Source organism: Ovis canadensis, chromosome X (genome assembly GCF_042477335.2).
Source record: "Ovis canadensis isolate MfBH-ARS-UI-01 breed Bighorn chromosome X, ARS-UI_OviCan_v2, whole genome shotgun sequence".
In the NCBI taxonomy this organism is placed as follows: domain Eukaryota; kingdom Metazoa; phylum Chordata; class Mammalia; order Artiodactyla; family Bovidae; genus Ovis; species Ovis canadensis.
The window spans coordinates 87674999-87817416 of NC_091727.1; the positions used below are offsets into that span (position 1 = coordinate 87674999).

The 142418-nt window shown below is 49.0% G+C and overlaps 2 protein-coding genes and 8 pseudogenes across 2 annotated transcripts; 7 read left to right on the forward strand and 3 right to left on the reverse strand.

The window, feature by feature from the left end:
* Positions 1 to 15382: 15382 nt before the first annotated feature.
* Positions 15383 to 16200, forward strand: LOC138930413 (melanoma-associated antigen 10-like; annotated as a pseudogene).
* A 1681-nt stretch (positions 16201 to 17881) lies between these two features.
* On the forward strand, positions 17882 to 18542 carry LOC138929992 (melanoma-associated antigen 9-like; annotated as a pseudogene).
* A 3955-nt stretch (positions 18543 to 22497) lies between these two features.
* Positions 22498 to 23944, reverse strand: LOC138930803 (protein EOLA1-like; annotated as a pseudogene).
* A 17178-nt stretch (positions 23945 to 41122) lies between these two features.
* On the reverse strand, positions 41123 to 42584 carry LOC138929993 (heat shock transcription factor, X-linked member 3-like; annotated as a pseudogene).
* Positions 42585 to 47945: 5361 nt separating this feature from the next.
* On the reverse strand, positions 47946 to 48723 carry LOC138929994 (melanoma-associated antigen 9-like; annotated as a pseudogene).
* Positions 48724 to 49347: 624 nt separating this feature from the next.
* On the forward strand, positions 49348 to 50141 carry LOC138929995 (melanoma-associated antigen 10-like; annotated as a pseudogene).
* A 14082-nt stretch (positions 50142 to 64223) lies between these two features.
* On the forward strand, positions 64224 to 107680 carry TMEM185A (transmembrane protein 185A). Its single transcript, XM_070290606.1, has 7 exons — positions 64224 to 65242; positions 93811 to 93987; positions 96583 to 96790; positions 100824 to 100907; positions 104126 to 104302; positions 104786 to 104909; positions 106078 to 107680. Exons 1-7 carry the CDS (start codon positions 65016 to 65018, stop codon positions 106320 to 106322), a joined length of 1242 nt encoding a protein of 413 aa, XP_070146707.1. The 5' UTR covers positions 64224 to 65015; the 3' UTR covers positions 106323 to 107680.
* An 8646-nt stretch (positions 107681 to 116326) lies between these two features.
* Positions 116327 to 117596, forward strand: LOC138930415 (melanoma-associated antigen 1-like; annotated as a pseudogene).
* Positions 117597 to 120369: 2773 nt separating this feature from the next.
* On the forward strand, positions 120370 to 122448 carry LOC138930417 (melanoma-associated antigen 10-like). The gene is made up of 3 exons (XM_070290607.1): positions 120370 to 120410; positions 120801 to 120886; positions 121202 to 122448. The coding sequence occupies exon 3, from the start codon at positions 121222 to 121224 to the stop codon at positions 122011 to 122013; it is 792 nt and encodes a 263-aa protein (XP_070146708.1). The 5' UTR covers positions 120370 to 120410; positions 120801 to 120886; positions 121202 to 121221; the 3' UTR covers positions 122014 to 122448.
* A 6753-nt stretch (positions 122449 to 129201) lies between these two features.
* On the forward strand, positions 129202 to 130002 carry LOC138930416 (melanoma-associated antigen 9-like; annotated as a pseudogene).
* The last annotated feature ends 12416 nt before the right edge of the window (positions 130003 to 142418 follow it).

The window sequence follows — 142418 nt, forward strand, 5'->3', positions numbered from 1 at the left end:
ACCATCCAGTCTGTAAAATATTAGGCACCTACTGTGTACCAGGTATCTAAAGGGTAAGGCAGTCAAGGCAACAATCAGTAAGACAGAAACCAGGATGAAAGTCTAGTGCAAGCCCTAGAACAGCATGCAGATACCTAGGGCAGAGGTAGGTGTAGAGTTTGCCTACTCAGATCTGAGCAAGGTTCAGAAGAGAGACTGAAGAGTGAAATCAGATATGAATGGCGGAATGGGAGGAGGCTTCACGGAAAAGCTAACAATAGGAGAGAGGGGAAGGTCACTGCCTGCACCACTAACCCAGAAGTGTGAAGTGCAGTCCTATGTGAGATGTCCCAATAGGGTCATTCTGTGGCCAGAACAGAAGGTTGTGGCACAGGGCAAGACAAAAGGAACACAAATGCAGATGCTCGTGGGGTCTCGGTGGCTGTTAAAAATGAATGAAGCTGCCCAGCTGCAGGAGAAACACCAGCCCGGCACAGGGGCCAAGTGTTGTCAGTGCTTCCTCTCTTTTTCTAATTGAGCTGTAAATCCAGATTTTGATGTTGCCTCTCCGAATTTTAAATGGTTGGCAACCACTATGGAAATACTTAAAGCATCCTCTCTCATACTGACATGTCTCCCAGCCCCGTTCCCCCACATATGACTCCCTCTGGTTTTCTCTGCTCTCCTTTCCCAGGGTCACACAGCCCCCAGCCAAGATGGTACCTTTGGGTAATAGGCAGTGGGTGGGAAAGGGTGAAGGGAAGAGAAAGGGCCATGGTGATGGAAGCTACCTAGTTCAGTTACTGTCCAGAGAGGCAAGCCATAAGTTCCTGGTAGGTGCTCATTCTCTCTACCAGTCAGAAATAGCACTCAGGAGACCAACATGAACAACTGATCTACCAATTGTATTGACATATATTTTACATGCCAGAAAATTTACTCTTCACTCATTTTCAGTGTATCATTGAATGCATCTTAGTGTTCAGTATGGTGTTTGCTGTGAGTTTTTCTTTATATATACCCTAATCAGGTTGAGGAATTATGCTTTTATTCTTAGCTCATTGAATGAATGAGTGAGTGAGTGAAGTCACTGAGTCATGTCTGACTCTTTGCAACCCTGTGGATTGTAGCCCACCAGGCTCCTCTGTCCATGGGATTCTCCAGGCAAGAATACTGGAGTGGGTTGCCATTTCCTTCTCCAGGGGATCTTCCCAACCCAGGGATTGAACCCAGGTGTATCGCGTTGTAGGCAGACGCTTTAACCTCTGAGCCACCAGGGAAGCCTATAGTTTTCATTTAAAAAGGCTGCTGGATTTCACCAAATGCTTTTCCTGTATATATTCAGGTAATCCTGTGGTTTTTGTCCTTTCTTCTATTAATATTATACATGACATTAATTGACTTTCACATGTTAAAACAGCTGCATATCTGGGATAAAACCAACTTGACTATGGTGTATCAACCCTCTTATGTGGTGTGGGATCCAGTTGATCAGCATATTGTTGAGCGTTTGTACATTTGTCATGGTCTATTGTTGTCTTTCCTTGTGATGACTTTATTCACTTTGGCATGTAATACTGGCTGTGTAAAGTGTTTCCTCTCTCTTTAACATTTTGGTACAGTGTGTGAGGATCAGTGTTCATTCTTTTAATGTTTGGTAGAATTCAAAATTAAAGCCATCTGAACTGGGGCTTTTCTTTGTGGAAAGAATTTTTATATAATAATTCAAAATCCTTACTTTAAAAAAAAGTTATTTCTTTTGTTTGTGGCCGTGCTCGGTCTTTGTTGCAGCCCACAGGCTTTCTGTAGTAGCAGCTAGTGGAGACCACTCTCTTGTTGTGGAGCACGGGCTCTAGGGTGCACGGGCTTCAGTAGTTGTGGCACATGGGCCCAGTTGCTCCATGGCATGTGGAATCTTCCCAGACCAGAGATCTAACCGGTGTTCCCCACTGTGGCAGGCAGATTCCTAACCATTGGACCACCAGGGAAGTCCCCCAAATCCCGATTTTTAAGTTTTATTTAGATATTCTGCTTCTTTTTAAATATTCTTTGAAATATGTCTATTGATACAAATTCCTATAGCTCACAATTCGTCCATTTAAAGTGTAAAATGCAGTCATTGTTAGTGTGTTTGGAGAGTCAGCCAAGCATAACCGCAATCCGTTTGAGAAAATACCCAGCACACCAGTAAGAACCCAAGTGGACGAGCATTCACAGACACTGTCTCCACCACCACCTCCCCCGGCCCGCCCCAGCCTGGTGTGTGTGTGTTCAGGGGCTCAGTCATGTCTGACTCTGCAGCCCCATGCGCTGCAGCCTGCCAGGCCCTTCTGCCCATGGGATTTCCCAGGCAAGAATACTGGAGTGGGTAGCCATTTCCTTCTCCAGGGGATCATCCCAAGCCAGGGATCGAACCCGTGTCTCCCACTGTGCCACGTGGGAAGCCCCCAGCCTTAGGTAACTGTTAATTCTCTTTTCTTGTCTGTAGATTTCCCTATTCTGGATATTTCATATAAATGAAATCATAATATGTGGTCTTTGGTGGCTGGCTTCCTTTACCTAGCATGATGTTTTCGAGGTTCACCTACATTGTCTTTTTTCATTTTGCTTTTCATGCATTTGGTGTCACATCTAAGAATCCATTTCTGAAATCCAACGTCATAAAAATGCACCTCTGCATTTTCTTCTGAGAGTTTTAATGGCTCAAGTCTGGGAATTGATCAAAGGGCTGCGACTCTCTGTTTTTGTGATTCAGAGTAGACTTTTGATCATTTGACCGGTGACATCCCTGCTTATACAGACCAAGCAAGAACTTACTGGGATTCCTAACTCTTTTACTTCTAGGAAGATCATGAGCAACTGAATAAAACCATAGAGCTGCCCAAGTCAGACTGTTCAACTTGGTGCTTTGACTCTTCTCTCCATTACTGTGACCTGGCCCACCTGGCCCTTGGTGGTTGTGTGCTCCCACTTGGCTCCTGCCATCTGGGGATCTAAATACCCCACTGCATTTAGGATTCCCACTTCAGTTGACTGCAGTTCCTACTGTTGAGTTCTGGCCTGCAGAGAAAAACAATCACAGAGTTCTTCAAGGGTGCTGGGGCTCCCCTCACAGTCTTGGGAAATGTATGTTTTCGGGATTCTCCCAGTATGAATGAGTAGGTCTTCAATGCCAAATCCACACTAACAGTCAAATCTCTGTAAACCTCTGAATGCCTTCCTCTGTATTAAACCAAGGCAGGGCTGAGATTTCCAACTCACTCACTGTGGGCCAAATTTTGGTCCATAGTTCAGCCTACCAAACTAATAAAAGCCCTTTCTCACTCCCTGAGTTGCAATACTAAATGCAGAATGTATGCTTAGTGAATCATTTTGGCCTGATCTAGCTTTATGTGGGGAGGCTGATCCCACTGGGGGTCAGGAGGCTGCTTCCAACTGAGAGTGGGGGGGATACTTCTCCTGGCGAGGATGACTCACCAGACTTGACGGGCTCAGTGTCCGCAGCTTCATCAGGGTCTCCCTACACAGCTCTATCACAGTGTACAGAATCCCATTCTTTCCAAGTCAGTGCCCTCATTTGAAAGGAAACACCTTAGTGGCGGAATTTAACTTCTAATCTAATTCAACCAGTTGCAGGATGAGCATTTGCATATGATCATTAGCAATCTCAACCCTGTATCTACAGGAGATAAGTGTCTCCTTGTGGGTACACATAGAATCTTTTACGTCTCTAACTGTAACCTGAGCTACTCCTTTTCTTTCACCACTCTTTCCAACTACATTGGGAGCAACCAGAAAGCTCATTATACCTACCAGTGTTCTAAAAATGTTCAAAAGTATCACATACACAGTCACAGAACACCTTGCACCCAGCACTTCTTTTAAGTGGTTCATCAGGCATATCCAAGGGAGATATTTTCCATATCTCTATTGCCATAGACTATCGATGCTGTCTTTACTACAGAGTCATTAGCACCTTTAACCCTAATCAGATTACAGAGCTAATTCTAGAAACAACAGAACCAATTGAGAAAACTCATTTTTTAAATCGAAGTATAGTGGCTACACCAGAGAAGGCAATGGCACCCCACTCCAGTACTCTTGCCTGGAAAATCCCATGGACAGAGGAGACTGGTGGGCTGCCATCTATGGGGTTGCACAGAGTCAGACACGACTGAGTGACTTCACTTTCACTTTTCACTTTCATGCATTGGAGAAGGAAATGGCAACCCACTCCAGTGTTCTTGCCTGGAGAATCCCAGGGATGGGGGAGCCTGGTGGGCTGCCATTTATGGGGTCACACAGAGTCGGACATGACTCAAGCGACTTAGCAGCAGCAGCAGCAGCAGTGGCTATACAGAACTATATGTTACAGATGTACAATATAGTGATTTACAGTTTTAAAGATTATATTCCATTTATAGCTATTACAAAATATTGGATATATTCCCCCATGTTTTGCAATATATCCTTGGAGCTTATTTTATACATAATCATTTGTACCTCTTATTCCCCTATTCCTATCTTGCCTCTTCCTCCTTCCCTCTCCCAACTAGTAACCGTTAGTTTGTTCTCTCTGTCTGTGAGTCAGCTACTTATCTGTTAATATTCAGTTGTTGTTCAGTTGCTCAGTCCTGTCTGACTCTTTGTGACTGACCCCATGGACTGCAGAACAGCAGGCTTTCCAGTCCTTCACCATCTCCCGGAACTTGCTCAAACTCATGTCTATTGAGTTGGTGATGCCATCCAACCATCTCACCTTTTGTCCTCCTCTTCTTTTCCTGCCTTCAATCTTTTCCAAAATCAGGGTCTTTTCTAATGAGTCAGTTCTTTGCATCAGTGGGCAACATACTGGAGTTTCAGCTTTAGCATCAGTCCTTCCAATGAATATTCAGGACTGATTTCCTTTAGGATGAATTAGTTGGATTTCCTTGCAGTCCAAGGGACTCTCAGGAATCTTCTCCAACACCACGGTTCAAAAGCGTCAATTCTTCAGTGCTCAGCCTTCTTTACAGTCCAACTCTCACATCCATATAGGACTACTTGAAAAACCATAGCTTTGACTAGTCGGACCTTTGTCAGCAAAGCAATGTCTCTGCTTTTTAATATGCTGTCTAGGTTGGTCATAGTTTTTCTTCCAAGGAGCAAGTGTCTTTTAATTTCATGGCTGCAGTCACCATCTGCAGTGATTTTGGAGCCCAAGAAAATAAAGTCTGTCACTGTTTCGAGTGTTTCCCCATCTATTTGCCATGAAGTGATAAGACCAGATGCCATGATCTTCATTTTTTGAATGTTAAATTTTAAGCCAGCTTTTTCACACTCCTCTTTTACCTTCATCAAGAGGCTCTTTAGTTCTCATTCACTTTCTGCCATAAGGGTGCTGTCACCTGCATATTTGAGGTTATTAGTCTGTTTTATTTTTTAAATTCAACATCTAAGTGAGACCATACGGTATTTGTCTTTCTCTGTATGACTCATTTAACTTAGCTTATTGCCCTCCAAGTCCATCCATGTTGCTGCAAATGGCAAAATGTCATTCATTTTTATGGCTGTGTAGTATTCCATTATGTATAAATATGTCTCTGTGTGTGTGTGCCACGCCTTATTTATCCATTCATCCATTGATGGACACTTAGATTGCTTCCATATCTTGACAATTGCAAATAATTCTACCATGAACGTTGGGGTGCATGTATCTTTTCTAATTAATGTTTTTGTTTTTATCAGATATATACCCAGGAATGGAATTGCTGGGTCACATAGCTCAATTTTATTTTTCTGAGAAACGTCCCTACTATTTTCCACAGTGACTGCACCAATTTACATTCCCACTAACAGTGCACAAAGATTCCCTTTTTGCCACATCCTTGCTTCTGCTGCTGCTAATCACTTCAGTCATGTCCAACTCTGTGCGACCCCAGAGATGGCAGCCCACCAGGCTCCCCTGTCCCTGGGATTCTCCAGGCAAGAACACTGGAGTGGGTTGCCATTTCCTTCTCCAATGCATGAAAGCTATTGTTTGTTATTTGTGGTCTTTTTGATGATAGCCATTATCATAGGTATGAGGTGACATCTCATTGTGATTTTGATTTGCATTTCTCTGATGGGTTAGTGATGTTGAGCATCTTTTCATGTGCCTGTTAGCCATCTGTATATCTACTTTGGAAAAGTGCCTATTCAGTTGTTCTCCCCATTTTTAAAGTGATTTGCTTTTCTGACATTGTGTTTTTGAGCTGCTTATATATGTTGGATATTAACCCCAAATCAGTCATTTGAAATGTTTTCTCTCATTCAGTAGTTTATTTCATTTTTCAATGGTTTCTTTTGCTATGCAAGAGCTTTTAGGTTTAATTAGGTCCCTGTGCTATGCTAAGTCGCTTCAGTCATGTCTGACTCTTTGCAACCCAATGAAATGTAGCCCGCCAAGTTCCATGGAATTCTCCAGGCGAGAATGCTGGAGGGGGTTGCTGTGCCCTTCTCCAGGGTATCTTCCTGACCCAGGGGTTGAACCTTCATCTCTTATGCCTTCTGCATTGGCAGGAAAATTCTTTACCTGTAGTGCCACCTGGGAAGCCCATTTGTTTATTTTTGCTTTTATTTCCTCGACTTTAAGAGATGGATCCAAAAACAATGCTATTGTGATTTATGTTAAAGAGTGTTCTCCCCATGTTTTCATCCAGCAAGTTTTACGTATTCAATCTTACATGTAGGTCTTCAATCCATTTTGAGTTTGTTTTTGTATATACTGTTAGATAATGTTCTAATTTCATTCTTTTACATGCAGCTGTCCAGTTTTCCCACACCGCTTACTGGAGAGACTCTCTTTTATCCACTGCATACTGTATTCTTGCCTGTTGTAGATTAATTGGCCATAGGTTCATAAGCATGTTTCTATGATTTCTATCCTATTTCCTTGATCTGTATGTCTGTTTTTCTGCCAGTACCATACTGTTTTGATTACTATAGCTTTGTAGTATAGTCTAAGGTCAAGAAGCTTGATTCCTCCAGCTCCACTCTATTTCTCTTTTTCCTTTATGTGACAGTGTCTGGTCTTTGTTCCAGCACATGGAACCTATGATATTCATTGAGGCATGTGGGATCCTCAGGTGTGGCATTCAGAATCCTCAGTTTCAACACGTGGGGTCTCTTTAGATACAACATGCAGGGTCTTTAGCTGCAGTACATGAACTCTAAGTTGTGGCATGTGAATCTCAGTTGCAGCATGGTAACCCTTAGTTGCTGCATGTGGGGTCTAGTTCTCTGATCAGGGACCAAACCTGGTGCCCCTACATTGAGAGCATGGAGTCTTAGCCACTGGACCACCAGGGAAGTCCCTCCAGCTCTGTTTCCCTGCCCCCCAAGATGGTTTTGGCTATTTGGGGTCTTTTGAGTCCATACAAATTTCTAGTTCTGTGAAAAAATGCCATTGGTAATCTGATAGAGATTACATTTAATCTGTAGATTGCCTTGAGTAGTATCGTCATCTTACAAAATTGATTCCTGCAGTCCAAGAACATGGTATAGTTTTCTATCATATTGTGCTGTCTTCAATTACTCTCATCAATGTCTTGCAGCTTTCTAAGTACAGGTCTTTTGCCTCCTTAGGTAGGTTTATTTCTAGGTAGTTTTTTCTTTTTGATGCAGTTAAATGGAATTATTTAATGGCAAATGGGATAATATCCTGAAGTTCTCTTTCTTCTGGTTGCTGTTAGGGTACAGAAATGTGAATAGATTTTTATATATTAATTTTTTATATTGCAGCTTCACTGAATTCATTGATGAACTCTAGTAGTTTTCTGGACCAGGATGCTGGGAGTTATCTCGGCCAGAACAAAAGGGAACCTCAAGCTGCCATGGACAGCCAAAGGGAGCAGGGGTGGGTGAGCATCTAGCAGAAGTATGCAAGGGCAACCAGAACATACAGAGAGGAAAGGGCGGAGGGATTCAGCCATTGGCAGGGAGTGCCCTGCCACAATCCTGAAAGCTGAGGAGGTAGCCAAGAGTGTTTGCAGGGTCCCAGACAGTCTAAAATGGAACTCACATTTTCAGGGGTCTGAGCCATCCCTGGGTCACATGGGAAGGCACTGAGTAGGGCTTCTGGCTACAGGAAACACTGGGCAAAGCTATCTAGCTCGCCCGAGCTGTGTCTAGAAACATCTAATTCAGGTGGTGTTTCAGCCCCCGGGTTGCAAGAACTGACAAGGAAGCCCACCCCCTCACTGGTGACAGGAGGCTTCCAGCATGGAGCCAAGGTCCACTGGGAGATCAATGCTTAAGCACCTTAGATGCAGACTTGCTGTGAGACATAGCATGCTTCCCCATAACCACATGGCAGACTTAAGTGTCAGGAACCTTGCCACCTCCTGTACCTCCCCTGAGTCTTCGGGACCCCATGAGGCAGGCGCCCCTAGGATTACCTGTGTGGGGAAGCAGAGGCTCAGAGTGAGTGAGCCAGGCAGCTGGGTAGCAGCTGGGGATCAGCAGGGCAGCAGTGCCCACCTTGGCATCTCCTCACACAAGCCCTGTCTCTCACCCACTGGGCCAGGCTCCTGGGCCCTAGCTGGCTGACTCCTCAAGATCAGAGGCATTTCTGATTCTGGAAATCTCAGGAAGATCCTCAACCCCAGGACCAGAGTTGGGGTGAGGGGCATTAGTGGGGTGGGCCACCAATGTGGGCTGCCCTGCATGGCCGCCTCTTTGATGCTAGACCACCAGGCCCCAGAGCAGAATGGCAGCTCTCATGGCCTGGACACAGAGCCAGACAGAGGTCCCATGGATGGCAGTCATAGGAAAGGGAGCCACACTGTTCATGAAGGCCCAGGGAGACCACCCCCTCCCGCATGCCTGGGACCATGATGTGCACAGCAAGGCCTACCTGGTATGGACAGGGCAGGTTGCGGACCCCAGAGGACGGCAGCCTGTCCTCCTTCTGTGCCCCCATGACTCCCTCGTGGCTCAGACCGGAAAGAATCCACATGCAGTATGGGAGACCTGGGGTCAATTCCCGTGTTGGGAAGATCTCCTGGAGGCGGGCATGGCAACCCACTCCAGCATTCTTGCCAGGACAATCCCCATGGACAGAGGAGCCTGACAGACTATTATCCATGGGGTTGCAAAGAGTTGGACATGACTGACTAAGCACATGACTCCCATAGCTGTGGAGCAGAAGTTTAGTGCAGGGAAGCACAGCTTCTTTCCTGGGAAGTGTCCTGCTCAGCCAAGGAAGTGCAGGCCAGGGGTTGACACCTGCATAGAAAGCAGAAAAGCTTCTGCAGTCTGCCCGCTGCAAATGCCAAGTCCCCTCTCTGGGACTTGTACGGATACTCTTGAGCCACTCTGCGTCATTTTCCAAGGGCGAGAGACCATGGTGAGTTAGTGAGTCCCGAGGATGGGCAAGCTGGGGCACTGCCTCCTGTGGGACAGGGTCCTGCTTTCTCCAAAGTGGCCTGGAGATGGCTGGGTGAGGGCACCCAGGGGCCTAGCCAGGAGGGTGCTGGTTTCAGTAAGCCTTTTGAGGCTCGGACTTTGCTATTCTCTCTCTCTCAGTGAAGCCAGGTTACAGTTCTGCTGCAGTCCTCTGTTTAAAAGAGACAGCCCACACCTCCTGGAGAAGATGAAGAGTAGAGGGGACGTTAAGTCAGTGTCTCGACAGGAGAAGGGCAGGCCAGCAGCCCTGGGCGTCCCTCCTGCACCCAGAACCGCACAGCCACAGTGCGGCCTGTCACCCTGCCCTGAGGGTGCCCAGGGGACCGCAAGCCATCTGGAACTCGCCTCCGTCACCGCCCTGGCCAGGACCTATGCTCCCTTGCTGCTGGTCCAGAGAAAGCGGGCCCACCCCACTTGATGGGTCCTGACACCTGGCAGCCCAAGGGCACAGAGGCTCCAGTCTCTCTAATCCCTGTCCTGACTTGGTGGCCCTGCCCTGATGTGGTGGCCCTGCCCATCGAGGGCCTAAGGCTCTGCTTCACCTGGCCTCCGGGTGAAGGTGAGGTGAAGATGGTTCCCTCCATGCTGGTGGTGGGCCCCACCACTGTGCCCACCCAAATCTTCAGCCTACCTTCTGGGCAGCTCCCAGTGGCCATGCTGGTGCCTCTGTGCACCACGTGGATGCCAGTCATGGCTGCTGGGCCAGACCCCAACCTAACCTTGACTGCTCAGGCCCAGAACCCCTTCTGCTACTGCTCAGGCAGCCCCTCTTTCCCATACTCTCCAGCCATTCTTTCCCATAATCCCCAAACCCCTCCAGGTCTGCCCCCAGAAGACCCCAAACATGCACCCTATTCAGACAGATAGAGGTGGCCCTGTGGTCAGAACACTGCAGGGCAATAAAGAGGCTGAAAACATGAGGGATTTCCCACCCAGCACACATCTGCAGTACCTCCATCCTGGGCCTGGCTGAGCATTTGAGTCCCTTCAGGTAGCTGCTCCCTTGCAAAGGCAAGACAGATGGCCACTCACCCCAGCACAATGCGGGCACCTCATACACAGCTGGGGAAGTCTCACAAATGCCCTATACCCACTCATTGAAAAGACCTGTCAAAGGCTGGACAAGAGCCTGGCAGAGTGGCTTCATGGGCACAGGGACAGTGTCCAGCAGGCTCCTCACTTGACAGATGAGGAGAAATCAAGCCTCCCTTTGTCAGGGGCCCCAACAGAGCCCTTACTGCCCTGAGACCCACAGGGCTGGAGCCTGTGGTCCCTGCTCGAGGTCTGCAGGTGTTTGGTCTGGGGGCTCTCTGGTGTCTGGACACCAGGCCCGAGGTTTGGCTTCATTGCAAGGCCTGCATCTGGTGACATTTTCTTGTTTCTCTTTTCTTTTCCTTTTTCAGCTGAGCACTTCGAGGGTGTCACACCTCAGCACCCTCTGATCACTGGGGTGTCCAGTTTACAACATGCTTTCTCTTAAAAGAGTGTTTGTCCTGAGGAGCATAGTAACTAGCCCTCCAGGGTCATGCTGCAGAGACAATGGCTCTGAGGTCAGGTGAGGGAAGAGCGCCAGTCCACTGGAAGCGGAAAGCTGGGTCTCCCTTGTTGGCAATCTGGCGCAGGCAGAGGAGGCCCTGAGAAAGGTCACGGGGCGGTGCAGGCCAGGGCTCGGTCAGCCCCAGCACTGAGCTGCCATAACACCCGACCAGGCTGCTCACTTCCAAGCCAAAACGCTGCCCCTTATGAAGGTTCGCTGCCTGGGGAACACCTTACCTTTTGAGAAGTTTTCATTTGTCTTTTTGCCTTGACTTCCATATGCCTCTTGACCTGGAATCATACACAGATGCTGCTATTTTAAAACCACGTTCCCAGAAGCCTCAGCATGTGTAGCACCCGCTTACCTGTAAATCTATAGAGAAAGCAGAGAGAGGCAGATTTCAATCTCAAGTCATCTGCTTGTCACAAAAGGCACCTTTTATTGACAAAGTCAAGGCTGCCCGACATCAAAAAAGAGACCCATGTGGTACATTGCTCAGTCCTCGGTAGATTTTGAATGATGTCTGTGGAATAAAGTGGCTAAGCATGTGTCCTCCTGGGCCAGGCAGAGGCGGCAGCCTAAGGTCACACAGGAGTATAGGGAGGGAGCATGGCCTTGATGGGCTGGCCCTGGACAGTGAAACTGTCTTGAGCCCCATGCATGCCCGGGTCACCAGAGGAGAGGCCAGGCGGCTCCAGAGGCACAGAATTAGTTCTGTCCCCAGGGCCACACAAGCAACAGTGTCTAGGAGAGTGGAAATGCAATTCAACCAGACAGGGTGTCACAGAGAGGGGCCCTGCCTCACAAGTGCTCCAGCTAAGAAAGGGTGACCCCGGAGGCCCAACTGGGCAGACCCCGGGGAGCCAGTGATCCATGGGCAACTCACTTCCCCCAGCCCTGCCCGAGCCTCCCTTAGCCCAGTGCTCATCTTGGGTCCTCAGTGGCCCCTGGGCTCCCTTGCTCTGTCTCTTCACAAAGGGAGGCGCCATGGCCAAACAGGGATGAGGTGGGGAGGCTGAAAAAGGCTGATTTCTGGAGGATGGAAACAAGGTGAGCAGAGCTGGCAGTGCTCTGGAGTGCCAGCTCTCTGCAGGAGGAATTGCCTGGGACTCCATGGGAACCGTCATCAGGAAAGGCACTGGATTGGATCGAGCTACAGATCTGCAGGGGAGGCTGATGAGACACCACAGCCTGGGTCTTGTTCATGCCCGACCCCACAAGCAAGGCCTGTGACTGGGCAGTGAGGTGCTCAGCCATCTGCTGAGCCTCTGGAAAGAGAGGAATGGTCCCCATCTCCAGGGTCTGCGGTCCCGGCCAGGGGACCTGCCAAGGCCCCATGCAACCCCCCAGGTGACAAGCTCTGCACGCCCCCACCCTCAGCAAACCTGGGGATGCCCAAGCCTCGCTCAGGTAGCACCTCCAGCCTCCAAGCAGTGCTATGGGGGGTTGTGGGGGGGGGGGCTGGGGGTGGCCAGGCCATCATGGGGGCTGGGCTGGGCTGGACTGCAGTGAGGCTGAGCCCTTGGCCTTCAGGGGCCCCAGGCGCAGGGCGGGTCAGCCACCCACCCTCCCCCCGAATGTTTCTGGGAGAAGAGTCTAAATTTGTCTGACCAGTGGGGACTTAGAACACACAACTCACAAGTTCTTGAACCCTGAGAGCCCCTCTGCCCACCATGCCCATGAAGGGCCCATGGGAGAGGGCATCCATGCAGACCAGTGGAAGAGAGCCACCAGGAAATGACCCTGGGGATACCCCAGAGAGGAGGCATGTGAAGTTACTGTGAGCAGCCAAGGCCATCTACAGGCTGCTGAGTTCTTGCTAACTCACCTGCCACTCCTCACCGTCTTCAGCTAAAACAACATTATTTATACAAAAGTTTATGAAGTCTGGTGATGCTGAGGGGCCCCCATGGGAAGGCGAGTGGCTCCCTGTGCTCCCCCATGGTCATGGACACAGCAGCCCCCATCCAGCATCTGAGCTAGGACTGCAGCCTTCTCTCAAGGCTTAAGGAGGCCCCCTCCTGAGAGAGGACGAGGGGGTCCAGTCACCCTGGAACAGAGGATCCTATAGAATACAACTCCACCCTGACTGGGACTCCTGGGGGCCCCAGTTTGGGCTGTCAGACTGAGACCCCACACCCCCTCACTTCCTCAGTGAACTTGGGGAATCAGAGGCTTGCTCTTTGGGATGCAGTCTCAGGTGGGCAGAGGGAAGGGCCCACGTTCTGCTAAGACTCAAGGTGAGGACCAAAGGAGGCTGATGGTCCCCAGGGGATGCATGTGCGGCCCTCCTGACAGCCCTGGGGGACCCTGGGGCATGGCGTCCAGATGTAATGTCACTGATCCCGATGGGAGTGAAGTGAGGGCCTGGGTCAGGTGCCCGGGTTCAGGTCAGCAGAGTGAAGGAACCCAGCTGTGCTAGGAGTCAAGCTAGAACCCTGAGGGGGGCTCTGGGGCCCCAGGACAATCCAGGTCATCACTGCTCTCAGCCTTGGCAGGGTTGTGGGAATGAGCCCCCCACTCCCACTTGCTTCTCGGGCTCCTGGCTGGGGAGGCCTGGTTCTAAGGGGAGCAAGGTCAGGGACAGAGGGTGGTGCTCAGACCTGCTGAGAGTCAAAGTGAAGAGCAGGAGGAGGCTTGAGGAGTGCCCAGGACATCATCTCAGCTTGGGAAGCCCTGGGCTTGGAGCCCTGATGTCGTGCCCACAGACCTCCCTTTGGGGTTTCAGTGAAGTGATGGCTTGGTGTGAGGGCCCTGCCTCCAGTCAACGCAAGGGGCATCCCCGGACCTGCCAGGGCTCAAGATGAGGACCTTGAGGGAGGACACAGGGAATCGCACAGGTCCCGGCACCTGCTGTCAGTCGGGGGCGACTCTCGTGGGGGCATGAGCTCGGGGTCTCAGAGACACTGGAGACGTGACATAAGGGGCGGGGCCTCAGAGATTGGAGGGGAGACTCTTAGGCTTTGAAGGCGTTTAGGTGAGGACCCCGAGGGAGGACTGCGAGGACCCTGGACCCCAGTCAGAGGAGACCTCCGAGAGCCTGTCTGCGTTGTCAGTCCAGGGCGACAGTGGAGTAGAGTGAGTGCAGCAGGCGTGGCCTGACTCCCTGACGCGCGCGTCTGCGAGAGATGGGGCCCTGGTGTAAGGCGCGGGGCTTCAGCTGGGAGAGGCGGGAATCCAGGTCCTGCCCGGGGGCAAGGTGAGGTGCCTGAGGAGAGCTGAGGGGACCCGAGGGGGGACTGAGAGACCCCACAGTCCCCGCCCCTGAAGTCGGCTGTGGGGGCCCTTGGGGTGAGAAGCGCACACTGGGCCCGTCTGCCCTCCTCACGTGCGGGTCTCAGAGAGACTGGGAGCGGCAGGGCCTCAAAATGGAGGACGGGACAAACCCAGGTCCTGCCTGAGGCCCAGGCTCCATGAGAGGAAGGAATGAGGCAGTTAGATCCGAACATGGGGAGGGATCCTTGCCTCTGATGGGGGTCTTAGAGGCCACAGAGTGGGGTGAAGAGGGTGAGCAGTTTCTTGACCTCTGGCCTAGGGACCTCGAGACCTGAGGCGATCAGGCGCGGGCTGAGGCTTCAGGTCCACAGAGGGTGGACTTGCCAGATACCGATGGAGGACTGAGCAGACCCCTGCCCCTGTGGTCAGTGCTGGGAGGCCAGGCAGGATGTGAGGAGGAGCTGAGGACCAAGCATCTCCCTAGGCTAGGACCCGTCGGAGGTCCTTGGTAGGTGCGGCCACATGTGGGGCCACTTACCACTTTCTGTTGAGGCTTGCATCTTGTTCTAAGTTTCCATGGAGGCCCCCAGAGGGGACAGACAAGGTCGTGCCAGGGGAAAAGTGAACACTACAAGGGAACCCCAAGGGGACTTCCCACCACACAACTGGGGGGACCTCACAGAGTACACCCCTCCTACCATCAGAGAAGGCTCAGGGCTGTGCCACAGGATACCCCTGAGCTGCCCCCTCCATTTCTCTCACAGGAGCTGCAGGAACTGGGAGGCGAAGGCAGAGCTCTGAGGCCCGTGCCCTTTAGGTCAGAGAGCAGAGGAGCTCCAGGCAGTACCAGGAGTCAAGGTGAGGCGGGTGCTCTGAGTGTGCACCAGGGGCTCCCCATCCCAGAACAGAGGGGAACCCACAAGGGCCTAATTCCCACAACTTGTCACACTGGAAATCTCAAGCTGTATTGACTGCACCCTGATGAGCCACCTCACTTCCTCCTTCAGGTAGCCAGAGGACTGGCCACTCTGGAGGCATGCCCCTGTGAGGTCTGATAACACCCCTAAAGGGGAGACCTGTAAGTGGCCTGTATCAGACCGCCCAGGGTGCGTTTCTCAGCCGAGCCTGCTCACACCCCCTCTCTCTCCCAGGCGGGTGGTCCCCATGACCCCCTGCCTCACTTCTGTCTGTGGTTTGATCCCAGGCATCATGCTCATGGTCGAGATGAGTGAGCTGAGCAAGCCAAGCAAGCCCGAGGAAGACCTTCAGGACCCAGGCGAGGCCCAGGGCCCGGAAGAGGCGTAGCTCTTGGGGGCTGAGGCGGGGAGGGCTGCATCTGCCTCGGCCTCGTCCCCTCGATCTCCTGCTCCACCCTTGTGGAGGCCTTGCCCCAGGAAACTCTTAATGAGATGGTGACAGGAAACCTGGTGATGTTCCTGCTCCACAAGTATCAAGCCAAGGAGCTGACCTCCCAGGCGGAAATGCTGAAGAAGGTCCTCAGGGATAACCGGGAGCACTTCTCGGTGGTCTTCAGCCAAGCCTCGGAGAGCCTGCAGCTGGTCTGTGGCATGGAAGTGAAGGAGGTGGACCCCACGGAGCACATCTACATCATGGTCCCCACCCTGGGCCTCACCTGTGATGCAATGCCGAGTGGTGGGCAGAGCATGCCCAAGGCCGGCCTTCTGGTGCTGGTCCTCAGCCTAATCATGTGGAATGGAGACCATGCCCCTGAGGAGGAGGTCTGGGGAGCACTCAGCAAATGGGGATGTTTGTTGCGAGGGAGTACTGTGTCTTTCGCGATACGAGAGGGCTGCTGACCCAAGTGTGGGTGTGGGAGGGGTACCTGGAGTACTGACAGGTGCCTGACAACGACCCTGCTCGATACGAGTTCCTGTGGGGTCCCCAGGCCTATGCGGAGACCAACAAGTAGGAAGTCACGGAGTATCTGCTCAGAGACAACCAAAGGTTTTCCAGGGCCTTCCCACCCCCATCTGCAGAGGCTGTGAGGGAGGAGGAATAGGAGCCCTGACCCAGAAAAGTAGCCAAGCTGATCTTTCCCTCTGTGATTGAAGATGGAGCAGTCAGCCTTCTCAGTAGTGATGGCCTGGGCCACTTGGGGGAACCCGGTGTGTAGCATCTTTGTGTCCCTTTTCTCTGTGATGACATGCAAAATCATCTCTGTTTTTTAGGAATTTTTCAAATATGTTTTTTCAGCTTAAGCCTTAATAAACTTCAGTGTCTAACTTTGTGAATGACATTGATCCCACATGTATTTGTACTTAACCAGTTTAAGGACCAGAGTTTTGCTGTTTTGTAAAAGAGACTGGAAACTCTCCCATTTTATTTTGTGACCCTGAGCAAGATCATAAAAATTGGAATTACAACTATTTTGGATATGTGAACTTACTCAGCAGTATATAGTTTGGTGGAAAAATTGGAGTATAAAAAACGATTGTAGTGAATTCTCACTTCTTACAGGTTTTGACTGTCCTTTTCTACAGCTAATCTGCATCTGTTTACTTGGATTTTGCCAGGTTGTTATTTAAGAAACTAGGAGAAAATTGATGAGATTAATAAGCCCCCTTCTCACTGGTTCATTTATTCCACAGAACTTCAGGAGGTGAGGTGTTAGGGCAGAGGGTGGAAGCTTCAGATCCACAGAGGATGGACTCTCGAGACCCTCAAGCAGGATTGAGTAGACCTCCCACCTCTGTGGTCAGTGTTAGGAGGCCAGGCGGGATGTGAGGAGGAGGTGAGCACCGAGCATCTCCCCAGCCTAGGACTTGCGGGAGACCCTGGGCAGGTGATGCCACACGTGGGGGTCCTCAGTGCTTTCTGTTCAGACTCAGGTCTTGTTCTGAGTTTCCCTGCAGGCCCCCAAAGGGGAGGGACCAGGCCATGCCAGGAGAACAGTGGGCAATACAAGGGAGTCCTGAGGGGACCAGCCACCCCACAACTGGGGGACATCGCAGAGTTCATCCCTTCTACCAGCACAGAAGGCTCAAGTCTGTGCCATAGTTTACCCCCTAGGTGCCCCCTCCATTTTTGATACAGGAGCTCCAGGAACCAGGAGGTGAAGGTGGAGGTCTGTGGCCTGTGTCAGAGAGCAGAGGAGGTCCAGGCAGTGCCAGGAGTCAAGGTGAGGAGGGTGCCCTGAGTGTGCACCAGGGGCTCCCTATCCCAGCACAGAGGGGAACCCACAAGGCCCTAATCCCCACAGCGTGTCAGACCCAGAACCTCACACTGTGCTGACTGCAACCCGGGGAGCCAACGCCTGTCCTCCTTTGAGTAGACAGGGATCAGGCTGATCTGGAGGAGCTCCTCTATGAGGCCCGAGAGCACCCCTCAAGAGGAGACCTGTAAGTGGCCTGAGTCAGACCGCCCAGGGTGGTTTCTCAGCCAAGGCCAATCACAACCTCCCTCTCCTGCAGACCTGGGGTCCCCATATATCCCCCTGCCTCACTCCTTTCTGCAGTTTGACCCTGGTCAAATTGCCTGGGATGCATGAGTTCCACCAGCCTGAGAGAGTCTTTCAGGATCCAAGAGAGGATGAGGGTCTGATGGAGGCAAAGTTCATTTGGGGTGAGGAGGAGGAGGAGCAGATGAAGGAAGGAGACGCCGCTTCCTCCTCCTCCTGTCTCCCAGTCTGGGGCACCCTGGAGGAGGTGGCTGCTGCTGCAATAGCCAGTTTCCCCCAGAGCCCTTGGTGTCTGCCCCTCTCCCACTGCCATGGCTGCCAATCTTGGGAGCCAATCTGAAGACCATGGCCTCAGCAGGCAAGATGAAGTACCAGACACCTCACGTGACCAGGAAGATGCAAAGTCCTCACTCCCAGATGCACTACAGGTGAAGAAGAAAGAGCTGGTGCGATTCCTGCTCAGCAGGTATCTTGCCAAGGAGCTGATCACAAAGGCAGAAGTGCTGAATAGTGTCCTCAAAGATTACCAGGACCACTTCCTGGTGGTCCTCAGTCAAGCCTCAGAGTACCTGCAGCCGATCTTTGGTTTGGAGGTGAAGGAGGTGGACCAGAGTGAGCAGACCTATATCCTGGTCCCCACACTGGGCCTCACCCTCAAAGAGATGCTGAGGGATGGTCAGAGGTTGCCCAAGGCCGGCCTCCTGGTGGTGATCCTGTGCCTGATCACTGTGGAGGACAACCGTGCCCCTGAGGAGGAGATCTGGGAAGCACTCAGCAGGATGGGGGTGTCCTGGGAGGGAGCACTACACGTATGGGGATCCCAGGGAGCTGTTGACCCAAGTGTGGGTGTGGGAGGGGTACCTGGAGTACCGGTAGGTGCCTGACAGCGGCCCTGCTCACTACGAGTTCCTGTGGGCTTCCTGGGCCTATGCAGAGACCAGCAAGTTTTAAGTCCTGGAGTATCTGGACAGAGTTAGTTGAAGGGGCCCCAGCTCCTTCCAGTCCCTCTGCAGAGGCTGCGAGGGAGGAGGAAGGGGGACTCTGAGCCAGAGGAGCAGCCAGGCTCCTTCCAGGCCCACATCTAGCAGCTTGCCCTGGGTGGGGAGGGCAGGAAGGGACGTGATCCTTCCCTCTGTGATTGAAGAGGGAGCGGTTAGCCTTCTCAGCAGTAAGAGCCTAGGCCTGTTGGGGGAACCCAGTGTGTGGCATCTTCGTGTTCCTGTTCTCTACAATGACATGGAGACTCATTTTCTTTTCTTTAGGAAATTTTCAAATGTTATTCCTTTTTACAGAAGACGATGCATCCCAATATCTAACTATGTCAGTGACATTGATCACCGTGTGTTTGTACTTAGCCAGTTCATGAACAAGGGTTTTTCTCTTTTGTAAAAGAGATTGGGAACACTTCCATTTTGTTTCATGGTCCTGCACAAGATAACATGGAATTAGAATTAGAACGATTTTGGAAATGTGAATTTATTTAGCAGTGACATAATTGGTGGAAGAATTAGAAAATAAAAAGTGATAGTAGTGAATTCTTGCTTCTTATACTTGTTGTGTGTCAGTTTGTACAGCTAAGGGATCTCGGTTTATCTGAATTTGCCCGGGTTATCAAAAGTGGCAAGTAATCTGAGTCAAGCAGCCCCTGCTCACTGGCTCATTTATTCTGAAAACCTTTACAGAGTCTCTGCTCTGTGAAAGGCCCTGTGTTAGCAATGGGGACACTGGGAGAAGCAGGACACCCCCACACCTGGAGCGATGGTCTCAGCCACAGTCACATGAGGTGCATCGTGGGAATGAGGGGAAATGAGACATTGCTGTAAGGTGTCTCTTTGGGTCTTGGATAAACCTCAGAGAGATCTGTTTCTGGGGCAGGATGGAAGGGGTCCTGGCTCTTCTCGCATTGCTGCTGACCACAGGAATGGAGTAGGTGTTTTCTACCCTGTATCTGCTAGGCATCCTGCAGAACTCAGGTCATACTCCCTTGAAATGATGCCCAGAAATCCATGGGCTGACCCTCTCTTTCCTGGTCCCAGGGACCCAGATCTTAAGGTGTTAACTAGCTTTTAATTATCTTGATTTTCACTGGGCATTGTAATCAAAGACTCGACATTTATTGGCACTGCAACGATGAAAATAAGGGTTGGGATGGAAGACCAGCAGGGACACAGGCAAAGAGTGATTCTTGTTTCTATTTCCTGGACCAGCTTGGGTCCTGCTGGAACACTCCTCCATACCCAAATTTCACAGTTCCTCTAACTGGAAATGGGGTTACCAGGTAGCTCAAACAATGAAGAAACTGCTTGTATTGTGGGAGAGCTGGGTTCGATTCCTGGGTCAGGAAGATCCTCCTGGAGAAGGGCATGGCAACCCACTCCAGTATTCTTGCTTGGAGAATTCCATGGACAGAGGAGCCTGGCAAGCTACAGTCCATGGAGTTACAGAATCAGACATGACTGAGTGACTAACACTATGTTCCACTATGGTCTAAGTGGAAAAGTTTCTTAGTTTTATTTATGAAACATCCTATTGAGGTGTGTATCCTCTGACCTGTCCTGGACCACAAAGCAGCCAACTCCATCCAGTGGAGAGTGGAAGAGTGTCTGGGGGCAACAGCGTGAGAAATTCCTGCCCCGCCATCACAGGGCTAACAGCCGCCAGGCCTTGAGCTCTGTTCTGTCCCTCAGGGGCATCCTGCAGCCCAATACACGGGGCTCCTCACACCTGCTCGCCTCCCAGATGAAGAACTGAGGCTGCGGGGCTTGGGCATCTTCCCAGGACCACTTGCTAGTGAGGGCTGGGGTGGGCTCGGAGCCCTGGTCTCAATTCCTCTGGAGGCCCGCCACTCCCGCCCACTCCAGGCTGTGGCCCTACCTTCCAACTTCTCCTGCCTTCCTCTTCTCAGTGCTACACAATGCCTCTGAGGTGACAAAATCAGGCCTGTGGAAGGAAGGGGACAAGGAGAACCAGAAGCACTGTGGGGCTGCTCTGGGGTTTGCTGGGAACTGACTCTGCTGGGGGCTGGCATCTCTGTCCAGTCCCAGTGCTCCCTGCCTGAGGGTGGTGCCCTGTCCCTGCTGCTGCCATGGGGCCTCCTGCCCAACTGAACCTGCCAGGCTGACCAGCTCTTCACTGAACAGGAGAGATGGAGTGTTTGACTGAATGGCCCCAGTGCCCACTGGGATAAGGCCTCTACAGGAGCTTCCTCTGATATGGAAGGGCAGGTAACATGGGCAGAACCCCGAGGCTCTAGGTCTCCCCAGCCTTAGTGAGGGAGAGGAGCAGCTGGAAGGTCCCTGAGCTGGGGACACCAGAGCGGGGATGCCAAACACAGGGACAGGAAAGCAAGGCTGAGAAAGGCAGGCCTTAGACATCATGAGGGCTTGTGTGTGCACAACACAAGTGTCCCGAGCCACAGCTGACAAAGAGCCCTCAGCTCCCAGCCCCATCCCTGCCCATGCTCTGCAAATCCCCCATCTTAGCCTAGGGCTGTTGAGGGCAGATCTGTTGTAACCTGTCTGGCCTTGGCCCTGGGGCAACCCTGGACCAAGTAACCCACTAGGTTACTGTCACCTCATTCGACCACTGAGGAGGCACTGAGGGATAGATAGATAGCCCATGACTGCATGGGACCTGAGCACACACAGGTCCATCCTCAGTTTTTCCCTTGTATCTGGAGGAAGGGTCCCTGTTTACTGGAGGGGGGAGGGGAGGAGCAGAGCTGTAGGCCTGAACTTCAGCAGGGTCTCAGCACCTCGCAAGGAGGCTCCATTTCCACGTGGCTATGAGGATGGGGACAAAGTCCCAGAAGAATCAAGCCCAGGGCCTCCTGGGCCTTTCCTTCACCAAACACAACAGAGCCACAGCTCTCACAGGCCCACGAGGCACCTCTTGATCAGGCTCCTATCCTGATGGCCTGCTCTCCTCGCCCCTAGATTCCCCCCAGTAGACATGAAGGCCATCCTTCCATCCATGAAACATTCCAGTGTGTTCCTACCTCAGGACTTTTGTAGGGTGTGAGGAGTCACATCGTGTCCCTCAAGTCCTGGAGTCTTGATCCCAAGTATTTCGGTGGGACCTTACAAAGGAAAGGTCTTCACAGAGCTGATGGAGATCAAGTGAGCTGATTAGGATGGACCCTCCTCTAACACGATGGCTGTTCCCATACATAGGACACACTGAGAGATAGAGAGGCACACAGGAAAATTCACGATGAAGAGAAAAGAGGATCTCTCCAAGCCCAAACATGCCCACCATGGCCAGCAAAGCCCCGGAAGTGAGGAGGGGGAAAGATGGGACAGACTCACTCCATAGCCCTCACAAGAGCCAGTGTCCACTGACACCTTGACCTCAGCTGCCGCTCAGTAGACAGCCCAGCCAGGTTCCTGACCTTTGGGGTGTCACCTCCCATGAGTCATGCACCCTGAAGCAGAAGGGGCTCCTCAAGGGTCCCCCAGTGTTGCCACAAGTTTCAAATCAGCAGCTGAGAATCTCTAGCTACTGATTCAGGGGTCTCCCCAAGAGGCTCACCAGCATGCAGGGTCACTCCACCCACCAAGGGCCTTGAAAACACATGACCCCAAACCCAAAGACAAGCACAAAGTTTCCACAAGGTGAACACCAGCCCTTGTCGCTCTGCCTTCAGAGGTGTATCTAGGAGCCTGTCTTTGGATGTGAGGCTGCCAGGCACTGTGTCCAACACACATGCTTTGTGAGCCAAGGGACGCTTTACAGCAGGACAAGGGTCACCTGCAAGGACAGACTGCTGCCTGTTTCTGGGCCTGTGGGCCTCTCTGCCTGCCGACGCTCAGCCCAGCCCCCGGGCTCCCCCACCACCCTCTGGACACTGTTCCAAAACAGGGAATTTGGACCAGAACACAGAGGGAAAAACACTAACCAGTTTCCTAACAACACATTTCTCTCAAGCACCCAGACCCAGCAGGGCCAAAATGACTGGCAACGCCATCTTTTCATAAAGGTCAAAGTCCCCAAGAGTCTCCCTGAGTTGAGAGCAGAACCACACGAGAGGAGTACCGGACCCTGAACCCCCACCAAGTGGGCAGCACACCCTAGGGTGGGGCCGGATCACACCGAACCAGACGGGCACGTACAGGGCACAGCAGTGACTGGACGGTATCACCATGAGCTGGTCTCTCCATCACCCTCCCCTTGACAGCCCAGCCTGGACAGGCTTCCTGCCCAAAGAGGATCAGGTGCTTGAGGATGTCTACCTGGAAGACGTCTTTCCCGGCCCTCCCCAGGACGGGCTACAGCAGCCAGTGGGGGTCAGCGAGCACAGTCAGGTACTTCTGTTGCAGGTTGGGTAGCAGGGTTTGATTCTCCAGCTCTTCCACCTTGTCAGGACCTAGGTTTTCTGGGCACAGCAAAGTGTCCCCAACGTTCACAAGATCTGGGTGCAAAGACAGGACACAGAAGGAGAACAAGGTGATTCACAGTCATGCTTACTAGAGACTAAGACCTTATCACAGAGCAGACCCGAGGTGAACTGGGTCCTCTGTTTGAGCCTTTCAGATGGGCTCAGCTCAGCAAAGGGAATTTAGGACTAGGCCAATCGAGGGAGGGAGCGAAATGAAAGGGAGAGGCCTGGTGTTCCATGAACCCACCAGGCCATGGGCAGCTCTCAGTCTGCCCACTGCAGGCCGCAGGGACAGAGCAGGAGGGCCCCAGTGGGGAGCCTGCGGACATCAGGTCCCCAAGTGACTCACCAGCAGAGAGGTGTTGCTGTGGGGCCTCACCCCTGGGGACTCAGGGGACTTGCTCAGGCCCGGCTGCAGGTAGTGGGGGTGGGGAACCCAGGCTGGGTGCTGTGCTGCCTCTCAACACGCACACACACACAGACAAGTGCCATGTGCAGACCTGGACCCACCTTTGCCTCAGAGCACAACCAGGACTGAGGCCCAGAGTGGTGGTCACGTACCTCGTGCCACCATCTCCTAGCCCAGGTACCCTCGCTGCCCCTCTGAAGAAACCCTAGCCCACTCCACCAACTGGTTCAACAGAAAACAAACGAGCACAACCCAGCTGAGATCCAGGGCAGCACCTGGGGCCGTGCAGGCAGCGTGGGGCAGGGCGCTTGCTCCACGATCCTCGCTTGCCCTAGGTCACTCTGTGGCTGAACTGGTCCCCATCCCGCAGCAAGGCCCGGATCTGGGTGGGGCTCATCCCCAGCCTCTGCTCCAGCAGCTCCCGCCAGGACATGTCCTCTCATTGCAGGTGCCTGATATGGACGGCCAGGGTACATTGCTTGGTCTGCATAGCACAGGCCGGCACTGAGTTTCCAGGGTCTTGACACCATTTAAGACTAATTCCGTGAAAGGCTGTCAAAAGGACAGAGCGCCGAACTTCATCTCCCAGGGCTCCCAGGGCCTCACGTGGCTGCAGAAACAGAACCACAAAGACTAAGAGCCTGACAGAGGCCTCCAAGCTCACAGCCCTGGGCAGGATCTCAGCCCCATGTGCCCAAGCAACAGCCAAGCCTGCTGACACAGAGGGGAGGGTCACAGAGGGCTGGCTCTTTCCATCCATCTCCATGTGGTCTGCTGACAGGGGGTGGTGACCCAGAAGACCCAGCCATCACTTGCAGTGTGTGGGGAGGTCAGGAAGGAGGGCAGGACAGCGGAAGAGGGGCACGAGGTGAGTTCCAAGACAGAGGGACTCAAAGCCCTGGGAGCACCGAGGAGGGAGGGTGGGTTCCCTGGCTTCACAGCCCAGTGGCCAGGTTCTGGTCCTCTCCCAGCACAGACAGACACAGTCCCGGGTTTGGCTTCCCCCACCCCCGGCCCCCACTGCAGCCCTCAACTCCCCGGCCCCCATGCCTGCCCATGCTCTGCAGATCCCCCATCTTAGCCCAGGGCTTCTGAGGCTGATCTGTGATAACCAATCTAGCCTCGGCCCTGGGGCCACCCTGGACCTCAGATGGCCCTGCCAGGTGTCTTCCCCTCGCCTTTGGAAGCTGCCTTCCTCCCAGCCTTTCCCACACCATGGCCTCCACTGTCAGCAGATGCCCTGGCCCCTGCCCAGAACCTAGAGAAAAAAACGGAGAGCAGGAACTTCTGGGACAGGCATACTCCATGTCCTTGCCAGGGCCTGGGACAGTACCACGCAGGAATCACAGAATTCAAACCTCAAATAACCCACTAGGTTACTGTCATCTGACTCTACAGCTGAGGAGGTGGTGAGAGACAGAGATAACCCATGACTGCAGGAGACCTGACCACATACACATCCATTCTCATTTATTTTGTTGTACCTGGAAGTTGGGGGGGGGGGAGTCCCTGTTCACTGGATCGGGGTAGAGGCGGAGGAGCAGAGCTATGGGCCTGAACCTCAGCAGGATCTCAGCACCTTGCAGGGAGCCTCCATTTCCATGTGGCTGTGAGGACGGGAACAAGGTCCCAGAAGAACCCATCCTAGGGCCTCCGGGGCCTTCCCTTCCCCGAGCACAGCAGAGCCACAGTTCTCACAGGCCCACGAGGCCCCACGTGATCTGGCTCCTGCCCTGGCGGCCTGCTCTCCTCACCCTTGTATTCACCCCTGGTAGCTATGAAGGCCATTCTTCCATCCTTGGAACATTCCAGTGTGTTCCTACCTCAGAACCTTTGTAGGGTGTGAGGAGTCACATCGCATTCCCTCAAATCCAGGTGCTGGAGTCTCAATCCCAAGTACCTCAGTACAGACAAATGAAAGGTCTTCACAGAGCTGATGGAAGTCAGGTGAGCTGATTAGGATGGATCCTCCTCTAACAGGACAGCCGTTCCCATACAAAGGACACATTTAGAGACAGGCACACAGAAGAACTGGGGTGAAGAGGAAGGCAGAGATCTCCAAGCCCAAACACGACCAGCATGGCCAGCAATGCCCCAGAAGTGAGGGGGGGGGAGAGATGGGACAGACTCTCTCCACAGCCCTCATGAGCGCCAACATCAGCTGACACCTTGACCTCGGCTGCCGGCCTTCTGAACCAACACAGTTGGTAATGTGAGCCACCCAATGCAATCCTGATGTGACTGCCGGCAAATGAAGACAGAGGGTCAGCCCTGTATGTACATCTCTCCGCAGGGGCAAAGGAGGGGCGGTGTGGGGATGACTTCTCTACGCCCAGCATCTCAGGCACACTTCTCCATGTCTGCACATCTTCAAGTGTCTGTTTTCACCTCCCAGTATCGGGGGTCCCACAAGTTACTGACTTGAAGGGAAAACTCACTGTGCCAATACAACCACTTGACGTGACCACACACTCACTGACTGAAGGGCCATGCAGGAGGAGGCCCGGGGCACAGGGCGTAACCCAAGGTGCTGACACACACCAGCAAATGGCCTTCTGCAAAGGCTTCCCTGTGTCCACTCCCCCAACCACAGTTAAGCATGCCATGTCCTCACACACTGGCTGGCCCCAAACATCATCATCCTGCTGAACCTTTACCTGCTGAGTGACAAAGGGTCACCCTCTTCACTGGATGAACATATCACAATGTTTCCTCCAGCCTCACACCTCTTGTCTTGATACTGCACATAGGCACCATAAGTTCTAGTATTCCTGGAAGTTATTTCAATACAGTATGGCTAGGAATAATGTGCATGTGTGCAGAATTGGTCGTGAGCCCCTAAAATATGTTTCTCCAAATCCAAACTACATTCTCCTGATTTCATCTCCCCTTAGCCAGATTCCCAATATGCCCATGATCACTGTATAGCCACCCAATACAAGAGCAAGAGGGATGGAGGCAGCAGAATGGACACAGAGATGCCCTGAGCCAACTGTGGCTAAACCACCTTTAGCTGATTTTACAAACCAGACGACTGGCATATACCATAATTGTAGGGCCACTTCCTGTCCTGGAAATGTGAATGACTCTGAAGCTTAATCTTAAACTTCATTAGCTTCGCTGTTTATCTCTGGCTGGTCCAAAGAGTTACAGAAGGGAAACAAAATACTGAGAAAAGGTTTGGGACTCAGATAACAAGGCAGAAGGGAGGAAGTTACTTAACCAGAAACAAGGATAAGGCAATCAGGATGAATTCCAGATAACCAGAAGTACCTGGGAGTGGCACTTCCCTGGTGGTCCAGTGGTTAAAACTCCTCGCTTCCACTGCAGGGGACCTGGCTTCAATCCCTGGCCAGGAAACTAAGATTCCCCATGCCTCACATCAGGGCCAAAAGAAATAAATAAAAATTAAAAAATCATCTACATTTACTGAGGGCTCAAAAAATAAAAAGTACCTGGGAGTGAGTGAGTAGCATGTGACCTAAGGAATGGAAAGACAGCCCTAGCTGGGACACCACACAAGGACCCAAACTACAGAGCTGTCTTTCCTCCATGGCTGAGGTGAGAAGCCCGGCATGATGTTGGGTAGACACTGAGTGGTAGCAGGAGGAAGCAGTTCAGGGGAGGTGGGCTTCTTGAACCAGCATCAGAGAAGAACCATGCTGGGCCAGCACAGCATCGAGTCAAGTAACCCAGAAACCAAAAAGACAAAGACAACCCTCTGAGTCTGTCAACACTGAGTTCCAGGATGGTACGATCATAGAATCCAATGTGTGCAGAGCTTGAAAGGACCTTCTAGGTCCCATGTTCCACGCCACACCCTCTTTGGGGACAGGGAGCAGGTCACGAGTGCAGGGGTCAGGACTGGCCTCTTGAGGGTGGACTCCTGTCTTGTTACCATCCACACCCCACCCACTCGTGCAGTGTGCCACTCAGAGTCCACCTCCCTCTTCTCGCAGGGAGAGGCATTCTAGAACTTTAGATGTTTCTACAGAGAGTGGTCCTGCATTCCAATGAGATTACTGACATACTTGCCTTGCTTACTCTCCTTTCACACACTGACTCCTGGGTAGGGCCCATCTCATCACCTACCAAGTCCAGAGTGGTATAGCAGAGTTGATGAGTGCTAAGTGATTCAAAGCCAGCCGTCAGCACCTAGTGTCTCCTCTGGCAGACGCGGCTCTGGGGACAGTACCAAGGTAAGCAGGGTGGGGTCTTTATCCTCAGAGGGCTTGCAGTCTAGCTAGGGTAACAGTGCATACACGCACACACACACACACACACACACACATACAAACAGAACTTATTCAAGGTAACCTTGCACCTAAAGAATACTATAGAGAGAGTTCTGGAAGGTTCCATGTGAATGCGCGCATGCACACACACACACACATACACACATACGCACACACAGAAACCATCCAAGCCAACCTTGCACAAAAAGAGTACTATAAAGAAGATTCTGGAAGGTTGCATGCACACACACACACACACACACACACACACACCAGAAACCACCCAAAGTAATCTTGCACAAAAAGAGTACTATAGAGAGGGTTCTGGAAGGTTGCACACACATGCACACACACACACAAACATATACACACAGAAACCGCCCAAGGTATCCTTTCACAAAAAGGGTACTACAGAGAGGATTCTGGAAGTTGTGGGGAGGAAGGAACAGTCCTGAAGTCGGCCTCAGAGGCTTCAGGAGGACACAGGAAGTGAGGAGGGAGGGATCTGCTGTGAGCAGTAGTGTGGAGGGCTGGGCACGCTGGGAGTCAGGCTGCTGGAGTGGAGGCGAGTCCATGACCATCAGGGAGACAGGAGGAAGTGCTGCTGCGAGGAAGGGAGGAAGGCCCGTGGTGGGGGTCCGAGCCCTGAGAAGCATGGAGAGTGATGACTGATCCTGGGCCCAGAACTGTTTTCATTAACCTCATTAGACAGACGGACAAGATAAAGCCAGAGAGCTACAGGCACTCAAACACCAAGCTGTGGGAGTCAGGGGTTGCCTCGGGGAAAGCTGTGGTTTAAGATTTGTGCTTATGCTACTAGGGTGGCCTGGGTCGCAGGGACCAGAGAGCAATTAGTAGTCTGCCTGTATCATGTCAGCAAAGGCCCTGGGTTTAAGAGAGCTCAGGAAGTACTGGACAGACAGGGTATTCTTCCAGAAACTTCTTTAGGATTCTATCTGAGACTCCTCTACTCCTAACTGTTGATTTTATGCCAGGGGGAACTGAGGGGGAGAAGGGTGGCTGGGAAAAGAGACTCTCGTGGTTCGACGAAGGTGTGCAAGCAAGGCTCAGGCACAGGCCCTCCACGTGTACCTACGGTGACCCAAATGATCTCGGGATGTGACGGGAAGGCAATGCACTCTGGATTGGTATCCCAGACGTGCACTGAGCTCCATGGCCTCTGCACCAACATGCCTATCATCCCTCCTCAGAGATTCCAGATTAGGGGCTGCGCTTTTCTTAAGGCCCCTTGTGCTGTCAGCCAGTCTGGGGCTTGTCAGCAATTTCCCCCTCTTCTCCACCTTTGTAGTCCCTAGGCCAGGCACCAAGGAGGTGCTCACACACCAGAGAGGGAGGGGATTAATGAAGGAAAAAGGTGACCGGTGGCCATTGACAGAGCTATTGATGGGCCAGTGTCGCCAGACTGTCAGCGTCTTGAGGAGGGGGCGGTTGGGCACACTCCGCGTCTGGGCTTCCCAGGTGCCTGATGTTAAAGAAGCCCATTGACAAGTCCTGGGAACACAGGTCCCCTAGACTGTTCTCTTCACTGACTGACCACCAAAGGAACACCTCTGTGTTTGGATCCAGCCTCCCTGGTGTCCAGTCTCACCTCGCTTCCTCAGATGGTGCACATGCCACCTCCACCCCCATGGGAAAGTGGTCATCCTTCTGAATGAAGGGCTCGGGCAATGCCACCGAGCACACTGTTCTCCTGCCATATTCCACAAAGGATACCTGACATTTCAACACACTGGCTACTCTAGCGACTGGGCTTTTGTCCCCTTGCTAAATGGGTCCACTTTAGCCATGATGTTACTGAATTGAAATAGACAAAGACTGACAAGCAAAGCCCTATGGTCTGTCAAAGCAGCTGGTCTTCTGGACACACACCAGAGGAGTCCAAACAGAGTGCAGAAGACAGAACACTCTACCAACTCTGAACCTGGAGCACTCAACTCAGCAATGGACAGAAAGGGTGGAGGCCACTTACATGAAGGTATCTTTCTAGATGCCATGTCATTAAGATTATCAAAAAAGCACATGGATGCCAGACACACCAACAGCTGTCCACAATTCTGAACCTTCACTTAGACTTAGAATGTGGAGACAGGCCTCAGCCAGGGTCTGAAAGCAGGTCACTTGTTTCCATCAGAAATTCCCTTAGAAAAGTGTCCATTAGCTTACATTGTGGCTCAGATGGTAAAAATCTGCCTGCAATGCAGAAGACCCAGGTTCAATCCCTGGGTTGGAAAGATTCCCCTGGAGAAATGAATGGCTACCCACTCCAGTATTCTTGCCTGGGAAATTCCATAGACAGAGAAGCCAGGCAGATTACACTCAGTGGGGTCACCCAGAATTGGACACGACTCATCGACTAACACTTTCTGTATGATCCAGACTACAACCAAACCAAAATGCAACTCTTCTTAACAAAGTGCAATAGCTTCTTAACCCAAATTGTGTTCTTCAGAAAATATTGTACAGATGTTTCAGACACTCGCAGTTGAGAAACAAATACTTTCTGTCTCCTTCATGTCCCAGGTCAGTTTCCAGATCTGTATAGTTGAAGATGTTGCCCTTAACAGAAACATTCATTCAACAATTTTATGACACAATCAGAGTAACACTAAGAAGTCCGAAACAAAGGATGTGAAAGGTCAAAGGCAGTCTGTGATCAGACTTTTGCTTTTCAAAATGCTATCCATGGACCAGACACTTAGGCATCAGCTAGGGTCTGTTCAGAAGCACAGAACCTCAGGTCCACCTTGGAACATCTGAATCAGAAGCCACATTTGACAAGATCACTGAGGGATCTGAATGCACACCGAAATCTGAGATCTAGTTTTCAAACCGTGTTCTTTGGCACACTTTGGGGACCTTTATGAGGAGTGGGACAGGAACAGATTAAGAAGAGGGATGGGAAGCAGTCCTCGCTTCAGCTGAGCAGCCTGCCTCTCATCTGTTTGGGATGCTGAACCCCACCCCACCTGCCAGACAGATATCCCAGGGCACAAAGGTTGGAGAATCACTGTTCTGAACCAATCATCTCATTTTCTACATGCACAACTGACAACTTCCAAATAGTATAAGGGAATTTTACGGAGATCACATTATAGTCCCTTGAACACTGTTAGAGAATTCTGAAATTTACAAAGTCTGTGAATCAAGAAAAATCTTCATAGGCAGTGTTGCTGGAATAACCTCCCAACTGCAGAAGTAGAGGCAAAGACAGACCCTGAGCCCCAGTGGGAGACATCATGACATCCAAGGTTGTGCCCTGGAAAAGCCCTGTGACATGAGCGTCATCTTGTGCTACCTGGTTTTCAGCAGAGGAGAGACACACCCAGAGATAGCAAGTGCCAAGGCTACACAGCAGGAGAAGAGCTGATGTCCAAACCCGGGTCCCTGGATCCCAAAGCCCAGGTTCTGGATCACGTCATTCACATCATGAGCACAAATAGGCAGCTCCTCTGTGTGTTCTATGCATTGGCCAAGGCTATGAGCTACATGGACACACATCCACTCAAAAAACGAGCCATCCACCCTCACGGACCTGTGGGATACAATGGGCTTCTGTGTCAATGCCTGGGCTCCTGCTAGGCTCAAGGCACGGAACATGCAAATTCAGTTGCTATATCTTTGTGGTAAGGAGAGTTAAGAATCCATTTTAATGTCCATTGCTATGTATCTGACATCTCCATGCTTTGGGAAAGTTATAAAGATTAAGAAGGCAGAAATGGTCAGAGGAGGAAAAGGGAAAGAAATAATTTACAATGTATTACATATTAGGTTTAGCGCCTCATTTCTATATTCACACCCTCCAAGCACTGCATGGAGCTTTCTGCCATGGAAGCTCTTATCACCAACCACTTTTACTAAAACTGAAGCTGCAAAAAAAAAAAAAAGAAAAGACCATCCAATCAAAAAGTGGTCAGTACACCTGAATAGACATTTCTCCAAAGACACAAATGGCCAAAGGGCACATGAAAAGATGCTCAACGCTCTTAATTATCAGACAAATGCAAATAAAACTCCAATGAAGTATCATCTTACACTGGAAAGAATGGCCATCATCAAAAAACCTACAAAGACTAAATGCTGGAGAGGGTGCATAGAAATGGGAACCCTTGTACGCTGTTGATGGAAAAGTAAATTGGTACACTCAATATGAAGAACAGTATGGAGGTTCCCCAAACAACTACAAACACAACTGCCATATGATCCAGCAATCCCACTCCTGGATATATACCTGGAAAGGACAAAAACTCTAGTTTGAAAAGATACATGCAAATGTTCATTGCAGCACTATTTACAATAGCCAAGATATGGAAGCAGTGTAAAGGTCCATCACCAGATAAACGGACAAAGAATAAGTGGTACACACACACACACACACACACACACACACACACACACACACACAGAGGAATACTACCCAGCCATGAAAAATAATGAAGTAATACCATTTGCAGAAACATGGGTGGACCTAGAGATTATCATACTAAGTGGAGTATGTCAGAAAGAGAAAGACAAATGTCCTATGATATTAATTATATGTGGAATCTAAAAAGATGATACAAATGAAATTATTTGCAAAGCAGAAACAGGCTCAGAGAATTAACTTTTGGTTACCAAAGGGGAAAAGCAGGCGAAGGGATAAGTTAGGAGTTTGGGATTAACAGATACACACCACTATATATAAAATAGTAGTACTGTGGTGCTGGAGAAGAGTCTTGAGAGTCCCTTGGACAGCAAGGAGACCAAGTCAGTCAGTTCTAAAGAAATCGACCCTGAATATCCATTGGAAGGACTGATGCTAAAGCTGAAGCTCCAATATTTTGGCCACCTGATGTGAAGAGCCAGCTTACTGGAAAAGACCCTGATGCTGGGAAAGACTGAAGACAGAAGGAGAAGAGACTGCTAGAGGGTGAGATGATTGGATGGCATCACTGACTCAACGGACATGAGTTTGAGCAAACTCTGGGAGAGAGTCAAGGACAGGGAAGCCTGGTGTGCTGCAGCCCATGGGGTCACAAAGTCGAACATGACTGAGTGACTGAACAACAATGTATAAAATACATAATTAAGGTCCTACTGTATAGAACAGGGAACTATACTCAATATCTGCCATAACCTATAATGGAAAAGAATCTAAAAGTATTTATGTAGTGAATCACCTTGATGTACACCAGAAACGATGGACACAACATTGTTAACCAACTATGTGAAAGTGAGGGAGAGTCACTCAGTCATGTCCAACTCTGCCATCCCATGAACTCTACAGTATACAGTTCATGGAATTCTCCAGGCCAGAACAGAGGAGTGGGTAGCCTTTCCCTTCTCCAGGGGATCTTTTCATCCCAGGAATCAAACTGGGGTCTCTTGCATTGCAGGCTGATTCTTTACCAACTGAGTTATGAGGAAAGTCCTAACTATATTTCAATTAAAAAAAAAAAAAGGGTGAAGTTGGAAGAGCGGGCCAGCAGATGGCACAACGAGCAGGCAGCACATTACTGTCAAACTCTAGTTTCATTTCAGACACAAAGCTGGCCCCTTTCCTAAAGCCTCCTCCAAGTGTCATCTGGGGACTCTAGGTGGGCAATACAACAGGCCAAGGCCACCCTCCCCATATCATCTTGTCTTCACTGCCTGCACTACTTCTTCTAAGGCAGTAAGCGAGGGGCCCACACTGCTAAACTCCTGGCGCTTGAAGCTGCCACAGCTCAGGCCACTGGGGAGCTGGTCTGGGCAAAGGTGCACCACGTCTTCCTTCTCTGCACAATGCATCAGCAGCAGCCACTCTGCTCAGCCTGGGGGACACTGGGTGCCACAGGAGGCAAATCAACCTACTGCTGGGGGCCAGGAGAATCTGGGCCCAATGCCCTCACCTCTGTGTGTGTTCAGTCGCTAAGTCATGTCCTACTCTTTGTGACCCCATGGAATGCATGCAGCATGCCAGGCTTCCCTGTCCTCCGCCATCTCCCAGTTTGCTCAAATTCACGTCCATTGAGTTGGTAATGTTATCTAACCATCTCATCCAGTATCCAGGCAATAAATCTCAGGACATAAAGACCTAATGTCATCTCTCTAAACCTCTTTCTGGAGTCAGTAACAACAATTGGAGATGTCCACACAAGCCAGGGGAAGTCAGCCTGCAGAAGACGGTGCCCTTGTCCCATTCAGCGGGGACAGGCACCAGCTGCCAGAGCCACTCATCCTGGAAAGAGCCATGCCGGTCGCCTGACTCACCTGTGTGCCCTTCTTGTCTATCTGCTGCCTGACCCTGTCTATGGGAGGCACACAAAGCTTTGTCCAATCACTGTCTAACCAAATCACTGAAACAATGAATTCTCAGGGAGAGAAGCAATGGCTTGCCTTTTAAACTGCAAGTGAGGGCACTGATCAGCTGCACGCAGGGTACAGGCCAGATGCCTTAGAGTCTCCCCTCAGTTGGACCCAGTCTAGTATCCCAGCCCCTTTCCCATGACCTTGATCCAGCTACAGGCCTGAGCTCAGTTCCCTCCATGGGTCTGATCAATCAGGGGGCCCTTCCCCCATTTCCCATCCAAGGAGACCCTTTTTACTACAAGTCCCAGTCCAGACGGCCCTTCATCTAAAAAGCCCTCCATGGTCCTTTGACGTGAGTCAGTATTTGGTTCCCCACTCTACATGCTCCCCAACTTCTGCCTCATTTCAGGCTCTGAGCTTTACAGATCTGCCGGGAAGATGAGCTCCAGCCTCCCAATACCCCAGCCCTGAGTATCACAGGGGTGAGCGGAGACCTGGCGCCCTGCACAGTTGAGGAGCCTCTTGCAGGACGGGTGTCCTTGGACTTGAATGTGCTTTGCCTCGTGAGGTCTGGCACTCAGACCTGCCCTCTCCCATCAGGCTGTGCTTACACCGGGGCCAGCTGATGGCCAGGTGGCCAGCACACTGGAAGCAGCTCTCCTGCCCAACCCAGCAGTTGTCTCATGCGAAAGACGCCAAGAGCCCCTCCCACCAGGCTGAGAGCAGGGCAGAGCGTGGTGCCACCCAGCCAAAGGCACTTGGAATCCTGTGTGTACACACAGCCACCGCTCAGGCACCAATTCCTGGTTTTAGTTCTCCCGCTTGGTCAGTAGCGATCACGAGCCTCAGGCACTGTGAGGGCTCGACCACCGGGGCCCACCGTGGACACCTCCAATGCCTGTCTGTGCTCTGCACCTCCCGACAGGCTGGCAGGAACTGTCAGGTCAACATCGCAGGTGCAGGGATGCCCTGCCCACCCTGCCTGCTCCCTGTCCCCTTAGTGGTGAGTCCCCAGTCAGACTCTGGCGCCAACTGCCTCCCCCCACCACTCGTGGGAACAGCCTTATGAAGGACCCATCCCAAGAAGGCTGGCCCTGGACTGGTCCGAGGAGAGGTGGCAAGATGGGGCCTTGGTACGTGGTTGACATCCCATGCCCCACTGGTTATAAGATCCCATCCTGGGGATAGTTGGTGTGCACTCAGCCCTGAGCTCAAGGTAACAGCCCAGCTGCTAGAACTTTTGCTGGTCTGGTGGGGGAGAGGAATTTCCTGGCAGGTGAGAAGATCCAGGCATATAGATCATGGGAGGAATAGAGAAAAGTGACTTCTTTCCTTTGCTGTATGCTGGGCGATGATCAGCCTAGGGTGAAGAACAGTAAATACCAAGACGGGGTTGGGCAGGGGGGGGGGTGCCAGGGTCTTCCAAGTAGCTGACAAAGCTTCAGGCAGTGGACAAACGTCAGCCCAGGATTCAACAGGAGTGGCTGAACCTCAAAGACACTGAACGTTCCACCAAGGCAGGCCTGACCCGCTGGTATTGAAGGTCTTCTTGGGAAAACCTGCATCCCTGACATAAGGGCCAGGGAGACTGGGAGGCAGGCCCCTGAAAACCAAGATTCCACAGAGGTCTCTGAACTTCTGAGCCTGCGGCAACAGCCCGCCTCCCCCCTCAACCCTATAAAGAGCTGGTGCCCCCTCACCCCCGAGGGAGCAAACAGGACTGGCTTCCTTCATCACAGGTGCCCTCCATCCCAGGAAGCAGGGGAGCTGGCCGCCCCTGATCTGCTGCTACTGCTGCTGCTAAGTCGCTTCAGTCGTGTCCGACTCTGCGGCCTCAGAGACGGCAGCCCACCAGGCTCCCCCATCCCTGGGCTTCTCCAAGCAAGAACACTGGAGTGGGTTGCCATTTCAGAACCCAAATCACTACCAGCATGACACTCCAGGAACCACAGGAAGAGGTGGTCACCTACTGCCCTGCCGCCAAGGAGAGCAAAGACATTGTGTAACACAGGCCGGGCTCGCCGGGGCTGGTGATGGAGGAGATGGATGACACCCCCCTCCCTCCGTCTCCACTGCCCAGGAACTGCAGCAGAGCTCGTGGTGTTGCACTGAGAGGCCAGGAGCCAGGGGCCAAGATGAGGGCTGCCACCACCCAGGAGGCTGGACCTACAGAGCAGGACAGGTGGTCAATACAACGTGGCCTCCTGGGGGCTCAATGGATGGGCAACCAACCAAGGTAAAGTCCAAAATGACACTGAAGCCAAGGGCAACTGCCCCAGTAAAAAGGTCGTGGTCCCTCATCCAGGTTTGGCCCCAAAGCCAGTTCTCAGATCTGGAACCAAGGAACGGGGATGGGCGGGTCCCCGGGGGAAAGACCACAGCAAACAGACACCAGAATGACCCCAGCCCCTCCCAAAGAGACCTTGGGCTCTGTGATGGTGAACTCACGCAGGCAGGTGGGACCACCAGAGGGATGCAAGTTGCCACACCTAGGGTCAACTTGACACCTACGTGAGAGACCCAGTTTACTCTGACTTTGCAGCCCCTTCAGTAGGACCCCATGGGCTGGGGTTTCTGGGCACAGGGGGTCAAGGGGCAAGAGACATGGTGCCAGTCCTGAGGATTTGTCAGTCGGTCTTGAGCTGGGAGAGCCTAGAATGCACGAGAGTCCACTCGCTGAAGTCCTTCACCATGGGTATGGGATGGCAGTGCGCACTCCAGACTGTCCTCCCTTCTCCTCAGTCTCACAAACTAAATATCTGGACTCATTCAGTGGGCCTCAGCAGGGTGTCTGGATGCCTCCTCCAGTGGTGGGCTGCTGTGATACACTCCAACCTGGGTCTCACCGTGCAGGCTCAGTTGGTTGTCTGCAGTTCCCCTCCTGGTGGGGCCCAACCACGAGTCCATGGAGGGCAGCCCCACTGACTGTGGTGGCCCCTGGATCTTTCCAGAGCGGCAGTGTGAGAGGAGGAGTCATTTTCTCTTGTTCCTTGCAGAGTCTCCTGGGCTGTAAATCTCCATCACTCCTGGGGGATGGGTTTCTATGCTGCGGGCTGAGGCATCATGGGGTCCCTGTCCCAGCCATGTGAGGACAGGCCAGCTGCTGTGATAAGCAGAACCAACCCTGAGGGAACCTGCATGTGTGTTTCTCATCAGTTGGGCCCTCCTGGGTCCCCGTGGTCTGAGGCCCCTGCCAAGGAGAAAACCGTGGTGGCTTGGTGTCCAACACTGCTGTATTGTCACAGGTGGTTTTCTCCCTGTTCCTCTGGTCTTCGTGCAGGTGAAGATGCCCAGACAATCAGGAGGAAGAGGGCTTTCTCTTCTGGCCACCTAGCAGGCACCCTCTGCTTCGAGAGGTAGGAGCTCTTGAAGCCCCTTCTTGCTCAGTGATTCCACCCACACAGGTGAGATTTGGAGGCATCCAGGAGGAAGAGGTTGGGTTGGCTGAGACACTGACTGGTGGAAACTGGGCAAGCCAGGGATCCAGTCACATACCCCAGTAGAGGACATAGCAATGGCCATGCCCCAGGGGCCAGCCAGGCTGTATGGTAATTAACACAGACCCAGTGAAGAGAGTGACCCTTTGTGACCCAGCAGGTGGGCAAAGGTTCAGCGGGATGATGCTCAGGGCCAGCCAGTGTGTGAGGACATGGCATGCTTAACTGTGGTTGGGGGAGTGGACACAGGGGAGCCTTTGCAGAAGGCCATTTCCTGGCATGTGTCAGCACCTCGAGTGTGTGCCCTGTGCCCCAGGCCTCCTCCTCCATGGTTCTTCAGTCAGTGAGTGTGTGGTCACGTCAAGTGGTTGTATTGGCACAATGAGTTTTCCCTTCAAGTCAGTAACTTGTGGGACCCCCGATACTGGGAGGTGCAAACAGACACTTGAAGATGTGCAGACATGGAGGAGTGTGCCTGAGATGCTGGGAGTGGAGAAGTCATCCCCACACCGCCCCTCCTTTGCCCCTGCGGAGAGATGTACATACAGGGCTGACCCTCTGTCTTCATTTGCAGGCAGTCACATCAGGATTGCATTGGGTGGCTCACATTACCAACTGTGTTGGTTCAGAAGGCCGGCAGCCGAGGTCAAGGTGTCAGCTGATGTTGGCGCTCATGAGGGCTGTGGAGAGAGTCTGTCCCATCTCTCCCCCCCCCCCTCACTTCTGGGGCATTGCTGGCCATGGTGGTCGTGTCTGGGCTTGGAGATCTCTGCCTTCCTCTTCACCCCAGTTCTTCTGTGTGCCTGTCTGTCTCTAAATGTGTCCTTTGTATGGGAACGGCTGTCCTGTTAGAGGAGGATCCATCCTAATCAGCTCACCTGACTTCCATCAGCTCTGTGAAGACCTTTCATTTGTCTGTTTAAGGTCACACCGAGGTACTTGGGATTGAGACCCCAGCACCTGGATTTGAGGGAACGCGATGTGACTCCTCACACCCTACAACGGCTCTGAGGTAGGAACACACTGGAATGTTCCAGGGATGGAAGGATGGCCTTAATGGCTACTGGGGGTGAATCAGGTGCAAGGAGAGCAGGCTGCCGGGGCAGGAGCCAAATCACGTGGGGCCTCATGGGCCTGTGAGAACTGTGGCTCTTCTGTGCTTGGGGAAGGAAAGGCCCAGGAGGCCCTAGAATGGGTTCATCTGGGACCTTGTCCCCATCCTCATATCAATGTCGAAATGGAGGCTCTCTTGCAGGTGCTAAGACCCTGCTGAGGTTCAGGCCCGCTGCTCTGCTCTTCTGCAGTCACCCCGCTCCAGTGAACAGGGAGCCCCCTCCAGGTACAAGGAAAGAAGTGAGAATGGAGGTGTGTGGTCAGCTCCCCTGCTTCACGGTTTATCTCTCTGTCTGTTAGCACCTCCTCAGTTGTGGAACAGGGTGACAGTAACCTAGCGGGTTATTTGAGGTTTGAATTCTGTGATCCCTGTATAGTGCTGTCCCAGGCCCTGGCGAGGACACAGAGAATGCCCGTCCCAGTAGTTCCTGCTCTCCTTTGTTCTTTCTCTAGGTTCTGGGCAGGGGCTGGGGCATCTGCTGATAGTGGAGGCCATGGTGCAGGAAGGGCTGGGAGGAAGCTGGCTCCCAAAGGCATGGGGAAGACTCCTGGCAGGGCCATCTGAGGTCCAGGGTGGCCCCAGTGCCGAGGCCAGACAGGTTAGCATGGGTCTGCCCTCAGCAGCCCTTGGCTCAGATGTGGGATCTGCAGACCATGGGCAGAGATGGGAACCAGGAGCTGAAGAGTCTTTGTCAGCTGTGGCTCGGGACAGCCAGGGTCCCTGGGCTGGGAGATGGCAGCTGACGTGCCTGACCACCACTCTGGGCCTCAGTCCCAGTTGTGCTCTGAGGCAAAGGTGGGTCCAAGTCTGCACGTGGCACTTGTCTGTGTGTGCATGTGTCTACATGTGTGTGTGTGTGTCTGTGTGTGTGTGCCCAGTAGGGACCATGAGAGGCTGCACAGCACCTAGCCTGGGTTGCACAACCCCACTGCCTGCAGCCAGGCCTGAGCAAGTCCCCTGAGTCCCCAGGGGTGAGCAACACCTCTCTGCCGGTGAGTCGCTTGGGGACCTGATGTCCACAGGCTCCCCACCGGAGCCCTCCTACTCTGTCCCTGCGGCCTGCAGTGGGCAGACTGAGAGCTGCCCATGGCCTGGTGGGTTCGTGGAGCACCAGGCCTCTCCCTTTCATTTCAGTCCCTCCCTCGATTGGCCTCGCCCCAAATTCCCTTTGCTGAGCTGAGCCTATCTGAAAGGCTCAGACAGAGGACCCAGTTCACCTCGGGTCCCCTCTGTGATACAGTCTTAGTTTTAGCAGGAATGACTGTGAATCACCTTGCACGCCTTCTGTGTCCTGTCTGCACACAGATCTTGTGGACACTGGGGACACTTTGCTGTGCCCAGAAAACCTAGGACCCAGTGAAGCGGAGGAGCTAGAGAATCAAGCCCTGCTACCCAACCTGCAACAGAACTACCTGACTGCGCTCACCAACCCCCGCTGGCTGCTGCAGCCTGTCCCGGGGAGGGCCGGGAAAGACGTCTTTCAGGTAGACGTCTTCAAGCACCTGATCCCCTTTGGGCAAGAGGCCTGCCAGACTGAGCACTCGAGAATAAGGTGACGGAGAGACCAGCTCATGGTGACACCGCCCAGTCGCCACCACGCCCTAGGCATGCCCATCTGGTTCGGTCTGAATCAGTCCTGCCCTGGGGTGGGCTGGCCACTTGGTGCGAGGCCAGGGGCAGTGACTCCCCTCATGCAGTGCTGCTCTGGACTCAGCGAGAGTCTCTAGGACTTTGACCTTTATGAATATACGGCATTGCCACTCATTTCGGCCCTGCTGGGTCTGGGTGCTTGAGAGAAATGTGTTGTTAGGAAACTGGTTAGTGTTTTTCCCTCTGTGTTCCGGTCCAAACTGCTTGTTTTGGAACAGTGTCCAGAGGGTGGTGGGGGAGTCCGGGGGCTGGGCTGAGCGTCGGCAGGCAGAGAGGCCCACAGGCCCAGAAACAGGCAGCAGTCTGTCCTTGCAGGTGACCCTTGTCCTGCTGTAAAGCGTCCCTTGGCTCACAAAGCATGTGTGTTGGACACAGTGCCTGGCAGCCTCACATCCAAAGACAGGCTCCTAGATACTCATCTGAGGGCAGAGCGACAAGAGCTGGTGTTCACCTTGTGGAAACTTTGTACTTGTCTTTGGGTTTGGGGTCATGTGTTTTCAAGGCCCTTGGCCTTGGCATGACCCTGTTTTCTGGTGAACCTCTTGGGGAGGCCCCTGGATTAGGAGCTGGAGACACTCAGCTGCTAACCAGAAACTTGTGGCATCATTGAGGGACCCATAAGGAGCCCTTTTTGCTTTAGGGTGAATGACTCATGGGAGATGACGCCCTCAAGATCAGGAGCCCTGCTGGGCTGTCTGTTGAGTGGCAGGCAAAGCCCAGGGACCAGCCCATCCTGGGCTCACCTTAATGCTTGGCTTATGAGCCAGATCCTTGGCTGAGTGTGTGAAATGCTGCTGCTTCAGATGAAAAGGGACCACAGGGACTGGACCGAAGCCTGCCTGGGACGTGGGCTTCCAGCCTCTGGCTCACCCAGTGCCATGTGTGAATAGCATGGATAGATAGAAAGAACACAGACTTGCAGCTCTTGTTCGATTCTTTATTTAGTCCAGTGGAGTTTTGCTTTACTTTATTAGAGCCAGAAATCAATTTTTGATTACAAGATAGTGCTCCTGATTCTCTCTAGGAATCTGGGAGCTCAGGGATTGGGCTTGTCCTTGACCTGCTCACAGAGGACACACATAATCTGAGGACTCTCCCTGCTCCTCCTCTGCCTCAGGGGCCTTGTTTGGGGCCATGACGGAAAGGGCTGCTATCAGGATGGAGTAACAGGGGTTGTACAAAGCCATCACTGATCTGGGTACTCTGGGGGGCCTCAGGCAGTTCCCCTGGGCTGTCCTTTCCAGCAATAGCTGGGTGTACAGACATGGCACTGCTGGATGTACCCTCCCCACTGAGGCTTCCCTGCTCACTGCGGAGATGGTTCCCCCCGGCCCACCCGGCTACACTGCCCATAGACCAAAGGCGAGAGAGCACAAATGAGTGCCGGCTGGGGTTCTGTGAGCAGTTGGGGTTCTCTTCTGGACTTTCTTGCCCACCTCTTGGGTGCACTGGTTATGTTGGGAGTCAAGGAGAGTGTCTGGTTGCCACCGCTCGGTTCTTTCTCTTTGGGGTCGCTATTGAACCGGTGGTGGGCTGAGCAGTTGTTCTGGGGTCATCTTTCCTCTGGATGTTCTGCAGGAGGAGAGGCTTGTCTCTCTGAAAATTGGAGTTACAACATATCTGAAAGGAAATGAATCATTTTTGCCATGGTGGGGGAGAGGAGCCCTTCCTCCCCGCTCTCCTCCCCACCACTGTCCTGGCCTTGCCTAAGTATGGAGATAAGGTCTCTTCGTTCCTGGCATGTTATGAGGCTCTAGCATGTTGCTCCTCGCTTGAGGTGTTACTGGACCTCCCTGACATCAAGTGGCCCCTCAGGGTCTGGAGGCACCCCTGCAGGTCCCGGAGTCACCCCTGCAGGTTCCGTCTAAGGGGGTTCATGGAACACAACAGGCCCTGCTTTCTCCTCTTTCATTAGCCACCCTCTCACAAGAAAAATGTTTTCCTGGCAAATGAAACCCATCCAGCACTTGGCTCGCCTAGCCTAGTCTCCCTGGAATGGCTTTCTACGTTACCATCATCCTCTTCTTCCCTGCAGAGCAACCCGGAGGGCAGATTTTACTGAACCCATAGAGGTTCAGTTCATGGATGAAACTCTTCACACTGTTTGTCTCAAAGATCCTGTCTGTGCCTCTGTGCTAGAGGACCTCCGTCTGGAAGAGATCTGCCTCGATGACCACCATGTCTCCCTTGTTGTTCCAGTGCCCAGAGGTGAAGGCCGCATCCTTCATGATCCTCCAGAGCTTCCTGGGGAAGGAAAGCCCTAGGACAGCATTGTTCTCTTCCTCATTGGCCATTTCTGGGTTCGGGCCCTGTGGGGGCAGATTGTCATGGAAGCCTGGATCGGGGCTCTCGGAATGGTCACCCTGCTTCTCCAGAGCCTCCCTTGAATCCACGTTTGGATCTGGGGAGGAATCACAGGGACCCCCTGCTGTGGGCTCCTCATCAGTTGATGGGGCCAGCAGGGCTGCACGTGCCTCGTGGGAACTCTGACTAACCATGGAGCTGGTCTAGTTCAGGAGCATTCTCTACCCAAGCAGTGAATGCTCAGGGCAGAAGGGCCTCAGACTACGGTCGGGGTGCCACATAAATAATCTCCGGAGATTCTAGAATCTGTGTCTCGGGCCAGGCAGCCAATTAAGTGGTCAGCTCCCTTAACTGTTTCATGATGTCACAGAGGTGATGTGGAGAGGCAGCCCTGGCCTGGTGTGGGGGAGGAGGGGATGGAGACAGAGATGGGATCCCCAGCTTGTCTCTTGTCTGAAAGTACAGAAAAGTACATTTCGGGTTACCTGCAAAGGCTCCCATCTGTGGCCAGGCCCCTTGTTTCAGGGAACCAGGCCCTGGATGGGTTGACAAACGTGCCCCTGGCTCCACTCCCTCCCTACCGACGGGCAGGCTTCTGCTGAAGGGCCAGGCCCTGGTGAGTCCTCGCTCAGCTACCACTGAGAGACCCCAGGGGTCCGATGGGCCCCTGGCAAGTGTCCCTCTAGGAAGATGGGGTCCGTAATGGGCTGTTTTGGCCTAGCCTGAGTTGGTGGTCCCACCTCTCCATCCCCGACCCCAGCCTTGCCCCTCTTCTGGCTGGTGCTGCTGGTTGCTAGGTCCCGCTGAGATGGCCCCAAAGTCAGAGTCCTGTTGTCCTACTCCCCCACCGCCCAGGTCAAGCTCTCCCTAGAGTAGGGCTATGCTCGAGCACAGTGGGAGTGACCTCACAACCCACTTGACTGTTCCCCAAACACCTGAGATATAGACTACTCATGACGCCGTGTGGGAGGGCACAGCCAGGCGCTCTGCTGAGCTTGCAGCCTCGCCAAACTCTGCCCACACCAGACATCATCCTGCTGCAGATCACAGGCTGCTGTCTTCAGTTTCTACTTCTTCCCATAAAGACCACTCTCGTGGCCCTAGAGTGCTCACTTGGGAACACCTGTGTGTGTGTGCTTTTCTTGTCCCCCTCCCAGAGTCTTGGATTCAGCCTCCCTGAGGCTTCCTCAAAATTCCTGTTTCCTTTTGTCAATGGGTTGAATGGGCTTCTGCTACCCCTGTTCCTGGCCTGCCATGTCCAGCTTGGGTCTCCGTGGGTACCTGCCCTTAGAAGGACTTGATTGGGGGCTCAAGGTACAGCTTGTTCTGTTGAAAACAAGCATTTCACTGGTCTTCTATGAGGCCAGCTCTGGTCTTCTTTGCCCCTGCCCCTGCCCCCACCACCACTGTGGACCTGATCTCCCTTACCTAGACGGCAGGAACATAGAACGATTTTGTTGGCTCACAGATTAGGTGCTTTTCAAGGGGCTTCCTTTACACATACTCACTCCCAGGGACATGTCTAACTTGTTGAGGTGCTGCTGCTGCTGCTGCTGCTGCTGCTGCTGCTGCTGCGTCACTTCAGTCGTGTCCGACTCTGTGCGACCCCATAGACGGCAGCCCACCAGGCTCCCCCATCCCTGGGATTCTCCAGGCAAGAACACTGGAGTGGGTTGCCATTTTCTTCTCCAATGCACAAAAGTGAAAAGTCAAAGTGAAGTTGCTCAGTCATGTCAGACTCTTTAGCGACCCCATGGACTGCAGCCCACCAGGCTCCTCCGTCCATGGGATTTTCCAGGCAAGAGTACCGGAGTGGGGTGCCATTGCCTTCTCCAACTTGTTGAGCTAGATGTGACCAAAGGAAGTCCCCATCTGCCTGTATTTGAAAATGGATGAGAGTCCGTGTGTAGGACTGGACGAAACCCCAGTGAAAGTCACCTGTCTTCACCACACATGGGCAATAGGGCAGTGGGTTTGGAGATACGTGTTCTCTGACCTTGGGGCCACTGTTCTTCAACATCACCATGTAAGGGACAGACTGGCACCTTGGAAAGGCCCGTGTGTGAGGACCCTAGTGCCGGCGACGGAATGAAACACCAACACTGCAGAGTGGTTTAAATCTTTATATTTTAACACTTGCTTCTTACAGCTGCTTAATTTTATATCCCTTGCACAACAACCTACAGGGCAAGCTGCCAAGCACTGATTCAGAGACTATACAGTGCGCAGGCGCAGGGCGAGATAACCTTTACCTTGGCTTATTTACTGCAGCTAAGACTTTGTTTTGGGGAACTTCCTTATCAACTTAGAATCCGTTTTGTCCCAAGGTCTGTTCCTATTGAGGAATCAGAGAAACATCCTTGTGTGCAAGCAATGTTCTTTTCCCATGGGAACAAACAGGATTTTTAGCTGAACATCTCGTTTGCAAGAATGCTCAGCCCTGGTTGAGAGTCTCGTTTGCAAGCACTTCTCAACCTTCTTTATACCTTGTTCCCTACACCCTAGAGCTCTGTACCCCTAGGGAGAGTGTCCCCCTCATTCTGCCACTCAGCAGGGTCATTTGCCCTGTGTGAGGGGCATAGCCTAGTGTCTGAAAAGGGAGAGCTAAGAGGGTGTGGAAGAAGCTCGCCCAGAGGCCTTTCAGTCTGAGGCCTGGTGGCTAGAATGGAGCTTGCAGGCCTTGACCTGTGCTTGCTCCCTTGCCTTTGTGCTCCTAAAGAGGTTGACAAGGCATTTCTTCAGGTCAGTTCATCTGACTGGGACATGAACCTGGAGGCTATGATCATTGGTGGGGGCCACTGGTGGCTCCTCCAAAGGGGACCAAAGACTGTGATACCTGTGGCAGCCTGGCTAGGTGGCCTTTCCTGCTCCCATCCTCACCCCAGTTGGGGTCCCTCCTTGCCCCCTGGGTCCTGAGAGAGCTGCCTTTTCTGGTCCCCCTCCTCCAGGCACCAACCGGGACCTGGCACTGGGTTTGCGTGGCACCAAGGAGTCTTTGTCAGCTCTGGCTCAGGACACTTGCATTGTGCACACACAAGCTCTCACGACGTTCAATAACTGCCTTTCTCAGCCTCGCTCTCCTGCCCCTGCACTTGGCATCCCCGCCCCAGTGTTCCCAGCCCAGAGGCCCTCCAGCTGCCCCCACACTCAATGCAGCTGGGGAGACCTGGAGCCTCAGGGGTCTGCCCGTGTTACCTTCCCTCCCGTATTGGAGGAGGCTCCTGTAGGGGCCTTATCCCAGTGGGCACTGGGACCATACAGTCAGGCCCTCCTCCCTCCTGCTCAGCGAGGAGCTGGTCAGCCTGGCAGGTTCAGTTGGGCAGGAGGCCCCATGGCAGCAGCAAGGACAGGGCGCCGCCCTCACGCGTGAGGCGCTGGGACTGGACAGAGATGCTGGCCCCTGGCAGAGTCAGTTCTCAGCAAACCCCAGAGCAGCCCCACAGTGCTTCTGGTTCTCCTTGTCCCCTTCCTTCCCTGGGGCAGCTTTTGTCACCTCAGAGGCATCGTATAGCACTAAGAAGAGGAAGGCAAGAGAAGTCGGAAGGTTGGGCCGTGGCCTGGGGTGGGTGGGAAGGGTGGCGGCTTCAGAAGAATAGAGACCAGGGCTCTGAGCCCACCCCAACTCTCACTAACACATGGTCCTGCAAAGATACCCAAGGGCTGTGGCCTCAGTTCTTCATCTGGGAGGCAAGCGGGTGTGAGGAGCCCCATGTGTTGGGCTGCAGGATGCACCTGGGGGACAGGACAGAGCTAGCAGGGCCTGGCAGCTGTTTGCACTGTGATGGCAGAGCAGGAATCTCTCACATTGTTGCCCCCAGACACTATTCCACTCTCCACTGTGGGATGGGGTTGGCTGCTTTGTGGTCCAGACATGGCAGAGAATATGACCCTCAATAGGATGTGGAAAAGCGAATCAACCAAACAGGATGTTTCATAAATAAAACTAAGAAACTTTTCTACTTAGACCATAGAGGACCACAGTGTTAGTTGCTCAGTTGTGTCCGACTCTTTGCAAAACCATGGACTGTAGCCTGCCAGTCTCCTCTGTCCATGGAATTCTCCCAGGCAGGAATACTAGAGTGGGTTGCCATGCCCTTCTCCAGGCAATTTTCCTGACCCAGGAATCGAACCCAGGTCTCCCACAGTGTAAGAAGATTCTTCATCATTTGAGCTACCTGGTAATCCCCATTTCCAGTTAGAGGACCTGTTAAATTTGGGTGTGGAGGACTGTTCCAGCAGGACCCAAGCTGTTCTAGGAAATAGAACTAAGAACCACTCTTTACCTCTGCCTCAGCTGGTCTTCCATCCAAACCATTATTTTCCTTCATGGCAACCTCAACAAAGATCGAGTCCTTGATTACAGTCCTTGATTACAATGGCCAGTTATAATCAAGATAATTTAGAGCTAATTAACACCTTGGGTTCCAGATCCCATGGACCAGGAAAAAGAGGGTACTTCCATGGATTTCTTGGGTACCACTTCAAGGGAGTGCAAAGGAGTTCTGCAGGATTCCTAGCAGATATGGGGTATGAAAATACCTCCTTTGCCTCTATGATCAACAGCAATGCGACAAGAGCCGGGACCCCTTCCTTCCTGTCCCAGAAAGAGATCTCTCTGGGCTTTATCTATGATGAAAAAGGATACCTCACAGCAATGATCCATTTCAGAATTTCCCGTCACCCAAAGACACACTGTCTGCAAGTCTGAGGGCTGCCACCACCCAGCCTCAACACAGTCACCTCCCACAGAAGGAACCCAGCTTCCCAAAGCCCCAAACTGCCCTGGCTCAGCCACTGACACTCCAGTGCTCCTCCTGAAGCCCCACCACCCTGCCCTGTGTTGCCTTGTTCAGTGTGACTAGGGGACATCTTTCCACCTTCTTCGTGTGACTGTGGCTGCTAGACCATCGCTCAAGGTGTGGGGTGTCCTGCTTCTCTAGTGTCCCCACTGCTAACATGGCCTTTCACAGAGCAGAGGCTCTGTAAAGGTCTTCAGAATACATAAGCCAGTGAGCAGGAGGCTCAATTAATTATCTGCTACTTCCTTAAATAACCCAAACAAACCCAAATAAACAGAGACAATTTAGTTTTTGAAAATGACACACAAGGACAGAAGCACGAATTCACTATGATTACTTTTATCATCTAATTATTCTCCACCTATTACTGCTAAGTAAGCTCATGTTTCCAAAACAGTTCTAATTCCAATTCCATTGCATCCTGTTCAGGACCACAAAACACAATGGAAGAGTTTCCAATCTCTTTTACAAAACAGCAAAACTCTTGTTCTTGAACTGGGTAAGTACAAACACACTGTGATCAACATCATTCACAAAGCTAAGACATTGAAGTTTATTTAGCCTTCTGTGAAAACAATGAAAGCTTTAAAATTTTCTAAGGAAAACAGAGATGAATCTCCATGTCATTATAGAGAAGAGGAACCCCAAATTGCTATACACCAGTTTTCCCAACTGGCCCGGGTCCTCATTTCTGAGAAGGCTGAACACTCCCTCTTCAATCAGAGAGCAAAGGATCAGACTAGCTGCTGCTCTGGTTCAGGCTGCTGAGTCCTCCTCCCTTTGCAGCCTCTGCAGACAATGGAGGGAAGGCCCTCAAAACCCTTTGTTTGAGCAGAAATGCCATGACTTGCCACTTGCTGGTCTCTGTATAGTCCTGGGAACCCCACAGGAACTCGTAGTGGGCAGGTGGCTGTCAAGCACCTGCCGGTACTCCAAATACCCCTCCTGCACCCACACTTGGGTCAGCAGCTCCTTGGGCTCCCCAAAGACCCAGTGCTCACTCCCAACACACAGCCCTATTCTGCTGAGTGCTCCCCAGAATGCTTCCTCAGGGGCCCCGTCTCCATTCTGCATGATCAGGGTGAGGAGGCCGGCCTTGGGCAGGCCCTGCCCACCACTCGGCATTGCATCACAGGTGAGGCCCAGGGTGGGGACCATGATGTAGATGTGCTCCCTGGGGTTTACCTCCCTCACCTCCACACCACAGACCAGCTGCAGGCTCTCAGAGGCTTGGCTGAAGACCTCCGAGAAGTGCTCCTGGTTACCCCTGAGGACCTTCTTCAGCATTTCCGCCTGGGAGGTCAGCTCCTTGGCTTGATACTTGAGGAACAGGAACTTCACCAGGTTCCTGCCACCATCTCATTAAGAGCTTCCTGGGGCAAGGCTTCCACAAGGGCAGAGCAGGAGACTGAGGGGACAAGGCTGAGGGGGATGCAGCCTCTCTTGCCTCAGCCCCGAAGAGCTGCACCCCTACTGGGCCCTGGGACTCTCCTGGGTCCTGAAGGTCTTCCTCGGGCTTGCTCAGTTCACTCATCTCGACCACGAGCACGATGCCTGGGATCAAACCACAGACAGAAGTGAGGTTGGGGGACAGATGGGAACCATGGGCCTGGCTGAGGGAGAGAGGGACTGTGAACGGCCTTGACTGAGAACTGCACCCTGTGCGGTCTGACACAGGCCCCTTACAGGTCTCCTCTTGAGGGGTGCTCTCATACCTCACAGGGGTGTGCCTCCAGGGTGGTCAGTGCCCTGGCTACCTGAAGGAGGAAGTGAGGTGGCTCTCCAGGGTGCAGTAAGCACAGCCTGAGATTTCTGGGGCTAACTTAGCAGGGGGATTAGGCCCTCATGGGGCCCCCTATGTTCTGGGATGGGGAGCCCCTGGTGCACACTTAGGGCACACTCCTCACCCTGACTCCTAGTACTGCCTGGACCTCCTCTGCTCTCTGACCTTAGGCCATGGGCCTCAGACCTCTGCCTTCACCTCCTGGTTCCTGGAGCTCCCGTGAGAGAAATGGAGGGGGCACCTTGGGGGTATCTCATGCATTTCTCAGCCAAGGCTGCTCATACACCCTCTCGCCCTGAGGTGAGTGGTCTCCATCTGTACCCCTGCCTCACTTCTGTGTCTTGTTCAACCCCAGGAATCATGCTCGTGGTCAAGATGAGTGAGCTAAGCAAGCCCAAGGAAGACCTTCAGGACCCAGGCAAGGCTCAGGGCTGGGTGGAGGCGCAGCTCTTGGGGGCTGAGCAGGGGGAGGCCCCACCTGACTTGGCCTCCTACCCCTCAGCATCCTCCTCCTCCCCTGGGGAGGCCTTGCCCCAGGAAGCTCTGAATGAGATGATGGCTAACCTGATGAAGTTCCTGCTCCTCAAGTATTGAGCCAAGAAGCTGACCTCCCAGGCAGAAAAGCTGAATAAAGTCATCAGGGATAACCAGGAGCACTTCCTAGTAGTCTTCAGCCAAGTCTCAGAGTGTCTGCAGTTGGTCTGTGGTGTGGAGGTGAGAGAGGTAAACTCCAGGGAGTACATCTACTTCATGGTCTCTACCTTGGGCCTCACCTGCGATGCAATGCTGAGCAGTGGGCAGGGCCTGCCCAAGGCCGGCTTCCTGGTGCTGGTCCTCAGCCTGAACATGTGGAATGGAGACGGGGCCCCTGAAGAAGCATTCTGGGGAGCACTCAGCAGGATAGGGCTGTGTGTTGGGAGTGAGCATTGCGTCTTTGGGGAGCCCAGGGAGCTGCTGATCCAAGTGTGGGTGCAGGAGGGTACCTGGAGTACTGGCAGGTGCCTGACAGCCACCCTGCCCACAATGAGTTCCTATGGAGTCCCTGGGCCTATGTGGAGACCAGCAAGTGGCAAGTCATGGCGTTTCTGCTCAGGGTCAAACGGAGGGCTTTTAGGCCCTTCCCATTCCCTTCTGCAGAGGCTGCAAGGGAGGAGGACTCAGCAGCCTGAGCCAGAGCAGCAGCCAGGCTGATCCTTCTCTCTGTTATTGAAGAGGGATCAGTCAGCTTCTCAGAAATGAGGACCCAGGCCAGTTGGGGGAACTTGTGTGTTGCAATTTGGGGTTCCTGTTGTCTACAATGACATGGAGATTCATCTCCTTGTTTTCTTTAGAAAATTTTCAAACTTTGATTTCATAGAAGGGTAAATACACTTCAGTGTCTTAGCTTTGTGAGTGATGTTGATCCCAGTGTGTTTATGGTTACCCAGTTCGTGAACAAGAGTTTTGCTGTTTTTTAAAAGAGATTGGGAACACTTTCATTGTTTTGTGGTCCTGAACAAGATACAATGGAATAGGAATTAAAATTGTTTTGAAAATGTGAACTTATTTAGAAATAATATTAAATGAGAATAATTATATAATAAAAGTAATTATAGTGAATTCATGCTTCTGTCCTTCTTGTCTGTCATTCACAGTAACTAAGTTATCTCTATTTATTGAATTTTACTGGGTTATTAAAGAAAGTATCAGACAATCTGAGCCCCCTGCTCACTAGCTCATTTATTCTGAAGTCTTTTACGGAGCCTCTGCTCCATGAAAGGCTGTTAGCAGTGGGGACACTAGGAGAAACAGGACACCCCCACATTTACAGCGATGGTCTAGAAGTTGCAGTCACATGAGGTTTGTGTTGGGGGTGAGGGGAATCTCTGAAATGGATCATTGTTGTGAGGTGTCCTTTTGCTTCTTAGATAAACCCCAGGGAGATCTCTTTCTGGGGCAGGAAGGAAGGGGTCCTGGTTCTTGTCCCATAGCTGTTGACCACAGGGATGAAATAGGTGTTTTCCACCCACCATCTGCTAGGAATCCTAGATAAATGTGAATCTTGGTCTTTTATGTATGGCCCAGTATTCCCTGTGCTGGCCCTCCTGTCTCTGCTCTGGGAAGCTGATTACCAAGTACATTGAAATAACAGTTTATTTGGTTATCTAGTCTTTATTATTTTTACTTGTGAGCATGGTCTAGATTTCATTTGGATGAAACGAGTGGAGAGAAGCTACAAAAGTGGACAGGACCTGCTGTGTGACTAGAATCCTGGGATCTTTGAGTGAGCTGTGCCCAGCTGGAGACACTGCTCTCCACCCTGAAACACACACAAACACTGAAATTGAATAATATATCACCGGGGAGGAAAACACACAGAACAGCAATTCTGAGTGGTTTTCTATTCCATTTCCAATTAAGCTGCCAGTTCTCTGAGGTGTCTTAAAAGAAAACACTTCCAGAGGAGAGAGGGACAGAGTCTGAGATCCAAATCACACGAGAAATAAGCAGCAGCCAGGAGAGATGCAGCGTCTGCCAGCCCCCGGGTTCAGGCAGGGTGAGAAGTGTGGAGGCAGCAGAGACACAGGGTGAGGCTGCGCCTGGCATCAAAGGCAGGAGCGACTTCTGGGCCTAAGGAGGTGGTGAGGTCACTGCAGTGGGGGGTGCAGATGGGTGCGGGGGGCTGAGGGGGCAGCTCTGTGCTGAGTGCCAGAGAACAACGGGAACAGGAGACGTGATTCTGCCCACATATGTGCAGCTGCCAGAGAGTCAGTGGACTCTTGGAAAAGGGGGAGAATTTCAAGACCCATGTGCCCTGCTCAGACTCTCCTCCCCAAAACAAAGGAGATTTTTAACCGGTGCTCTTGATTGAGCATCTGCTAGGCAGTATACAATTGGAGAGATGTCAGGTGCTCGGCCACCTCTTGTCTTCCTCTCTCCCTGCACACATGGGGGACACCACCCTGCCAGGCCTCTTCACTTAGGAAGGGTCATGTGATGACCTGTGACCAGTGAATTTTGAGCAGAAGCATTTTTTGTCATGAGCATTTGTTTCGAAGGGACACAGGTGCCCAGGGCTTAATCCTCAAACCGGGACAACACACAGACACAGACTACTCCGAGTGTGGTTCCTCTTCCAGAGACTAAAGTCTTGTACTCTGACCCTTGAGAGAGGCTGCCCCACAGGAAGCTGGCTGCAGGGATTCCTCTCACCTCTCACACAGACACACACCCCCGCCCCTGCCCCCATGAGCTGCACTGTCAGCCCCCTCCGGGCTGTGCTCAGTCCCCATCAGGAGGCCAGCAGCCAGCTGCCAAAGGCCCCTGTTGGGGTTGGGGGCATCCTCCTCTTGGAGCCCAGCCCTGAGGGCCCCCACCCCTGCTGCCCACAGTGCCCCGTCTCCCCGGAACCTGGCCTTGGGATTTGTCCTGCCTGCCCCCCAACTGAGAGCGGCTTAGGCCCTGGTCCTGATGACCTCATGTTGTATCTTTATCTGGAAGTCCCAGGGCAGCATCCCCTTCCACTTTGCTTCAGCTGGAGCCGGCAGGACTTAATGCAGCCTGCAGGCGAGTCTCCTGGTGGTGGGTCAGTAGTATTCATTGCCATGGAAGTGCGGGGCACATCTCTATGATCCCGAGGTGTATCAGACCGTTCCCTGTGGAATTCCACATGTTGGAGTAAACTCAGGGTCTTGTGAATGTGACTGTGAGGTCCTGGCTTTTAAGCCTGAGTGTGAGAGGCAGAGGGGTGCCTGGTCAGCCACCTGCGCAGCCAGCTAGGACTGCGGTGTCCCTGTTATGGCTGTTTGAGCAGAGGATAGGCTCTAGCAGTTGGCAGGGTTGGTCCCCAGGACACTCTCTCAGGCACCAGAGGCCCCAGACTCCAATGAGGATTCAGAAAGGATCCAGGCAGGGGAGGACTGTGGGGTCCTGGGGGTACAGGCTGCAAAGAGGGTTGGCCGCCCCAGAGAGGTGGAAGCAGCAAGCCCCTGGAGATCTCATCAGACCTGCCCGGGGCTGGCCGGGAGAGGGAGGGGGGAGCAGATGCCACTGCAGGTGAGCTGCTGCCCCCCCTCCATGAGGGCATCTGTGCTCTGGGGCCAAGGCCGGGACCACAGCCCCAGGGGGCACTCCAGGATGTATATGTGACAGCTCTCATAACAGGTACTCCTCATGCCCCTCATTGGATATGACTGCTAGGTGTGGTTGGGTTCTTGCTCTGGGTATATAAGAACCTCAGGTCTTTGGCTGCTAGGAGGCGCAAACTGCCCCCCACCCCACCCCCATCCCCACCGACTTATCTGGAGGTCATTTCCAGGATCCAGCATCTTCTGAAGCAGTCTCTGTGTGGACACACACCACCCTGTTCCCCAGCTAATCTTGCCCAGGGCATCACAGATTGGACAGGCACCTCCCCTGGCTTAAGGAGTCTCAGTGAATGTTCTGCTCCTCTGAGAAGTCCCTGTGTTTCCTCATGGCTTCCCTGGAGGCTCAGTGTTAAATACTCTGCCTGCAATGTGGGAGATGCAAGTTCGATCCCTAGGTGGGGAGATACCCTGGAGGAAGAAATGACAGCTCACTCTAGTATTCTTGCCTGAGAATTCCCATGGACAGAGGAGCCCCGGGGGGCTACATTCCTGGGGTTGTAAAGAGTTGGACAGGACTGAGTGAATGAACACTCACATGTACGCACAGCTAAAGTTTTGCTCTGGACCCTTGTATCCTTGGCAACAATCTGAGTCCTGCCTGGATCTTGACAGACTTCTGTGGCAGATGTCTTAAAGTGGTTTTCTAGCAAATACAGGGTTCCAGGTCTATACCTGGCCTTGGTTGGGGGCTCTCCCCAGGGGGCTCTCCCAGGAAAAGCAGGTATTCTTTGTGTCTATTCATGAAATGAACTGACTGATGGGTGACAGTACTAGGCCAGGGGGAGTTCAGCAAGCATGACAATAGCAGCCATATCAAGAGCAACCCAGGGCATTCCGGAGGAGGGGCATTTCCCGGGGAGGGGGTGGGGAGGCACCATCTTCTCCAGTAGACGCTGCATAAGCACAAACCACCCAGGCACCCAGGTCATTCTCACCAAGGTGGGGCCAAGCACAAGGAGCTCCCTGCCCATTAGAGTGAAGCTCTCGCATTCTCTAAGTGCCCTGAGCCTGCCCCTTTAGGTGCTGGTGGGAGTTGTCTCAGCCACGGTTCTTTTCCGGAGAAGCCCCCATTCCCCAGCCACAGCTGATGTCTGTTCTGACCTCTAGCCTCCTTGGCAAAGGACTGACCTCCTGTCTGGCTCTCACCTACCCTCCTCTGTGGCAAATATCACTGGCTACTGCTTTAGGGACCTTCATGAGCAAGGAAGGAATCCCAGGCCTTTGCTTGTCTTGGATCCCTGAGCTAGGCCTGGGTACAGGGATAGGGCTGGGATGGTGGTGGGATGCTGGATGTGAAACCAAGGGATACTCACAGGATTACATCTGGGTGGAAAGCCACGTGTGCTCAAGCATCCAGAAGGAGGGGCATCTCAAAGACCCACATTCTCAGACACTCACCCTGCTTTGAATGAGAGTCCACCAGCCCTGCAATCACTGTCCTTTAAAGGACAGGCTTCCCCTTGCCTGACATTCAGTCTGCCCGGAGCAGTGAGCCTGCAGGAGAACATGGAACTCCACAGCAGCTGGGAGAGAAGGGAGGAGAGTGGGCATGGAATGAGAGAGCAGGACTGTAGCCTGAACATAAGAGCAGCCTTCAGTGGGCTGTGCCTCCAAGCCTCCATGTCCAGGAGCCTTCTCCATCCTGACACTCTCTGTGCTAGATCTCACCCGTCATCCAGGGTCTCATTTTCATTCCAGGGGAGATGGTGTCTTGAGGGGTTTAGGAGAGTTGCTGTGGGCAGGGTCCAATGTCAGGCTCTCTGTAGAATGGAGACTGTAACAGTACAACTTCTGAACCTTGATATGAGATTATATTAGGTTCCTAGAATCGTCCAACAAGGCACCACAAATTGGCGGGTGGGGGCAGGGAGGGGGGTTTGTGACTTCTCTCTCTTTCCTCAAGGCTCAAGTGATTTTCTGAAAATCACAGTGCTGGTAGGGCCATGCTCCCTCTGATGGCTCTGGAGGAGGATTTTTCTTGTTTCTTCCATCTTGTGATGTCTCCAAGTGTTCCCTGGTTTATGGCTGGATTACTCCAGGTGCTGCTTTCATGCTCTCATGGCTGTCTCCCCTCTGGATATGCCTATGTTCAATTTGCCCTCTTCCTATAAAGATAACAATCCTATGAGATAGAGTTCAGTTCAGTCTCTCAGTCATGTCCGACTCTGCGACCCCATGGATTACAGCATGCCAGGCCTCCCTGTCCATCATCAACTTCCAGAGTTTATTCAAACTCATGTCCATTGTGTCAGTGATGCCATCAAGCCATCTCATCCTCTGTCGTCCCCTTCTCCTCCCGCCTTCAATCTTTCCCAGCATCAGGGTCTTTTCAAATGAGTCAGTTCATTGCATCAGGTGGCCAAATTATTGGAGTTTCAGTTTCAACATCAGTCCTTCCAATAAATATTCAGGACTGATTTCCTTTAGGATTGACTGGTTGGATCTCCTTGCAGTCCAAGTCTTCTCCAACACCACAGTTCAAAAGCATCCATTCTTTGGCGCTCAGCTTTCTTTATAGTCCAGCTCTCACATCCACACATGACTGCTGGAAAACCATAGCCTTGACTAGATGGACCTTTGTTGGCAAAGTAATGTCTCTGCTTTTTAATATGCTGTCTAGGTTGCTCATAACTTTTCTTCCAAGGAGTAAGCGTCTTTTAATTTCATGGCTGCAGTCACCATCTGCAGTGATTTTGGAACCCCCCAAAATAAAGTCTGCCACCTTTTCCATTGTTTCCCCATCTATTTGCCATGAAGTGATGGGACCAGATGCCATGATCTTAGTTTTCTGAACATTTAAGCCAACTTTTTCACTTTCATCAAGAGGCTCTTTAGTTCTTCTTCACTTTCTGCCATAAGGGTGGTGTCATCTGCATATCTGAGGTTAATGATATTTATCCTGGCAATCTTGATTCCAGCTTGTACTTCACCCAGCCCGGCATTTCTCACAATGTACTCTGCATATAAGTTAAATAAGCAGGGTGACAGTATACATCCTTGACACACTCCTTTCCCAATTTGGAACCAGTCCATTTTTCCATGTTCAGATCTAACTGTTGTTTCTTGACCTGCATACAGGTTTCTCAGGAGGCAAGTAAGGTGGTCTGGTATTCCCATCTCTTTGAGAATTTTCCACAGTTTGTTGTGACCCACACAGTCAAAGGCATTGGCATAGTCAATAAAGCAGAAATAGATGTTTCTCTGGAACTCTCTTGCTTTTTCAATGATCCGCCTGTTGTTGACAGTTTGATCTCTGGTTCCTCTGCCTTTTCCAAACCCAGCGTGGACATCTGGAAGTTCACGGGTTAACGTACTGTTGAAGTCTGGCTTGGAGAATTTTGAGCATTACTTTACTAGCGTGTGAGATGACTGCAATTGTGTAGTAGTTTGAACATTCTTTGGCACTGCCTTTCTTTGGGATTGGAATGAAAACTATGGGATCAGGCCCAGTCTAACGACCTCATCTTAATGTGACTATATCTGCACAGACCCTATTTCCCCTTCCGTTCCCCTGGAAGCTATGGGGATGAAGATTTCAGCATACCTTTTGGGGATATAATTCAAACCCTAACAATTATGATACAAGGTGTTACCTGCATATGAAGTGGCTGATCCAGAGTTGCTGCTCAGTGACAAGGGGCTATTGTTACTGAGTATTCAAAATGTACCTTCCCCCACATTTTAATATTCCCATATCTATGTATGTCTAAGGATCCATTTATGCATTGCTTGATGCATATTTTTCTCTTTCCAGTTAAAATATTATCAAATGGATGACCTATCTCATGTATGTGCAAACATGGTTTAACTTGTTCTATAATAAGATTCAAAAAGCCTCAGCATGTCCATGCCCTGGGAGAAGGGGAGGGCAGCTGCCCACAGATAATGCCTGTAGCTACTGGAAACTTAGGAAGCAGAGATCATGGTTCTGACAGAGGTGGGGGACCCAGGGTGAGGTCTAGGGTGTGGGGAAACTGCTTGCTAGCGTGGCTCTTGTGTAGGTTGGACTCCCAAATTCATTTCCTGAACACCTATGATCTAAGGGGCTGCAGGGAGGCTCAGCTGTTAGGACACAGAGTTTGGGGAGAGCACTACCCCCTTACAATGCAGAGAGGTCAGGGCAGGGTGGAGCGCTGTGTGTGGGGCTGGAGAAAACATTTTAGGAGGTGGCAGGATCCCACTGTAGACGGGAGACTTTGACAGAGCAATCTATCCATCTGACAAATGTCTACAGCTGCTTGACTGTTCCAAATGGTGCTTCTCAGAAGCCCTGGGACACTTTCCTGGAGTCTCTGGTGGCAAGAGAGGTCCACAGCAGAAGCCACAGGGACATTCTGGTGGCTCTAGAGGCCCAGACACAGCCTCCCTGCTTGACCTTCTAACAGGAAATGGTCCCTGCTTGCTTTAGTGGGTAGCTTGCTCCAGGAGAGGTGTTCATCCACTGGCTCCCAGGGATAAGTGACAAGAGGGCCAGAGGGGCCTGGACACACCCCTCCCTCTTGTCCCAGCAGCAGCAGTATGCTAATCCTAAGGGATTCCTCCCAGCAAGGGGTGGCCTTTCTGATCTCTGGAGGAAGATGTAGTGGGGGAGGGGGGCGAAGTTCAAGCAGAATGGAAGCCCCTCCCTGAGCTCCTCAAGCCCCCAAACCTAGCCTCTGCCAGGGAGCTCTCAGGGCACAAAAGACTAGGCACTCATGGAGTCTAGCTAAAGGAGCCAGAAACAAAGGGTCCTCTCTGGAAGTGGGCATGGGCATGGGGGGTTGCATCATATAAGTGAAGTCTTGGGACTCCAGGGATTTTCTCATTGGTGGCATTCAGGATGAGCCCTTTCAGGAACTCAAGAGTGCAGAATTTCAGGTCGAGAGGGCCAGCGCAGTAATACAATTCACGCCCCAACCGCTCAAGCCAAAGAAGCTGAAGTCAACAGTTCTGTGAAGACCTACAAGACCTTCCAGAACTAACACCAAAAAAAAAGATGTCCTATTCATCATAGGGAATTGGAATGCAAAAGTAGGAAGTCAAGAGATGCCTGGAGTAACAGGCAAGTTTGGCCTTGGAGTACAAAATGAAGCAGGGCAAACATGAACAAAGCTTTGTCAGGAGAAAGCACTTGTCATAGCAGATACCCTCTTTCAACAACACAAAAGATGATTCTACACCTGAACATAACCAGATGATCAATATTGAAATCAGATTGATTATATTCTTTGCAGCTGAAGATGGAGCAGCTCTATACAGTCAGCAAAAGCAAAACATGGAGCTGACTGTGGCTCAGATCATGAACTCCTTATTGCCAAATTCAGACTTAAACTGAAGAAAGTAGGCAAAATCACTAGGTCATTCAGGTATGACCTAAATCAAATCCCTTATGATTATACAGTGCAGGTGACAAATAGATTCAAGTGACTAGGTCTGGTAGACAGTGTGCCTGAAGAACTACTGACAAAGGTTTGTTTGCATCACTGTACAGGAGGTGATGACTAAAATAATCCCAAAGAAAAAGAAATGTAAGAAGGCTGAATGGTTGTTTGAGGAGGCTTTACAAATAGCTGATAAAAGAAGACAAGTGAAAGGCAGAGGAGAAAGGGAAAGATATACCCAACTGAATGCAGAGTTCTCAAGAGTAGCAAGAAGAGATAAGAAAGACTTCTTAAGTGAACAGTGCAAAGAAATAGAGGAAAACAGTAGAATGGGAAAGACTAGAGATCTCTTCAAGAAAACTGGAGATATCAAGGGAAATTTTCATGCAAAGATGGGCACAACAAAGGACAGAAACAGAAAGGACCTAACAGAAACAAAAGAGAGTAAGAAGAGGTGGCAAGAATACACAGAAGACCTGTACAAAAAAGGTCTTAATGACCTGGATAACCAGGATGGTGTGACCACTCAGCTGGAGAAAGACATCTGGGATGTGAAGTCAAGTGGACTTTAGGCAGCATTACCATGGACAAAGATAGTAAGGGTGATGGAATTCCCGTTGTTGTTGTTCAGTCGATCAGTTGTATCTGACTCTTTGCCACCCCATGGACTGCAGCATGACAGGCTTCCCTGTCCTTCACTATCACCTGAAGCTTGCTCAAACTCATGTCCATTGAGTCTGTGATGCCAACCAACCATCTCCTCCTCTGTCATCCCCTTCTCCTCCTGCCTTCAATCTTGCCAAGCATCAAGGTCTTTTCCAATGAGTCAGCTCTTCACATCAGGTGGCCAAAGTATTGGCGCTTCAGCCTCAGTATCAGTCTTTACAATGAAAATTCAGGACTGATTTCCTTTAGGATTGACTGGTTTGATCTCTTTACAGTCCCAAGGACTTTCAGGAGTCTTCTCCAACCCAAAGTTCAAAAGCATAAATTTTTTGCCATTCAGCCTTCTTTATGGTTCAACTCACATCCATACATGGCTACTGGAAAAATCATAGATTTGACTATATGGATCTTTGTCAGCAAAGTAATGTCTCTGCTATTTTAATATGCTATCTAGGTTTATCATAGCTTTTCTTCAAAGGAACAAGTGTCTTTTAATTTCATGACTGCAGTCACAATCTGCCCTCCAAATTAAAGTCTGTCACTGTTTCCATTGTTTTCCCATCTATTTGCCATGAAGTTACGAGACTGGATGTCATGATCTTAGTTTTCTGTGGAGTTTTAAGCCAGCTTTTTCACTCTCCTCATTCACCTTCATCAAGAGGCTCTTTATTTCCTCTTCACCTTCTGCCATAAGCATGGTGGCATCTGCATATCTGAGCTTATTGATATTTCTCCCAGCAACCTTGATTCCAGCTTGTGATTCATCCAGACTGGCATTTCCCATGATGTACTCTGCATATAAGTTAAATAAGCAGGGTGACAATATACAGCCTTGAAACACTCCTTTCCCAATTTGGAACCAGTCCATTGTTCCATATTCAGATCTAACTGTTGCTTCTTGACCTGCATACAGGTTTCTCAGGAGGCATTTCATGTGGTCTGGTATTCCCATCTCTTTAAGAATTTTCCACAGTTTGTTGTGATCCACACAGTCAAAGTCTTTAATGTAGTCAATGAACCAGAATTACATATTTCTCTGAAATTCTCTTGCTTTTTCTATGACCCAATGGATGTTGGTAATTTGATATCTGATTCCTCTGCCTTTTCTAAATCCAGCTTGTACAGCTGGAAGTTCTCAGCTCACATACTGTTGAAGCCTAGCTTAGAAAATTTTGAACATTACTTTGCTGGTAGGTAAAATGAGTGCAATTGTGTGGTAGTGTGAACATGCTTTGCCACTGCCCTTCTTTGAGATTGGAATAAAAACTGATCTTTTCCAATCCTGTGGCCACTGATGAGTTTTCCAAATTTCCTGGCATATTGAGTGCAGCACTTTAGAGCATTATCTTTTAGGATTTAAAGTAGCTCAGCTGGAATCCCATCACATCCGCTAGCTTTGTTTGTAGTGATTCTCCCTAAGGCCCACTGGACTTTGTACTCCAGGATGTCTGGCTCTAAGTGAGTGATCACACCATAGTGATAATCTGGGTCATTAAGATCTTTTTTTAATAGATCTGTGTATTCTTGCCACCTCTTCTTAATCTCTTCTGCTTCTATTAGGCCCATACTGTTTCTGTCCTTTATTGTGCCTGTCTTTGCATGAAAAATCTCTAATTTTCTTGAAGAGATCTCTTATTTTTCCCATTCCAGCTGAGCTATTTCAAATCCAAAAAGATGATGCTGTGAAAGTGCTGGACTCAATATGGCAGCCAACTGGGAAAAATCAGCAGTGACCACAGGACTGGAAAAGACCAGTTTTCATTCCAATCCCAAAGAAGGGCAATGTCAAAGCATGTTCAAACTACCACACAATTGTACTCAATTCACATGCTAGCAATGTAATGCTCAAAATCCTTCAAGCTAGGCTTCAACAGTACGTGAACCAAGAACTTCCAGATGTTCAAGATGGACTGAGGAAAGGCAGAGAAATGAGAGGTCAAATTGCCAACTTCTGTTGGATTATGGAGAAAGCAAGATAATTCCAGAAAAACATGTACTTCTGGTTCATTGACTACACTAAAGCCTTTGACTGTGTGGATCACGACAAACTGTGGAAAATTCTTAAAGAGATGGGAATACCAGACCACATGAAATGCCTCCTGAGAAACCTGTATGCATGTCAAGAAGCAATAGTTAGAACCTAACATGGAACAACTGACTGGTTCCAAATTCGGAAAGGAGTATGTCAAGGCTGTGTACTGTCACCCTATTTATTTAACCTATATGGATAGTACATCATGGGAAATGCCAGGCTGGATGAAGCACAAGCTGGAATCAAGATTTGTGGGAGAAATAACAACCTCAGATAAGCAGATGATAACACTCTAATAGCAGAAAATGAAGAGGAACTAAAGAGCCTCTTGATGAAGGTAAAGAGGAGAGTGAAAAGCTGGCTTAAATCTCAACAGAAAACTGAGATCATGGCATCCGTTCCCATCACTTCATGGCAAATAGATGGGAAAACAATGGAAACAGTGAGACTTTATTTTTTCTGGGTTCTAAAATCACTGCAAATGGTGACCTCAGGCATGAAATTAAGACACTTGTTCCTTCAAAGAAAAGCTATGACAAACGTAGATAGCATATTAAAAAGCAGAGCCCTCACGTTGCCTAAAAAGGTCTGTCTAGTCAAATCTGTGATTTTTCCAGTACTCATATATGGATGTGAGAGTTGGACCATATAGAAGGCTGAATGCCAAAAAAAAAATGATGCTTTTGAACTGTGATGATGGAGAAGACTCTTGAGACTCACCTGGACAGCAAGGAGATCGAACCAGTCAATCCTAAAGGAAATCAACCCTGAATATTCCTTGGAAGGACTGATGCTGAAGCTCCAATACTTTGGCCACCTGATGCGAAGGGCCAACTCATTGGAAAAGACCCAGATTCTGGGAAAGATTGAGGGCAGGAGTAGAAGAGGGTGGTAGAGGATGAGATGGGGTTTGATGGCATCATCAACTCAATGGACATTAATCTGAGCAAACTCCGGGACATGAAGGACAGGGAAGTCTGGTGTTCTGCAGTCCATGGGTCACAAAGAGTCAGACACAGCTGAAGGACTGAACAACAACAAGGGCCAGCCTGGCTGAAGAAGCTCTAAAGCAGGTTCCCCAGGAACCCTGGGGCAGGCCCTGTCCCCCAGTAGGCCTGGCATTGGCTCCTAGCTATCCCTCTCTCCACTGGAGGGACAGTGACACTGGTCTGAGTCTTCTGTGTCCCCTTCATTCTGCTGCTGTGGTTGCCTGGGGGAGCAGCCCTGGTGGCAGGGACAGCTGGGCAACAACTATTTTGTTCCCTGACCCACGTCTTCCATGACCAGAGTGTCTGAAGGCAGCATTGGCTCCTTTTAGGGCCCTGCTCTTTAGAAGCCCACCTTCCACCCACCACATTGGAGTCAATGTGAATGTTGAATTGGAAAAGTCACCTACTTATCCGAAGCGTAGCATAAATCCAAGGTGGTCTTTAAAACCATGGTCCAGATATACATTGAAGTTTCTTGAACTCAGTAACACGTGTCCACTCCAAAGCCACATGGATATGCTTTCTGGTTTACTTGGAGTTCATGCCTTTTCGATCCAGAACCATTTCAGGCCTTTGTATGAAGATTATTGGCAGCCTCTAAGTAAGGTGGCCCTAAAATGTGGTAGCCAGTCCAGGTTGGCTAGAGATGATGAAGGTGTCATCCTTTGCACGGCTCAGGGGCTTTCCTCAATGCTTGGGTCACTCATGGATTTGTCCACACAGGCCATTGAAGCTTTGGGCTGCTGCAGATGGTCAGACACTGAATGAGGGGTCTGAGGTGGGCAGCAGATTGGCAGCAGAGTCTTTTGTACTTGGAGAGAGGACAAGAGGGTCACCTGGATGCTCTGAATCTTATTTCCATGGGAGCCCCAGAAAAATACATGGCAGGGCCACCAGTGAAGTTGAGGCAGTCCAGGTACCTCCACTTCTCAAAGGTTCAGGATGGGAGGCTTGGGTAGTCCAATTTTTCCTATATGTCCTCATGGACAGGCCTTTATGCTCCCTTGGCAACTTGGCTTGTCAGGGCAAAAGAATACAGTGACAGTTGTTTGTGCATTGGCATCCTGTTCCCCCAGGCTAGGCAGCCCCCACAGGTTGATCATCTTGGATGTTGGGGGTACTACCAGTCTACAGAGCAGTGGCTCAGCTCTGAGATCCTCTGGGACCTCACCAAAGTAGTGCCTGCTCTCAAGGCTCTGGAGTCTGAGCAGCCTGTTTGGTCTCTGTCCATGAATCTCTTGAAAGGGCAACAGTACCTGGTACTCAAGTGTCTTAACTGACCAACAATCTCAATCTTAATGCCTGTTTGGAGTGAGGCCACTAGTAAGGAAGTGGTGCTGGCCAATCTGGTCACTGGCAAGTGTCTCTTTTTTTGCAGAATGTGGGCTGCAAGTTTGTCAGGAACTCCAAGTCCTACCTCCTTAGTTGCTGGGCAGCTCAGGGCACATTATACAAGCTTTTCTGTGCCTCAGCTTTCCCTTCTGTATTTCTATGCTCATTGAGAACCTCCTCAGGGGCAGACAAAGGACTCCACTGGAAGGATGGGCTGGGGAGATAAGACTCAAACTCTAGGACAGTCCTCTGGTGTTTCAGCAGCTAACAAACTTGATTCAGGTCACTCATCCTTAAAAACAGCTCATATAATAGTACCCATTCCCTAGTGGGTTTGGGAAGCCTAATTACCACTTGTGAAATGTTTTTCAAGTTCTCAGAAGAAAGGTAATACATCATGGCAAAGTATGACTCTCATAATTGTGATATTCTCAAGCTGCCTCCAGGGCTAAATCCTATAAAACTGCCATTTGAGAAAATGCAATTGTAACAAAGTATAACTATTACCCATAATGATATGAGACTAATGTCTAAGGTATTCCTGTGCCCATGGAAAACTCGAATCAGCCCGGAAGTGAAGAAGGTAGACTAGGCCACCTGCTCGAGCTTGTTCTGCTAATTTCAAAAGTTAACAGACTCCTTGAATAGAGGCCCCTTTAGAAGCACCAGATAGCAACAGTGTTCTCTGAGCACCGAGTGTGCACCAGGCAGTGTGTTATGCACGCTATCTCACCAAATCTTGCGAAGTTTAGGAAGTAGGTTTTATTATCTCTGTTTTGCAGAGGAGAAGAAAATGAGACTCAAAGATGTTGACTTGCCCAAGGAAAATGAACCCGGCAGTTATAAATAGGATGGCTCATAGTGGAGGAAGAGCTGGGCCAGGTGGGACGCGACCACAGAGTCTAGGCAGGAGCCAAGGAGACTTTGAACTAGGTTAGCAAAGCCAAGATAACTTCCAGATATCCAGTTTGGGCACCCCACCTTGCAACCAAGCCGGTGACTAGGTCTGCTGCCAACGCAGAGAGGCAACCGAGGAGGGGGAAGGTCGTAGGGAGGGCGGATGACTTTGGAGCAGGGTGGCCTGAGTTTGGGACGGCCAGCATATCTCCACGCGCTGACGTGGGCCTTGGGAGGGAATTTGAGAAGCAGTCATTGACACGTTTGACAGGTGAAGCCTGGGAGGAGATCACCAAAATGCAACGTGATTCCCAGGGTCACTACCCTCAAGGCTCAGTTCTCGCTGAGGGAAACCTCCAGAAGGCAGCGCGGGCCAAGGTGTCAGGGGTCCGCGAAGACCTCCCCGCGGGACTCCCGGGCGGACGCTCCCTCCCCGTGGGCCTGCGCAGAGTCAGCAGCCCTGTTTGGTTCTCCGTGCCCTCCCTCGGGTCCTCTGTCCCTCCGGCCTCCGTCGTCCCCGCCACCTCCTTGGCCCGCTGCGGGGCCGAGGGCCGGGACCTTCGCGCACGGGGAGCTGAGACACCGGCGTCGCGCGTTGCCCACCGCGCTCCTCGGGCCGGCGGGGCGGGGCTCAGGGCGCATGCGCAGCGGCCTTACGGAAGCCCGGAAGGAGGGGAGGGAGGTGCAACTCAGGTTTCTCCGGGAGGCGGCGGCGGCGACGACGGTTACGCGGCCAGCGCTGGCACCATGTACCCGCTGTAACGCGCAGACCGCGCTGCGCGGGGGGGCGGGGGGAGGAGGAGGAGGACGCCGCGGTGAGTTCTCCGCCATGAACCTGAGGGGCCTCTTCCAGGACTTCAACCCGAGGTGAGGCGCCGCCCGCACGGCTTGGGGAGGCGCGGCGGCCGTGATGCCGCGGTGGGCGACGGGGCCTGCCCGAGCCTCCTCGGAAAACCGATCGGCCCCGGCGCCGACCCGCTGCTCCTCCCGCGTCCGCTACATTCAACCTCCGGCCTACCGTCCCTTCTAGAACCTCCCGGCCGCGGCCCCAGCCCTGCCGGAACTCCACGCCCCTCCGCTCGCCCTCCCTTGTCGATGTCCCAACTTCCCTCTCACCACTCCATCTTCTGGCACCCACTGCCTGCCTCCGTTCGCCGGGCCAGGGCCGCTTCACTTGACCCGACACCCCTACCCCCTACCCCAGCTGTTTCCTCCAGTTCCTCCCAGCCCTTGAGGTTTGCCTTGGACGTTTGCCCAAACCTCGCTTGTTTGCTTCTTTGTGGAACTGATATCTGAAATACTGTTCAATCCTTGGAGTCCGTGTCAGGGTATGGCGGGACCTTACGTAATGCTTTCTGGGGGGATAAACCTGACAATTTTCCGTGCGTGTTGTCTCATCAGTCTTGATTATATGTTTATTTGCAGGAAGTAGATATTGCCGTTCTGTTTCCCAGATGGGGACTAGCGAGTGGACAGAATGGAAGGCACTCAGGCTAAGGAATCGAGCGTCTCTCCTTGCACTTGCCCAAGTGTTCTGTAACTCTCTTATGTCCCCAGACTGTGAACTCCCTAAAGCAGAGATGGTCTCCTACTCAGTTCTCTATTCCCAACAGGCCCCGCTGTGTCTGACACACATAGGAGCCACTTGTAAAATATGGAACTAAACTGAACCCAAAGACCTGGGTTGGAGACCAGGCCATATGTAACTGGGGGATTTTCTGCTCATGTGAAAAATAAGGAGTTGGTCTAGCTGATCTCTTAAGTCCACTGCCCTGTGAAGGGAGTGCCCTGTCTCTCATATTTACTGTTTGGAAACCACTCACTTGATGAACCTTTCCTATGCTGGGTCCTGGGCTGGGGACTTCAGATGCTGGGAGGGCCCATGGGAATGGAAGAAGGGCAGGGAAATAGACGATTTATGGCAGTGTGCAGTGTTGTACTGTGTCAGCCCGGAGAGACCACTGTCCAGGCTGCTTGTAGGGGATGCAGGGAAGTCTTGAGGGAGAGATAGAGGATGAGTGTGTGTGTTGGGAGTACCGTCTCCTTAGGGATGGTGACGTTTTAAGCTGCGAGCCACTGTGACTTCCTGAGTGCTCTTACTCCTCTTTGAGCACTGTCCTGTTCATCTTCTGTCTAGTCTGAAGTGCCAGTGTGCCCATCCCAGTGCAGTCATTGTCACCGTTGGCCTTCAAGATGCTCTGCATAGAGGAGCTTGTTGAGAGCAAGTAGCAGAGAACTGGCTACATGCACCGCCTTCCTCTGCTGCTCCTAGGTAGGGGTTAGGGTTCATTTCCGGTATAGCAGAGTTGGATAGGCCTTGTGTAGCTACACTGTTTGGCGATGGTGATGAGAACGATAAGATCTGAATTCCTTTCTGTCCTTGGGTCACTCACTTATCTGTTTTATCGGTAGCAGAATAAGGAGGCCAATTTAATGATCGATTGCAAAGCGCTTTACAAATAGAAAGCTCCAGGACAATTTTGCAAGGTGACAAGAGCATTCTAAAGCTACAAAGAACTGCCTGAAGTGATGGAACTAACAGTTGCTGAAGCAAAACCGTGCTGCACAGATAACGTCCTTAACCACTTTTTTCGGTAGCTTCTCCCCTTGCCCCCCAAAATTTGCACATGAAAATTATAATCAAATACCAGCTATCTAAAGGCTTCCCAGGTGGCACTAGTGGTAAAGAACATGCCTGCCAATGCAGGAGACCTAAGAGACGTAGGTTCGAGCCCTGGGTTTGAAAGATCCCCTGGAGGAGGAAATGGCCACCTAGTCCAGTATTCTTGCCTGGACAATCCCCATGGACAGAGTCTGGCGGGCTACAGTCCATGGGGTCACAAAGAGTCAGACACAACTGAAGCGACTTAGCACACACACATGCACCAGCTATCTAAACAGCTTTATAGTAAACATCACCATATTTGTCAGCCCTTTAGTTCTCCCAGGATTGAGATGCACAACTCCCTGGGAAGTGTAAAGGTGTGGTGAGTCAATGGAAGTGAGCAGTGTTTCCTCACGGCAGAGACTGCTGAGACAGTGGCCAGCTCACGTTGGCAGCTGCCAGTTTTCAGCTGGTGGTGTGTTATGTCTCACAGGCACACCTTGTTTTTGACAGTGTTCTGTCATTTTTAGTCTTGCTTCATGCCAAGGAGGACCTGCCAGAGAGCTCACGAGCAAACTGAGGGCTTGTGGCAGGGCGTCCAGCTTTGCCCCCTGCCTGGGATTCAGAGCCCATTCCACACCTGCCTCCTAGCCCAGCACCTTGGCACACACTGTTCTCTTTGTTGGGAATGTTCCCCTCTCCTCCTGACCTAGTGAACTCCTGTTTCTCTTTGAGATCTCAGCTCACTTGTTGCTTGCTGAGGGCAGCTTTTCTGCGTTCCCCAACCAGCCCACTGAGCCCTGTTTGTGCCCCTGTGCATAGGGTGCTGTGCTCCTCCTCCATGCACTCATCTGGACCCTTGTGTTTGTCTGTGTGCTTGTTTGATTAATGCCTGTCTGCCCTGTGAAAAGGTAACTGTAGCTCTGTCGGGGCAGGGACTTGACTCTGTGTGTTATGGTCACCTGCCTACCTGGCTCAGAAGGTGTTTGTGGGAGGGATGGAAGAATGAATGAACGACTCACTCTGCAGAGTCACTGTCTTCCTCATGGTCTGCGGCCTGGTTCTCTTTCTTCTCACCCCCTTCCCTCCTTCAGAATGCAGCCCTTCCATCGGAGAGCTGGGAACACCATGACACCAAGCAGACTGTGGCTGCCTTGACTTTGCAGATTGTGTGTGTCACAGAAATAGTCACTGTCAATAGTCAAGGCAGGGGCCATGACTCCAAATCTCCTTTCCAGCCTTTTGATCTTGGTGAGTCTGAATCTGCTGCTGTATTGCCAATGCTCTGGGAAGTGGCACGGACAGAATGATTCACAGCTGTCAACACTCAGATGTGCACGACTGCCAGCTGACCTTCTGCCTAGTTCCATCTGGCTCAGAACTGGTTGATCATGAGCTTCTTTTTAGTTACAGAGGTTAAGGCTTGCTGGTAATTAACAAAAGGGAGCTGCCTGGCCTTTAAGAGGTGTTTGTAAAGTATATGTAAAGCATTCCGTCATCAAACATCTCCCTGGTTCCTACTGCATGCCAGAGATGTGCTGGGTGCTCAGAGTACAACTGTGAATGAGATGTGGTCCCTTGCCACACTCCTCAAGCCCAGCAAAAGAAGCAGAAATGGAAACAGATCAAAACACACACAGGATGAGGCATTCCAGGGACAGGAACCTAAGAACCATATGCTGTGGGAACATGAGGGGCAGAGCCACGAATTCTGTCTAGCTCAACAGGGAGGGTTCCACAGCCTGGTCCTGAAGAATAGAATTATAGGCTTTTGTCAGACCAGAGGGCAGGGAGGGTATCTTAGGAGGGATGAAGTATGCAGAGGTGCAGGGTCATGGGAAGGCCTGGTGTGTTAAGACAGTGGTGAAAGGTCAGTGTGGTAGGGGCTTTGCAGACAACGCCCCTATCATGTGATTTTAAAATACTCTATCTACATAGTGCTCACAATTCCTGTAAATATTTTTGGCGCATTACTGTTTTTTTTTTTTTTTTTTTAATGATGCTCCAGATGCATCAGTGGTGAGTGCATGTTGGTACTGTTAATGAACTCCTAACCTCCCAAATGTCTGTTTATCTGTCGTTCTGTCATCTCAGATTACCTATAGTAAGAAAACCCTGTTGATTATAGTGAGGTTATTATTAATAATAGCTATGACTTATGCGACACCTACCACGTGCCAGGCACAAGGTCAGTGCTCTGTACCCATTATCTTGAATCTTTACAGCAGCCCTGTGAGTTTGATATCAGCCTTGTTTGGTAGAGTCTTAGCTTGTGACTTCCTCAAAGCCACCCAGGCAGCAAGGGGCCAAGTCAGGATTTTCAGAGGTTGGTCTCTTTCTGAAGCCTTTGCTCTTTTGGGTAGACCATGCATGCCTTCCCTCTATTTTAGTGACATGCCCCCCACCCCAATCATGGCACAGTAGGTCCAATATACTAAGGAGCCTTCTATTTATGAGTGGTAATTAAACAAAGCAAACCTTGTGTTTGAGCTGACACATCCAAATGAGTGTTATCTTTCAAAGAAGTTACTTAGGGAAGAGGTAAATATATACCTGTTGCATTGCTCATACCCCTTGTTACTCATCTGAAATTTTCCTTTGAAGCAAATCATCTAAGAAAATCTGTCTCACTGCTTTATAATCATATACAATTGTTTAACCAAAATAGTGCCACCTAGTTTGATCACACTTCCTATTCACCAAACTTAGCTCTTATTGACTAAAGGCTATTTCTAAAAATCCACTGTCAATGAAGATTTGGCACCATTGAGGGTATTCAAAAGAACAGACTGTGGGTTCTCAAGGCAAGTCCAGGAGGAAAGGTCCAAAGATGACTTAAGCAGTGAAGTGGGATTAATGCCCTGCCTCCCAGGGAGACTGTTTAAATGAGACCAGTCTCACTTGAATGCAGAATTTCTGGTTTTGAAAATATCATTCCCATTACTTGCTAACTACACACACATTTTTCTTGGGTATGAGTTCTTTGAAGAGCAGGATAGTGAGGGGTTTGATAAATGTGCAGAGTGTTGGGTACAGAGAGCTATGAGCCATTGAGAACTCTGTTATAGGGGAGAGACAGTGGATTGGAGGCATTTCAGATAGTTTCCTAGGACTTTGGAAGTGAAGCTTCCCAATATTGAGCTTGGGGTTTCCAATTGCATTGCTTGATCATAGGCCATGCCTGTGCAAGGAGACTAGAATTTAAGATGAAATCCCTGAACTCTGGAGATAGGCTCTTTATAACTGACAATTTGTACTTTGTCACCTATGACCTAATAGTGAGTAAAATGATTGCTAAGTGAGCTTGTTACAACTAGTTTCTTTGATCATACTGAGGTAAAATTCATCATTTACAGGTACTTTCTTATCCCCTTATCTTAATGAGTGGATATATGAGCAACCTAGTGTGGAGAGAGTGACCCCCACCCCACAACCACAAAGCTGGGAAACTTCCCACAGTCCTGGGCTCTATCTAGTCCTCTTCAAGAGTCATTTGCTTTTATTTGGCTTTTGTGTGTTCTTGCCAGTAAATGACTAAATTTTGTACATTTCTGCTCAGTGTAAGAGGTGCAGTTCTTTTAAAATGTTGGGAGAGTGTCAGCAGCTTGTCAGTTGGAGCCATTCTCTGAAGTTATAGACAGGTGCTCACAGGGATGTGTCACCTAGAGCATGTATGTGTGCCTGCTTCAGGTAAAGCCAGCGGCTTTCACTGAAGAAAACTATGAGTCCAGTTGCATTCTTTTGACTTGTAGAAAACAAAATACTAGAACCTTATACTCACAGTGTCATCTCTTTACTTGGTATATTCCTTCCGCCCCTAAATCCTTTTCCCCTCACTCCAAGGTGGAGAGAGGGGATTTGAGCCTTAAGCAGAGAGCTCTGTGTACATTTCAGAGAGGATGCTAGCTTTGTAGTTTGACTCATGTGACTCTACTTAGTGATCTTGCATTGACATTACAGATTCAGATGAGAGTGTAGTAAATCCATTTTTAAGGTGTAATTGGAAGAGTGAAATTGAGGAAGTGGTAGTTCGATGCCAGAATATCCACTGGAACCTCCATTTGCTGATTGGTGGAAAATTGAGCAGTCTGTTTTTATACTTGGATTCTGGTCTGAAAGTTCCTTGAAAAGTAACTCATACTAGTTTAGGCTTTTTTTTTTTTAATTTTTAATGATTTTTTTTATTGTGGTAAAAATCACAGGATATAAAACATACTGTTCTAACCATATCTATCTGTTCAGGTCAGTGGCATTAAGTCCGTTTACATTGTTGTGCAACTGTCACCATCATCCATCTCCTGAATCTTTCACCTTCCGAACTTTAGACTTTTTTTAAAAAGTAAACTTTATCACTGTGTTACTGCTGTGTCATAATCTCTTCCTGCCAATCAGCTTTGAAATTTCCTATTTAATAGGCAGTCATCTTTTTCACTTGGGTTTAAATGTATTGCTATTGTTGAGATACTATTCTTTTTCTTCCCACTTAAAAACGTGTATAAATTCAACATTTTATAATTTCTGATGGTATTAATTTGTTTTATTTGATTGACTCTGGAGTTGTTTGTTTTTTCAAAGAGCCAGCTATTCATGTTACTTATTGATTTCATTTTGGTTCCACATTTCTACTTCTACTTTTATTATTTCCATATTTTGGCTTCTTTGCTTTTTTCCCTTAAAATTCTTGGAGAGGAACTCAGTTTGTCTGGTTTTCCTTTTGTCTCTTTTCTTTTTAGCTTTGATTTACACTTCTTGAGTGGATACATGTTCTTTGAGCTTTGCTTTGGCAGCTGCCTAGGCATATTGATGTTTCGGTTGTATTTTAAATATTCTGTATTAATTCTGTTTTCGTCCTTGGTTTAGTCATTATCTAAGAAAGGAAACTAACATTTACTGAGTATTACCTGCTTGGTGCCAAGCCCTGCAATGGTGCTTTCTATATCTTTTTAAAAGAAATATTGTCAGATCAGTTCCATACTTTATGGTCGTGCTGTTAGGTTTTCATTATTTAGATTGTCCTTATTAGTCATTTGAATGCTTTATGCTTTGAAATCTAATTTATCAAATTAATCTACTAGTAAATTGCTCTTCTTCTTACTCAATCATGATAAACATGTGTTGTCTCCTTTCTTGTAGCTGGTTTGACTTTTGACATTGGTTGCAAGTGTGACCGTTGACTGCAACAGATTTAGATTTTATTTTTTAATCCAGTAAGTGATCTTTCTTATTTTAGGCCTGTGATAGCAGAATAATGACACCTGTCCCCCAAATATGCCCACATCCTAATCCTTGGAACTTCGAAACACATTCCATTACACAGTAAAGGGAAATTAAGGTAACAGCTGGAATTATGGTTGCTAATCAGCTGACCTGAAAATAGGGGAGATTATTCTGGATTTTCTGGCTGGGCCCATTATCCGAGGTCTTAAATGTAGAAGAGGAAGTCAGAGTGAGTCAGTGTGGGGAGGAGTGCTGGAGCTTTGAAACTGGAGTGGGGGGGTTACTAGCCAGCTCTGAAACAGCTTCTGTGTGTGTGTGTGCTAAGTCGCTTCAGTTGTGTCTGACTCTGCAACTCTATGGGCTGTAGCCCATCAGGCTCCTCTGTCCATGGGATTCTCCAGGCAAAATACTAGAATGGGTTGCCATGCCCTTCAGGGGATCTTCCTGACCCAGGGATCGAACCTGCATCTTTTATGTCTCCCACATTGGCAGGCAGGTTGTTTTCACTAGAGCCACCTGGGAAGCAGCTTCTTGAAGCTGGTAAGACAAGAAAATGTTCTCTCATAGAGCCTCCAGGAGGCTCAGAACCCTGGTGACACCTTGATTTTCACCCAGTGAGACCATTTCAGACTTGACATTCAAAACTGTAAAAATACTGTTTGTGCTTTTTAAACCACTCAGTTGTGCTAATTTTGTATGGGTGCAATAGAAAACCGATACCACAACACTTCATCCTCTTTAGATTTTTCCAGCAACAGTATTTGAAGAAGTTATATTTTATTATTATTTGTTATTATAACGTATTATTTGTCCTCCTGTAAGGTCACCCTGTTTCCTTTATATTTTTAATTTTTCATGTAATAGACCCAGAGCTCTTCATATCCCTTTGAAAAGTGAAAGTGAAGTCACTCAGTCGTGTCTGACTCTTTGCAACCCCATGGACTGTAGCTCGCCAGGCCCCTCCGTCCATGCGATTTTCCAGGCAAGAGTACTGGAGTGGGTTGCCATTTCCTTCTCCAGAGGATCTTCCCAACCCAGGGATCAAACCCAGGTCTCCTGTATTATGGGCAGACGCTTTACCATTTGAGCCACCAGGGAAGTCTGCTGCTGCTGCTGCTAAGTTGCTTCAGTCATGTCCAACTCTGTGCAACCGCATAGACGGCAGCCCACCAGGCTCCCCCGTCCCTGGGATTCTAATATCCCTTTAAATTATGTCAAAAATTATTAAATACTTTTCCAACATTTTAATTTTTATTATTTCCACTACTCTTTCTTCTATTAAGTAATAGAACTCTTTTAGGGAAGATAATGTATTTAGCTTACAGGGTTTAGTCTCCTCCACCTCATTTATTTTTTTGTTTATAGTCTGAAACTCTTTGGAAAATTTTTGTCTCCACATAATATCTAATTTACCTAAGATCCTTGTGTTTGTCATTGTCCTTGCATTTGTTACTATTCTAATCCACTTTTTCTTTTAAAAATCCTTTCTGTTTTCCAGTCCATTGTTTCTGGCAATGATATATGTAGCCGAAGGCTTTGGTTGACAAATTGGTTCTGATTTTCTAGATTGTGTGATATCCCCTTGTGCTATCAGAGAGAAAAAGTTCTCTTACCTGCTAACTTTATTTCTGGTGATCACTCCATGTCTACTAGCTCTTGAACCCCCCTCAAACTCTTTTCTTCTCTGAAGTCTAGGAACATCATTCTTCTCTTGGCATCTTTCAGTTGTAGCGCTCTCCCTCTGTGTGGCGGCTTGTTTCTGAGCATGAACAGTCATAATTAACATATATTTAGTGCAGGAGTTATCAAACTGTTTTTCACAGACCCCCTTGGGGCCTTGAGAAACTTTCCAGGGATCTGCGAGGTCAGAACTATTTTCATAATAATACGAAGACATCTTTCGCTGGGTTGCCATTTCACTCTGGTGAGTAAACTGCTGGCACCTGAGCACAAATCAAGCTGTGCCAGGAAAAGTGAAAGTGAAAGTTGCTCAGTCGTGTCCAATTCTTTGTGACCCCATGGATTATAGTCCATGGAATTCTCTAGGCAAGAATACTAAAGTGGGTTGCCATTTCCTTCTCCAGGGGATCTTCCCGACCCTGGGATTGAACCCCGGTCTCCTGCATTGCAGGCAGAATCTACCATCTGAGCCAACAAGGAAGCCCCTCTGATAAAATAGGTTGTGATAACAACGAATGTGCTTTTTTTGTTGCTATAATATAGTGAAATGCGTCAGCATTTAAAGATCTTCATTACTCAGTGCACTAATATTTTCTGGTTGACCTATATGGAGTTAAAATCATCCAAGGATAAAAGATTCATCCAAAGTGCAAGAGAGACCAGTGCATTTTAATGTAGCAGACTATAAAAAAGTTCACTGAAGGAATTCCCTGGTGGTTAGGACTCGGTGTTTCATTGCCAAGGGCATGGGTTCAGATCCTAGTCGGGGAACTAAGATCTTGTAAGCCTTGCAGCATGGTCAAGAAAAAAAGTTCATTGATAGTGTTTCAGACTCCACATCAGGGAACCACCACTTACTGAGTTTTGGTGTCCTATTGAAGAAAAATATCCACCATTATCTAAAAGACCAATTAAAATACTCAGTTTTTTTCTGATGAAATATCTCTGTGACATCAGCTCTTCTTCACATGCTTGAACCCAGACAACGCCAACAGAATGAATGCAGACATAAATATTATAATCTAGGTATCTGCTATGAAGCCAAACATTTTATTTTTTTCTGATTTTTTTAAAAAAAATTTATTTGAAGAATAATTGCTTTACAGTATTCCATTGGTTTTTACCAAAGAGAAACATGAATCAGCCATAGCCTTACCCATGTCCACTCCCGCTTGAACATCCTTCCGACCTCCCTCCCCATCCCACTGCTCTAGGTTGTTATCCAACCCTGGTTGGAGTTCCCTGAGTCATAAGGCAAATTCCCACTGGCTATCTATTTTACATATGATAATACATGTTTCCATGTTACTCTCTCCATATCTCCCACTCTCCTTCCCCCACCCAGCAGTGTCCATAAGTCTGTTCTCAATGTCTGTGTCTCCATAGCTGATGTGCAAATAGGTTCATCAATACCATCTTTCTAGATTCCTTATACATGTGTTAGTATATGATATATGTTTTTCTCTTTCTGACTTACTGCACTCTGTATGATAGGCTCTAGATTCATCCACCTCATTAGGACTGACTCAAATGTGGTCCTTTTTATGGCTGAATAAATATTCCATTCTATATATGTACAACAACTTCTTTATCCTTTCATCTGTTGATGGACATCTAGGTTGCTTCCATGTCCTAGCTATTGTAACTAGAGCTGCAATGAACATTGGGTTACACGTGTCTTTTTCAGTTTTAGTTTCCTCAGGGTATATGCCTAGTAGTGGGATTGATGGGTCATGGTGGTTTTATTCCTAGTCTTTTAAGGAATCTCTATGCTATTCTCCATAGTGGCTGTTATCAATTTGCATTTCCACCAATAGTGCAAGAGGGTTCCCTTTTCTCCATACCCTCTCCAGAATTTATTGTTTGTAGATTTTTTGATCATGGTCATTCTGACCAGTGTGAGGTAATGTCTCATTGTAGTTTTTACTTACATTTCTCTAATAATGAGCAGTGTTGAGCAGCATTTCATGTGTTTATTAGCCATCAGTATGTCTTTGGAGAAATGTCTGTTTAGGTTTTTTTTGCCCATTTTTTTAATTGTTTTTTTTTTCCCCCTGGTATTGACTTATATGAGCTACTTGTATATTTTGAAATTAATCCTTTGTTAGTTGTTTCATTTGCTATTATTTTTTCCCATTCTGAGGGTTGACTTTTCACCTTGTTTATAGTTTCCTTTGCTGTGCAAAAGCTTTTAAGTTTAATGAGCTCCCACTTGTTTATTTTTGTTTTATTTCCATTATTCTAGGAGGGGGGTCATAGAGGATCTTGTTGTGATTTATGTCATAGAGTTTTCTGCCTATGTTTCCTTTAGGAGTTTTATAGTTTCTGGTCTTACATTTAGGTCTTTAATTCATTTTGAGATTATCTTTGTGGATGGTGTTAGGAAGGATTCTAATTTCATTCTTTTACATGTAGCTGTCCAGTTTTACCAGCACCACTTATTGAAGAGACTATCTTTGCCCCATTGTATATTCTTGCCTTCTTTGTCAAAACTAAGGTACGCATAGATGTGTGGGTTTATCTCTGGGCTATCTATCTTGTTCCCTTGGTCTTGTTGTTCAGTTGCTTAGTCATAGCTGAATCTTTGCCACCCCATAGGCTGCAACATGCGTGGCTTCCCTGTCCTTCACCATCTCCCTGAGCTTGCTCAAATTCATGTCCATTGAGTCAGTGATGCCATCCAACCATCTCGTCCTCTGTCATCCCCTTCTTCTCTTGCCTTCAATCTTTCCCAGCATCAGGGTCTTTTCCAATGAGTCAGCTCTTCGCATCAGGTGGCCAAAGTATTGGAGCTTCAGCATCAGTACTTCCAATGAATATTCAGGATTGATTTCTTTTGGATTGACTGGTTTGATCTCTTTGCAGTCCGAGGGACTTCAACAATCTTCTCCAACAGCACAGTTCAAAAGCATCAATTCTTCAACACTCATCCTTCTTTATGGTCCAACTCTCACATCCATACATAACTACTGGAAAAACCATAGATTTGACTATATGGATCATTGTCAGCAAAGTAATGTCTCTGCTTTTTAATATGCTGGCTAGGTTTGTCATAGCTTATCTTCAAAGGAGCAAGCATCTTTTAATTTCATTGCTGCAGTCACCATCTGCAGTGATTCTGGAGCCCAAGAAAATAAAGTCTGTCACTGTTTCCATTGTTTCCGCATCTATTTGCCATGAAGTAATGGGACCAGATGCCATGATCTTAGTTTTTTGAATGTTGAATTTTAAGCCAACTTTTTCCCTCTCCTCTTTCGCTTTCGTCAAGAGGCTCTTTAGTTCTTCTTCACTTTCTGCCATAAGGGTGGTGTCATCTGCATATCTGAGGTTATTGATATTTATCCTGGCAATCTTGATTCCAGCTTGTACTTCACCCAGCCCGGCATTTCTCACAATGTACTCTGCGTATAAGTTAAATAAGCAGGGTGACAGTATACATCCTTGACACACTCCTTTCCCAATTTGGAGCCAGTCCATTTTTCCATGTTCAGATCTAACTGTTGTTTCTTGACCTGCATACAGGTTTCTCAGGAGGCAAGTAAGGTGGTCTGGTATTCCCATCTCTGAGAATTTTCCACAGTTTGTTGTGATCCAGACGGAGGCTTTAGTTTAGTCAATGAAGCAGATTTTTTTTTTTAATTCTCTTGCTTTTTCTATGAGCCAATGGCAATTTGATCTCTGCTTCCTCTGCCTTTTCTAAATCCAGCTTGTATGTCTAGAAGTTCTCAGTTCACATACTGTTGAAGCCTAGGTTGGAGAATTTTGAGCATTACCTTGTGAGTGTGTTAGATGAGTGCAATTGTGTAGTAGTTTGAACATTCTTTGGCATTGCCTTTCTTTGGGATTGGAATGAAACTGACTTTTTGCACTCCTGTGGCCGCTGCTGAGTTTTCCAAATTTGCTGGCATATTGAGTGCAGCTCTTTCACAGCATCATCTTTGAGGATTTGAAATAGCTCAGCTGGAATTCCATCACCTGCACTAACTTTGTTCGCAGTGATGCTTCCTAAGGCCCACTCAACTGTTGAAAGTTCTTGCATTTAATGTTGTCCCAGGGAACTCTGAGGCTATCCTCAATTCTTTTCATTCTTTTTCCATTATTCTGCTCTTCAGCAGTTATTTCCACCATTCTATGTTCCAGCTCACTTATCCATTCTTCTGCTTCCATTAATGTATTGGTTACTTCCAGAGTATTTTTAATTTCAATAATTGAGTTATTCATCACTGTTTGCTTAATCTTTATTTCTTCTATGTCCTTGGCAATTGTTTTAATCGTGTTGATCACTTCTTGCATTTTCTCCATTCTATTTTTAAGGTTTTGGAATACCTTTGCTATCATTATTCTGAATTCTTTTTCAGGTAGTTTGCCTATCTACTCTTTGTTTAGTTGGTCTTGTCTGTTTCTAGTTTGTTCCTTCATTTGCACCATACTTCTCTGCCTTTTCTTTTTTAAAAAAATTCATTGTGTTTGAGATCTCCTTTTCTCAGATTTTGAGGTCGAATTCCTCCTTCCTCTTGGTTTCTGTCCTCGGTGGGTAAGGTTGATTCAGTGGTTTGTGTAGGCTTCTGTTGGGTGTGACTTGTACTTGTGCTCTGGTGGGAGAAGATAAGTTTTTTTTTTTTTTTTCGTCCTCTGGTGGTCAGGGCTGTGTGAGGTGGTAATCCTGTTTGCTGGTGATTGGGTTTGTGTTTTTGTCTTGTTTGTTGTTTGGGTGAGTCATCCTGTATTGTGTTCTGCTGGTAGTTGGGTACTGCCAGGTCTTGTATATGGGTGGAGGCCTTTATGGGAGTTCTCACTAATTAATACTCCCTGGGTTAGAAGTTTTCTGGTAGTCTAGAGTCTTGTCAGTGCTCCCACTCCAAAAGCCCAGGGCCTGATCTCTGACCAGTGAACAGAGATTCCACAGGTGGTTTGTTATGGCATTGCTAAATCACTTCAGTCGTGTCCGACTCTGTGTGACCCCATAGACGGCAGCCCACCAGGCTCCCCCATCCCTGGGATTCTCCAGGCAAGAACACTGGAGTGGGTTGCCATTTCCTTTTCCAATGCATGAAAGTGAAAAGTGAAAGGGAGGTCGCTCAGTCATGTCCGACCCTCCGCGACCCCATGGACTGCAGCCTACCAGGCTCCTCCATCCATGGGATTTTCCAGGCAGGAGTACTGGAGTAGGGTGCCATGGCCTTCAAGGGGATTAAAACAAGAAACAAAATGCAAACCCCAGACAATTGGCAAATACAAAATCAGACAAATACTAACAGAAATAATGGAATATATATACACATACATATACAGATATAAACAAAACCAAAACAGTCCAAAAAAAAAAAAAAGAAAGTAGAAGAGATTGACCCAGCGAGCAAAGGAAAGCAAAAATGATATCCAACAGGTGAAAACAAAACTAATTAAAGCATAAGCTGGAAAACAAAGCCAAAGCAATATGCCAACTGGGGAATAAAGCCATGAAAGCAAAGCAGACTGATAAACATGTTGAGAAAAAGAAAAGAAAGAAAGAATAGACAAGCAAAGTTAGAGTTAGATAAAGGAGATTTGTATATATTAAAGAGTAAAAAGCCTCTTGAAAGTGAAAGAGGAGAGTGAAAAAGTTGGCTTAAAGCTCAACATTGAGAAAATGAAGATCATGGCATTTGGTCCCATCACTTCATGGGAAATAGATGGGGAAACAGTGGAAATAGTGTCAGACTTTATTTTTTTTTGCTCCAAAATCACTACAGATGGTGATTGCAGCCATGAAATTAAAAGATGCTTACTCCTTGGAAGAAAAGTTATGACCAACCTAGATAGCATATTCAAAAGCAGAGACATTACTTTGCCAACAAAGGTCTGTCTAGTCAAGGCTATGGTTTTTCTAGTAGTCAGGTATGGATGTGAGAGTTGGACTGTGAAGAAAGTTTAGCACCGAATAATTGATGCTTTTGAACTGTGATGTTGGAGAGGACTCTTGAGAGTCCCTTGGACTGCAAGGAGATCCAATCAGTCCATTCTGAAAGAGATCAGCCCTGGGATTTCCTTGGAGGGAATGATGCTGAAGCTGAAACTCCAGTACTTTGGCCACGTCACGTGAAGAGTTGACTCACTGGAAAAGACCCTGATGCTGGGAGGGATGGGGGGCAGGAGGAGAAGGGGACGACCGAGGATGAGATGGCTGGATGGCATCACTGACTTGATGGACGTGAGTCTGAGTGAACTCCGGGAGTTGGTGATCGACAGGGAGGCCTGGCGTGCTACGATTCATGGGGTCACAAAGAGTCGGACACGACTGAGTGACTGAACTGAACTGAACTGAACTGAAAGAGTAAATATGACAGGAAAAGAAGAAAAGCAACAAAGGAAAGAAAGAAAAGAAAAATAATAAATTTTTAAAAATAAAAAAAGAAAAAACCCTCAAAATCATAAGAGGCCACCACAGATGCAGATGTATTTAAAGGAAATAAAAGGTGTGATTAGCAAAAATATTCTCAAAAGTGTAAATAGATTTAATAGTACTATTAAAATCAATAACTACAGCAACAGAGGGAAAAAAAGGAAAAAAAGAAAAAATCCAGAAGCAACTACAGAACAAGTAAAAATATAAGAATAATGAATGTTTTTCTTTGATCTCAGTTGTCAATGTCATTTACCTCGCTGTGAGTCACAATCCACCCTATGACGCCCTCCAGTACTGGGCTGGTCTCTTCACCTGTTGCAGGGGAAGCTCAGATTCTAATCTGGTCCTACTTCTGTGTGTTCTTGACTCTAATGTCCACATCTGCCCATGCTAGTATGTTTCTTTTGAGGGACTTCTCATTATGCTTTTGTATATTCCATAGACACACAGTTAAGCCAGATATTTTAAAAAATTGCAAAATTCTAAATACAATTTTGAAAAAGTTTTCATTAAAATTATGTTGTTTATGTTAATATGTTTATTATTTTTATTTTTATGAAGTAATATTTTGAATAATGGTTTTAAAATCTGATATAGTAAATAGCAGTAGGAAACATATAACCTATATAAACAAAGCTCTTTAGAGTCTTCAGTCACTTTTAAGAGTGTAAAAGATTCTTGATACACAAAATTTTGAGAACTACCAATTTAATGCTTTACACAAAGCACTTTTCATATTAATGATATTATATTCACAGCCACCTTATGAGGTACATATTATATTACCCTGCTTTTGTAGCAGAGAATGCTATGAAAGTATTCAGTTCAGTAAGAAAAGTCTGTATAGACACTCCAGTTAGAAACCTCTCCAAATTTGATGGTCCTACCTCTGTTGTTTATATTCTTGGAGGTTAGCTTCTGAGCTAAATTTTGTGGGTCCTTGTTGTTATTCAGTCGCTCAGTCATGTCTGATTCTTTGCTACCTCATGGACTGCAGCATGCCAGGCTTCCCTGTCCTTCACTATCTCCTGGAGCTTGCTCAAACTCATGTCCATTGAGTTGGTGATGCCATCCAACCATCTCATCCCCTGTTGTCCCCTTCTCCTCCTGCCTTCAATCGTTCCCAGCATCAGGGTCTTTTCCAAGGAGTCAGTTCTTCACATCATGTGGACAAAGTATTGGAGCTTCAGCTTCAGTATCAATCCTTCCAAGGAGTATTCAGGGTTGATTTCCTTTAGGATTGACTGGTTTGATCTCCTTGCAGTCCAAGGGACTCTCAAGAGTCTTCTCCAACACCACAGTTCAAAAGTATGAATTCTTCAGTGTTCAGCCTTCTTTATGGTCCAACTCTCACATCCATACATGACTACTGGAAAAACCATAGCTTTGATTATATAGACCTTTATTAATAATGTATCTGCTGTTTAATACACTTTTGAGGTTGGTCATAGCGTTCTTTCAAGGAGCAAGCATCTTTTAATTTCATATCTGTAGTCACTGTCTGCAGTGACTTTGCCCTGAAGTGATGGGACCAGATGCTATGATACTAGTTTTTTGAATGTTGAGTTTTAAGCCAGCTTTTTCATTCTCCTTTTTCATCTTCATCAAGAGGTTCTTTTGTTCCTCTTTGCTTTCTGCCATTGGGGTGGTGTCATCTGCATATCTGAGGTTATTGATATTTCTCCAGGCAATCTTGAATACACCTTGAGCTTCGGCCAGTCCGGCATTTCCCATGATGTACTCTGCATATAAGTTAAATAACCAGGGTGACAATATACAGCCTTGACATACTCCTTTCCCACTTTGGAACCAGTCCATTGATCCACGTCCAGATCTAACTGTTGCTTCTTGACCTGCATATAGGTTTCTCAGGAGACAGGTAGGGTGGTTTGGTATTCCCATCGGTTGAAGAATTTTCCAAACTTTGTTGTGATCCACACAGTCAAAGACTTTATCATAGTAGTGGAGCAGAAGTAGATGTTTTTTTCTGGAATTCTCTTGCTTTTTCTATGATCCAGCGAATATTGGCTGATTCCTCTGCCTTTTCTAAATCCAGCTTGTATGTCTGGAAGTTCTCAGTTCACATACTGTCAAAGCCAAGGTTGGAGGATTTTGAGCATGACCTTGCTAGCATGTGAAATTAGTGCAATTGTGCAGCATTTTGAATATTCTTTGGCATTCCCTTCTTTGGGATTGGAGTGAAAACTGACCTTTTACAGTCCTGTGGCCACTGCTGAGTTTTCCAAATTTGCTGGCATATTGAGTGCAGCACTTTAACAGCATCATCTTTAGGGATTTGAAATAGCTCAAATTGAATTCCATCACCTTCACTAGCTTTGTTCATAGTGATGCTTCCTAAGGCCCTCTTGACTTTGCACTCCAGGATGTCTGACTCTAGGTGAGTGATCACATCATCATGACTATCCGGGTCATTAAGATCTTTTTTGTATAGTTTTTCTGTGTATTCTTGCCACCTCTTCTTAATCTCTTCTGCTTCTGTTAGATCCATACTGTTTCTGTCCTTTGTTGTGTCCATATTTGCATGAAATGTTCCCTTGGTATCTTTAATTTTCTTGAAGAGCTCTCTAGTCTTTCCCATTCTATTGTTTTCCTCTAGTTGTGGGTCATATCATCTTGAAATCTCCCCCCTTTTTTCCAATTGGGATTTCTTACATTGTTTCTCATAATAGAAGAGTAGTGCATGTATGTATCAATCAGTTCAGTTCAGTCGCTCAGTCGTGTACGACTCTGTGACCCCATGGACTGAAGCACACCAGGCTTCCCTGTCCATCACCAACTCCCAGAGCCTACTCAAACTCGTGTCCATTGAGTTGGTGATCCTGTGCAACTATCTCATCCTCTGTCGTCCCCTTCTCCTCCTGCCTTCAATTGTTCCCAGTGTCAGGGTCTTTTCCAGTGAGTCAGTTCTTCACATCAGATGGCCAAGGTATTGGAGTTTCAGCTTCAGCATCAGTCCTTTCAATGACTATTCAGGGCTGATTTCCTTTAGAATTGACTGGTTGGGTCTCCTTGCAGTCCAGGGGAATCTCAAGTCTTCTCTAACACCACAGTTCAAAAGCATCAATTCTTCGGCACTCAGCTTTCTTCACAGTCCAACTCTCACATCCATACATGACCACTGGAAAAACTATAGCCTTGACTAGACGGACCTTTGTTGGCAAAGTAATGTCTCTGCTTTTGAATATGCTATCTAGGTTGGTCATAACTTTTCTTCCAAGGAGTAAGCATCTTTTAATTTCATGGCTGCAGTCACCATCTGCAGTGAGTTTGGAGCCCCCAAAATAAAGTCTGACACTGTTTCTACTGTTTCCCCATCTATTTCCCATGAAGTGATGGGGCCAGATGCCATGATCTTCATTTTCTGAATGTTGAGCTTTAAGCCAACTTTTTCACTCTCCTCTTTCACTTTCATCAAGAGGCTTTTTAGTTCCTCTTCACTTTCTGCCATAAGGGTGGTGTTATCTGCACATCTGAGGTTATTGATATTTCTCCTGGCAATCTTGTTTGCAGCTTATGTTTCTTCCAGTCCAGCGTTTCTCATGATGTACTCTGCATATAAGTTAAATAAGCAGGGTGTCAATATACAGCCTCGACGTACTCCTTTTCCTATTTGGAACCAGTCTGTTATTCCATGTCCAGTTCTAACTGTTGCTTCCTGACCTGCATACAGGTTTCTCAAGAGGTGGGTCAGGTGGTCTGGTATTCCCATCTCTATCAGAATTTTCCACAGTTTTTTGTGATCCACATAGTCAAAGGCTTTGGCATAGTCAATAACGCAGAAGTATATGTTTTTCTGGAACTCTCTTGCTTTTTCGATGATCCAGCAGATGTTGGCAATTTGATCTCTGGCTCCTCTGCCTTTTCTGCCACAGCTTGAACATCTGGAAGTTCGCGGTTCACGTATTGCTGAAGCCTGGCTTGGAGAATTTTGAGCATTACTTTACTAGCATGTGAGATGAGTGCAATTGTGTGGTAGCTTGAGCATTCTTTGGCATTGCCTTTCTTTGGGATTGGAATGAAAACTGACCTTTTCCACTCCTGTGGCCACTGCTGAGTTTTCCAAATTTGCTGGCATATTGAGTGCAGCACTTTCATAGCATCATCTTTCAGGATTTGAATATTTCTGGAATATTCAACTGGAATTCCATCACCTCCACTAGTTTTGTTTGTAGTGATGCTTTCTAAGGCCCACTTGACTTCCCATTCCAGGATGTCTGACTCTAGGTGAGTGATCACACCATCGTGATTATCTAGGTCGTGAAGATCTTTTTTGTACAGTTCTTCTGTGTATTCTTGCCACCTCTTCTTAATATCTTCTGCTTCCGTTAGGTCCATACCATTTCTGTCCTTTATCGAGCCCATCTTTGCATGAAATGTTCCCTTGGTATCTCTAATTTTCTTGAAGTGATCTCTAGTCTTTCCCATTCTGTTGTTTTCCTCTATTGCTTTACATTGATCACTGAGAAAGGCTTTCTTATCTCTTTTTGCTATTCTTTGAAACTCTGCATTCAGATGCGTATACCTTTCCTCGAGTTCTCCTTTGCCTTTAGCTTCTATTTTTTTCACAGCTATTCATTAGGCCTCCCCAGACAGCCATTTTGCTTTTTTGCATTTCTTTTCCATGGGGATGGTCTTGATCCCTGTCTCCGGTACAATGTCACGAACCTCTGTCCATAGTTCATCAGGCACTCTATCTATCAGATCTAGTCCCTTAAATCTATTTCTCACTTCCACTATATAATCATAAGGGATTTGATTTAGGTCATACCTGAATAGTCTAGTGGTTTCCCCTTCTTTCTTCAATTTAAGTCTGAATTTGGCAATAAGGAATTAATGATCTGAGCCACAGTCAGCTCCCGGTCTTGTTTTTGTTGACTGTATAGAGCTTCTCCATCTTTGGCTGCAAAGAATATAATCAGTCTGAGTTCGGTGTTGACCATCTGGTGATGTCCATGTGTAGAGTCTTCTCTTGTGTTGTTGGAAGAGGGTGTTTGCTATGACCAGTGAATTCTCTTGGCAAAACTCTATTAGCCTTTACCCTGCTTCATTCCATATTCCAAGGCCAAATTTGCCTGTTACTCCAGGTGTTTCTTGACTTCCTACTTTTGCATTCCAGTCCCCTATAATGAAAAGGACATGTTTTTTGGGGTGTTAGTTCTAAAAGGTCTCGTAGGTTTTCATAGAATCATTCAGCTTCTGCTTCTTTAGCATTACTGGTTGGGGCATGGCCTTGGATAACTGTGATATTGAATAGTTTGCCTTGGAAATGAACAGAGATCATTGTGTCGTTTTTGAGATTGTATTCAAGTACTGCATTTTGGACTCTTTTGTTGACCATGATGCCTACTCCATTTCTTCTGAGGGATTCCTGCCTGGCGTAGTAAATATAATGCTCATCTGAGTTAAATTCACCTTCCAGTCCATTTTAGTTCGCTGATTCCTAGAATGTCGATGTTCACTCTTGCCATCTCCTGTTTGACCACTTCCAATTTACCTTGATTCATGGGCCTAACATTCCAGGTTCCTATGCAATATTGCTCTTTACAGCATCGGACCTTGCTTCTATCACCAGTCACATCCACAGCTGGGTATTGTTTTTGCTTTGGCTCCATCCCTTCATTCTTTCTGGAGTTATTTCTCCACTGATCTGCAGTAGCATATGGGCACCTACCGACCTGGGGAGTTCCCCTTTCAGTATCCTATCATTTTGCCCTTTCATACTGTTCATGGGATTTTCAAGGCAAGAATACTGAAGTGGTTTGCCATTCCCTTCTCCAGTGGACCACATTCTGTCAGACCTCTCCACCATGACCTACCTGTCTTGGGTGGCCCCACAGGCATGGCTCAATTTCATAGAGTTAGACAAGGCTGTGTTCCATGTGATTAGATTGACTAGTTTTCTGTGATTATGGTTTCAGTGTGTCTGCCCTCTGATGCCCTCTCGCAACACCTACTGTCTTACTTGGGTTTCTCTTACCTTGGACATGGGGTATCTCTTCATGGCTGCTCCAGCAAAGCACAGCCGCTGCTCCTTACCTTGGACGAGGGGTATCTCCTCACCACCACCCCTCCTGACCTTGAACATGAAGTAGGTCCTCTTAGCCCTCCTGCGCCCACACAGCCACCGCTCCTTGGATGTGGGGTTGCTCCTCTCAGCCACCACCCTTGGCCTTGGGCATGGGGTAACTCCTCCTGGCTGCCACCCCTGACCTCGGACGTGGGGTAGCTCCTCTCAGCTGCTCCTGCACCATCGCAGCCTGGTACTCTCGGCCACCACCCCTGACCTCGGACGTGGGATAGCTCCTCCCGGCCACCGCCCCTGACCTCGGATATGGGGTAGCTCCTCTCGGCTGCTGCCCCTGACCTCGGACATCGGTAGCTCCTCTTGGCCACCTCCCCGACCTCAGACGTGGGCTCCTCTCGGCCACGCTTCTGCAAGGTCCGTCACAGCTGTTGCGCTTCTGTATTAGCATGCATTTATCTAGATGCTTTTCCAAGAATGTTGAAAAACTAATGTGAAGTGAGTATTGAATAGTACTCAATTAGGACTTTGGAGTCAAATAGATCTTAATTTGTGTCTCAGCCCTGTGAGCTACTATCTGCTTGGACAAGTTATTTAACATCTAAGCCTTCATTTCTGATCTGTACAATGGGAATAGTGAAAGTGCCTCCTTCATAGCGTTGCTGTGAGGCTTAAGTGACATTGGCTGACTTTTCATAAATAGGCATTGATGTGTAGATAGATCAATATTATTATAGATAGGCCAACATTATTGAAGTATATTTTATATGCAGTGAGTTTTATCATTTTTAGTGCTCAATCCTACGAGTTTTAATAAACCCATTCACTTGTGTAAGCATCACCTAAAGACAGAAATATAGAAAAGTTCGATTACTGCTGAAACTTTCCTTGTGTTCTCTTGTAGTCATCCTTTCCCCCAGCACAGCCGCAGATAATTACACTGATCTATTTTCTGTCCCTCTACTTTTGCTTTTCCCACAATGTCAAATAAATGGAGTCATACAGTGTGTTGTGTTTTCAGTCTGAGTTATTTTACTTAGCATAGTGCATTTGAGGTTAGCCGTGTTGTCTGTTTGTTCCTTTTTACTGATTAGTAGTATTCCATTTGAATAGACATGTCACAGTTGGTTTAGCCATTCACCAGTTTTTGGACATTTGGATTGTTTCCAGTGGCTATGATAAATAAAGCTGCTTTGAGCATTTGAATACGAGTCTTTTTGTGGACATACATTTTCCTTTTTCTTAAGTAAATACCTAGGTATGGGATTGCTGGGCTGTAGAGTAACTGTATACTTAACTTTATAAGAAACTACCAAAGTGTTTTCTAAAGTGCCTGCACTGTTTTGCATTCCTGCTAGTAATATATGAGGGTTCCATTTGCTCCATATCCTTAGCAACAGTTGTCATATGCTGTGAGGTTAAGAGTCTAGGTTCATTATTCCTATCTATCCAGTTGTTTCAACACCATTTATGGAAGCCCAGTTCTTTCTCTACTGAACTGCCTTGGCATCTTTGACCATGTATGTATGGGTGTGTTTTTGGACTCTATTCTATTCTCTGAGTCTCTCCTGATGCTAATACTGCATTTTCTTGATTACTGTAGCTCTATAGTTAAGTCATGAAAGCATGCAGTGTAAGCACATAGTATAGTTTCTCCAACTTTGTTCTCTCTCATAATTGTTCTGCCCATTTGCAGTCTTTTGAATTTTCATATAATTTTTAGAATTAGTATGTTAATTTCTCCAGAAGAGGCTGCTTGGATTTTCATTGGGATTGCATTGAATCTTTTTTCCCTGTATATTTATAGCAGCTTTAATCATAATTGCCAAAACTTGGAAGCAACCAAGATGTCCCTCGATGGGTGTATGTATAAATAAACTGGTGCATCCAATGGAATATTGTTTAGCACTAAAAAGAAATGAGCTATCAAGCCTTGAAAAGACACGGTGGAACCTTAAATGCATACAGGCATACCTTGTTTTATTGTGCTTTGCTTTATTGCCCTTTTCAGATATTGCATGTATTTTTTTCTTGCAGTTTTATTGAAACATAGGTGACATACAGCACTGTGTTAAGTTTAGGGTGTACGGCATAATCATTTGACTTACATACCTCATGAAATTATTACCACAGTAAGTTTAGTGAACATTAATCATCTCATATACAAAAATAAAAGAAAAAAAATATTTTTCATTGTGATGAGAACTCTTAGGGTTTGCTGTCAACAACTTTCATATATAACATACCACAGTGTTAATTACATTTATCATGTTGTAAAATTCCCCTCTAATACTTATAAAGGAATTTTCTCTGTTTTGACTACCTTCATCCAGCTCCCCCTTGCCCCACCCCAACCTCCAGTAACCACATATCTAATATATTTTTCTATAGGTCTGTTTGTTTTTGAGGTATAATTCACCCACAACATTACGTTATTAAATAGTTCCTGTTGTACAACATAGTGATTCGATATTTCTATGCATTTTTAAATGATCAGCACAGTGTCTAGTTACCATTTGTCACTATTCAAAGATACTATATTACTTTTGTTTAGCACTAAAAGGGGACTATATTCCCCACACTGTATATTCCATACCCATAGCTTCTTTATTTTGTGGCTGGAGGTTCTAATTCTGAATCTCACTTACCTAGTTCTCTCTTCCCCTCCTCCCACCACCTCTGGCAACCACCTGTTTATTCTCTGTACCCATGACTCTGTTTCTGTTTTGTTTATTTCTTTTTCTAGAGTCTACATATAAATGCAGTTATATTATATTTGTCTTTCTCTAACTTATTTTACTAGTATAATGCCCTGTAGGTTCATCCAAGTTGTCACAAATGACAAGATTTCATTATTTTTGTGGCTGAGTAATATTCCATTACACACACACACACACACACACACACACACTTCCCCCATGTTCATTAAACAGTCATCTCTTCATAGCACTTAGGTTGCCACTTAGGTATATTTTAGCTATTGTAAATAAGGTTGCAGTAAACATAGGGGTACATATATCGTTTCGAATTACTGGTTTTTTTCTTCAGATAAATCCCCAGGAGTCCAATTGCTGGAACACATAATAGTTCTATTTTTAAGTTTTTAAGGACCCTTCATACCATTTTTCATAGTGGCTGCATCAGTTTACATTCTTGCCAACATTGCATGTGGATTCGTTTTTTTCTGTATCCTCGCCAACACTTGTTATCTGTTGTCCTTTTGATAATAGTCATTTTGACAGATGTCAGATATTATAAACTAGACTACTTCCTCATACCATATACAGAAATGAACTCAATTTGGATTAACAACTTAAATATAAGACCCAAAACCATAAAACTCCTCAAAGAAAACATAGGTAGTATGCTCTTTGACATCAGTCTTAGCAATATTTTTTTAATATGTCTCCTCAGGCAGAAGAAACAAAAGCATAAATAAGCAAATGGGACTTTGCATTGATCTTCAGAATAACGTGATGAGTATGGTAGGCTAAATAATGTCCCTCAAAGATATCTACTTACTAATCCGTGGAACCTGTGTATATTACCTTCTCTGGCAAAAAGGTGAATATTACCTCATATGGCAAAAGATATGATTAAATTACAGATCTTGAGATGGGAGAATATCCTGGTTTATCCAGGTGGGCTCTAAATACATTCATGGGTTTCCATATAAGAAGGAGGCAGAGGACATACTATAAAGAGAAGACAATGTGATTGAAGCAGAGAAAGAGATTTGAAGATGCTGCCCTTCTGATATTAATAATGGACGAAGGAGCTCAAAGGAGTACAGGGAATACAGCTCTAAAAACTTGAAAAGGCAAGGAAAGGATTCTCTCCTAGTCTCTGGAGGGAGCATGGCTCTGCTGACACCTTAGTTTTAACTTAGTAAACCCCATTTTGGACCTTTAGCCTGCAGAACTATAAGAGAATAAATGTGTGTTGTTTTAAACCATCATGTTCATGGTAATTTGTTATAGCAACCATAGGAAATGAATAGAGGATGTAAATTTTAACAGTATTGAATTTTTTAATCTGTAAAAATGATGGATCTCTCCATTTGTTTAGATCTTTAATTTTAAGACTTCTTGGGTAGTGCTAGTGGTAAAGAACTCTCCTGCCAATGCGGGAGACATGAGAGACACATGAGGGTTCGATCCCTGGGTGGGGAAGGTCCCCTGGAGAAGGAAATGGCAACCCACTCCAGTATTCTTGCCTGGGAAATCCCATGGACAGAGAGGCCTGGCAGGCTGCAGTCCATGGGGTCACAAAGAGTCAGATATGACTGAAGCAACTTAGCAAAGCTACAGAATTTTTTTGGCAGTGTTTGTTAGATTTCAGAATCTTAAGTCTTGAAGATATTTTGTTAAATTTGTCTTTAGGTATTTCATACTTTGATACTGTTGGAAATGGTAGTTTTTTCATAAACTTCTGATTTTAAATATTATTGTTTTTAGGAAAGTTGCAGTAAATTATAGTTTTTAAAAAATCTGTGGCCATTTTCTCATTGCTAGCATATAGAAATGCAGTAAATGTTTTCATTTATTTACCTTGTATCCTGCAACTTTACTAAATTCACTAATTAGGTTTGGTAGCTTTTTTGGTCGAGTACTTAGGATTTTCTACATAGACAGTCACATTGTCTGCAAATATTAGATTTACTCCTTCCTTTCCAAATCTTTATCCTTTTTCTTTTCTTGTATTATATTTGTGGCTAGGGTTTCCAGTACAGTGTTGAATAGTTGTATTGAAGTGGACATACTTCTTGTTTACCGTCTTAGGGGGAAAGTATTTAGTCTTTCACCACTAAGCATTTTTAACTAGGTTTTTTCTAAACATGAAAGTTGCTCAGGCGTGTCCGACTGTTTGCAACCCATGGACTATACAGTCCGTGGAATTCTCCAGGCCAGAATACTGGAGTGGGTAGCTGTTCCCTTCTCCAGGGGATCTTCCCAACCCAGGGATTGAACCCAGGTCTTCTGCATTGCAGGCAGATTCTGTACCAGCTGAGCCAGGGAAGTCCAAGTCCAAAGGCCCAGAGCCCTCGGCAGCAGACACTGAAGGAGACTGTCAGGTTTTTTCTAGATACCCCTCTATTCCTAATTTGCTTAGAGATTTTATCTTGAATGAGTAGTGAGTTATGTCACATGTTTCTCCTGGAACTATTAAAATAATCATATGGCTTCTCCTTTTCATTCTATTAATTCAGTGAATTACATTGATTTCAAATGTTAAGCCAAACTTGCAGTCCTGGCTAAACCACACTTAGTCATAATGCAGTATTCTTTCTATATATTGTTGGATACAATTTCCTGTTTTTTAGGGGTTTTGCATCTGTCTTGCATGAAGGATACTGGTTTGTAGTTTTCTTTCTTGGTCAGGTTTGAGTATCAGGGTAATGCTAGTAGCTTCATAAAATAAATTGGGAAATGTTCCTCTCTCATCTTTTTCTGCAAGAGTTTGTGAAAAATTGGTACTATTTCTTCCTTATGTGTTTGGTAGATTTTGTCTGGGCCTGGCATTTTTTTGTGAGACTGATTCTAACTACAGTTTCTGTTGTTCTTTAAATAGATATAGGAATATGAAAGTATTTCTTCTTGTGTGAACTTTTATAATATATTTATTTCAAGAAATTTGCTTGCTTGAAGCTGTTCATAACATCCACTTCTAATACCTGTAGGATTTGTCATGATGTCCCTGATTTCATTCCTGGTATTAGTAATTCATGTTTACTGTTTTTTTCCTGATCACTCTAGCTATCAGCTCAGTTCAGTCACTCAGTCGTGTCCGACTCTTTGCAACCCCATGGGCTGCAGCACACCAGGCTTCCCTGTCCATCACCAGCCCCCGGACCCTGCACATATTCATGTCCATTGAGTCGGTGATGCCATCCAACCATCTCATCTTCTGTTGTCCCCTTCTCCTGCCTTCAGTCGTTCCCAGAATCAGGGTCTTTTCCAGTGAGTCAACTCTTTGCATCAGGTGGCCAAAGTATTGGAGTTTCAGCTTCAGCATCAGTCCTTCCAATGAATATTTAGGACTGATTTCCTATAGGATTGACTGGTTGGATCTCCTTGCAGTCCAAGGGACTCTCAAGAGTCTTCTCCAGCCAATTCTTTGGCACTCAGTTTTCTTTATGGTCCAACTCGCACATCCATATATGACTACTGGAAAAACCATAGTTTTGACTAGATGGGCCTTTGTCAGCAAAATAATGTCTCTGCCTTTTTTTTTTTTTAATCTTTTCAAAGAACCAGCTTTTAATTTCATTGATTTTTCTCTAACATCTTTCTTATGTAGTTCACTGATATTTGTGTATATATTTATTATTGACTTCCATTCATTTTTAAAAAATTTCCTTCTCTTCCTAGTTTCCTAAGGTGGATCATAGATTGTTGACTTGAGATCTTTTCTACTAAACATTGGGTCAGAAAGATCTCCTGAAGTAGGAAATGGCAACCCGCTCCAGTGTTCTTGCCTGGAGAATTCCATGGTCAGAGGAGCCTGGTGGGGTTCATGGGGTCGCAAAGAGTTGGACATGACTGCGACTTTCACACACACAGAGAATATTTACATTTGATATAATTGGCAATAGGGTTAGATTTTAACTGCCTTCTTCTGCAGTCTGGAATTTGCCTCCAGGCAGTAAGTTGAGGCATTGATAGAGTGTATTTCCTTTTTTTTTTTTTTTTAAATTTCTTTCTGCCATCATGGTCCTTCACTGCCTGTTGCCCATTGTTTGAAAACTGTTATTTCATATATTTCATCCAGTTTCTTTTTAAGGTGGGAGGGAAAACTCCATTCCTCTTATTCTACCAAAGTTGTAAGTAGAAGTCCTTAACAATGTAATTTCTAATTAATATTTTTAAAACACCCTCTCAATGAAGTCTGAAGTCTGTTTTATGTAAAATATGAGTGTATGTATGTGTATAATTCAGTCACCAAAAGACTAACACATGGATTAAAACTGTATATGAATATGGCAGGTGGCTACTTTTTTAAAAATAGAATCAAATAATAAGTGACACAACTTGACCATATCTTGAACTGTCAACTTTTTTCAGTCTCTGTGTCTGGATGGCTAGTTCCTTCTGCTTGGAATGCTTCCTTATCTCATATCCTTTCCTGCCTGGTAGCTTTCCGTGTGTCCTCCAGACCAGCTTCAGGCTTATCATTTCTCTGCTTACCAGTCCCCCCAGACAGAATCCATGTTTCCTCTGTGGGCTGTCATCACATTCTACCCATAGAATCATTCTGACATATGCATGTTATATATGTTTCTGTATGTACTTCTCTTACCAGGAAGCCATGGAAAGCAGGGAACTTGTTTTAGTCTTCTTTATATTTCTTTTATCCTCTAACAACAGTGTGTCTTCTACATAGAATTTTCAATATATGATTATTAAATTGGTGATTCTTTTCACATGCTAAAAAGTAATGCTGTTATCATATCTCATTTTAATATCGCCTATTTGTAATGTGAATCTTCTTTGTTTTTCTCCTAGTAAATTCCTCATCTATGCCTGTCTACTGCTGTTTTCTGTGTTGCTGGCCCTTCGTCTAGATGGCATCATTCAGTGGAGTTACTGGGCTGTTTTTGCTCCAATATGGCTGTGGAAGTTAATGGTCATTGTTGGAGCCTCAGTTGGAACTGGAGTCTGGGCACGAAATCCCCAGTATCGGTAATACTGCTTTATAAAACCTGTTGGTCTCTACCCTGGGCAGGTGCCAGGGGGAGTATCTTGTTTTTCACTTCTCATAAAGTAAGGAGTATTTTCTTTTCTACCTGTCAGAGGTTTTAGAAGAATATAAGCAAGCTTATTTCTATTCTAAGTTTTTAAAAATTAAGTGTTTGATAGCCATTGTTAAACAAAAGCACTGTTATTTTAGGTGCTTAAGTTCCTAGCCGGACAAAAGTTTATGTAATCTAAAATGCATCCAAAATATAGAACTGTTACACCATGCTAGACAAGGAAGTGTGAAACCATCATATTTGTAGGAGCAGTTCTACAAATCAAAGTTCTAGTTTTGGCCATCAGGGATATACCCTTCTCCATTAATTTCTGGAACTGTGTCTCCCCTTACCCCAATCTCCTAGTCCTGGGATTTTAGGCCTATTAGTGCTGTGGGGGAAGCAGCTTGGCCAGGACACAGTGAGGCCCTGAGACAGGAAAAGATGAGGCCCAGATGCTGTGAAGGAGAATAGAGCCCTGGGGGCCAGGAAGAGGTGTACTCTTTACCTTCACCCGCTCCCCTCACACCTTTCTTCTTGGATGCCTCAATCGGTCCAAGTTCTTGTCATGGGCTTAACTCCAGTGCACATCCTGCTGCTGCTGGGGCCCACCAGAGTCTGTCTGCTCTCCCTTGCAAAGTCTGCCACTTGGGAAAGGAAAAGGGGAGACTTGAGGGGAGCTATTCTAAACCATCACCAGGCAGATAAGGAGTGACAGAATGCCCAGTAGGCAGGTGGGGAGAGAAGAGGGGGACACATGCAGCTGCTCATATGAGAAAAGTATATACGTTGGGACCATCTCAACTTGTTTAACTCTTCATTATGAACTTTAAAAATAAGATTTAGATCATCTAAAATATGTTACCACATATGTAGCTAAGAACTTGAAAATAGCCACACAGAGAGCCTTAGCAGATGGGGGACATTAGTGTATAACTTAGATTTTTATAAATTCTTAGATTTTTTTTTTAAGATTACCTGTGTGGCCACAAATCTTTTTTTTTTTTTTTAATGAGATATTTTCAGATATCTAATGTTTGCTCTACTTTGGCCACCTCATGCGAAGAGTTGACTCATTGGAAAAGACTCTGATGCTGGGAGGGATTGGGGGCAGGAGGAGAAGGGGATGACAGAGGATGAGATGGCTGGATGGCATCGCTGACTCGATGGACGTGAGTCTGAGTGAACTCCGGGAGTTGGTGATGGACAGGGAGGCCTGACGCACTGCAGTTCATGGGGTCGCAGAGTCGGACACGACTGAGCGACTGAACTGAACTGAACTGAATGTTTGCTCATTCTCTGATGCCCCCTTCTCCTTTTGCCTTTAATCTTTCCTAGCATCAGGGTCTTTTCTAATGAGTCAATTAAATAGCATCACCGACTCAATGGACATGAGTTTGAGCAAACCCCAGGAGATAGTAAGGGGTAGAGGAGCCTGGCATGCTCCATAGGGTCACAAAGAGTCAGACACGACCTAGTGACTGAACAACAACCTTTGCTACTCAAAGAATGAAAAGTGAAATTGCTAAACAGTTTAAGTTCCACTAGTTATTTAGAAACTGTTTGACCTTTTCTCTTTTGGTTTAAGATACCTTTCAAGATTCCCTTAAGAACAGGAAATGTATGTGTGTAGTTGAATGTCCTGAATGTACAGACATGGTCATTCTAGCATCAACATTGTCCAGTGGAACATTGTTGGGTCTTACAGAATATAACTTCTGATCTCATTTTCTCTGTGTCCTAAAGTCACACCAACATGATGCATCACAGATGTTCACCTATATATTGAATTAGGTGCATTGTTGGCCTTGCAGATGCATTTTTAACCATCTTCTTGATTAGTGGCCTTATTATTGTTTTAATTGTTAACCTATTAAGTCCATGCATGATCCATAAGCAGCTTAAACTGATTTAAAGAACAGTTTTAATGGCTCTTCTTTAGCATCTGCAGGTGTTAGTTTATCCTAATGGAATACGAAGGAAAATAACATTCATAATTTGATTTTCATTTTAAAATATCACCTAACAACAGTTGCTATATTTTCTTGAAATATAACAGACACTTATGCAATAAAACTAGGTTTTTCTTAATTGTATTGCATGAAATATGATTTACATGGTTTTTAATTCATTGAGAGACGGGGATCATGAGATTTAAGGGATATGTGTCAGCTGTTAGCATTAGAAGCAATAGCTTAAATAATTTTGGAAGTAGTTGAATTTAAATTTGTGAACAAAAGTGTTAATGTACACTATCAGGAAATAACTGTGGTAATTGCTTCTGAGAATATTCAGTTAAAACTCTTAAGTCTGGTTTGGTTGTAAATGTTCATTGCTTGTCATATAGCAGTTCTTTGATGTTTGAAAGATTGCCCCTTAAAGAGGAATGTTAACTTAGCTTTCCACCTGATTTCCCTTTGCCTTTTGTCAGATTTACAAATACAGTCCAGAGTATCCATGTAAGTTGGTGTTACATGGGCTGCTTGCTCGCTATGGAGATTCTGAACTGAGGATGTTTTTTTCTTCTTCTTCTGTCCCTCTTTAGAGCAGAAGGAGAAACATGTGTGGAGTTCAAGGCCATGCTAATTGCAGTGGGCATTCACTTGCTGCTGCTGATGTTTGAAGTGCTGGTGTGCGACAGGATTGAGAGAGGCAGCCACTTCTGGCTCCTGGTCTTCATGCCGCTCTTCTTCGTTTCCCCTGTGTCTGTGGCAGCTTGTGTTTGGGGCTTTCGCCATGACAGGTCACTGGAGGTGAGATTTCATATATTTAGGAAGGTTCAAAAATCAGAATCTTTTGATCAGTTACTGTGATAGAAGAGGTTGATCACTAATGCTAGATCATGGTATATAAGGAAACAAAAAACAATGGAAATGATCATGTTTCTCTTTCTTGACTTAAACCCCCAGGCCATCAGGCTTCTTCCTGCTTCATGTCTTTCCCTGTTCTCCTGGATCAGCCAGCTTCTCCTGAGAAGCAGACCCAGTAGGATAGATGCAGATGGAGATATAGTTGCAGATATGTAGATAGGTGTTCACATAGGAGGATTATTGGAAGGTGCTGGCTCACGTGCTTATGGGGGCTGGAGATTCAGCAGGATTTCTCCCTCTCCAGGAAACCATGGTCTTTACTCCTTAGGCCCTTTAGCTGATTGGATGAGATCTAACCATACCATCAAGGGGAATGTCCTTTAGTTAAAGTCAGTACCCTCACAGCAATACCTAGACTATTTTTTGATTAAATGACCAAGTACTACAGCCACGCTGCCTGCTTTGGCACTGCACCACCACCCCCCACCCCCGTGTCCTGCAGCCTCATCTGAAGGCCTTTGGAGCCCTCATCTCGCTGACCACTCTGCAGGTCCTGACACTCTGGGTCCCTCCACCAATCTGGCTACCTCAGCCTGTATTCAGCTTCTTCACTGAATTCCTCTTCCTCTATTCCTCACAAGTCACTGTTTCTTAGGCTCCTCAGTTTAGTCACTCAGTCGTATCTGACTCTTTGCGACCCCGTGGACTGCAGCACGCCAGGCTTCCCTGTCCATCTGCAACTCCCAGAGCTTGCTCAAACTCATGTCCATCGAGTCAGTGATGCCATCCAACCATCTCATCCTCTGTCATCCCCTTCTCCTCCTGCCTTCAATCTTTCCCAACATCAGGATCCTAACCTTGGGCATTTTCTGTCCTCACTGTGCACACTTCCTCTGAATGATCTCATTCACACTTCCTGCCTCCACGGCCACTTCTGTGCTCTCACTTCCTGATTCTGCATTTCTCAACTCTGATTTCCACATGAGCTCCAGGCTCCTACCTCACTTCCCCCAAATCTGTATTCCCTGTATTTGTTGAAGGTGCCATTTCCAGCCAGTCACACTTACCTTTCCACCTTATGCCTCTTTTGCTTTGCATTCTTTTCTATTATCTGAGCAAATGAAGTAACAATACCATGGTTTAAAAATCATTTATATATTAAAATCACTGACATTAAACATTCTAGATTCTGCCTATTTGGGGCAGTGTTTCTCAGTGGGGGCTGGATATGCTGTTGTCCTTTGGGATAGGAAATGTCTTCTTGAGCAGGACTGTCCCCTGCATTTCAGGTCACTTACTGCTGATGTCTGCTTAGTAAACACTAGTGGATGTGCTCCCGCAGGTTATTGTCACATCCAGTAGGGTCTGTGCACATTTCCTAGCTCCTCCCCAGGCAAGCAGCATTACCCAGGTTGAAAAGCACTGAGAAAGTTATGTAAATACTGTTGGATGGGAGCTGAGGAAGAAGTTAAAGAAAACTAAAAACTTGGAACTTTATTTCTTAGAAAATGAAAGCATATACCAGGGCTACAACTGGCACAAAACCGTATTTTCCTAATGCAGAGTTCTAGAAAATATGTCACTCATAGGGTCACACTCTTGGCAGTCTACCTGTGAGAAGAAACCATGTGCCAAGACTTGAACCCCCTCTTGGTTTTTATGTCCCAGGAGGAGGAGTACTTATTGGCTAGAGGTTAATGGGCCTAGGTTCCCCCAGGGCCATGCAGGAGGAGTCAGGGTGTGGCAGGGTGCCCTGTGCAGGAAGGAAAGGGGGTGGTATTTTTCAGGCAGAGGAAATAACACATAAGAAGCCATAGACATAGAAGAAAGTCTGCCATGTCAGGTGAACCAGTGGCTCAGATAGGACTGCAGTACGGTTTTGCAAGATGCAGAGTCCTGGTGATGGTTTCAAAGCCACACTCATATGGTAGTAATATGAATATACTTAATATGGTTAAACTGTACCCTTAAAGAGAATTAAGATGGGAAGTTTTGCATTATTTGTATTTTTCCACAGAAAAAAACACATGGAGCATAAAGTGTAACTGAAGGAACTAGGGAGAAGGGAGAGGCTATGTAGAGAGGGATTGGGCTGACTAAGGGCCAGTCCTTAGTCTTCAAGGCAGTACCCAGCTGCCCAGGGCACCACAGGGTGCTCACAGGGCACCATGGGATATTGGGCATTTTTGAGGGAGAAGCAGTGATCCCTGACATCTGTTCAGACACACAGTGAACTACTAGCTCCACATAGTTTGGGTTTTATTGTTGGGTCACACTGCATTGATTTCAGTGGTGTCATAGAAGAGTCTAGGTTGTTCGCTTTCTCTGTGATGAGAAGGCAGTACTGTGCAAAAATCCATAGAGGGCTACTTAGGATGTCAGTATTCCTTTTAGATCTAATGGCTTAAGTCAGTGGAACCATTAGATGTTTCTTTTCGCCCATAGGCCTTAGAAGGAATGGCTGAATCACTAACTGCCCAGGGAACTGGGAGCTTTGGGGCAGACCTGGGCCAGGTTGGGTAGTGTCGTATGATTTTCATTCTGTGGGTGGTGGTGAGCTGTTGAAGAGCAGCAAGTGCTGGAGCCAGCAGGAGGGCCACCTGTGGGGCACTGGGACAGAGACTGGGCTAGGGACCCTAGAGAAGTCTGCATGGTGGAGGACACGGGCAGCGACTGAGCCTAGAGCACGGAGAAGGGAATGCAGCTGTGCGCCCGTGTCCTGATTTGGGGAATCCAGGCTGCGGTGGCTCCTGGTGAGACAGGAGGCTATGGGAAGCTATAGCACAGGGTGAAGGAGGCCAGGTATGGGTGATGATTGAATCCCTAGGGGATGGCCGTCAACTGAAGTGCCTCAGGGAGAGCTGACTCTGGGCCCTGGCAGGAAGGCTGCAGTGGAGACGGAGGTTGCAGAAGCGAGCAGGAGGAGGGCGTGCCTGCCAGAGGTGTGGAGGCCAGCTCTGCTCCCCACTGAGAATGGAGCAACAAGAGTCAAGGAAGCATGCATGTTTGTGTTTGTGTCTCTCCAACGGTTAGAGAAGGCAGACTTCGGGGGCCACCACCATTTAAAGAGAGGAAAAGGTACCTGACAGGGAAGTATCAGAGACCAGGAGGCTGGCAAGAAAACACACTGGGTTCCTCAACAAGGGAAGGAGTGATGGGCAGTGTCACTTGGTGTGGCAGTGCCCAGTCCGGTGCCAGTGGCAGTGTTCCCAACGCTGCAGAAGTGACTGGGGATCTAGAGGAAAGCAATTTCCAGGTAGTTGTGGGAACAGAGACCAGTGCACAGTGGACCCTGGAGCTTGGAGTGGCAGGGGAGTCCATGGAGACTTCAGTGTCCACAGTGTCTCACAAAGCTCTGGGGTGATGGAAAGAGAGAACTAGGGCTGGTAGGGGCACTAGATCAAGAGAAGTGTGGGTTCATTTGGTCTTGGGGTTATTTTGTGTCTAATGGAGATGAGTTGAACATGTGCTTGCAGGAAGGATCCGTGGCATTGCGTGATTCAAGATGCAGTAAAACATCCACGAGTGGCATCTTGATGTGACAAGGTCCTCCAGAATCCAGAAAGGAAAGTGGGGGGTGCAGGCGGAGTCCCAACACAAGAAGAAGGCAGGACAGTGATGGTTAGGAACCATCCTAACGTAGATGCTTGTGGGCAGGGACAGGAGGGGAGCTGGCGAGTCCAGCAAAGACTGCCTCTACAGATTGCAAGCCTGGAAACGGGTCACTGCATGGACGAGCTTAAAGGGCCAAGCAGCCACCGAGCAGAGAAGACAGGACACAAGGCCAGAGCCAGGCTTCTCCTTGGCACAGCACTGCTTTGCTCCTCTCTGCTGAAAATCAGGAGGTTCCAAGTGTGATGTAATAAAACTTTTGCTGCATTATAATTTGCATTGCCTTTTTAAAATGTTAACCAAACAACTGTGGTATTGAATACAATTGTTACTTTGTTTAACTGATTCTTCTCTTCATTTTTAGTTAGAAATCCTGTGTTCTGTCAACATTCTCCAGTTTATATTCATTGCCTTAAGACTGGACAAGATCATTCACTGGCCCTGGCTTGTATGTAACTTTTTAAATCTTTAAATAAACTTGTTTTGATTATAAAACTCATGTTCATCATAGAAATCTTGGAAAAGACAGATAAACATAGGTAATAGGATAATAATCACCCATAATCCCCTGGGAGATAACATAGTTAGTGGTTTTTGTTTCCTTGTTTGGGGGTTTATTGTTTCATAAGGATAATTGAGATCATACTGCATTTATAATTTAGTATCCTGCTTTGTTGTTCTAATGTTGTGTCATAAGCAGTTTTCCATGTCAATAAATGCTCTTTATATGTATAACCTTGAAGGTTTAATTGATAACAAAATATTCTTCAAATACATTTACCAGACTGTCCTCTCATTTCTGAATATTGAACTTGTTACCAGTGCTTTTACAATTATAAATCATGCTGCAGCATATAATTTTGTGTAGATAAATCTTTGCCTGGTTTTTTTTTTCATTGCTTTTTTTAAGGAAAGACTCCAAAAGCAGTATTACTGGCCCAGAGAGTAATAGATTTTTGAGATTTTGAAATATAAACTGCACTGCCAACTCCCTTTTTCAAAAAACAACTGTGCCTGTTTATACTTTTGCCAGGGATGAAGTCTAAGTCACACTAGTGACCTCTGACTTCCATGAATGGCTGTTGGTTAAAACTGATTGTGCTTACATAGGTAGGAGAATGGATGGAGCTACACACACACACACACACACACACACACACACACACACACACACGTAAATGGCTCCATCCATTCTCGGCAAGCTGCAAATTAGAGAATACAGTACAATTTCAACTAGTAACACACACACACACGTAAATGGCTCCATCCATTCTCGGCAAGCTGCAAATTAGAGAATGCAGTACAATTTCAACTAGTAACACATAGAAAGAAGATGAGAGAAAAGGTAGAAGACTTATGTTGCCTGTGTGTGATGAGGTCTTGCCAGGGTTTGGGATCCCGTCCCTCCACTGCTTGTTGTGTACTTTTGTACACAAGACATTTTCTGTGATGAACATGATTTACCTTTAAAAAAAAATAACAAAGGTAAAAAAATATACTGAAAAAAAGAAAATAATCATTTGGAGACAAGAAAATAAGAGAATAAAAGATGCCTTTATAATGAATAAAGATAAGATCTATCACTTTTTCCTAAAATCTTTGATAAAACATCCATAATAAAAACTATTGTTCAGTCATCCATCTTACAGCTTCAGGGTTCTGTATCTGCAGAATGGTAATTGGGCTCAGAGCCTTCTCTTGTACCATGGCGGAAACAAATCTGAGTAAGACCACAATTTGAGTGTAAGATACAATCAGAAAAAAAAAAGATTAGGAAAAACTATGCATATTTTCTATAGATAAACAAAGGCATTTTTCCTGCCCCAGTGCTGTGCAAATCCTAGCAGATGAAACAGCCTGACTGCAGGTTTCCCACAGTGTTCAAGAGAAGCCCAGTGAGGCTACTCACTGACATTCTACTCACGAGGGCCAGGCCACTGTGCCTGACCCCAGATGTGCTTTAGGAGGAAGACCACAGCAAACCTCCATGCAGGAAGTCCAGCCTCTTCAGGAGTCCAGCTTAAGTCCTACGTCTAAAAATGAAATGTGAAAACCAGAGAACTGTTAGGAGACAGTCTTTGGGATCTGTAGTTAGGTGAAGAGTTCCCGGAAATGATACCAACAACATGGTACATAAAAGAAGCTTAAAATTAAAGTAATATTCATGAAAAACAGGTTGCAGACTAGGAGGAAATACTCATAAAACACATGTGTAACCAAGGACATATATCCAAAGCATCTAAAGAACTCTTAAAACTAAAAACCTCAGCAACAAAATTTTAAAATTAACTAAACCAACTATTCACAAAGAAGACAGACATATGGTGAATATGCACATGTAAAGGACAGCATTACTTACTAGGGAAAAGCAAATAAAAACCAGAATGAGGTGCCACAATACCTTTATCAAAATGGCAAAGATAGCAACAGTACCAGGTGTGTTAGGGTGGAACCAAGGGACGAGGACATTTGCCCATTGCTGGTAGAAAGGCCAAACTGGATAGATGCTCTGGAAAATGTCTTGGCAATTTCTAATAAGGTTAAATATAGAGTTGCCATGTGACCTAGCAGTGCCAAACCTGGGTGTTTCCCTTGGAGAAATGAAAATGTACAACCACACAGAAACCTGGGCACAAATGTTTATAGCAACTTCATTTGCAACAGCCCAAAACGGGAAAGCACCCGCATTTCCTTCCCAGGGTGAGCAGATAAACAGGCTTGGGTGCATCCATCCAGTGGAGCACCACTCAGCAGTGACCGGTAGATAGACAACAATAGCCTGGAAGCATCTCAGAGATGTCCTGCTGAGTGGGAGAAGGCAGCCTTGGAAGGTGACATGCTGTATGAGTCCATCTCTGTCACATTCTTGAAGAGACAAAAGTGTTGTGTTAGAGGACAGAGCAGTGGCTTCTGGGGGTTGGGGTTGGAGCAAGTTGGTGACACAGCGAAGACAGAGCATGAGAGAGTGTGGCATGGTGAGGGAGTTATCCTCTGTCTCGCCCAAGGCCCCACAGATCTATACATACGTGTATGAACCATCATGGAACTGGCCACCAATAGAAAACAGTCAATTTTACTGTTTCACAACAGAAAACAAAGGGACGACAGATGTACCCAAGGGGCCATCGAGAAGGGGGAAAAGGTCAAACAGAGGGAGCTTGGTGAGGCCCCCGGGACTCATCTTCTGGGCTTATATGGGGGGTGAAATGAAGTCTTTCTGATGTGACAGCAACAGACACAGAACCCGTCTGGGCGAGGGAGCAGGGAAGCCTCCTGGCCTCAATGTGCAAGTTCATGGAGGGCCTGGGTCCCCTGGGCAGCCTGAGTTGCCAGGGAGCACGATCCCCAGCCTCTGGCTACAGAACCCCTGGCAGGATGGGCAGTGCCTGGGAAGAGGGGACATGCTCGTGAACTGGGGCGGCCTCACTACCCTTGGCAGGTGGAAGGGAGGTGGGCAGAGCGCAGGCCAGCTGAGTGAGCTCAAGATTCAGGGAAATGGCTGCTCTCCACCTTGAGGGTGGCCCCGGCTGCGGAGGATCCCACCAGGAGCAGCGGATCCTCTTCACACACTGGCCACATCCAGGCCTGGCACCCACTTACATGCAGAGATCCAAGATGAAGTCAGCCGTGCCTCCTCTAAAGACCTTTCTTCTCTCCTGCCCTCAGGTCGTGTGTGTCCCCCTGTGGATTCTCATGTCCTTTCTGTGTCTGGTGGTCCTCTACTACATCGTGTGGTCCGTCCTGTTCCTGCGCTCCATGGATGTGATCGCAGAGCAGAGGAGGACACACATCACCATGGCACTAAGCTGGATGACCATCGTCGTGCCACTCCTCACTTTCGAGGTAAGCTCTCTGGCAGACTGTGCTCCCCCGGGGCTTGGAAGGAGTACAGGACAGTGGAGCTGCCTTTCTTTGGAGGCCTGGGAACTGGCAGTGGGAAGTGGACCTTTCCTGCTACCATGCATCTGAATGTATTGGTTTGTCTTCTAGAAAGAGAAAGTTGGATGTGGTGTTTTGGTATTTGAGCCCTGTGGAGAATTAGAGAGTGGGCACTGTTGACTTCTCTGAAAAAAAGAAACACCAGGAAGAGTTTCCCATAACAAGCCAGATGTTGGAAATTTTCTAGGTGGATGGATTCTGCTTCGTCCTGAAGAGCCATGTGAAAGCTCTTCTCATCCTTTCCCCCAGAATGGAGGGTTTCCGTTATCTCCTGTGAGGTGACCTTTCCCCCTTAGGAGGCCTGACGAGGGTGGGCAGCCTGGCTTCAGACAGGGTCCGTTTTCAGACGCTCCATCGACAGAACATTGACCATTTCTCTTTCCTTAGATCCTGCTGGTTCATAAGCTGGACGGCCACAATGCGTTCTCCTGTATTCCCATATTTGTCCCTCTTTGGCTTTCCTTGATCACTCTGATGGCAACCACCTTCGGACAGAAAGGCGGAAACCACTGTATGTACTTAGCATTTCAGAAGTCCTTGAATGGTGGGTGTGCACGTCTCTGTCTGGTGTGTGGCTATATGGGGGTGTGTGTGGCCCTGCTCTATGAAAAAATGAACCTGAGGACCCCAGTCAAGGAGTTTCCCTGGGAAAGCTAGGACTGGAGAAGACCTAGAGTCTTCCAGGAAAGGGAGCACTGTTAATCCTGTGACTGGAGAACTGAGCATGGCGGGTGGCCTCTCTGAGTCCATTCACTGTGACATGGGAAACATTATCCCTTCTAGCCAGGGGCTCCTGAAGATTCAGTGAAAATCTGCATCATCTCCCAAACTCTGGACATCCTCTGGGATCTGTTTCCTCACTCTTGGCAGCATCATTCTTGATATCACTGACTCTCAGCAGTGGTTCCTGGCTCACTCGCTCTCCCTCTCCACTGTAATGATACCTGTTTAGAAGTGCTCTTTGATAAGAGTCTCTCCTCACTAGTCCTTGAGCTCCTTTGCATGTAACCCTGGAACACACCCTTCTCGAAGCTAATGTGACAAGATGTTGTACCCAAGAAAAGCCAGCACTGACCTAATGGTTTAGTGGTACCCAGACAGGAAGAGCAGGCCTTGGAGAAGGAGCTTTGAGGTGGCCCTGTGAGCTCAGGCCACCTGCTGGCCTGGACCAACACATACCTATTGTCTTCCCAGACTCCAGGGGTGACAGAAACCCTTTTCTTGGATGACATTCCTTGTTGTACATGCCTTTCTCCTGGGCCAGGAAGGTTTAGTGGTTGACATTGCCTAGGTGCCATAGGCATTTGAGATTCACTAGGGCAATAGTTCTCAAGCTGGAGGACCCATCAGAGTCCCAAGACCCCACCCCACCCCCCACCCCACCCCCAGACACAGAGTTTCTGGTTCAGGAGGTTTGGACCAGGGCCCAAAATCGCATTCCGAACAGGCCCCAGGGAGACATCCTGGGGGCTGCCAGTCCAGGACCCCCAGCTACAGAGCCACAGAGCTGCAGGGCATCCTTCTGGTCCTTGTTGGTATTAAGGCCTAGCTCAGGCTTCATTCTAAGACATCAGGATAAAGCAGTACATTATACAAGGAAAACGTCTCTTCAGGAAAGAAAAGCAACCTGAGATTCAGGGGAGGCTAGTGTTTGAGAAAGTACATTTCTTCTGTTTCAGGGTGGTTTGGGATTCGCAAGGATTTCTGTCAGTTTCTGCTTGAAATCTGCCCGTTTTTGAGAGAATATGGAAACATCTCCTACGACCTCCACCATGAAGGTAGTGAGGAAACTGAAGAAACACCAGTTCCAGAACCTCCTAAGATCGCTCCTATGTTTCGAAAGAAGACCCGGGTGGTTATCACCCAGAGCCCTGGGAAATACGTCCTCCCACCTCCCAAATTAAATATCGAAATGCCAGATTAGACCATGCTGCTCCCAGAGCAAATCAAGAGTGCACCTGGCCCGCCCTCTTTTCCACCTTCTTCTGCCTCTCCATTCACCCCCTCCCTCCCACCCTGAACTGAAGCTGGAGCTGGGTCTCCAGGGACTTCTATCTCATGCCTTGTTTGCACTCAATGCCTACCCAGTGACTCACCGCCACGGGACATGCAGCTGGCAGGTGCCTGGAACATGCAGCGTGGTGTAGGGTGCACATCAGTGGCTTTGGACCTGATGGAGGGAGCATATGGAGACAGAGGAAGCAACTCCCAGTGGGCAGGTGCCTTCAGAGCTGGCTTGGGCCCGAGAAGGAATGGCCACACAGCTGGTTTTCTAAGTGAAAATTTCCGTCAAAAGTGTTATTGAAAAATGTATTATTGAACCAAGCCAGCCTGGCCACTTAGCTCAGAAACTCCTGTTGTGGTGTGGTCAGGGCCCCTGACTAGGCCTCAGGCCTCACATGCACCCACACCACTGTGACTGGCCGTGCTCCTGCCATGCACATCATTTCTCTCTGGGTTTTTACTGACCCCGTTGGTGAGCCCTTTCTAATGGAGTGACTCCGTGCCTGTATAGTATTTATACAAATATTTTAGCGTTGTAATATACCGTGTTAAATCCTAGTTCTGTACAGTATATTCTGTTAAAGTATTTTTTTACAAGCTTGTACTGGAGACATACACATTCTGTTGCAGAAGTAGAAGCCAGTAGCACCACACCCCTGTCCTGACCACTGGAGTGCTACCCCCTTCATGGGACATTGCCATCTCCTCTTCAGTTTCTCCATATACATACTAGCTGCTGCTGCCAGAACCACCACAGTAAGCAAGAAATGGTTTGTACTTTTTCTCCCACACTGGGAACACTGACTTGCAGAAAGCCGTAAAGCACGCCTGGAAACCGGAGTGCTGGACAAGGGTGCCAAAACTAGGAATGTCCAGCAGCGTGCACAGGTTGAGATGTGGGGCTTGCTGTCCATCGCACGCTGGGCCTGTGCTTTTAGCTAGGAGCTTGGGTTATAGCCAAGAGTCAGAAGGAAAAAAGCAGATGTGATGCAAACAAGATGGCCATGAGTAGAAGAGGGTAAAAGGAGCCCTGGCTTTGTCACCCAGGAGCAGGGGAGAGAGGGAGAGAGGGCAGCTACTACCTTGTGTAAACCAGGCTCCGCTGATGTACACTGCACCCACCACTCCATCCTGGCACCAGCCTGGAGCAAGCCTGTGCTATCTTCAGGGGGACACTTGGAATGGTGTTGCCTTTCCTGCTTGGTATGTAACAAATGTAGCCCAGTCTACTCGTTTCCTCCCCTTTAGCTGTTCAATAAACTAGTTCTTCATTTTCCATGTGCACTGTGCAGGTCTTACTTTAGATGTGGACCAGGATGCTGGGAGTTCTCTTGGCCAGCACAAAAGGGAATCTCGAGCTGCTACAGCCAGCTGAGGGGAGCAGGGGTGGGTGAGCATCTCTCAGGAGTATGCAGGGGCAGCCAGGACATACACAGAGGAAAGGGTGGGCCCGGGGATTCAGCTGTTGGCAGGGGGTGCCCTGCCACAATCCTGACAGCTAAGGATATAGCCGAGAGTGTTTGCAGGGTCCCAAATAGTCTAAAATGGAACTCGCCTTTTCAGGGGTCCGAGGCATCCCTGAGTCACGTGGGAGGGCACTGAGTAGGGCTTCTGTCTAAGGGAAACACTGGGCAATTCTGTCTAGCTCACTCAAGCTGTGTCTAGAAACATTTAATTCAGGTGGTGTTTCAGCCCCCAGTTTGCAAGAATTGACAAGGAAGCCCACCCCTCGCTGGTGACAGGAGGCTTCCAACACGGAGCCAAGGTCCACTGGGAGATCAGTGCTTATGTGCCTTAGATGCAGACTTGCTGTGAGACACAGCAGGCTTCCCCATAACCACGTGGCAGACTTACGTGTCAGGAACCTTGCCACCTCCTGTACCTCCCCTGAGTCCTCAGGACCCTGTGAGGCAGGTGCCCCTAGGATTACCCATGTGGGGAAGCAAAGGCTCAGAGTGGGCAAGCCAGGCAGCTGGGGATCAGCAGGGCAGCCGTGCCCACCTTGGCATCTCCTCACCCGAGCCCTCTCTCTCACCCACTGAGCCGGACTCCTGGGCCAGATGGCTGACACCTCAAGGTCAGAGGCATTTCTGGTTCTGGAAATCTCGGGAAGATCTTCAACCCCAAGAGCAGAGTTGTGGGGGGCATTAGTGGGGTGGGCCGCCTGTGTGGTCTGCCCTGCATGGCCGCCTCTTTGATGTTAGAGCACCAGGCCCCAGAGCAGGATGGCAGCTCTCACAGCCTGGACACAGCTGGATGGAATTCCCATGGATGGCAGTCACAGGAAAGAGCCACACTGTGTGAAGGCCCAGGGCAACCACCCCCTCCCATGTGCCTGGGACCATGGTGTGCAGAGCAAGGCCAGCCTGGGGTAGACATGGGCAGGCTGCAGAGCCCAGAGGACGGCAACCCGTCCTTCTGTGTCCCTGGGACTTCATCTGTAGCCTCTATAGCCCCTACCCTTGGGCTCCTACAGACCAGTGGCAGGACCCAGAGAGGGTCTATGTGGGGGACTGGGTGCCCAGCTAGCGACAGTGCACAGAGGGCCAGGTGGCTGTACCCTTGGCCATGGACCCCCACCCTGGATGTGGCTGTGCTTGAGCACAAGGGTGCCATCCAGAACCCTCAAGGCACCTGGGAACACAGAAGATGGGCTGACTTTGAGGGTCACACGTCTTTCGGTGCACATCTCCCCAGACCTGGGACTCCAGGACCAGAAGGCCATGCCCAGTTCGCACAAGTGCTCGGCCTGAGACTTCACGCCCATACACGAGTATCATGGGGCCCACTGCCATGATGAGCGTGGACCAGGAGGCTGACACGCTGACCAGCCTGGGTACAGCAGCCCTTTATTAGGTCACTTAATGATTGCCTTGTAATGTCAGCCCCAAGCAAGCAAAGGCCTTTGATGAGGGGCCGAGCACCCTTGTGAGCCTGGACTGCTCCTGGCCACTGCACTGTCCCATTTCCAAGAGGGAGTGGTGCACCACCCTCCACGGGGCTGCAGACAAGGAGGGCCCCATGATGGACAGGGTGCCCGGCTTCCGGGGGGCTCCCTTTCTTCCAAACACAGGGCCTCCAGCCCTCGGCTCAGGGAGCTGTGACCCTCCCTGTGGACCTTCCGGTAGCCCTGGCTCAGCCTGTGCCCATGGGCCACCACAGCTTCAGGCTGCTGCTGGAAGAGAATGCTTTCCAGGCTTTGAGCGAAGAGCCTTTGTTGAAGAGGCCACACACCGAGTGTGGTGCCCTGCCTGGGGAAGAGGGCAGTCTCCTCTCCCTCCCCTTTCCCATCGTCAGTAGTCACCGCTTTGTGTCCATCTGGTGGGAGGAAGACAGCACTTGCATAGGCATGAATGAGGAGCTCTTCGAGGACATTTTGGAGAGGGTGGCTCAGACAAGGTATTTGAGACAGACTGCATGAAGAGCTTCGTCTGCCAGCTTAGTCTGTACAGATTCAGCAAAGTGTGCCAGAATGTGCTCACCTCCCTCTGCCTGACCAGCCTGCTCATGGAGGAGCCGCCTGTCTGTGTCCTGAGCAAGTTAAGGGTGGGGGAGTACCTGCTGGTCCCTGGGGGCAGGGTGGGTGCCAACCTCAGGGCTGCAAGGACAGCTGTGTGTAACAGGACTGGGGACCAGCGTGACTGCTGGAGCTGCCAGTGTGCATGCTGCATTGGGGAGTTGTGAGGGGGAGAGCCTGACCATTCTCAGCACAAAGAAGTCACTGCCCCTCCTCTCTTTCTCCAGTGGGGATGTCTGTGGGAGATGCCGGAGGTGAGCTGAATGCACAGTAGGGATCAGGTCAGGATACACGGGGGCCAGGTGTCTCTGTACCGCTGACTCATGGGCCCTTAGATCGAAGTCACACCAAGGAAAGAGATGACACTGCTCAAATGCTGGGCCTCCTGTCCTCCAGCCAGGGCACAAATGGGCCCAGGGCAGAGGCAGGCGGGGAGAGGGGTTTGTGTGCCCGCATGACCCCCTCGTGGGTCAGACCAGAAAGAATCTGCCTGCAAGGTGGGAGACCTGGGGAGGGAAGATCCCTGGGTTGGGAAGATCTCCTGGAGGAGGGCATAGCAACTCACTCCAGTATTCTTGCCAGGAGAATACCCATGGACAGAGGAGCCTGGCGGGCTACTGTCCATGGGGTCGCAAAGAGTCAGACACGACTGACTAAGCACATGCCTCCCATAGCTGTGGAGCAGAAGTTTAGTGCAGGGAAGCACAGGTCCTTTCCTGGGAAGTGTCCTGCTCAGCTGAGGAAGTGCAGGCCAAGGGTCAACACCTGCATAGAAAGCAGAGAAACTTCTGCAGTCTGCCCGCTGCAAATGCCAAGTCCCCTCTCAGGACCTTGTATGGATATCCTTGGGCCACTCTGAGTCATTTTCCAAGGGCAAGAGGTCATGGTGAGTTAGTGAGTCTTGAGGATGGGCAAGCTGGGGCACTGCCTCTTGTGGGACAGGGTCCCACTTTCTCCATAAGGCCTGGGGATGGCTGGGTGAGGGCACCCAGGAGCCTAGCCAGGAGGGTGCTGGTTTCAGTAAGCCTCCTTTTGATACTAGGACTTTGCTATTCTCTCTCTCTCTCTCTCTCTCTCTCTCTCGGTGAACCCCAGTTACAGTTCTGCTGCAGTCCCCAGTTTAAGAGAGACAGCCCACACCTCCTGGGGAAGATGAAGAGGAGAGTGGGCGTGAAGTCTGTGTCTCGGCAGGCGAAGGGCAGGCCTGCAGCCCTGGGTGTCCCTCCTGCACCCAGCACCGTGTAGCCACAGGATGGCCTGTCACCTTGCCCTGAGGTTGCCCAGGGGACTGCGAGCCACCTGGAACTTGTCCCCGCCACTAGCCTGGCAGGGACCTATGTCGCCCCTGCTGCTGGTCTGGGGACAGCAGCCCTGCTCCCCTTGATGGGTCCTGAGACCTGGCAGCCCAAGAGCACGCAGGTTCCTTTCTCTCTAGTCCGTCCTGACAGGTGGCCCTGCCCATCGAGAGCCAGTGGCTCTGCTTCACCTGGCCTCCTGTCCAGATGGCTCCTCCCATGGTGGTGGTGGGCCCCACCACTGTGCCCACCCAAATCTTCAACCTGCCCCCTGGCCAGCTCCCAGTGGCCATGCTGGTACCTTTGTGCGCCATCTGGATGCCCGTCGTGCCTGCCAGGGCAGACCCCAACTTGACCTTGACCACTCAGGCCCTGAACCCCTTCTACTACTGCTCAGGCAGCCCCTCTTTCCCATAATCTCCAGCCATTCTTTCCCGTAACCCCCACCCCCTTCAGGTGCGCCCCCAGAGGACCCCAAACATGCACCCTATTCAGACAGATAGAGGCGGCCCTATGGTCAGAACACTGCAGGGCAATAAAGAGGCTGAAAACGAGGAATTTCCCGCCCAGCACACGTATTCAGTGCCTCCATGCTGGGCCTGGCTGAGTGTTTGAGTCACCTCAGGCAGCTGCTTGCTCGGGAAGGCAAGACAGATGGCCACTCACCCCCGGCACAATGCAGGCACCTCGTGCACACCTGGGGAAGTCCTGCAGACAGTCTGCACCCACTCACTGAAGAGACCCATCAAGGGCTGGACAAGAGCCTGGCAGAGTGGCTTCATGGGCACAGGGACACTGTCCAGCAGGCTCCTCACTTGCTAGATGAGGAGAAATTAAGCCTCCCCTTGTCGGGGGCCCCAACAGAGCCCTAACTGCCCTGAGACCCACAGGGCTGGAGCCTGCAGCCCCTGCTCGAGGTCTGTGAGTGTTTAGTGTGGGGGCTCGCTGGTGTCTGGACACCAGGCCCGAGGTTTGGTTTCATTGCAGGGCCCGCATCTGGTGTCATTTTCTTGTTTCTCTTTTCTTTTCCTTTTTCAGCTGAGCACTTCGAGGGCGTCACACCTCAGCACCCTCCGATCACTGGGGTGTCCAGTTCATAACGTGTTTTCTCTTAAAAGAAAGTTTGTCCTGAGGAGCATAGCAAATGGCCCTCGAGGGTTGCACTGCAGAGACAAGAACTCCGAGGTCAGGTAAGGGGAGAGCTCACACACCAGTCCACCGGAACCAGAAGGCTGGGTCTCCCTTGTTGGCAGTCTGGCGCAGGCAGAGGAGGCCCTGAGAAAGGACTTGGGGCAGTGCAGGCCAGGGCTCGGTCAGCCCCAGCACTGAGCTGCCATGACACTCGAACAGTCTGCTCACTTCCAAGCCAAAATGCAGCCCCTTACGAAGGTGCACTGCCTCGGGAACACCTTACCTTTTCAGAAGGTTTCGTTCTATTTTTGTCTTGACTTCTGTATGCCTCCTGACCTGGAATCACACGCAGATGCTGCTATTTAAAAACCACGTTCCCAGAAACCTCAGCATGTGTGGCACCTGCTTACCTATAAACCTACAGAGAAAACAGAGATGGGCAGATTGTAATCTCAAGTCATCTGCTTGTCACAAAAGGCACATTTTATTTACAAAATCAAGGCTGCCTTACATTAAGAGACCCATGTGGTATTTCACTCCCACTGCTCAGTCCTTGGTAGATTCTGACTGATGTCTGTGGAGTGAAGTGGCTAAGCACGCGTCCTCCTGAGCCGGGCTGAGGCAGCAGCCTACGGTCACGCAGGAGTGTAGGGAGGGAGCATGGACTTGATGGGCTGGTCCTGGGCAGTGAAACTGTCTCAAGCCCCAGGTGTGCCCAGGTCACCAGAGGAGAGGCCAGGTGGCTCAAGAGGCACAGAATTAGTTCTGTCCCCAGGGCCACACAGGCAACAGTGTCTAGGAGAGTGGAAATGCAATTCAACCAGACAGGGTGTCTCAGAGAGGGGCCCTGCCTCACAAGTGCTCCAACTAGGTAAGGGTGACCCCGGAGGCCCAACTGGGCAGACCCCAGGGAGCCAGTGATCCATGGGCAACTCACTTCCCCCAGCCCTGCCCGAGCCTCCCTCAGCCAAGTGCTCATTTTGGGTCCTCAGTGGCCCCTGGGCTCCCTTGCTCTGTCCGTTCACAAAGGGAGGTGCCATGGCCAAACAGGGATGAGGTGGGGAGGCTGAAAAAGGCTGATTTCTGGATGACAGAAATAAGGCTTAGCGTGCGGTGAGCCAAGCTGGCCGTGCTCTCGAGTGCTAGCTCTCTGCAGGAGGAACCGCTTGGGACTCTGTGGCAACTGTCATGAGGAAAGGCCTTGGGATGAATCGAGCTACAAACCAGCAGGGAAGGCTGATGAGACAGCATAGTCTGGGTCTTCTCCACGCCTGACCCCACAAGCAAGGCCTACGACCGGGCAGCAAGGTTCTCAACCATCCTCTGAGCCTCTGGAAAGAGAGGGAAGGTCTCCATCTCCAAGGTCTGAGGTCTCAGCAAGGGGGCTCCCCGAGGCCCCATGCAAATCCCACCAGATGACGAGCTCTGCACATCCCCGCCCTCAGGAAATCTGGGGACACCCAAGCCTTCCTCAGGCAGCACCTCCGGCCGCTGAGGGGGCTGGGGCAGTCAGGCCATCATGGGGGCTGGGCTGGACTGCACTGAGGCAGAGTCCTTGGCCCTCAGGGGCCCCAGGAGCAGGGCAGGCCAGCCACCCACTCTCCTCCCAAATGTCTCTCCTTTCTGGGGAAAAAGTCAGGCCAGTGGGGACTTAGAACCCACGAGTCACAAGTTCTTGGCCCCTGAGAGCCCCTCTGGCCACTCTGCACAAGAAGGGCCCATGGTGGGGGCATCGGTGCAGACCAGTGGGGAGAGAGCCACCAAGGAGACAACTCTGGTGATCCTGCAGAGAGGAGAGTGAAGCCATTGTGAGTGGCCAAAGGCCATCTCCAGGCTGCTGAGTTCTTGCTAACTCACCTGCCACTCCTCACCGTCTTCAGCTAAAACAACATCATTTAAACAAAAATTTCCAAAGTCTGGTGATGCTGAGGGGCCCCCATGGGAAGGTGAGTGGTTCCCTGTGCTCCCCCAATGTAATGGGTGCAGCAGGCCCCCATCTAGCATCTGTGCTAGGACTGCAGCCTTCTCTCAAGGCTTAAGGAGGCCCCCTCCTGAGAGAGGACAAGGGTGTCCAGTCACCCTGGAACAGAGGGTCTCATAGAACACAACTCCACACTTACTGGGAATCCTGGGGACCCTGATCTGGGCTGTCAGGCTGAGATACCACCCCCCTCATTTCATCAGTGAACTTGGGGATTCGGGTTTGTCTTTGGGACGCAGTCGCAGGTGGGCAGAGGGAGGTGCCCACGTTCTGCTAAGACTCAAGGTGAGGACCAGAGGAGGCTGAGGGTCCCCAGGGGATGCATGTGTGGCCCTCCTGACAGCCCTGGGGGACCCTGAGGCGTGGCGTCCAGATGTAATGTCATTGATCCCGATGAGAGTGAAGTGAGGGCCTGGGTCAGGTGCCCGGGTTCAGGTCAGCAGAGTGAAGGAACCCAGCTGTGCTAGAACCCTGAGGGGGCTCTGGGGCCCCAGGACAATCCAGGTCATCACTGCTCTCAGCCTTGGCAGGGTTGTGGGGATGAGCCCCCTACTCCCACTTGCTTCTCGGGCTCCTGGCTGGAGAGGCCTGGTTCTAAGGGGAGCAAGGTCAGGGACAGAGGGTGGTGCTCAGACCTGCTGAGAGCAAAGTGAAGAGCAGGAGGAGGCTTGAGGAATGCCCAGGACATCATCTCAGCTTGGGAAGCCCTGGGCTTGGAGCCCTGATGTCCTGCCCACAGATTTCCCTTTGGGGTCTCAGTGAGGTGATGGCTTGGTGTGAGGGCCCTGCCTCCAGTCAACGCAAGGGGCATCCCCGGACCTGCCAGGGCTCAAGATGAGGACCTTGAGGGAGGACACAGGGAATCGCACAGGTCCCGGCACCTGCTGTCAGTCGGGGGCGACTCTCGTGGGGGCACGAGCTCGGGGTCTCAGAGACACTGGAGACTTGACATAAGGGGCGGGGCCTCAGAGATTGGAGGGGAGACTCTTAGGCTTTGAAGGCGTTTGAGTGAGGACCCCGAGGGAGGACTGCGAGGACCCTGGACCCCAGTCAGAGGAGACCTCCGAGAGCCTGTCTGCGTTGTCAGTCCAGGGCGACAGTGGAGTAGAGTGAGTGCAGCAGGCGTGGCCTGACTCCCTGACACTCGCGTCTGCGAGAGATGGGGCCCTGGTGTAAGGCGCGGGGCTTCAGCTGGGAGAGGCGGGAATCCAGGTCCTGCCCGGGGGCAAGGTGAGGTGCCTGAGGAGAGCTGAGGGGACCCGAGGGGGGACTGAGAGACCCCACAGTCCCCGCCCCTGAAGTCGGCTGTGGGGGCCCTTGGGGTGAGAAGCGCACACTGGGCCCGTCTGCCCTCCTCACGTGCGGGTCTCAGAGAGACTGGGAGCGGCAGGGCCTCAAAATGGAGGACGGGACAAACCCAGGTCCTGCCTGAGGCCCAGGCTCCATGAGAGGAAGGAATGAGGCAGTTAGACCCGAACATGGGGAGGGATCCTTGCCTCTGATGGGGGTCTTAGAGGCCACAGAGTGGGGTGAACAGGGTGAGCAGTTTCTTGACCTCTGGCCTAGGGACCTCGAGACCTGAGGCGATCAGGCGCGGGCTGAGGCTTCAGGTCCAAAGAGGGTGGACTTGCCGGACACCGATGGAGGACTGAGCAGACCCCTGCCCCTGTGGTCAGTGCTGGGAGGCCAGGCAGGATGTGAGGAGGAGCTGAGGACCCTGAGGAGGCCCTGGGCAGTGCAGCCACATGTGGGGACTCTTAGTGCTTTCTGTTCAGACTCTGGTCTTGTTCTGAGTTTCCATGCAGGCCCCCAGAGGGGTGGGACCAGGTCGTGCCAGGAGAAAGGTGAGCACTACAAGTGAGCCCTGAGGGGACCACCCACCACACACCTGGGGGACCTCAAAGAGTCCACCCCTTGTACTGTCACGGAAGGCTCAGGGCTGTGCTATAGGACACCCCTGTGGTGTACCCTCCATTTCTCTCACAGGGGATCCAGGAACCAGGAGGTGAAGGCAGAGGTCTGAGGACCATGTCCAGAGGTCAGAGAACAGAAGAGGTCCAGGCAGTGCCAGGAGTCAAGGTGAGGCGGGTACCCTGAGTGTTGCACCAGGGGCTCCCCATCCCAGAACATAGGGCACCCCACAAGGGCCTAATCTCCACACCTTGTCAGCCCTGGAAATCTCAGGCTGTGCTGACTGCACTCTGAGGAGCCACCTCACTTCCTCCTTCAGATAGGCAGGGGACTGACAGCACCCACGAAGAGGAGACCTGTACATGGTCTGTGTCAGACTGCCCAGGACGTGGTTCTCAGCAGAGGCCGCTCTCATCCTCTCCCTCCCCCAGGCCCATGGTCCCCATCTGTCCCCCTGCCTTATTCCTGTCTGTGCTTCGATCCTAGGCATTGCACTTGGGATCGAGATGAGTGAGCTAAGAAAGCCCGAGGAAGACCTTCAGGACCCAGGCAAGGCCCAGGACCCGGAAGAGGAGCAACTCTTGGGGGCTGAGGCAGGGGGAGGCTGCATCCGCCTTGGCCTCCTCCCTGCCAGTCTCCCTTGCAGTAGCCTTGTCCCAGGAAGCTCTGAATGAGATGCTGGTTAACCTGATGAAGTTTCTTGCTCTTCAAGTATCAGGCCAAGGAGCTGGTCTGTGGCATTGAGGTGAAGGAGGCGGACCCCATGGAGCACATCTACATCATGGTCTCCACGCTGGGATTCACCTGTGATGCAATGCTGAGCAGTAGGCAGGGCTTGCCCAAGGCTGGTCTCCTGGTGCTCGTCCTCAGCCTGATCATGCAGAATGGAGACCATGCCCCTGTGGAGGAAGTCTGGGGAACACTCAGCAGACTGAGTGTGTGTTAGGAGTGAGCAATGCATCTTTGGGGAGCACAGGCCACTGCTGACCCACGTATGGGTGCAGGAGGGGTACCTGGAGTACCAGCAGATGCCTGACAACGACCCTCATCAATACGAGTTCCTGTGGGGTCCCTGGGCCTATGCAGAGACCAACAAGTGGGAAGTCACGGAGTATCTGCTCAGAGTCAGCCAAAGGTTTTCCAGAGCCTTCCCACCCCTGTCTGCAGAGACTGTGAGGGAGGAGAAGAGGAGTCCTGACCCAGAGAAGCTGCCAAACTGATCCTTCCCTCTGTGACTGAAGAGGGAGCAGTCAGCTTTCTCAGTAGTGATGGCATGGGCCACTGGGGAACCCTGTGTATAACATCTTTGTGTTCCTTTTCTCTGCGATGATGTGGAAATAAATCTCTATTTTTTATGAATTTTTCCAATGTGTTTTCTCAGCTTAAGCCTTAATAAATTTCAGTATCTAACTTTGTGAATGACATTGATCACACATGTATTTGTACTTAGCCAGTTAAAGGACCAGAGTTTTGCTGTTTTGTAAAAGAGATTGGGAAGTCTCCCATTTTATTTTGTGACCCTGAGCAAGATAACATGGAATTGGAATCACAACTATTTTGGATATGTGAACTTACTAGCAGTATATAGTTGGTGGAAGAACTGGAAAATAAAAAATGATTGTAGTGAATTCTTGATTCTTATAGTTTTTGTCTGTCCTTCTCTAGAGCTAATCCATATCTGTTTACTCGGATTTTGCCAGGTTATTATTTAAGAGAGTAGAAGAAAATAGATGAGATTAATAGCCCCCTTCTCACTGGTTCATTTATTCCTCAGAACTTCATGGGTCCTCTGCTCTGTGGAAGGCCCTGTGTTAGCAGTGAGGACACTGGGAGAAACAGGACACCACCACATCCCATTTGTGCTGGTATCTGGGATGGGGTGGAAAGATGTTCTGGATGCAAGTGGTGCCACATCCATGGGGCTGAGCTCCCAAGAAGCAGGAAGGGCTCCTGCATGAGTGACTGATGGAAGCTCTGTCCAGGTGCCATCCATTCAGGGCCAAGGGTGAGGACCTGGGCTCCTCCCAGTGGCACAGTCAGAAGGTGGGTGTTTTTAGAACTACTCTCTTCCTAGAGCCCTCCAGGAATAGTTATGATGTAGACAGGGTGGAAGAGGAAGGAGCATTTTGGATTCTGGGCACTGCAGATGGTATCCTGGGAGTGGTGCAGCCAGAGGGACTGAGGAGGGTGGAGAGCCCTGGGAGCAAGGGGCAGGGATGCAGCCTAGGAGTCTGGAGCTGAGCTTCAAGGCAGAGCTACATGAAGACCACACAGGCCTCACCCTCTGCCCTCCTTCTGGGGTCCATCCGTCTCTCCCTTTCCCTTCATCACATGGCAGGGCTGGGTCAGGAGAAGAGGAGACATGTGGATGGGGAACCGGTGCCTGAACCTCTATGGAGAGGAGTGCAAAGTGCCAGGTGGGAACCATGGCTCATAGGTCAGTAGGACTGTTATGATATCTCCTGGGGGAACCATCTTCCTTTGGGAAGAGCATGTCCTGTCACCACCATTAATAGAGTAACCAGTAGCCACATGAGGCTGGGTAGTGTGAACTCAAATGTGCTTAGTGTGTCCCAGGGCCTGACCATCTGCCTTAATATAATGTGAAGTCAAATGTAAATAGTTAGAAGTGGGTAACGGCTAGATAGCCCCGCTGAGGAACTGCAGAACCTACTTGGGGGACCAGAAGCACAACTTCCCTTGTGGGTCACTGGGAGTGGTGGTAGGTGGGGTCTCTGTTTCCTCTGGTTTCAGGGCCATATATCTTACTCAGTGGGGGAGCTAATGCAACGACAGATGTGGAGTTTGTCCAGTCCCTGGAAGGTGAAACCCCAGCACCAGGGGCTCTCATATCCCAGTGTGCACCTCACATGTTCTTCGTAGAGGCATTCCACTGGCCCAGGAGACCAGCAGCTCTGGAAGCTGTGGTCTCAGGGCAATGAGGGCTTTGGTGTAAGGGTCCAGCCTTGGGTAAACTCAGGGACATCCTGTACCTTCCAGAGCTCAAGATGAGGACCCTGAGGAGGACACAAGGACCCCTTAGATCCCACCCCTGCTGTCAGCCCTAGGCATCCCTGGCGGCAGCACGAGCACCTGGCAGTGTGTCCTACCTTTGGCATCCCTGTCTCTGACAGGTTGGGGACCTGCTTTAAAGGGGCGGGCCTTAGAAGGAGAAGGGGAGGAGCTTAGGTTCTGAAGAAGTCTGGGTGAGGACCCTGAGGAAAGACTGAGGGGAACCTGGACCCCATCACAGAGTGGGCTCAGGGAGCACATAGGGTGGGATGAGCACATGCCGGCATTTCCTGACATCCGGGTCTCAGAGAGACTGGGGACCTGGTATAGGCGGCAGGGCCTCAGGTGGGCAGAGAGAATTCCAGGTCCTGTGGGGTAAGCAGTTGAGGTGGCTGAGGGGGGAACTAGGGGACCCTTGACCTCAAAGAAAGCTGTCTCTGTTGTCGGTCCTTGAAGACCGTGAGGTAGGATAAGAACAGCAGGCATGGTCTGACTTCCTGACATCCGGGTCTCAGAGAGACGGCACGTGGTATAAGGGGCGGGGCCTCAGTTGGGGAGAGGAGAGAATCTGAACTTGTACTCGGAGACAAGGTAAGGCCTTGAGGAACGATAAGGGGACCCCCAAGGAGTACTGATGGAGCCCCACAGATCCCTGCCCCTGTCGCCCGCCCTGGGAGACCCTGGGGTGAGAAGAGCACACTACACCTGTCGTGACTTTCTGACATCCGGGTCTCAAGAGAGACTGGGGCCCTGGTGTGAGGAGCCAGGCCTCAGACTGGGGGAGGACAGGGCTCCGGTCCTACCGGGAGTCAAGGTGAGGACGCTGAGGGAGGAGTGAGGGGAGCGGGACCCCAGAACAGAGGGGACCCTGGTAGTCCCCAGGCAGGAGGACCTCATGCCCCATTTCCTGACATCGGGTCTCAGAGAGGCGGGGGACCGGGTGAGAGCGGCGGGGCCTCAAAATGGAGGACGGGGCCTCAAAATGGAGGACGGGCCAATTCCAGGGCCTGCCTGGAATCCAGGCTGCAGGTGGGGAAGGACTGAGGCCGTTAGACCCCAACACAGGGAGGGATCCTTGCCCTTGATGGGGGTCTTAGAGGTCCCAGAGCGGGTTGAGCAGGATGAGCAGTTTGTCGACCTCTGGCTTAGGGGCCCGGGGAGGTGAGGTGCTCAGGCAGAGGGTGGAGGCTTCGGATCCACAGAGGGTGGACTCCCCGAACAGAGCCAAACCCACCCTTGTGGTCAGTGCTGGGAGTCCAGGCTGGACGCGAAGTGGGGACGGAGCATCTCCCCAGCCTAGGACCCGCGGGAGGCCCTGGGCAGGTGCAACCACATGTGGGGCGCCTTAGCGCTTTCCTTTCAGACTCGGGTCTTGTTATGAGTTACTCTGCAGGCCCCCAAAGGGCAGGGTCCAGGCTGTGGCAGGGGAAAGGTGGGCACTACAAGGGAGCTATAAGGGGACCATTTCCTCCACAACTGGGGGGGGGGGGCTCAGAGTCCAGGGGTGTGCCACAATCTACCCCCGAGGGGCCCCCTCCATTTTTCTCACAGGGGTTCCAGGAACCAGGAGCAGAGGTCTGAGGCCTGTGTCCAGAGGTCAGAGAAAAGAGGAGGTCCAGGCAGTACCAGGAGTCAAGGTGAGGAGGTGGATGAATGAGCACCAGGGGCTCCCCATCCCAGAACAGAGGGGACCCCACAAATCCCTAATGCCCCCACCATGTCAGCCCCAGAACCTCTGGCTGTGTTGGCTGCACCCAGGAGAGCCACTGCCCTTCCTCCTTCGGGTAGCTGGGGGTCAGACTGCCCAGAAGGATGGCTGCTGTGAGGCTGAGAGCACCCCTCAAGAGGAGACCTATAAGTGGCCTGTGTCGACCACCCAGGGTGTATTTCTTAGCTGAGGCCCATGGTCCACAATGTCCCCTGCCTCACTCTTGTCTGTGGTTTGATTCCAGGTATCGTGCTCGAGGTCAAGATGAGTGAGCTAAGGAAGCCCAAGAAAGACCTTCAGGACCCAGGCGAGGCCCAGGGCCCGGAGGAAGCACAGCTCTTGGGGGCTGAGAGAGGGGAGGCAGCAACCTCCTCAGCCTCTTCCCGCCCAATCTCTTTGTGTGCCGCTGAGGAGGCCTTGCCCCAGGAAGCTCTGAATAAAATGGTGGCTAACATGGTGAAGTTCCTGCTCTACAAGTATCGAGCCAAGGAGCCAACCTCTGATGCCGAATTGCTGCATACGGTCCTCGGAGGTAACCAGGAGCACTTCCCGGTGGTCTTCCGCCAAGCGGTTGAATGCGTTCTGCTGGTCTTTGGTATAGATGTGAGGCAGGTAGAAACTGCGCCCATCTACATCATGGTCCCCTGCCTGGGCCTCACCTGTGATGTGATACAGAGCGGTGAGCAGGGCCTGCCCAAGGCCGGCCTCCTGGTGGTGGTCCTCAGCCTGATCCTCCAGAATGGGGATCGCGGCCCTGAGGAGGAGATCTGGAGAGCACTCAACAAGATGGGAGTGTATGTTTGGAAGGAGCATTCTATCTTTGGGGAGCCCAGGGAGCTGCTGACCCAAGTGTGGGTGCGAGAGGGGTACCTGGAGTACCGGCAGGTGCCTGACAGCGACCCTGCTCGCTTCGAGTTCCTGTGGGGTCCCCGGGCCTTTGCAGAGACCAGCAAGGAGAAATTCACAGAGTATCTGCTCAGGGTCAACCGAAGGGCTTTTAGGTCCTTCCCATTCCCTTCTGCAGAGGCTGTGAGGGAGGAGAACGAGGGGTCCTGAGCCAGAGCAGCAGCCAGGCTGATCCTTCCCTCTGTGATTGAAAAGGGAGCAGTCAGCCTTCTCAGAAGTGATGGCCTGGGCCACTTGGGGAACCCGGTGTGCAGCATTTTTAGGTTCCTGTTCTCTGCGATGACATGGAGACTGATCTCTGTTTTCTTTAGGAATTTTTCAAATGTGTATTTCAGCTTAAGGCTTAATAAACTTCAGTATCTAACTTTGTGAATGACATTGATCACACATGTATTTGTACTTACCCAGTTTAAGGACAACAATTTTGCTGGTTTTTAAAAGAGTTTGGGAACTTTCCAATTTTATTTTGTGACCCTGAACATGGTAACATGAGATTGGAATTATAAGTATTTTGGAAATGTGAACTTACCTAGCAGTAAGGTACTTGGTGAAAGAATTAGAAAATAAAATGTGATTATAGCGAAATCTTGCTTCTTATACTTTTTGTCTGTCATTTTATACAGCTAAGCTATCTCAGTTTATTTGGGTTTCCCCAGGTTATTATTTAAGAATGTAGGAGAAAACTAATCCAACTAAATAAGGCCCTGCTCCTGGCTCATTTATTCCACAGGACTTAAGGGAGCTCGTGCTCTGTGACAGGCCGTATTAACAGTGGGGACACTAGGAAAAGCAGGCCACCCCCACACCAGCAGTGATCATCTAAGAGCTGCAGCCACATGAGGAAGGTGGAGCGACATCCCCTAGTCCCAGAACAAGGCAACACAGGGCAGGGCAGTGGGGCTCCAGGAGAAGCCCTCGAGTGTCAGTGCCTGAGCCAGGGCAGTTTGGGCTTTGGGAAGCTGGGTTCCTTCTGTGGGAGGTGATTGAGATGAGGCTGGGTGGTGGCAGTACCAGACCTCTCGACAATGTCTTATGGGTGAGAAGAAAATTTGAAATAGGACATACACAATAGAAGTTCTTCTTCACTCGGAGATGAATCTCCTGGGTCCAAAAGAGAAAGTGCACTTTGATCAGAATCAAATAGACTCCTGGTTTTTCTGCCTGAGTGTAAATACATTTGAAAGGTTCCAAATGAGACATGAGTAAATTTGGGTTGGCACACAATCTTCTCAGTCTCAGGGTTTATAGCTGAAGACATTTCAGTTACCATGTTGCAGAAACTGGTACTCGAGAATCCAAGCACGACACTAGGAGATTTGGATAACTCAGGTTTATTATGCTGGCAGGCACAGAGGAGTCAACACTCCAAGCTCTGAGCCCCGATCAAAGGGATTGCAGAGTTTTCATAGACAGACTGTAGTGGGCAGCACTAGCTGTTAATAGGCTGGTTTAAACTAAGGGGTTTCTCACACTTGGGAACAGTGGTCAAGATGAGGAGGGGGATGCCTGACCTGCACAGGCATGATTAAGCAGGTTTGCAGGGGCAAAGAGCAGGACAAGGGTGAGTGAGATGAACTCCAGTTTCTAGCATTGCAAGTTCCCGCTTTCTGAGACTACAGGACCCAGGTGATCTAGACTTTGCAAGGGGGAAGCTGTTACAGAGGCAGAAGGAGAAGGAGGTCGTGTAAAATTTTAACTTTTCCTCTTCATTCTCCACTTTTGATGCTTCTATCACTCATTGTAGAAAGCATCGTCCCATGTGTTTGGTAGGACATTCCAAGCTCCCCATCATTTAGGGAGAGTGTACTGAATTATTACCATTTGTAACTTTGTGGATTCAATCCGAGAGCTTATGAACTGGGTAAGAGTATAGAGAATACAAGAGCCAAACAAGAGCACTGCAAAGAGCATGAAGAGAGGACCTGTTAAAGGGAGAAGCCATGATGCCCAGCTCCAGATATTGCTCCAATTACCCCAAGAATTAGCTAGCTTTTCTCTCTTTTGATGATTTGTTCTCTTTGATGTTGGGCCATGTTCCTGACTATTTCTGACTGGTGTATATAAAAGCAGCATTCTTCATTCAAGAAGAGGCAGCTGAAAAGGCAGACACTTTTCAACTGTCAGTAGGTCTGATGCTGCTGCTGCTGAGTCGCTTCAGCCATGTCCGACTCTGTGCAACCCCATGGACTGCAGCCTACCAGTTTCCTCCATCCATGGGATTTTCCAGGCAAGAGTACTGGAGTGGGTTGCCATTGCCTTCTCCAGTCAGTAGGTCTAGACCTCTCTTATTTGGCAAAACCACCTCAGCCAGGGAGTCTAGTTGGTCCTGTAAGGCCACTAAAGATTTGGCCACTCTCCCAATGTCGTCTGTGAAGTCTTTGGATACTGTATGATAAGAGGTGGTTGATGAAGCAATTCCTATTCCCATACCTATCCCAGCCATGATTCCCAGACTAGCTAGTAGGGGTATAAATTGGATGACTCTTTTTGACAGCATATGTGCTGCCAGAGGTACGGTGGGAGTCTGGTTGTTAGGGACAATATTCATCTGGGGAGTGAGGAAAGCTAGGGTGCAGATATCCGCCTAATTGACAGGTAGACATAAGTAAGCATCTGTCCCACAAACAAAGAAAAGGCCTTGATGGGGGCGGCACCATCTATAACAGCAAGGGACACCCAATGGCTGCAAAGCAGCCTGCACATAACAGATAACTGAAGACTTGCAAAAGGTTTTCTCCCCATCTTTGGGCTGTCACGGCTGTAGCAACTGAGCCTATCGTGAAGGGGCATCAGTTATACTGCGGAGCAATTTAGTTGGTAGGGAGAATCGATCGTAGACTTCCAGTAAGAATGAAGCTTCCCATTACAGTGAGATAACAGACAGTTAACTGTGAATTCTGACCCAAATCCTAGTCCTGGGGTGCGACAGAATCTAATCCTGTGGTGAAGAGCACACAAATAACAGCAATCAGGGATAGAGTCCAGGGTTGACAATGAAAATCCATTGATATTTTGATAGCCAGATCCTGAAGCTTCTGCCATGTATTGACCAGCTAGCTGCCGGAGTGTGGCTGGAGCAAGGCTGAAGAATCCTCAAGCTTCTGCTGTGCATGTACTTAGTCAGCTTCCGGAGTGACTAGAGCAGAGCTCAGCATCCATCGCGGGTGAGGGTTGTTGTTTCTGAAATAGACCTTAAGGAGCTTTTTGGGGCCTGAACTGCTTTCCAGGTGTCCTCATTACAGGAAGCCACTGCCTTCGTGACTCTGGTGTGGTGGATCCAAGGGATGATGCCTGTAACTTTAACAGTAGTAGGGGTTGCCAGGATGACCGTGTGAGGGCCTGTCCAAACTGGCTGAAGTGGCTCCTTTTTCCAGTCTTTAACCCATACCTCATCTCCTGGCTGACAGGGGTGAACCCAATTGCCCAGTGGAATGGGTGTCCTTCCTCCGGTTTCTTAGGCGATATGGCGGAAGACTTTCCAGGGCCTGGGGGTGTTGGGACATCTCCAGGTCAGCTAGTTGTTGATGGTCTCCTTTGAGCTTTCTGATCACTGGGGGTGGTCTCCCGTATAAGATCTCAAAAGGAGAATAGCCTGAGGTCCTCAGGGTGCACTTATGGAGGGCAATGAGAGTCCACAGGCTAAGGCAGCTTGTTCTAGTGTTGTCTGAGCATTGGCCAGGGGACATTTTTGTCATACTAGTACTTGGAGAAACAAACTTAACAAGAATGTTAAAGATATATTGCCCAAAGATTAATAGAAGTAGGAAAGCTGCTGAGGTGCAACCAGGAGAACCAGGTCCAGACATTGGTTCGTGACATTAGTGTTTCTCTAGGTGTGAGAAGATGCAAGAAGTGGACTCATAAAAATCTTTACCTGAAAATATCTGACTATCTGAAGGCCTGTTTTCCTGGGGTTTTCCCAGAGCACAGAGTGCCTTATTTTTTGTGTCCACCCTGAACTCCTTTCAAGGAGGTGTTGAAGGTCAGCATCTTGTAGTGGTCATGATTCAGTCTTTGTAGAGGCAGCTGGCAAGGGCCAACTTCCAGTCAGCAGGGCCCCTTCATAGTCATATTTGACCATGTTTGGGAGGCATTTCATGGTCACTGTGTCCCACAGTGCTGGGAAGGCTCATTCCCGGGTCTAACAAAGATTCCATTGACAGGCCACTCAGTGTGTTGTCACTAGACCAGGCCTTGTAAGTAGCAAAAGTCTCTGGACCATACCTGTCCTACTAGCTTCTTGGTCCAGGAAAATGTTTCCTCTTGTTGCTTCTTCCCATATCTAAAGTTACATTATTATAGTTAATGGTCTCATATGGAACTGCATGTCGGCATTTTATCACAGGCTCTGTCACACATTTGGTAACATAAGAAATTATCTTCTGAAACAAGCTACATAGAAAATAATATAGCTAGCAGTTATTAGTAAGGTCACAAGCAAGAATTTAAGTCAAGAACTTTCATTGGGGATAGCCCGGTATACCCCAGGTCACCTGTCTCAGTTAAATGATTATAGCCAAGTGTTAATCTCCTGGTTGTACATCATGGAGCATCTGACCTTTATCCAAAGACTGGCTGCTGAGGTAAGCTTTAGAAATAATCTTGAGTGTCCTTTTTAATAATTTAATTAAACCTTTTAGCAATGTAACATAACAAGGAACTATCTCAGAAGTGAGTCTTAGTAGCAGAGACCTTAATTAACAAAACTAGAACTTAATATTTAATGAAACATGATTTTTTTGGGAGAATTCATGTGAGGGCATTAACACTGTAGCCAGGTAAGGCTTTAACCCATCAAATAAAAATGAGGTCTGTCAGGGAGCCGGGAAAAGCTAAGCAACTTTCTTGGATTTCCCATAACCCTGGATCTTTGATTTTTAGCTATTGTCTATTTATTTTTAATTTCCTGATTTAAAAGGAGACTGTCACCATGTTTTAAGGACATCAGGATAGCAAAAGTCTAACCTTGAAGGGTTATTTTTTGTTGAAGCAGAATGAGCTTTGTCTACATGTACCATAATCTTAAATAATGTTTATTTACATTACTAAAGTAACAAAAAGATTTTTTAAACAAATAAAAATCACTTAAAGGCAAATAAATTTATAATCTGTTATCAAAAGCTGAATTTTAAGAAAACTTTCTTCTCTAAACAGAGAGAAGACTAAATTCTAGTCTGGTACCAGCTTACTGTTAATAACAAAATTTGTTTATCTGTTTAATCTTAGAAAGTCTTTTCCATAAGTCTTGAAGAACTAGCAGTATTATTCTAAATGCATGGGAGTAAATTCATAGAAGACATGATTAAAATCTGATTCTATTGCGATTGACAAGGAAACCTGGTCATAACATTTTAATATGGACATGGAACAACAGATTGGTTCCAAATAGGAAAAGGAGTACATCAAGGCTGTATAATGTCACCCTGCTTATTTAACTTATATGCAGAGAACATTATGAGAAACACAGGGCTGGAAGAAGCACAAGCTGGAATCAAGATTTCTGGGAGAAATATCAATAACCTCAGATATGCAGATGACACCACCCTTATGGCAGAAAGTGAAGAACTAAAGAGACTCTTGATGAAAGTGAAAAAGTTGGCTTAAAGCTCAACATTCAGAAAACTAAGATTATGGCATCTGGTCCCATCACTTCATGGCAAACAGATGGGGAAACAGTGACAGACTTTATTTTTTTGGGCTCCAAAATCACTGCAGATGGTGACTGCAGCCATGAAATTAAAAGACGCTTACTCCTTGGAAGGAAAGTTATTACCAACCTAGACAGTATATTCAAAAGCAGAGACATTACATTGCCAACAAATGTCCGTCTAGTCAAGGCTATGGTTTTTCCAGTGGTCATGTATGGATGTGAGAATTGGACTGTAAAGAAAGCTGAGTGCTGAAGAATTGATGATTTTGAACTGTGGTGTTGAAGAAGACTCTTGAGAGTCCCTTGGACTGCAAGGAGATCCAACCAGTCCATCCTAAAGGAGATAAGTCCTTGGTGTTGATTGGAAGGACTGATGCTAAAGCTGAAAATCCAATACTGTGGCTACCTCATGCGAAGAGTTGACTCATTGAAAAGACTCTGATGCTGGCAGGGATTGGGGGCAGGAGGACAAGGGGACAACAGAGGATGAGATGGCTGGATGGCATCACTGACTCGATGGACATAAGTTTGAGTGAACTCCAGGAGTTGGTGATGGACAGGGGGGCCTGGTGTGCTGCAATTCATGGGGTCTCAAAGAGTCAGACACAACTGAGCGACTGAACTGAACTGACCTGAATTGTTGCTTCTTGACATGTATACAGGTCTCACGAGACAGGTAGGATGGTCAGAGATTCCTATCTCCTTAAGAATTTTCCAAAGTTTGTTATGATCCATACAGTTGGGATTCCCTGGTAACTCAGCTGGTGAAGAATGTGCCTGCAATGCAGGAGACCCCAGTTTGATTCCTGGGTTAGGTAGATCCCCTAGAGAAGGGATAGGCTACCCACCCCAGTGTTCTTGGGCTTCCCTGGTGGCTCAGCTGGTAAAGAATCCGCCTGCAGTTCTGGAGACCTGGGTTCGATCCCTGGGTTGGGTAGATCCCCTGGAGAAGGGAAAGGCTACCCACTCCAGTATTCTGGCCTGGAGAATTCCATGGACTGTATAGTCCATGGCTTCGCCAAGAGTCGGACATGACTGAGCGACTTTCATTTCACACAGTCAAAGGCTTTAGTGTAGTCAATGAAACAGAGGTAGATGTCCCTCTGAAATTCCCTTGCTGTCTCTATGATCAGAAGAATGTTAGCAATTTGATTTCTGGTTCCTTGTGACACTGGATATGAGCCTTTGTTACTTCTCACAAGGACTTCAGGAACCTAGAGGTGAAGACCTAGGTCTGAGAATGTGTCCTGAGGTCACAGAATACAAGGTCCAGGCAGTGTGAGGAGTCAAGGTGAGGTGGGTGCCCTTGGTATGCACTAAGGGCTCCTCATCCCAGATTAGACGGGACCCAACATGCCGCAAATCACTTCCCTCCTCATCCCATGAAACACTGGCTATGCTGGCTGCAACCTCAGGAGCCATCTCACTTCCTCACTTGATAGTGGAAAGTCGACCAAGGAGGAACACCCGTGTGAGACCCAAGAGCAGCCCTCAGGAGGAGATCTGTAAGTGGCCTGAGTCAGAGCAGTCCAGGGCATGTCTCTCAACTGACTGCTCTTTACTGCTCCTCTGGGCCCCGCTCCGCACCCCCCACCCACCCCGCCCCTCCGCCAGGCCCGAGGTCCCCGTCTGTCCCCTGCATCACTCCTCTCAACGGTTCGATCCCAGGCATCATGCTCATGGTTGAGATGAGTGAATTCGGCAAGCCCAAGGAAGACCTTCAATGCCAAAACCAGGCCCAGGGCCCAGTGGAGGTGCGGCTCGGGGGGGCTGAGCCAGAGGAGGCCTCAACCTCTCTGGCCTCCTCCTGCCCAGTCTCCTCTTCCTCTGCCATCGCCCATGCAGAGTCCTTGCTAAAGAAGGCTCTGAATGTAATCACAGCTGAACTCCTGGGGTTCCTGCTGCTCAAGTATAGCACCAAGGAGCCAATCTCCCAGGCTGAAACAGAATACGGTTCTCAGGGATAACCAGGCCCACTTACCGGTGGTCTTCCATAAAGCCACACAGTGCCTGCCCCTGGTCTTTAGCGTGTGCATGAAGGAGGTAGACCCCAGGGAGCACATGTACTTCCTGGTCCCCACCCTGAGCCTCACCCTCAAGAGATGCAGAGGGATGGGCAGAGCGTGCCCAAGGCTGGCCTCCTGGTGATGGCCCTGAGCCTGATCCTTCCAGCAAGGGACCTGACACAGAGGAGGAAGTCTGGGGAGCACTTAGCAGGATGGGGCGGGTGTGTCTGGAGTGAGCACTTCATCTCTGGGGAGCCCAGGGAGCTGCTGACCCTAGTGTGGGTGTGGGAGGGGTACCTGGAGTGCCAGCAGGTGCCTGACAGCGACCCTGCTCACTACGAGTTCCTGTGGGGTCCCTGGGCCTATGTGGAGACCAGCAAGTGGCAAGTCAGGCCATTTCTGCTCAGGGTCACACAAAGGGCTTTGAGGGCCTTCCCACCGCTGTCTGCAGAGGCTGAGGGGGAGGAGGAAGAGGGGGCCTGAGCCCGAGCAGCAGCCAGGCTGATCCTTCCCTCTGGGATTGAAGAGGAAGCAGTCGGCCTTCTCAGAAGTGAGGGCCCGGGCCTGTTGGGGGACCAGTGTGAAGCATCTCTGTGTTCCTCTTCTCTGCCATGATATGCAGATTCTTTTCTTTAGGAACTTTTCAAACTTTGGCTGTTTTAATAGAAAGCTAAATAAACTTCAGTGTCTTAGCTTTGTGAATGATGCTGATCACAGTGTGTTTGTGCTTACCCAGTTCAAGAACAAGAGTTCTGCTGTTTTTTAAAAGTGATTGGGAACACTTCCATTTTGTTTCATGACCCTGAACAAGATGAAATGGAATTGGAATAGAACTATTTGGGAAATGTGAAAATACTTAACAGTAATATCATTGGGGAAGATTTAAGAGATAAAATGTAATTGAGGTGAGTTCTTGCTTCTTATATTTCTTGTCTGTCATTTAATACAGCTAAACTATCCCTGTTCAGTTAGACCTTTTTGGGTTATTATTTAAGAAAGTAAAAAAAAAAAATCTGATCCAACTTAATAAGTCCCCTGCTCCCTGACTCATTTATTCCACATTTATTACTTCATGGAGCTTCTGCTCTGTGGAAGGCCCTGTGTTAGCAGTGGGGGCATGTTAGCAGGAAACATGGGATCCTTATGTAAACCTACCAAAATTTGGAAATAAATATGTGATTAATTCAATGCTTTTTTAAAGTAATTCATTGGAAAGACTGATGCTGAAGCTGCAGCTCCAATATGTTGTCCATCTGATGTGAAGACCTGATTCATTGGAAAAGACCCTTGTGCTGGGAGAGATTAAGGGCAGGAGAAGAAGGGTGACCAAGGAAAGAAATGGTCGGATGGCATCATCTACTCAGTGGACAGGAATTTGGTCAAACTCTGGGAGACAGTGAAGGACAGGGAAGCCTGGCATGCTGCAGTCCATAGGATGGCAAAGAATGGGATGTGACTGAACAACAACAAATTCACAGTTTTAAATACAGACAAAGGTTTTATGTAAATAACAATAGCACGCTGTCTGGGGGGAAAAGCATACCATTTGCACTTTGCCTGGGGTGGGGTGGAAATGTATTTTGGAGGCAGGTGGTGCCACATCCATGGGCCTGAGCTCCCAAGAAGCAGGAAAGGCTCCTGACTGATGGAAGAGCTGTCCAGGCGCCATCTGTTCAGGGCCAAGAGGGAGGACCTGGGTTCCTCCCAGTGGCACAGTCAGAAGGTGGGTGTTTTTCCAAGGACTGCTGTCCTCCTAAAACCCTCCGGGACAGTTGTGATGTAGACAGGGTGGAAGAGGAAGGAGCATTTTGGATTCTGGGCACTGCAGATGGTGTCCTGGGGGTGATACAGCCAGAGGGACTGAGGATGGTGGAGAGCCCTGAGCCAAGGGGTAGGGATTGAGAGAGTCAATTCCCAGGCAGGATGATGACAAGTCCAGGTTCCCTGAGGAGGGGAAAGGGGTCTGAATTCTCAAGGAGGAAGAAGGGACAAGTGTTTAAGCCTTTACATTTCTTAGTCTTAGTCACATAAAATGTTTTTTCCTTTAAGCCTCAAACTGATGACTACACAACAAACAACTCAGCTTAAACTCTGTACTAGGGATTATACAGCAACAATGCTTGAGGACAATTTCTCCTACCTGAAAACCTTCTGACTGACTAATCCTGCTATTTTAGAATGTGTATTACGGGAGTGGGTCTGGTAGGCTTTTTCTATTTTTAAGCTCTAGTCCTGTTATCCTAGAATGTAAATTGTGAGAGTGGGTCTGGTAAGATTTTTACAACCTTGAGGCAGTCCTTTGATTAACTGTAATAACCAATTATAAAAAAGTATATAACTCCCTTGGTAACACCAGCAAGGGGGGCACTCTCCGTCCCCCTTCTGATGTCTATGTCAGAAGCTTTCTCTGTCCCTTTTCTTACTTTAATGAAACTCCGCTACACAAAAGCTCTTGAGTGATCAAACCTGGCCCCTGGTCCCAAAGCTAAATCTTCTTCTTTGGAGATCATGAATCCAACATAATTCACCATAAGCTATCAGGATGCAGCCTAGGAGTTTGGAGCTGAGCTTCAAGCCAGAACCACGTGAGGACCACACAGTCCTCGCCCTCTGCCCTCCTTCTGGGGTCAATTCTTCTCTCCCCTTCCCTTCCCTATGTGGCAGGGCAAGGCCAGGAGAGAGGAGACACGTAGATGGGGAACTGGCCTAAGAGCCTGTGGGGATGGTGAGAAAGCAGCTGCAGTACACAAGACTGTGAAGGCCATTTATACCAAAGCAGCCTCCGGAATCTCGGGTTCCTTCTCTAACCAGCACAGTCGTGAAACATACCACTCTGTTTGCACACCAGGAGGAGCTGGAGTCCTGTGTACTTGTCCCTTTTTCATGAAATGTCACACTCTGCACGGCTCCTGATGTGAGTGGGGGTGGTGGACTTCATACAAGGGGCCACCCTTCAGGAAACAAAGTCCAGGAATTCCTTCCTACCACCTGCTCACTTTAGCTCTCAGAGCAGCACCCTTCCATTGTCTCAGAGCTCTTTGGTCCTCCTGATGGTGCGTTGGAGGCAGTGACCCAAGTGGACCTGCAAGGATGGGGGCACCCTGTCCCTGGTGTCCAGCCCAGAGCTCATGTCACCCCTACTCTGGACCCCTTGCCCCCACTGTCTCCAACCTGGCCTCACTCTCTGCATCTCGGAGCTCTGTGCTTCCTGTCCCTGTCCAGACAACCTCCCAGCCAAAGGTGGCTGCAGGGTTGGCATTCCCTCACAAGTCGTATATGAAGGTCCCCAGATAATAGTCCCCTGTCACGACTGTTGTGAATCAGATAAATGGACAGTTAAGGTCGCTTTTGGTGAGTGTCATGACGGCTAGCAAATAACAACCCTGTGCGATGTGAATAATCACAAAAGGCTATGATTACAAATAACTATTGAAATAATTCCTTAATTCCCAATCTTTGATGAAAGTGATCAGTGAGCCTGGGTGATAGAAGACTATCCTTTCTGAGGTTTAGCCAGAAGTGTGTTGCCAGGATGGTGTGTCAGCCACCACAGAGCCAGAGAGGACCTCAGTGTCCACAAACAGGCAGTTGGAGCAGATGAAAGGCTGTAGCAGATGACGGGTGCAGTCACCAGCCTGCTCCCCAGACCCCATCATCCCCAGGCTCAAATGAGGGTGGGAAGTAGCTGGCTTCATCACACAGTCTTGTTTGTCCATGTGTGGGTCAGGGGCATTTCCTCACTGGAGCAGTAAAGGAACCCTGGCATTTGAAATCCAGAATGCAGTGGTTGTTCATTCTCCTCTGCATTACTGTGCAATGCACAAATATTCTAATCACAATAGCAGTGGTAAATGCTTACTAGTTCTGTTCCGTTTATTCACTGGGACAAGAAGATGATCTGACTTGTCAAAATAACCATCAGGGCACAGAAGCCTTAAGATATAGCTTTGTGATTGAGTCCAACAAAAATACGTGGGAATCATACACCTGGAACTTCTGACAGGGGCAGGGATCGCCCCTGCCCATGACTTCAACCTCCAAAGGCTAAGTCTATGTCTAACTTGCCTTTCATTCTGTTGTTCACTTCTACCTTAACATAATGTGAAGTCAAATGTAAATAGCTAGATGTGGCTACTGTGGACATACCTGCTGTGAAACTACAGAAGTTACTCTTAAGAACTGGAAGCACAACTTCCCTTGTGGGTCACTGGGAGTAGTGGCAGGTGGGGTCATGAGTCACTGGGAGTGGTCGTACAGGGAGTCATAGATCTCTGGGAGTGGTGGCAGGTGGGGTCATGGGTCATTGGAAGTGGTGATCATCGGGGTCACTCTACCCTCTGGTTCAAGGACCATGCATCTTACCTCGTGGGGAACTAAGGATGGCAGATGTTGAGCATGTCCAATCCCTGGAGGGTGACACCCCAGCACCAGGGGCTCTCATATCCCAGTGTGCACCCCACGTGTGCTTTGCAGAGGCCGTTCCACTGTTCCAGAAGACCAGGAGCTTCTGGATGGTGGGGGCTGAGATAGCGACTTTGGATCCCATGGCCACTTGCCCTCTGAGCCTGGTGTGCTGTTAGAGGAACTCTTGGTCTTGCATGGTTTTGTGAAATACCCTGTGTCAGCCAGTCCTGCTTTCTGTGAGCCCTCAGAGTGGTGCCAGACAAGGTGCTGCAAGCAGGAAAGCGAACCCGCATCTAGAATGTGTACCTATCAGTTTCAGTAAAGATGAACCTCTCCTCCTACAAGGATGGAACTGAGATGTTGTGATCAACTCACCATTAGTGGCCCAATGATCTTGTGGCGGGACAGTGCCACTGAGGGATCCGCATCACTCTCTGTCCATGGTAGGGCAAACACCTGGTAGGCGCCATAGCTCATCTGGCCTGCTGGTGGCGCCTGTGCTGCTGAGCCCAGATGCAGCACCACCCTGGGCCCCATGGCTCCTCCACGCATGAGAGCACTGGGCAGCCCTGAGGGACCACTGACAGAGGCTGGGCGCTCTCAGTTCTCCAGGCATCGGGTCTTCAGCGATGTTTCTTGCCTCTTGTATGCTGCATGCTTTTGTGAGTAGTAAGAGGCAATGCAGGTATCTTCCTTTTTGGTGTCTCTTCCTATCGGTTCGTTGATGTACCCCTTCTCCAAACCTACTTGTGGCAATCTACCAAAATGTCTCATTCTAACCTGACTGACTGGCCAATCCATTTTCCATCGTCTTTAAGCCTATATCTATTCTTGGCTCAAGCCATTTCCTTTGTCCATATATAGTGGATCCCTAGAGGCACCATCAGAAGTTGCATCCACTGGGAGCAGATTTCTGCTTGCCCCCGTCTCTATGGCCACATGTGGTGGAGGTGTATTGCAGAGGAGTCCATTTACACCTGCAGTTTCAGTTCAGCCAACCCACTCCTCATCTCTGCTCAGCATTTCTACACCCCAGCACCTGGTCAGGAAAGAACTTCCTGGTCCATTAATCTCCAGGAATAAACTGAGGCAGAGGTGCTTGTGACACATTGGCAGGTCATATTGGGGTTTAGCTCACCTTCTTGTAATCTATGGCCCTGCTTGGGTCTGGTCTCCTCAGAGACACCACTTCTGTTTTGTGGTGGATTACTGTTGCAGTCGCCTCCCTTTGTGGGTCTGACAGAACCTAGCTCATGAGGACCAATGGCTGCATGCTGTATGCCGACGAGGTGGCCATGTGTTCAGTGAAAAAAAAAACAAACCTGGCAAAGCAGTTGCTATCGAGTGGGTGGTGGTCCACAGTCCTCCTTAGGAGCCTATAGGTTTGAGTAGGGTCCAGACCGCTGAGGAGGTATGGTGGGGCCCATCTGCCTGCATCCTTTTGGTGTTAAGGGTGTCATTAATGTTGCACATCTCCCAAACCAGAGGGAATCTTGGTTTGCATTTACTCTCACAGTCAGGTGCAGGGAGTGCACTTGGTCTCCCCCACTCTGATAGCTTCTATACTAATGGCCTTGTGTGCACTCAGGGCTTGTGCCCATCATCAAGCACGTCTGTTCTAATCACACATCTGCAGATGGCAGGCAGGAGCTCTCTGGGTCAGATCTAGGCCAGAACTCCATATGTTCCTGTGCACACATGCTCCCCGTCCACTGCGGACACTGACGGAGTGAAGGCCTGAGTATCACTTCCCACAGCATCCCGTTTCTAGACGTCCTTACAATGTTTGCGTCTTTCCTCTCTCTCCCGCATTCAGTCACCAAGGTGAACAATGTGGGTCTCTTTGTGGGACAGACTTGGGGAATGATGGCTGCATGCATCTGCCAGGGTGTTGCAGAGTCTTTACTCATGAGGATCCCTCCTTCCCTTTGGTGAATGGGTTCCGTGTCTGACAATTGACTCAGGTCTGGGAACTGGGGAAGACCTCATGACGCTTTTGGAGCCCTCTCCTGCATCCTCCTGCTCACTCAACTTTGTTGTCTATCAGAAAGCAAGGAGTCTGCCTGCAATGCGGGAGACCTGGGTTTGATCCCTGGGTGGGGAAGATCCTCTGGAGAAGGAAATGGCAATCCACTCTAGTATTCTTGCCTGGAGAATTCCATGGACAGAGGAGCCTGGCAGGCTACAGTTAATGGGGTCCCAAAGAGTCAGACATGACTGAGTGATGAGCATTTTCACTAGTACTATTTAAGTCACAGATTTGTGGACGGCCCATCTCTCTTGATCCTAAGAACACCATGTCCTATAAGCAAGCTCTATACCTCTCTGCAGATCAGAGCCTCTCACTGCCACATTAGTGTTATTGATTTTACAATAATAGAGATCACATTCCTTTTCAAATTTAAGTGCCACCTGCTGAATTGAAGGGGATGTGATCAAAAACTTCCAGGTTTGTGTGTGTCTGTGTGTGTGTGTGTAGAATTACAAGAAACTGTCTCTGGAGTCGACCCCTGCACAGGAATAATGCCAGAGTTTTCTGCCCACAGGGGCTGCTGTGGGCACTGTCCTCCTATGGCTTTCCAGGGTCTGACAAACCAAATGTCACTTCTGGCACTAGTTGTGAACACACATGAGGCAGCTTGGGGATTTTGACCAATCAACCCTGTCATGACTTTAAGAGGATGGTGATTCCATATCAGGGAGGACTGAGAGCAATTGATGAAATTTAACTTTTACTCTTTATATTATTCTGAAGGAAACAGGAAAGCTGGTATTACTGAGAAACAATATGAACTTGCATAGCAAAAATTCTAGCAAACCCACCAAAAATAAATAAATAAATAAAACATATAAGAACCAGTTAATGAGTTCAGCCAGTATGCAGGATATGAGATCAATGTTGTAAAAAACCAATTACATTTCTGTATAGCAGCAATGAATCATCCCAAAGTGAACCTGAGAGAACAACTCTGTTCAGCATAGCATCCAAAGGAAGGAAATTCTTCAGAAGAAGACTAATAGACAAACAAAAGATGTGTGTGACTTGCACACTGAAAAGTACAAAACTTTGCTGAGTGGAGTTTACAAACATCTATAAGAGAGAGGGTCTCTCTGTTCATGAGTCAGGAGGTGCGATGCTGTCAGACGGTGGTTCCTTCCAGCATGATGTGATTCTCTTCAGTCCCTCCCCAAATGCCCAGAGACTTTTCTGTAAAAATGGAGAAGCTGATTCAAAACTGACGATGCAAAAGACCCAGAATAGACACAAAATGTGGTGGTGGGTGGGGGGATGATGGAAGACTTATTTGCTTCGTGATTTCAAAACCCAGAGTTGTGATAGAGGCATCATGACAATACAGTTTTCTTGTAATTGTAAATGTAGAGCTCAAAGGGACAGAACTGAGAGTTCATAAATAAGCTCATTTATTTATGGTTCATGGATTTTTTTTTCAAGGTGCTAAATCCACATGGAAAGGATAAATCCACTTTTCAACAAGTCGGGGATCCACCTGCAAAAAATGTGAGTTTGCACCACTTTCTCTGAACATACACAAAGACTAATTCTTCTGAGGAAATGTTCATGACTTTGCCTTTAGATGACATTTTCCCAAATAGAACACTAAAGCCCAATCCCTGAAAGGAAAACAAAAATCAATACAGCATAATTAATCGAAAATCAAAACTGTTTTCTCATATCCTTACAATGGAATTCTGGTTAGGAATAAAAAGAAAAGAATGACAAATGTGTGGTATAGCATGGATCAAGGAAATAAGTCATGTGACTCCTTTTCTATGCAATTTCCAGGAAAGGCAAATCAATAGAGATGGGAAGAAGAGCAATGACCACATGGGAGTGGGCTGGGCAATCAGGGATTAACTGTAGGTGGGCAGAGGTCATCTTCCTGAGTGATGGAAATGTCCCAAAACTGGACTGTGATGAAGGCTGCATGACTTAGGAAACTGACTAGCAATCACTGAATTGTACCTTTTCCATGGGTGAATTCTAGGGTATGCAAATTACACTTCACTGAAGTTGAACAGCGCTTCTATCCGACCCTGGGCTCTCTGAGACAAGGAAGAAGACCTTCTTCCAGCAGGTTCTGGGCCTCACATCAGGGCAGAGTCACTCTTCCTCTGAGGAAACACTTGGAGATGTGGGTATAGAACACCTAGCTCCCTACCCCATTCAAATGTAATGCGACAGGCACCCAGGATGACTTCCTTTGTTTCCCCAGGAAGAGAACTCTCTGGCTTTACCCAGGATCCAAAAGGACGCTGCTCAGCAATGTCCCCTTTCAGACTTTCCCTCATGCTTGAGACACACCGTCTGCAGGTCTGAGGGCTGCCACTGTAGCTGGCCAAAATCTTGGCTTTCTCTGTCCACTGAAGACAAATGAAAAACATGGAGACAAAGTGTGGAGGCAATGGACAGGTGGCTTTCATTCTCAGCCAGCAGAGAGGGGAACAGAGTAGGCTCCTGCCTCAAAAACTGAGCCCCCTGTCCATGAGGAATCTAGGGGCTGATATAAGATGAGGGCTCCCAGTCAGGACTCAGTGATGAGGAACAAAGGTGTTAGGATCTTGATTTCTTCGTCTTGCATTGCTTCAAAGTCAGCCATAGACTGGCACCAGTAATCCAGTAACTGACCTGGCAGTTTGGTGACTCTGTGGCCTATTTTCTGATATGTAACTACAAGGGGAAGGGTGTTGTAAGGGTAAACACCAGATGCACCATGTATTTAGCATAGAGTCAAAGAAAAATAGATGTGAAGTATAGCTCCTGTGGGCTTCCCTGGTAGCTCTGCTGGTAAAGACTCCATGTGCAATGCAGGAGACCCCATTTCAATTCCTGGGTTGGGAAGATCCACTGGAGAAGGGCTAGGCTACCCACTCCAGTATTCTTGGGCTTCCCCTGTGGCTCAGCTGGTTAAGAATCCACCTGCAATGTGGGAGACCCAGAAGCTCCCCTGGAGAAGGGAATGGCTACCCTCTCCAGTACTCTGGCCTGGAGAATTCCATGGACTATACCGTCTATGGGATCACAAAGGGTTGGACACATCTGAGTGACTTTCACACTTTCATAGCTCCTGTACAGTTAGGGTGCAGAAAGCAAACCTTAGTTACAGATATGCAGAGTTAGGAGCAGTTAAATTGAAAAAAAAAAAAAACAAACAAACTAGGAATGTTCAGGCCTGCTCACTGTTCTCCTTACATTCTTCTCAGGAAAGGGTAAAAAAAACAACTCGTTCTTGTTTTCAATTTCACTGCAACATTATCACCCAGCCTCATCGCAATCATCTCCCACAGAAGGAATCCAGCTTCCCAAAGCCCCAAACCACCCTGCCTCAGGCACCCACCACCTCACACTGTGTTGCCTTGTTGTGAGGGACTAGGGGACGTCTCTCCACCGTCCTCATGTGACTGCAGCTCCTAGACCATCGCTCTAGGTGTGGGCGTGTTCTGCTTCTTCTTCTGCCCCCTCTGTTAACATGGCCTTCCACAGAGCAGAGGCTCCCTGAGACTCTGGGGGAGAATAAGCCAGTGAGCAAGGTACTTACTTATTAACTGCAACCAATTTTACCATAATTTCTTTAATAACTAATGCAAATCCAAATAAACATAGATCTTTTAGTTTTATAGATTAACAGATGGCAAAAGGTTTTAGAATTAACTTTTATTTTTTATTCTCTATTTCCTTTTATTTTTTTTTCCCCATGCCCAGCAGTTTTGGGGATCTTAGTTCCCCAACCAGAGATTGAACCTGGGCCCCAGCAGTGAAAGTGCTGAGTCCTAACCACTGCACTGTCAGAGAATTCCCAATTCCTCTATTTTTTGACTCCATCAATTTTATTGTTCTTTCCCATTTCCAAGAAAATTCCTATTCCAGTGAAATGTTAGCTTCCTCAGGGTCACAAAATAAAATACGAGAGTTCCCAGGCTCTCTTACAAAAGAACAAAACTCCTATCCTTAAACTGGGTAGGTATCAATACATGTGTGATCATTGTCATTCACAAAGTTAGGCATTGACGTTTATACCTTTAGCTGAAAAAAATTTTGAAAAATTTCTAAGGAAAACAGAGATGAATCTCCATGTCACTGTGGAAAGAAGGAACCCAAAGATGCTACACACCGTGTCCCTGCAACTGGCCCAGGCCCTCAAGACTGAGAAGGCTGACCACTCCCTCTTCAGTCACGGAGGGAAGAGTCAGCCCCTCTTCCTGCCCCCAGGACATGCTGTTGCACGTGGACCTGGAAGGAGTCTGGCTGCTGCTCTGGCTCAGGGCCCCTCTTCCTCCTCCCTCTCAGCCTCTGCAGATGGGAGTGGGAAGGACCTGGAAGCCCCTTGATTGATTTTGAGCAGATGCTCTAGGACGTGCTGCTTGCTGGTCTCCTCATAGGCCTGGGGACCCCACAGGAACTGGTAGCGAGAAGGGTCACTGCAGGGCACCTACTGATATTCCAGGTGCCCCTCCTGAACCCACTTGGGTCAGCACTCCCTGGGGTCCCCATAGATGTAGTGCTCCCTCCAGGGGTATACGCCCATGTCGTTCAGGGTTTCCCAGATCTCCTCATGGGCGCAGTTGCCCTCCAGGAGGATCATGCCTAGAACCACCACCAGGAGGCCGGCCTTGGGCATGCTGTGCCCATCACTCACCAGCCCATTGCAGGCGAGGCCCAGGGAGGGGACTAGCATGTAGATGCTCTTCCTGCGGTCCACCTCCCTCACGTCCATGCCGAAAACCAGCTGCAGGCACTCCGAGGCTTGGCGGAAGGCCTCAGGGAAGTGGTGCCCGTCCTCTCTGAGGACCATGTTCAGGATTTCATCCTTCGTGGTTGACTCCTTGGTGTGATACTTGAGGAGCAGGAAGCACACCAGCTCCAGCACCAGCAGATGCAGTGGGTCTGGGTGCGAGGACTTGGCACCTTCCTGGTCCCACTGGGTGCTCTCGGCCCCTCATCTTGGCTGCTGGAGGCCTCATCTTTGGATTGGCTCCGTGGAGCGGCAGCTGTGGTGGTGGGGGAGGCACCCTGAGGGCTCGGCAGGGGGCGGGAAATGGGTGCTTCCACATCAGCCAGCTCCAGCTCCTCCAGGGTGCCCAGGAACAGGACAGAGGAGAAGGAGGAAAGCAAGGAGAATGGGGAAAGCTATGCGGCCTCCGCCTCCTCCTCCTCCTCCACCTCCTCCTCCTCCACCTCCTCCTTCTCCCACTAAATGAACTGTCCCACCACTGGGCTCTCAGCCTCCCTTGGGTCCTGAAGGTTGGCCTCACTCTCCTCATGGAGCTCGCTCATCCCAGGCATGACTGGGATCAAACCACAGACAGAAGTGAGGCAGGGGGACAGATGGGGACCATGGGCCTGTGGAAGAGAGGTGTGTGAGTGGCCTCAGCTGAGAAACCCACCCTGGGTGGACTGACACAGGCCATTGACAGGTCTCCTCTTGAGCGGTGCTCTCGGGCCTCAGAGGGACGCTCCTCCTGGGCAGGCTGTCTTCTGATAACACGAAGGAGGAAGTGAGGTGTCTCCCAAGGGTGCAGTCAGCACAGCCCGAGGTTCCGGGGCTGATACGGTGAGGGGAATTGGGCCTTGTGGGGTCCCGTCTGTTCTGGGCTGGGGAGTCCCTGATGCACACTCAGGGGACCCACCTCACCTAGACTCCTGGCACTGCCTGGACCGCCTCTGCTCTGCAACCTGCGGACAGAAGCTTCAGACCTTTGCTTTCACCTCTGGGTTCCTGGAGCCCTGTGAGAGGAAACAAGGGGGTACCTCGGCCATAGACTGTGGCATGGCGCTGGGGCCTTTGGTGCTGACAGGAGGACTGGGCTGGACTCGGTGAGATTCCCCTTGTCCTGAGGTGAGTGGTTCCCCCCTGTGCTCACAGAGGGCCCTCCACTTCCTCCTGGCAGTGTCTGGGCCCTCCTGTCTGTTCTCCTGAGGCAAAATTCTCAAGACAATTTCCCTGTACTGAAAGGAAGAAAGAGAGGGGCCCTGAATACTGGTCACGCCTGCCCAGGGGCTAACAGGGCTCACAAGGGACAACAAGGGGTGGCCAAACTCTGTGGAGTGCCTCTGTGCTGGGACGATGGGGAGTCACGTGAGTCTCCACCTTGACACCCTGAAAGGACCCTCTGTTGACTGTGACCCATCTCCTTAAGCAAAGGCCTTAACATTCACGACACCAGAAGTGAGAACACTCAATGCACCCACCTATTCTGGGCCACCCTGTGTCAACAAAGGGACACGGCAGGCTGGGCTCCATGTACTGGGTGTGAGGAGGGGGTCTCCCCAGTGCTCCCCCGACCTCTGCATGGGCCTGAGTCCAGACCCTCAAAGGAAGGCCCCTGGCCTTGACCAACCATCTGGCTGAGGAGGTGGGCCTCAGGGTTCCAATGGTTTCTAGGGCTGGTAGGAGGGATTTCTGTGGCCCCCTCTCTGTGGTGGGGATTGGGGTTCCCCACTTCTCCTCAGGGTCCTCACCTTGACTCCTGGTGAT

Excerpts from the sequence above, each read along its gene's own strand:
- TMEM185A (XM_070290606.1), top strand. The coding sequence starts at position 65,016 with ATGCGCAGCGGCCTTACGGAAGCCCGGAAGGAGGGGAGGGAGGTGCAA. Across the intron at positions 65,243-93,810 it reads TTCCAGGACTTCAACCCGAG|TAAATTCCTCATCTATGCCT; the intron begins GTGAGGCGCCGC and ends TTTTTCTCCTAG. Across the intron at positions 104,303-104,785 it reads TGCCACTCCTCACTTTCGAG|ATCCTGCTGGTTCATAAGCT; the intron begins GTAAGCTCTCTG and ends CTCTTTCCTTAG.
- LOC138930417 (XM_070290607.1), top strand. The coding sequence starts at position 121,222 with ATGAGTGAGCTAAGGAAGCCCAAGAAAGACCTTCAGGACCCAGGCGAG.